The following is a 123,097-nucleotide window of genomic DNA, read 5'->3' as shown; positions in this document are numbered from 1 at the left end:
CCCTGTGCCCCTGTGCCAGCCTGCAGGACCCGGCTGGACAAGGAGACGGCAAGGAAAACCACTGGGATTTTAATGCAAAGGAGCGAGAGGAAGGGGAGGCACCTTTCAGCAACTGAGATTTGGCTCCCAGGTGGTGGGAGGGGGAAACTGGGTGGTCAGATGGAGAAATCCTTCCCTGGGCCGTGAGGTTTTGGAGGGACAAAAAAAACCCTTCAGTGTTTGTTTTTATAGAGAAAGCTGCATTCGTGAAGCTCCCGAGCGCTGTTTTTTTTCACCAACACCTCTCGCGGCTTTGTTTATGCAAAGCGCTGATTTATTTTGCAAGCTCCTCTCAGGGGGAAACGCGTCAGAAGGAGAAGGGCAGGTTGATCCAGCCGGGGGAGAAACCAGCTTCAGGTGTCTGTCCTCATTATCGCCTCCCTCTGTAAAGCAGGTGGGGAGGGCAGGGGGACCCGAGGCAAAGAGCAGAGCGCACCCCGGGCTGTCCTGGGCTGGATAAATCAATCGCAGCTCCGGGATGGTTTCCCTGGGGGGCTGGCGGGTTTCTGGGTGCGGTGCCAAGGACCGAGCCCCGCTCGGGGGCTGCCCCGGCCCCGTCCGTGGGCGCTCACCACGAGAGGGTGCCTGGAGCCCGCGGGAAGCGCATCCCGGGCGCTGCCGCGCTCCCTGCCCACCCTCGGGATGCGGCCTGCCCGGGGCAGGGTGACAATCAGCGCTGTTGGGATAAAAAGGGTTCATTTGGGTTCTTATTTGGGCTGCCAGCTTCCTAGTTTCTAAACCTGTCCCAGGATGGGTGGGTATCACCGGCTTTGGGGTGCCAAAAGAAGCACCTTTGTTTTCCAGCTTTCTTTTTCCACTCCCCAAATTTGCCAGATCTGTGGTGAGAAGAGACCCTTTATTCCCCGTCAGAGTTAGCCAAGGCCTTTTACCCAGCATTCTGTGGCAAGACGTGGAAGTTTCAGCCTCACCAAGAGAAAAGCTCAAGCAACCCAACATCCCTGCTCCTCTCCCATCCTCCCCGGGAGCCCAGCGTGCTACTGACCTAATTTTTGATGCAGCGCCTGACCCGCTCCCTACTCAGTTTATTTTGCAGCAGCTGTGAGGCTCACTCTGTCATAACAACCCCTCACAGAGCAGCTGTTCTGGCCACTGACTCCAGCTTTTCCCTACAAATTTGTCTCCATACAGCAAAACATAGTGGGGAAGATGCCTGACCAGTCTGAGCCCGGCCTGGCAGCAGGGAAACAGCCCTGCCATGGCAGGGGTTGGACACCCTGTGAGGGGGGATGGTGACCCCCACAAGGGGAATTGGGACCCTCTGCATCTACCTCTGGGGGCTGGATGTTGCTGCCCCACTGGAATTGTTTAGATTGGAAAAGCCCTCCAAGACCATGGAGTCCAACTGCTGCCCCAGCACTGCCAAGTCCAGGACTAACCCACGTCACCAAGTGCCACATCCACGCCTCTGTAAATCCCTTCAGGAATGGGGACTCCACCACTGCCCTGAGCAGCTCCTTCCAATGCCTGACCACCCCTTCTGGGAAGGAATTTTCCTGATATCCAATCCCTTGGTGCAGCTTGAGGCCGTTCCCTCTCATCCTGTCCCTGTTCCCCGGGAGCACAGCCCGACCACCCCGGGCTGTCCCCTCCTGTCAGGAGCTGTGCAGAGCCACAAGGTCCCTCCTGAGCCTCCTTTTCTCCAGGCTGAGCCCCTTTCCAGCTCCCTCAGCCTCTCCTGGTGCTCCAGGTCCTTCATGGATGCAGGTCCTTGGTGGGAACGGACCACACAATCCCTCAGACCTGCTGGGCAGCACGGGACCTGTCCCCCCAGGCACTACTGCCCTCCCCGGGTCTGGCCACCCCCAGCAAGGCCCTGCTGGATCTCAGGCATGGGGAGGTGCCCAGCAGGGCCAGTTTGCTGGAGGGCAGGGAGAAATGCTGCTGGCAAACCACGCTGCCCTTGGATTTCTCAATGGGCAGCTCTTGCAATAGGTAAGGCAAGAGAACAGCTGGCTCATGCCCAGCCATGAGCCATGGGCTGCACTGGGACACCCCAGGGGCTGCACACCCTGCTGACCCACCTGGGCTGTGCTCCAGGAACAGCTCCCAGCCCATTCTGGTCTGTGCTCCCGGAACAGCTCCCAGACCATCCTGGTCTGTGCTCCAGGAAGGGCTCCCAGTTTTTCCTGAGTGGGGAGCACTGCCCAAGCCATGGCAGATTAAATACCCTCCTAACACAATAAAAGCTGACAATCTGAGTTTAAAGTCCAGTCTGACCATCAGAGAGCACTGCTGGCATCTCCCACACTTTTATCCTGCTGGAAGAGAAATTCCAGCCCTTGGACACATCTTCATCTCCAGCTTTCCTACACCAACACTGCTTTTAAATCGTGGGCTTCAGATTGTGCAACAGGAGTGAACAAAATGAGCTGTCTGTGAGAAAATGGGGTCTCTGGCCTCTTTTTGAGGATTCTCTACTGCATTTCACTCTCTTGGCAAGGAGTGGCTCATCCTGAAGATGAGTGCACAGGAGGGAAGTGATTTATGGTGGAGAGCTGGGTTTCACATTCTTCTCATCATGCTTGGTCAGGGCCACAGGGTTGGTGTTAAAGTGCCTGGCAGGAGAGATCCCACATGGCAGGAGAGATCCCACAGGAGATCCCCAATGGGTTCCCCATTGTTTTAGAGGGTTTGTTTTGTTTTACAGGGTTCCCAGGCTGTGCTCATGCTCCTTCTGGTGAGGAATCAGAGGAAGGAGAGCCCCTGATGCTGCTGACTGACAGGGAATCAGCCACTCCAGGCCACAGCTCTCCATGTGCCCAGCAGCTCACCCTCCAACCCAGCCCTTTCCCTCATCCAGAACAAGTGAATGGTTTGTCTCCATGTGGAACATGCCCACCTTGCACCTTTCCAATGGCCAGAGTGAATTTTCACTGGTGCAGCAGTGCAGGGACCAAGACAAGCCCCTCTGTGGGGTGCTCACCTCATTCACAGAACATCAGAGCCCTCTGAAGCCACTTTCCTTCTGCTGGGGAGGTGACTGGGTCAAACTGCTTCTACATGAGTAAAGAGAACAACCCTTTTGCCACATTCCCCTCCTCAGTTTCACTGAGTGGTGGGCTGATCCTTGTTTGAGGACAAGGCTCACCCTGCTTCACCACCCACCTTCAGTCTGGCAGGGGCTGAAGCACCTCACTTTTCCTCCATGGTATCTCCAACCTGTCCTGCTCAATTATTTGTTGCCAAGTGGGCTTTAAAAACACAGAAATCATGGAAAGGTTTGGGTTGGAAGGACCTTAAAACTCATCCAGTTCCACCCCTGCCATGCACAGGGACACCTTCCACTGCACCAGGTTGCTCCAAGCCCTGTCCAGCCTGGCCTTGGGCACTGCCAGGAATGGGACAGCCACAGCTTCCCTGAACTTTAAACTTGGAAATTATTTTCTTTAGCTGTTCTGCTGCCTCCAGAAGACCTCAGAGTGTTCTGACAGCTCTAATTGAATGGAAATAAATTTGCTGGGGAAGCAAACATGGAGCCCCTGGGCTTCCAGGAGGTTTCAGAATTGCAAGTACAAACACTGTGCTGGGAATGTGGATTTAGGCCCCCTCCTTGTCACCACAGCCAGCCCCTGGGGGTGCAGAGCAGCACACCAGCCCCACCCATGGAGCCCCCATTTATCCTCCAGGGCTGCTGGGGTGGCACAGGGGGAACAAGCGCTGGAGTGGCACCAGTGGTTCCTGCCAGCGCCCGTGGCTGGGAATGACAGAGCTGGGCTTGTGCCTTTGGAGCAGGAAGGGTGCTCGGGGGAAGTGCACAGCTGCACCTGAAGAACAGGCTAGGCTGGCTCACAGCCCCACTGTCCTGGCAAGGAGAGTGAGGGGCAGGGATTCGCCATCGCCCTGGGCAGAGGGGACTCTGTCCCCCAGAGGGGACAGAGGGGGTTTGCTTTTGGGACAAGCGACAGCTGAGCCCCAGAGCAGGAGGTGACGCTGCCTGTCCTCCATCTGAGGCCACCCCCAGCCCTGCAGGGCAGCCAGAGCCACAGCCAGGATTGGCAGTGAGGTCAAGGTGGGATGGAGGGCAGGGAGCTCCCCCGGCAGTGCCGGCAGAGCTGCGTGTCAGGGTCAGACCTGCCCTCCCATGGGGCTGACTAATAAATACCTCAGGCAGCTCATCCCAAATCCAAAGCCAGGCAAGCAAACCTCTTGCAGGGCAGCAGCAGAAGCAAGGTGCGTTCTGGAGGAATAAATGGGAAGGCAGGTTTTGCCAGGCTGTCACTGCAGGGAGGCTGTGGAGCCTGGAAACTGGGAGGCCGTGATTTGGGCAGGCTGAGACTTCAGGAAGAGCAGGGAGGACAGCAAAAGCTCCTCCACCTTTAAGAGCTAACAGGGGAATGGAGGAAATGCTTCTAAATGAGCCCTGGCTGGTGGTGCTTTGTGTCTCTTAAAACAACCACTTTCTTTGCCTCTGCCTTTTCTGTTTCAGGTAACTCCTGTTCAGTTAAGACAATCCCTGAGGCTCTTCAGTTAAATACTTATAATATTAACATGAATATAATTATGAATATCAATGTGCATATTAATATTAATGATACTAGAGGCTCTTAATTTAAACTGGAGATGGCCTGAGGGGTGGATTATTTTGGTGGGAGAGCCAGCTCTCCATTCTCCATGACACCTTTCCCACCTCTCCTTTCTCCCCAAGAGCTTTTGGAGATGCCAGCCCCAAGGTGTCACGTGCGGGGCCTTCGGGACATTCCAGAGGAGAAACTCTTCTGGCTGGTTGAAGGAGGAGGTGGGAGATTGGAATTAGGATAATTTATGCCCTGCCCTGCCCACCTGTGTTGTGCCATATGCGAGGGCAGCTGGAAGGATGGACGATGACGCTCATCCCTCGGTGCCCTGTGGGTGCTGTGAATTCCAGGGCTCACCCAGCACCCACAGGACCCCCCCAGCCCTCACACCCTCCTGGCACTCTCTGAGCACAGCGTTTCAAGCAGCCAGATGCCTGTAGCCAAGCCTTCCCTGCAGGATGTGTTCTGCACAGCAGAACAAAGAGCCAGTCTTTGCCTCGGAGGATTTGCAATCTAAAGCATCAGTATCCTGTAGGAAGAGCAATTAAAGGAGACAGACAAGGATCTGACACAGCCATTCAAAGCAGGATTGCATTTCCTTGAGATTGCTTCAAGTGATCACGATGAGACAATCTAAATTGCCTCTGCCCACTGCCAATAAACTGCACAGTTGGTAAATATTTCAGGAACAGTGCCCCTGAGCGAGGATTCTGCTGCCTGGAAAGGTAGAGTCAAATATTTATGTAAAATTCCCTAACCTCCACAGCTCCATGGACTCACAGCCTGGAGAGACAGATTTTTCCAGGCTCTCCTCTGCCTCAAAATGGGTTGCAGGGCAAAGCTGGTGCATCCAGCAGCACCAAATCCTGCTGCTGCTTGTAGGAGTGTCCTAAATCCCTGCAGGTGTCCTAAATCCCTGCAGGCCTGCAGAGCTGTGAGGGGTGAGATGTGGGACTGCATCAGGCCCTGAGCAGCTCGAGGAGGGTCCTATCCAGAGGGACACCCCACGGCAAGGGGCTCATCCCAGCCCAGGGAAGGAGGTGGTGACATCTCAGCATCACCTGCTCCCAGCTGGGTGTGAGGAAAAGACAGAGGGCTCAGGTGTCAGCCTCCTTCTCCCCTTGGGAAGGCCTGGCAGGTGACAGAGCTCTGTGTGAGATGCGTCACCCTGTGACACCCTCTGATTCACTGTGGGTGAGGAGCCTCTGCTCCCTGACACACGAGGGACTGACGTGAGCACAGAGTGCCCACAGACACCCCAGGCAGGGCCAGGAGGGTGGCATGGTCTCTGTGGTTCCAGCCACGGGACACCCAAGTGCCCACTTTGGCCACATCCCACTGGAAACCTTCACTTCCTCCAAGAGCTGATCCTTGTTGGGTGTATCATGGAATCACAGCATGGTCTGGGTGGGGAGGGACTTTAAAGTCACCCAGTGCCACCCCTGCCATGGGCTGGGACACCTCCCACTATTCCAGGTTGCTCCAAGGTCTGTTCAACCTGGCCTTGCAGGGATGGGGCAGCCACAGCTTCTCTGGCCCTTCAACTTGGAAATTATTTTCTTTAGCTGTTTTGCCTCCTTTAAAAGAGCGCTCTGGCAGCCACCACTGAATGGAAATTAAACTAAAAAAAGAAAAATATCCAAAAGCTTTAATGGCTCTTACCGCATTACATGACAGGAGCTGGTCCAAGCACTGTGCAAAGATCACAGCTCTGATCTGATCCCTCCTGAAGCCGTTCTAAGGACAGTAAAACCACAAACTCTGGATGCTTGTAGGCTTCCCTCTGGAAAAAAAGGTTAAATTCAATAAAAAGAGGATAAGTGAGAGTGAATTCAGCACATCTCATTCCTAATATCTCTGGCTCTGACTGCACTCACACTGCTGCAAGAACTGAAGCTCTGGGCATTGTTAAATATGGAATGAGAGTTATGTGTTTGCAAGGAAAATGCTTCAGTCTCCACTAATAGGCAGCAAAATATTTTTATTATACTATATATTGACTTATTTAACGATGATGGCAACAGGAGTGCCAACAAAGTTGTGTAATCATTTTTTTTTTTTTCCATTTTGTTTTTCAACTGCTCAGAAGTTTCATAAAACCTCCTTGTTTGGTTGGAAATCTTGCAGATCTCCCTGATGCTGTGGGGTGTCACTGCATGGTTTGGCTGTCACCAGGGAAGGGCCACCCCCCTCCACCAGCCAGCCTGGATTTCAGGCTCCAAACTCCTCAGCACAGCCAGGACAAAGCCATTTTTTTAAAACCTGCTCTGCTTGGCTCTGAGCAAGTCTCTGAGGTTTGGCAGCCACCAAGCCCTGCTGACACAGGTTTGGTAGAGCCAGCTGGGAATCAGGTCTGACAGACCCATTCCTGAATGCCCAAAGCAGCTGGATCTCTTTATTCCTCCTCTGAGGTTTTCCAAGGAGGAAAAACTGACTGCTGCTATGAGGTCTTTACATCCCCACACAAAACACCTTTGGAGCGTGTCTCTTCCCATGGGGTTCCCTCCAGCACTGAGATTTAGCTCAAACCCCCAAATTAGGGTGAAGGCTTGGCCATGCTGAGACATAAACTTTAAGGAATTCAGAGATTTTAGAGGAGCTAAGATTTTAGTTAGAGATAAGCCTTATTGGAGTTAATTAAAATAAATGGGTAGGCCTTGATGAAGTTAAGAGTTAGCAGTTAACTAATAGATTGCTTGTCAACAAAATGTTGGGTTAGCTGGGTTTATAATGAAGAATATAGAAACTGATAAATAGCTTTTAGGAACATGAGACAATTGTTTTTAGGAACATAAGACAATTGTGGCCTCCTCTGTTCTGAAACCAATTGAAGATGGGGAATGGGAGTTCTACCAATGGGTTCATTTGTCATATTTGCATGGAAAAGGTAGGAAGGTCAGAACGAGGAAGACTTCATTTACTTCCTCATTTTGGCACCCCTCCCCATGAAAGGGACCACTGACCCATTTCAAGGAACAAACTATGCATTGTTAATAGCTTTTGAACTAATTACCATACGGAGCGGGGACTGGGATGTACCAAAGTTATCAATATGCATTTGTATTTTGGGTATTCAATACTTGTACAGATAAAAGGACTCTGTAATCACCGGTAAATTGAGGTGTTTATTTGGGAGTTATCCCACAATAAACACACACTTTCTAACTCTAAACTGTTAGAGAGTTTTTGTCAGTCACAGTTGGATATCAGTACTAGACCAACATCTATATTTTTTAATAAATCAATACCTTGGTGCTGGCAGCTCTGGCTCCATCCCAGGCATCATTCCCAGAGGAGAACGCAGGCGTTGCCCAGGGCAGGATCAAAAACTGCAACGTCCATCAGACAAAAAGTGCTGGAAACTCTCTGTTTGGAGAAGCTGGAATCAAAACAGTGAGAAGGTTTTCTGGATCACAAGAGCCTCTCCAAGCTCTGAGTACGGGCAGGGAAGAGCTGATTTTGAGCTGCTATCGCCATGAGCCATTGCAAGTGAAATTTGTTTTCCTTGGAACAGGCAAGTCCAACTGGAACAATGGCTGGAATTGACATCTTGCAAGGAAAGATTTTGTTTCATCTTGAAAGGCTGCAACACCTTGAAATATTTTCCAATGGAAATGACATTTTGTTTCTGCTGATAAACACAGGAGTTGTCCCATCACCGTTTCCGTCCTTCTCTGGCCCTTCCCACTTCAGCAGGAGGGATCCATGGGGCCACATGCAGGAGCAGTGGAGAGCCATCCAACCACCTCACTCAGGGGGATGGAGAGCCATCCAAGCAGCCAGCATGGGCTCATGGAAACACCTCTTCTAATGTGGAAAATGGAGGGCGAGACAAGGGGATGTGTTCTGGACTGAGGAGCCATAAGACCTTGGGGGAAGGACAACAAATTAAGAGAAAGACAGCACTGAAATGTGACATATCACAGAACAGCTGACCTGGGGATGGTTATTAAAGCTCATGGTTTCTACCTGGCAGGAGGAGGAGGCCTCTTTGCATCTCCTCTGTGGGCTGGGTGGCAGCAAGTCCCTGTGGACCCACATCCAGGGCACAGGAGGAGCACTGGAGAGAAGCCAAAACCCCTGTCAGTTTTCCATAAAGAAATGGAAGGAAAACAGGTAACAGTTGAGAAATCTGAGTGCTGCTTTGTTGTAGTCTCAGGTTTCTCATACCTGGAGAACTCAAGGAACCTCCCACTCCTCCCATCTCCAATCCGAACAAAAACTCTGTTCTTGAAAAGCTTCATCAGCAGAAGAAAGTTGCAGTCTCAGGTTGGCTGCAGTGTTACCCTTTCACAATTTCAAAACATTTCCTTTAGATCATGCCTTTTTTAGCACCATGTGATTAGCTCACATTCATAAGCAATCATTTCTAAGCAAAATAATCTGGTGCTGTTTCCTCTCAAAAATGGCCTGAGGACTCTGAAACATCTTCCTCCCCTCATCCCCCGCCCGCCACACACATTCTAAATTATTGTGAAAAGCTTTGAGTTTGAAACAAAAGGTGTCCCTTTTTCCCTTCCTCTTTGGAAACAGTTTTTAACACAAACAGGAAAAAAAAAATCAAAGTATTCCAGTCAAACGTGTTGGAAAGAGAATCCTTTCTTTCCTCTTCTCCTTTAGGAGATGGGACAAGCGGGAACAGCTTGGGACTGAGAGAGGGCAGGGCTGGATGGGATACTGGGGAGAAATTCTTCCCTGGGAGGATGGGCAGGCCCTGGCACAGGGTGCCCAGAGCAGCTGTAGCTGCCCCTGAATCCCTGGAAGTGTCCAAGGCCAGGTTGGACAGGGCTTGGAGCAACCTGGGACAGTGGAAGGTGTCCCTGCCCATGGCAGGGGTGGAACTGGGTGGGTTTAATTGTCAGAATTCAGGACATCCCTCTGGCTGTCCAGGATGGCCAGGACCCCTGCCAGGGGGCTCAGAGACCCTGGCACGGAGCCCAAAACACCTGTGGGTTTGATTATGACCCATGGAGCAAATTACCAACGTTATATGAAGATCTGCAAGCCACGACAGCTTAGGTAGAATAATAGTGAATTTATCACAGGGTGAAAAATAGATTTTTGGGGTTTATAGAATCGGGGTTCAGGGGGCAAGATGGAGGAATCTGGGCATGTCCAGCCTTTCTCCTTCTTCTTCTTGGCCTCCATCTTCTGCTGTGATGGTGGCACTTTTGGGATTGGTTTAGAGTAGAAGCTCACTGTCTAACACAGGTGATAGGTACTGGAAAGTAATTGTAAATATTGTACACGTAGTTTTTAGTATAAAAAGATAACACCAAGGTGGGCAGAGTGCCTCTGACTGTCCTGCTGAGTGGACCTCGGCTGGAAAGGAGAAAAATTTTATAGATAAGATACAATAAACAACCTTAGAGTGAGAAATGAAGAATTCTGACTCCTTCTTCTAGCGCCAGGCTAAGAAAAGAGACTTTCTAACATTTCTCAGAGTCACTCTGACCAGCAAGAGATCACGAGATTTAACATCCCTTCCCAAACCATTGTGTGATCCCACGATCCAACATCCTGATGGAGGTGATGCTTCAGCTCCCAGAGCACCCCACAGCTCGTGTCCCCCCAGCTGTGCTGGGGACGGGCTGGTGGAAGGAGCCACTCAGCACCACATCCTTGGACCAGCCCCAGCCCACACAGTCCCTGCTCAGGGTGTCAGCACTGCAATGTCAGCAGGGCAGCCTGGCTGCTCCCAGTGCTCTGAGGACAGCAAGGACCCAGGTCACACAAGAAGGGAGTGAGCTTGGAGCGAGGAGCAGGTGTGGTGAGGTGCTGCCAGCTCCCATGACACACATTTTGCCTTCACGCTCTGCCTGAGCCACTTCAGAGCCACCCGCCAGGTGACTGAGAGAGTGACTGAGTGACTCCTCAGCCTCTGCCACGGCTGCTCAGCCTCACCCTAAAAATGAGGCAGGTGTTTATTTTCACAGGGAAATCAGTAAATGGTTCTGACAGCCATGATGGAGCGCTCCCACCCAGAAGAACTCCCTTGACCAACCATCTTCCTGATGGGCTTGACTTACTTACCTTAAAAATTACATACTTTGATCAGGAACATTGTGTTCCTCGTTTGTACCTGACAGCTGACAGTCAGATGGAGGACCTGTCACAAGGTTTGAATTCCAGAGCAAAAGGCACAGCTGGGATCCTACCAGCTGAATCCACACTGGCTGGCTGCACAGAGACCCCACTCCAGCTCTCTTTGACAGGGCTGTAAGGGGAGATACACCCCAGTGTAGAAAGGCTGTGATCAACGGTGGCCCCCTCAAACTCTCCCAGAATCAATCATTTCAAGAGCTGCCAGCTCATGGAGCAAGCTGCCTGTTTTCCCTTGGAAGCGGCATTTTAAAGTTTCCCCACACCCGGAGCAAAAAGAGAGGGACAGGAGCTGCTGTTCTTTAGAGAGGAAACTCCCCGTTGGTACTCACCTGAAGGGAGGACCATGCCGTGCTGCTGTAGGGGTGGGGTGGTAGAGGCCACTGGGGGAGTTTGGTCAGCATTTGGTCATCCTTCAGCTCCCTCCCTTCTTCAGATCTCCCCATGAGCTGGGGTTAAGGAGAATTGGCTTCACCTGGCAGGGGTGGGCACCGTCTATCCAGAACAGTGGGAAGCTGCATGGACACCACCACGATTTTTGGGCCCAGCTGAGCTCTTCCCAAACAGCCTGTGGGGTGATTTCAGTGGGACTGCCCAGCCACCCCATCCCAAGCACTGCCCTTCTCTTGGTGAGGAGCCACCAAAGTCCTCACCCCATTCAGCCCTGACTCCAGCATCCCTGACACCCCAGGGGCACCAGGAACCCCACAGCCCAGTGCTCCCCTCAGCACCATGAAGGGAAAAGCTCTGACTCACACCCAAAGACATGTTCAATGCTTTTTCATCCACACAAGTTCAGTAATTTCAGCATTAATTTCCTCAATGCCTGTTCCTGTGTTTGACCTCTGGCTCTGCTTTTCCTTCTTCTGCAAAGTCACCAGGTCACACCAGTGAGAAGTGTCAGCCCACTTCTGGGAACCGCTGCCTGAAATGTGCCCACCTCTGTTATCTCTGTGTTGACATGCTGCTGAAGGAGCCTCTTGACTGGAAACACTCAACTGGGAAGAGAAATGGGACATCCCATCCTGCTCCTGCCTCCTCCCTGCTCCTTTGGGGAATGTCTGTGGGAAACACAGCCCTGTCCCTCACAGTCAGGACACTCAGTGGCAAGGCTGGGCTGTCCCAGCCCAAGGTCCTCATCACCAAGGCACCAAACATCACACAACAGCTTTCCTCACGTGACTTTTTTGATACCAAATTTGAAACACAATGGGCCTGGAAAGATAAAAATAGTGGTTTAAATTTAGGTAGAATAGACTGAGAGGCACCGTCGACACTTCCCCTTCCAGCAGTGTGCAGCCAGGAGGAAGCAAACAAAACAGGAGGAGAGGCCGCCAGGCCAGCTGTAGGATGCAGTTGTTGAGGAGATAGCCAAGGAAAGATGATAGCATGATGTCTGGCCCCTGGAGACCCTCTGGACAATGCCTGACTCATCGTTGTTTGCCTGCTCCCCTGCTGGAGCGAGCGGGGCAGGGGATGGAACATAACTGAGATAGGTGGAGCACAGCAGCAGTTCCTCTCTTGCATGACTCAGGCTGCACCTCCTCCCATCCCCAGAGGCCCTGGGGTTTGGGGTCTTCCAGGGATCCAAGCTGTCCTCTCTGTGGGCTCTTGATGTCAGCAGAAGGCTGTAGGCACCTGGAGACTCATCTCCTTTTCCAGTCCCACCAGCAGGTTTGCTCTCAGATGAATGATGTCTACTCAAACCCAGCCTGGGTACAAACAGAGCAGCAGCAGAGGGATGGGAAGATGCCACGAGGAACTAGGACTCAGCCAGTTCCCCTCTGCTGCCACAAACAGCAGTGCAGATCTTGCCTGGTCCATCCATGCATCAAGAAGCTGGTTCCTCACTCACCCAAATTAAGGAAAATTAACTCCTGCAGAGATTGCTGGTGCTGGTGCTGGCAGCAGCTGCTGTCCCTTCAAAATGCAGGGGAGGCCCAAGGACAGGCCCATCAACTTGTTCTGTCAGCCAGGAAAACTCCCAGGAGAGATGCCAAGGACATGATGCAAACCTGGGGCTAAATGGAACCTAGAGGGGAAAGATCACAGCCTGGTGTGGAGGTGGGTACAGTCAGCAGCTCTCTGGCACTTGAATGCAGTTGGTGACATCCAGATGGAGAAAGTTTCTGGGTTTTCATGGAGCAGTGCCCTGCCGTGGTCTATCAAATCCTTGGGAAAAAAACCACTGGTGAGACGCAGGGCATTCTCCTCCCAGGTCATGGGCACAGAGGGGTTGAAAGAGCAGGATTTGGTGCTGTCTTTGTTCCCCAGGCAGCCAGCCTTTCCCTGCCTCCTCCAGCCTCAGAGCCAGCCCTGATCCTTGATGCAGCCAGGACATTTCACAAGAGCGTGGCAGCGCCGCGCCGGGAGGAATCGCTCAGTGAACAGCCTGTCCAGAGCTGCTGGCATCCCCAGCTGGACACCAGCCCGGGACTCCTTGTTCTGCAGCACCAGAGATAAGAGGCAGAGCCACTCACGGAGCGCTGCGTGACAGCCAACATCTCTCCTGGAGGGACCAGCCTCGGGAACATCACCTTCAGCGCCCAAATTCCCAGGCAGAAGGAGAGCAGGAGGTTGTGCCCCTGGTTGTGAGGAGGGCACCAGTGCCAGAGCTGCACATCTCCCACCAGCACCCATGGGGGTGGCTCTCCTCCCAGAGCCCTTGGACATGTTCCAGGGCATGGCAGTGCTCTCTCACAGGGAAGGGACAACCTTGTTGGGGACAAAGTACTGGGTTAAGGTCTCACTGCAGTGTGGGGTGTCCCAGCGGCCTTTGGCACAGTCCGAAGATGCTCCATATGGAGAGTTTGGGACAGCTGCAGTTCCCTGGGGTTGCTGCAGGCAGATCATAGAACCACTGGATAGAATGCCAGGATGGTTTGGGTTGGAAGGGACCTTAAAGACCATCTCATTGCAAAGCCCTGCCGTGGGCAGGAGGAACATCTTCCACTGGACCAGGCTGCTCCAAGCCCCATCACATGGAGTGTGCAGAATGCTGTGCTTTGACTGACAGCTCAGTGTTGGAAGCACTCCTGGGAACCACAGAGGAATGTTGAGGACACAAGACCTCATGGAGTGTGATGTGGGGTTTGATTTAACACACTCAATGTTTATATGGTGAGGTCCTCTAAGAAGCAGTTTATCATTCTTTGCACAACAACGTACCCAGGGAATTCCAGCCCCTCTCCTGCTCCTGCCACGCTGTCCAAGGTGTCTCTGATGGGTTCCCAGGCCAACATTTCCCTCTGCAGCACCAAGGCCCTTTCTACACAACAACACAATTCACAGAAGCAGAATATTTATGGTACAGAGCAAACCCAACTGGTGTGGGGTGCCAAGAGGGAAAGCAGACCTGCAGCTCCTTAGGGCAGAGCCGTCCCCACCACACTGTGCCAAGTCTCAAATGTTTTTTAGCCTCTTTCGCAATCCCCATCCCAGGAATTCTCACCTGGGCTCCTGGCACCTCTTCAACTCAGAAAAGTGCCAGGACAGGCGATTTTTTCAATGGATAATTCCCTTTTTCTTGGGCCAGGTGATACCAGGACATTCTCCTGCAGCCTCCAAGAGGAAAGGTAAACAGGACACTCGATGGATTCAAACAGAGGGCGTGTGCTCTTCCTTGACAATTATTTTGCAAAGGCTGTCTGGAATGCTGACTGGTATGGCTTCCTCTGCACTGGGAATGTCCCCTGCCACTGCTGGGACTTGGATCAGGACCAAAGAGGCAGCTGTGTGGGTAACACAGCTGGAGGAGTGGAGACATCTGGGTGCTGGGTTCTGTTTTCTCCCATCTTTTCATGTGTACAAGAAACTCTTGTAGGAAGGGTTCTTCTCAGGAAGGATTCAGGAAGAAAAGCAATGATTTCAGCAAGAAAAGCCCAAAGTAATTGTGCACCCAGATAAAAGCAGATCCAAACAAGTTTTGCTCCCAGATTCAATTCCTGAATTAAATGGGAATCTGTTGCACTTGAGCTCAATGGAAAACAGCAGAAATGATCCCAATAAGAGGCAGAACTTGAGGAAACCATTTTTTGATCAAACACCATAGATTCAAGCAGAGGAGTGGGTTTCTAAAGAAGCTGTGGCTGCCCCTGGATCCCTGCAAGTGTTCCAGGACAGGTTGGATGGGGCTTGGAGCAACCTGGAATAATGGAAGTTGTCCCCGCCCATGGCAGGGGGTGAAATGAGATGAGATTTAAGGTTCTGTCCAACCTAAACCAGTCTGGGATTCCGTGTTCCACATCCACAATGGAGCAGAAAGGACAGGTCCCTTCCCACCCAAACCATTCTGTGATTCCAGGGTTCAGTGCTCCAGATGGAACAGTGGTGCTGTGAAATGGAAACCAGTGACTCAGTCGTATGCCAAGCCAGGACCAAGGATCCGCTGCCCCAGCTGACTTTGTGCCAGCTTGGCTGTGCAGACCCAGGTGCCAAAGGGGAAACCCCTGTGTCCCTCAGCAGGACATTCCATGGCTTCCCAAGACCAGGGAGGGATGGGCATCTAATGTGCAATCTCTTGGTCTCTTTTCCCAAGGAGTTTGGGAGTGTGGTGGTCCTTTTCCATGACAGATGGAAATGAGTGAGGTCCAGGTACAATATTTTCCCTGCTTCATTTTTTCCAAGCCCTTTCAGAAGCTGACTTTCTAAAGAGAAGGGTGGATTGGCATCACCTTAATGAAAACTAATTAAACATAATTATTTAGCCCTTGGAAAATATTCCTGCTCCACCAGGAACACCCTGCAGTTGGCTTTTAAAAGGCAGGAAGAAAGTCCTTTTCCAGAAGCAGGTTTTCCTATCGGCTGATGTGGTGGGGAGAGCTTCTCATTGAGGTCTCCCATGCTCACAGAAACCAGGTTGGCCAAGAGTCTGGCACAAACAGCCTGAGCCTTGCATTTTTGAGAGTAAGGAGCAGCCTCCTCCACCCAGTTTCATGGATTTAGGAAATCTGCAGGGAGGTGGGTAGAGTGAGGGTGGGGGGAAGCTTCACCCACATCTTCTGATTTTTCTCTGAAAGCTGCTGGATTTAGGGCTGAAGAGGTTTTACAGAGTAAGATAATTCCTACCAAAACATTCTCTGCTAGCAAAAACCCCCCAAACCACATGACCAGCCACAAATCAGCATGTTCTGTCTGACGAACTCAGTGAACAGGAAAGGCCATTTCTCAGAAGTGAAGGGCCAGGAAAACATCCGCAGAAATGGATGAGCACTGAGCTAAGTTTGAGTTACCAGAAAGACTTAGAAGCCTGGGTTCTAAGAGTCTGAAGTTTATGTACATCACTTTTCCCCTCTAGTGTCCCACAGCTCTGCCTCTCTTTCCCTGTGACCCCCATCTCAGCACCAAGGACCTGCCACACTCAGTGGTCCAGGCAGCAAAGGATGGGAAAATCCTCCTGACCTCTCCCTCCTTGGGATGCTTCCTTGTCTCTTCTCTCCATTCCTTGGGAGCTGAATTATCCCAGAGCCCTTTGCAATTCATTCCAGGGGATGTCTCCATAAACATATCCCAGGCTGCCCAGAGCAGCTGTGGCTGCCCCATCCTTGGAGTATCCAAGGCCAGGTTGGATGGAGCTTGGAGCAATTATTTTGCAAAGGCTGGCTGGAATGCTGACTGGTATGGCTTCCTCTGCACTGGGAATGTCCCCTGCCACTGCTGGGACTTGGATCAGGACCAAAGAGGCAGCTGTGTGGGTAACACAGCTGGAGGAGTGGAGACATCTGGGTGCTGGGTTCTGTTTTCTCCCATCTTTTCATGTGTACAAGAAACTCTTGTAGGAAGGGTTCTTCTCAGGAAGGATTCAGGAAGAAAAGCAATGATTTCAGCAAGAAAAGCCCAAAGTAATTGTGCACCCAGGTAAAGGCAGATCCAAACAGGTTTTGCTCCCAGATTCAATTCCTGAATTAAATGGGAATCTGTTGCACTTGAGCTCAATGGAAAACAGCAGAAATGATCCCAATAAGAGGCAGAACTTGAGGAAACCATTTTTTGGTCAAACATCATAGATTCAAGCAGAGGAGTGGGTTTCTAAAGAAGCTGTGGCTGCCCCTGGATTCCTGCAAGTGTTCCAGGCCAGGTTGGACGGGGCTTGGAGCAACCTGGAATAATGGAAGTTGTCCCCGCCCATGGCAGGGGGTGAAATGAGATGGGCTTTAAGGTTCTAAATCCAACCTAAACCAGCCTGGGATTCCGTGTTCCACATCTGGAGCCTTACCATGACACAGACAATGTGGCAGGGAGGGATCAGCGCTGGCAGAGCCGGCAGCTCAGGCACAGAGGGGACGCTGCCCGTGTGTGCGCCGGAGCTGTCCGGGATGGAGGAAGCCGTGAGCAGAAAGGCTGGGCTGACTTCTCAGCACCAGCCCTGCTCTTCCCAGAGCTGAAAGAACAAGAAAAAGGAATTGTGAGTTGCAAAACCTTTGGAATCTGCAAGGTCACAGCGGAGACTGACCCAGCCTGGCCGGGCTGTGCCCAGAGGGAGCCCCATGACCAAGGTGGGTGGCAGCAGAACCAAAACCTCTGGATTCTCGGATGTCAGCTTTTCACAGCCTTTCTTCCATGGAAAACATGTGATTTTTGATTGTAAAGAGCCCACAGGAACCAGCTCTCAGGCAGACAATCCCTGCTCCTGGGGCCAGCGGAACAATGGGAGCTCTTTGGGAAGCTGAGCCCAGCCTGTGCTGATGGTTTTGGGCCATCATGGTTTCAAAAAGGGGTTTGGGACCTCTGGTCCTTGAGCACCAGGGAGGTGGAATCTGCCACTGTGGCTCAGGGAGAAAGCCAGATCCTGATGAGGTGCTGCTGTTCAGTGTCAGAAGTGATTAGGTGACTCTCCCTGCCGTGCCATGATCCAGCCAAGGCTGGCAGCCCCTCCTGGGGAAGGCATTGGCTCAGCCCAAACCCAGGCTGGGGCTGTTTCGGACAGGGAACAGCCCAGGATCCCCTCAGCTTCTGCAAACCCAGCTGCACCAGCAGCAACTTGACCCCCACACCACTCACAGGGGTTACAAAGGTGAGCCCAAAAGAAACCTGAAGCACAGATCCCACTTTTTAATGGACAAGGGGGCTCAGGGATTCCAGAGAAGAATGGAATCAGGGATTCCATGCCCCACTCTGACCCCACACCCTTGTGCCACCGGGCTGCATCTTTTCCATGCAATCGCTCTGTTCCCTGTCCCTTCTTCCCTGAGGCTTCAGGTGAGCACAAATTCTGTAAGTCAGGGCTAAAATCACAGCACGTGCCAGGACCGGGGTCGTTGGAGCAGTACGTCAGGTCTGTAGAGAAAGCAACACCTTTTATTCATATTTCTAACCAAAACACCACATCTCCGCCTCAGCCTCATCTTGCTAAAGGTGTGCACAAAACTTCTCCTAAGTCTTCCCAGCTGAGTTTCTAGGGAAGTTTCTAGCATGCTGGTGGTAATTTCCTCTGATTTGTTCATTATTTTGATATTCAAAGTGCCTTTAGCATGGTCAGAACTGATTGTGGGTCTCCAAAGCCTGGGCTAGGCTGCAAAGCCTGTCCCACACCCCCCAGCTACAGAAATGTGCACATGTGAAGTCTTGGCTGGAATATTAGACAGAAAATATTGTTGGAATATCAGCTAGAAAATAGTGGGGTTTGCCACTGCACCCTGGGGCATGGTGGATAAGGTCATACACAGAGGATGCTCACGTAAGAAAAGTGATCAAAGGAGGCTTTTTGGGTAATCAAAAGCAATTTTTATCTCTCTGATGGAAAACTCGAGCTATACAGCCCACATGTACCCTCTGGAGCAGAATTTCAAGGAAAAGAAACTCCCTGCATACTTTTGGATGCCTCATTTACTGAGAGAGGGCTGAATCACAGCATTTGACTAATTGCAGTGAGGAATCCAGCTTTCTCCAGAAAAACTCACCATGGCACAACTTGAGCTACTTCCCCTCCTCTGGACCAAGCCATGGTTGAGGTTTCTTCCCCAGAGACCTGAAAACTGAGACACTTTGGCAAAACCCTTGCTTGGTGGATATCATCCAACTTTCAATTTCCAAGGCCTCAAAAATACGAGCTCAGGAAGAAACACAGTCACATGCCAGTGGTGCAAACAACCAAAGGCAACCTAAGGCAAGATGTCGAGTAATTTACTCCAGGGTTACTCAGGTTCTTTTGTGCTGACAGGGGTGGGGGGCAAAAGAAAACAACTTATATTTGAGAAGTTGATTATTTACAGGGTTCTTTGACCCTCCTGGCTGTCAGTTCAGGACCTGCTTTCAGGATTTTCCACTTCCCAGGTACGACCCAGGTTGATCTTCGGCACAGTTGCCACCAAGTTGTTTTCTAAGCCAGGAAAAAAATCCCTTGGGAGCTACTTGTGATAACTCCTGACTTCCTCTTCTTTTGTCTCTTCACTCCCTGGGTTGCTGCCTTTTTTTTTTTTTTTTTTTAAATATAGAATATTTTTAAGGATGTTAAAGCGGAGCAGCCTGTGCCAGGGGTGGCTGCCCCGTGCCACAGGACAAGAGTGATTTCCCTGCAGGAAGGGTTGAGTGCCTTGGCCAAAGACCCCGCGCTGCTTGGGGAGCAGGAGGCCTGCAGCAGAGCAGACAGGATTTCCAGCTTGGAGAACAATTCCCATCAGGATGTGTTGCTAAGGTCACAAGTGGAAGCAGCAATGATATCCATGCCAAGACTCTCCAGAGCTTTATCCAGGCTCCAAAGATAAGTAAGGCTTTGCAAGACAGACATAAGGAAGCTGGACCTGGACCACCCCTGCAAGGAGAAACAACGGATGTTCAGCATTCCTCAGACCACTGAGTACCACATGGATTCCTGGAGGCAGGATCAGCCCAGAGGAGACACAGGGTGTTGTTCCCATAACTTATTCACAGGACCTATTTCTTCATGAGGAGAGCAGCAGAGCTGAGTTGACCAAAGCCAAAAGCGACATGGGCATGGCTTCCAAGCAGCATCCTGAAATGTTCCCTTGAGGCAGGACAGTAATGTCCAAAGCTGGCACGATCCAGACAGGGACAAGCAGCTTCTTAAATGACAATAGAGTGAAGGGAGGGGCAGATCCACACCTCTTCCCTAGGCCTTGAGACGAGGATGAGAGGAGAGCAGCTGTCACCCAGCAGCACAGACAACATCCAGCTTCCCATGGCAGTGGTCCCACTGGCCCCATGGGCTCAGAAGGGCAGGCCTGATGCTTCCAGGGCACCTACAGACCCTCAGCATGGGTGGGGGAGGGAATCCAGCAGCGATTCCCAGCAAGCTGGACACGCAGGGTGGCATTTTCCTGCATCAGTGATGATGCCCAGCCGGGCAGAGCAGGCTGTGAGTCAGCAGAGGAGCAGCGTCCCTTGGCACTGTGCCCCTTGTTCTTTCTCCAGCTCCTCCTCCTCCTCCTCCCGCCTGCTCTCCCGCTGTGGTTTCAGAGTGATGTTTCCCTGCTAAGCCCACGTGTGCGGAGACTTGCCCATTCCTCCCCAAAAGCCCCCTGAGCCATGGCATTGACGTCAGCAGCGCTCCAGCTGTCAAACAATGGAGATTAAGGCTTGGCAGGCGGTGCCAAGCCATGGAGCGCGTGAACCTCCCCGGGCAGGTGAGCAACACTCCTTGCCCAACAGGAACAGGCACATTGCATCAACCCATCTGCTGCACCTGGACATCTGACCTGGCCCCAGCAGGAGCTGGGTCATGCCCATGCAGCCCCCAGGGCTCACAGTCCCTGTGCTCACCCACTCAGGGCACAGGGCTGGAGGAGTGTCCTGGTTCAGGGCAAATTTGGGAGAGACAAGGACAAGGAGGCAGAGCCCTGGCAGGGGCTGCTGGTTGCTCCAGCCCCTGGGAGGGTTATCCTGCGTGCCAAGGGATGTTCAGTGCCAGGAACAGGCCCGGAGCTCGCCCCTCCCTGCTCTGCCCAGCACAGGGACAGAGGCCACGACGTGCTGCCGCTTGCAAAGCATGGCACAGCCGAGCTCCCCGCTCGGGAGGTTCAGCCCTGGGGGTTTTCCTGGAGCAGACAGATGTCTTCAGGACACTCAGTCCCAACCCACAGCAAGAGCCTGGGCAACAGGGAATGCCTGGGACATGGCCAGGCTGGCACCAACTTGAGGGAGCAGCTGGAAAGACTCCTGGAAAACAGGAAGGGAGCTGCTTCTAGGTATCATGCTTGACCATCCCATTGTCCTGGCTTTGCATGCCAACCTTCCCATTCCTGCTGCAGGCACAAGGTGCCCCACTGCCAGCAGGGCTGCCAGGACCTGTCTTTTGCCAAAATAAAGGCAGGACAACTGCAAGCACCAAGATCACCCAGCACTGCCAGTATAACTCAGCTCCCAGGCTGCGCTCAATGAGGACCTGGGGGCCCTCAGAGCCAGAGGAGAGACAGAAACATCCTTGTGAGCAGAGCAGAACCTGAGACACCAGCAGGGCACCAGCCTTCCTCCTGACCTTCACTCCTCACCAAACCAGCAGAGCCAGGAGGGCACCTGAGGTCAGAGACATCTGCAACACCCAGAGACAGGAACCACAAGGATGTGACAGCTCCATCACCAACAAACAAACAAACCCTGTGGGGCTTGTGCTCTGCTTTCTGGGAAGATCTCCAGCTTAGTGTGTCTCCTGCTCCAGCTGCAGGATCCTGCTGGCAAGCTGGGTCTGGCCAGGTGCAGGAGGGAAGCGTGTGGCTCGCCCAGGTGGGACAGACAGCGCTGCCTGGGACAAGGGCACAGCACACCCATGGCCATGGCCACTCTCCAGGTCCTGCCCACTCCCTCCACACCAGGCTGGGAACACCAGACCCCACACACCAACGGGAGAGCCAGGCCCTGGCACCTCCTTGTGCCAGGGCTCCTGTAACTCACCCTGCCCATGGGAATACCTGTTGGTGAGGTCCTGCCTCTAACCAGGACATCAGGAGATGCTCCCTCTCCCAGGCTTGCCTTCTCCAGCTCCAATGACCAGGTCAGGCCCAATCCAAGCTATGTTTGCAGGACTCCCTGCTCTACAGCCCAGCCAGGGCTCAGAGCAGAAGACAGAGGTGCCCAGGGCAAGAGCTGCAGCAGGCTGGCAGGGACAGCACTTTCTCATGGGCTCTGTTGACTTCTCCTCCTGAGTGGTCCCTGGTGTGATGGGATTCAAGGGGCCCCTGTGTGCTGCCCCCTCTCACACCCTTCACACCAACCCTTCTGGCAAACCTCGCTGTGATGGTGTTCACAGGGGTCTCAGGATGAGGGAAGAGATGAGAATGTTGACTCCATGTTTCAGAAGGCTTGATTTATTATTTTATAATATATATTATATTAAAACTATACTAAAAGAATAGAAAAAAGGATTTCATCAGAAGGCTGGCTAAGAATAGAAAAAGAATGATAACAAAATCTTGTGACTGACTAAGACAGTCCGGACAGCTGAACTGTGATTTGCCATTAATTAGAAACAACCACGTGAGACCAATCACAGATGCACCTGTTGCATTCCACAGCAGCAGGTAATCATTTTTTACATTTTGCTCTTGAAGCCTCTCAGCTTCTCAGGAGGAAAAAATCTTGAAGAAAAGATTTTTCATAAAACATGTCTGTAACCCCTCGCCTTTCACCCACCCTTATCAAGGGCCTGGCCCAGCGTGCCCTGATGGGAGGGGAGCACACTGTCTGTTTGAGTCCTTCCCATGTGTTCTTCCACAGGACACTCTCAAAGGAAAACCCTGGAAGTCACTGTTCTACTTTGGTCCAACCAGGGCACCCAGCACGGCTCCTGTCAGGAGGGGCTGGGCTGCAGGAAACGGCTCCAGGAGAACAGTCTGACCAGAGGGGCCCAGGGTGATGTGGAAACAAAACTCGCCAGCACAGGCTCCTGATGGCAGATTGCAGGAGTCACTTGGCACTGTCAAACCAGCCCGAGTGGGCACTGCTGCCAGCTTGCGTCTGGGAGGCATCCTGCGCAATGAGGAATTTCAGGAGCCAGCCGGCCACTGTGGGCCAGAGGCCAGGGGGAACATCTAACACAAAGCCCACATCCACATCATGTCCATCCTCCTGGAGCACCTGCCCAGGGCTCACAAGACACTTTAAACACTTCACATGACCCCCACAAAGGTTCCCTCCGGGAGCTGGGATGGCAAGATGGATAAACAACGCCATGACTCAGCATGAGCCAGGCCATCTCCTCTCTGCAGGAACATCACCAGGACAGCTGGACATCAATGCCTGGAGGGGACAAGAGCAGAGGAACAGAGCACTGGGAAGAGCAGCAGCTGCCACCAGCAGGCTGAGAGAGACAGGAGTGTTCACTTGGAGAAGAAAAATTCTGGGGAGACCTTATTGCAGCCTTTTGGTTCTCACAGGGGCTTAGAAAAGAGAGAGAAAAAAATTTTACACAAGAAAATAGCAATAGAATAAGAGGAAAAGGTTTTGAACTAAAAGAGGAGAGATTTAGGTTGCATAGTGGGAAAAAATTGCTCCCTGTGAGGAACGTGAGGCCCTGGCACAGGGTGCCCAGAGAAGCTGTGGCTGCCCCTGGACCTCTGGAAGTGTCCAAGGCCAGGTTGGACAGGGCTTGGAGCAACCTGGGATAGTGGAAGGTGTCCCTACCCCTGGCAGGGGGTGGAATGAGATGGGCTTTAAGGTCCCTTCCAACCCAAACCATTCTGTGATCCTACAAAAAGCCCAGGATGAGACTTTTCACAGAAAGCTGCACTGAACACCCCACCCTACCAAGGCACCCTGCAAGTAACACCCCTGTGCCCACAGAGCCACAGTGTGACACCCAGCTCTGCCCTTCTGGCTGGGCTCGGGGTCACTGCAAGGTCCTCACAGCCCAGGAGACCCTTCCCCAGCACCTCCTCTGCTGCTGAGGCCCTTTCCCGCCCCCATGGCTCCCTGGATGGAGATCCCTCACTGGAAGGACATGGTCCAGGGCAGAACATGCTGACCTATCCTGACACAGCAGCTCAGCAAACACCTGGCTCCATCCTGGGGCGTGGTGGGGACAGGTGACAGGCAGCCATCCCAGGCACTGTGTCACTCAGCTCTGACCTTTGCTGTTCCTCAGCTCTCCCTGCATATCCTCAGTGCTATCTGAATTTCTGCCAGGTCCAACTCCCCGCTCACACCAGGAGGATTGGTCTGGATGACCATTCAAGGTCCCTTACAACCCAAACCATTCCGTGATTCCCTCATGTGTTCCCCACTGGGTCTGTGACCTTCAAAATATTCAAATGTTTTGGTCTCATCCAAGTTTTCCTCTGTCTTCCAGGCTGAAGTTTTCCTGCTGGCCCCAGGAGATGGCCCTGTTTCAGCCCAGGTCAGTGCATCCCACCACCATCACCTCCCCTGCAGCACCTGCACAGAGCCCCACGTCTTCTCTGGGCTCTCCTCTTCCGCAGCAGAGCTTTCCAGGAAAAAGCTTAACCGAAAATCTCTGGCAACATGGACTTTGGCCAGGAAGAAAGCAACAAGCAGACATAACAACACCAACCAGGCCCATCAGCGTTTCCACTAAATGCCAGGGGTGAAGGGAAGAGGAAGGACTTGGGGTTTGTTTTCATTCTCACGGGGTTGCGCAAGAGCCGCAGCCCCGCGTGCGGCCGAGCCCACGCCAGCCTTTATCTCCCTCAGCAAACAAACCACAGAGCCACCCCACGGGGAGGATGTCCCACAGCTCGGCCTCATCCCTGAGCACACAGACCCACCCTGCTGAAGCACCCAGCCTGGAGCCAGGGATGCCAGCAGGCCACGGCCTCTCGAGGCTCTGCGGCACCGGGGACATCCCCAGGCTGTGCAGGTGACACCTGCCTGCTCTCCCCAGCCCAGGTGTGGCTGTCCTTTGTGCTGCTGGGCTGGAGGATCCCTCTGCCAGAGGCAAGCTGGTGGGGGAGCATCCTTACAGCCCATGGAATCCTCAGGGTTGGGAAAGTCCTTTGAGATCACCAAGCCCAAACATCAACCAGCACCAGAGAGTTCAACACTAACCCATGGCCACATCCACACGCTTTGGGAACACTTCCAGGGATGGTGGCTCCACCATTTCACCGGGCAGGAAGAAATTTTTCATACTATCTAGTCTTCTATCTCCTTATGGAACAGCCCTGGACACAGCAGCAGGGACAGGTGACCCAGTGCTGTGCTGGAATCCTGGGGGGCAATCAGGAAGCAAAGCCAGCTCGTTCCTGGGCATTCCACACCTGGCTGGGGTCAGAGGGTAATGCAGACGTGTTTTGCTCTGGGTTCTGACATTCCTGAGAGCTTAGAAAAGGTGCATTAGAAACCTGCCAGCCCTCTTGACCCCTTGCTGCCTCCTGCCAGTGTTGGCTCAGGTGCTGCCATGCAGATGCTGCTTTGTTTGCCCAGGGCACGTGGAGGAGCTGCCACGGTGGTTGGAGCTGTGCTGGCTGCTCCCACCTCTCTCTGGGCCCTGCCCAACAGCTTTGTTGTTTCTGGAGCCTCCCCACAAAGGGTACAGCTCCCACCTGTTTGTTTCCTTCAGAGCATCACTCCTGCCTCCCTCTCCCAGCGCATCAGCCACCTGCCTTTGTTTGGACAAGCCAAGGAATGAGGCTCTCAGGGCTGCCAGCCTGGAACGTGCCACCCACAGGGACAGCCTGGCACAAAGCTGCAATGGGGAAGCACATTTTGCACATGTCAAGCAAGTTCATGAGGCCTTGGTGGCATCAGACTGTCTGCAGTGGGACCAGCATGCAGCCCAGCAGTGCAAAACTACTTAAGGACTGGAGCATTCCCTCCCCAGAATGCGGCCAAAGGGCTTGGGCAATTTTGGATATTTTTGGAGCAGGGGGGCCCACACTCACAAATTGGGCTTACAGCTCATTTGACAGCCTTGCATGACTCAGTTACAGAGGGATTTACCCTAAAGACCCCTGGTGAAGGAAATCCTGAGGTGGATGGGATGGCCATAGCCATGTTTGCCAGAGGATTCACGGGGCAGGGAGAAGAGAGGCTGCTCTGCACCACATCCCACCAGGATTCACCCACAGGGGCTGCACACTCCAGATGCTCCTGTGCCAGGAGAAAGGGGTTCTCTGCCAGCCTTTTCACCCTCATTTACCTTTAAGGACCACCTGGAGCAGCCCCTGCCAGCAGTCCCAGGGCATTTTTACTCTACAAAAGCATCCCTTTTCCATGGCATGTGCTCACCTCACTGCTGGTAGAGGCAGAACAAGCCTGAAGCGTCCTAGGGATGGAATTCCCAAAGAAGGACTCATAGTAGCCCCAAATATGTTCTGACAGCACAACTCAGTCAAAGGGAGAGTCCCAGGACAAGCCAGCCCCTCCCAGGACATGTTCCCCTTATCCTCACAAGTACCATCTGCTCCAAGCAAACAGACTTGGGGAAGCTTCTCCTGTGATTTTTGAGCTGCCCTCTGCAGCTCCTGGGAAGGTTGTGGAGCCCTGCAAAGACACAGCAGCTGAGCAAGGTGAGTGACTTGACTTCATGCAGCCATGGAATGGTTTGGGTTGGAAGGGACCTTAAAGCTCATCCAGTTCCACCCCTGACGTGAGCAGGGACACCTACACTGTCCCAGGTGGCTCCAAGCCCTGTCCAGCCTGGCTTTGTACATTCCAGGGATCCAGGGGCAGCCACAGCTTCTCTGGGCACCCTGTGCCAGGGCCTCAGCACCCTCACAGGGAAGAATTGCTTTCTAACATTTAATCTAAACCCACCCTCTTTCAGTTTGAAGCCATTCCCCCTTACCCTGTCACTCTACCCGTTGCCCAAAGTCCTTCTCTGGCTTCCACACACTGAAAGACCACAATCACCTTCTCCCCTCCAGGTGAACAACCCCAGCTGTGCCAGCCTTTCCTCCCAGCAGAGCTGCCCCATCCCTCTGCTCACCCTGGTGCCTCCTCTGGGCTCTCTGCAGCAGCTCCAGGTCCCTCCCGTGCTGGGCCCCAGGGCTGGGGCAGCTCTGCAGGTGGGGTCTCACCTGAGCAGGGCAGAGGGGCACAATCCCAATCCCTTTGCTGCTGCCCACCCTGGGATCAGCCCAGGGCAGGGGCGTTGCTGGGCTGCACAGGGAAAGAATGAAAACTTGAGATTGAGAAATTAAAAACAAACCCTGAGCAATTAATTGACACTTAGAGCTGCTTCCTCCACCATATGGCCTCCCAGATTACTGTATTTTTGCAGTCAAACACAAACAATTTCCTTCTTTCCTGTGCTGGGGGTGCCCAAGCTCTGGGCAATGCTCAGGGATTGACGCGTTACCGGCATCTGCGCCATGCATGAAGGAAAACAGCTTTCCTCCAACGTGGAAAAAACCCCCAAACTAATTAAATCTCTTTTATAGAATGACATTAATGAACACATTTTCCCTATTAGAGCCCATTTGTTTTCCAGGTTTTGGTTCTTCAGGGCTAGGAACTTGCTGCAGCACCTTGATGAGGTGTTCACATAAGGACAGGACTCCAGGCCGTGACATTTTTGAGGGAGCAAATTAAAGCAATGCTAAAAAAGTCCCATTTGGCAGTTTTCTGCTGTTTTCTGTGGCTCTGACATCCAATCTGTGGTGGCTGCCACAGGCTGTAACATCAGCTCACCAAACCTGGGCTCTGGCCTTGCAGCCACCTGGGACAGGAAAACCAGGAAACCCTCAGGTTCTGGAACCCCAAGGACCTGCCCAGCACCAAAGTCAGGTGAAAGCAGCCCAAATGAACTTTGGAAGTGGTACAAGATGTTTGCTCCTGGCTGAGGAATGTACATGGGGGGCCAACAAGATCCACACAGGGGTCCAACCACCAAGGCCCTTGGAACCCACGACTTCGCCGCCAGCAGCCAAGGAAGGGAGAGTTTCTGCTCCAGGGAACTGGAGGAAAACACAAACCTGCCACCAATTACTGTCAGATGAACTCTGCCAGGACACAGGAAGGAGATAAAAAGAAGTGGCAGCACTCAAGCTTCCTGCAAATCCAGAGCATCTCATCAACGACTCGCCAGGAGGAAATATATTCGTGGGAGCGGCGGCTGCTTAATGTGCTCTCCCACCCACCTCTCCTTCCTATGGCTCCCAATTTCCCCCCTGGGATCCGGCATCCATTGAGCAGACATGTTGAGAAATAGGATATTAATTCCCTAAACACCAGAGTTTCAAACTGCTCTGGTCCAAATTAGGCAGATTTTGGGAGGGGATAATGGTAAGAGATTCCTGTGTTTCAGTGATTGTGGATCCAGGCAGTCTGGTCCCACAGTCAGAAGCACCACCTGACAATACATGTAAAAACTATTTTAATTAACTTAATTTTTTCCTTAAAGCTCATAGATTTCAAGATTAGAGACACACACCCAGCATGGCTCGGGCTACCCAAAGGAACAAAGGAACTTTAAGAGAATAATGTGTTTCTATAGACTCAGAGACACTATCCACAAGTCCCTTCTTGCAGCAAAACCCTGTGTGTACAACTTAGGGCATTAAGCTTTTCATTATTACAGTCTTTTTTCCTTGTTTGGGAGTCATCCTGAAGCTTTCCAGCATGGATAATTGTCCACAGTGTGGGGCACTCCTCATTACACCAGTGTTACACAAGGGAAAAGGACAAATCTAACACCTGGGTGAGGAGATGCATTAATTTTAATTTATCCCTAAAGACTTACTGTAATTCCAATGCTCCATGGCAACGTCACTCACTCCTCAGCAAGGAAATGAATGTCAGATGCTGTGTGGAATGGATCAGAGAGGGGAAAAGAGGACAAATTTCATGGCAGCAATAGGTAAATCCAGAGTTTACCCACACCAGGAATTGTTTGGGTCCTTATGGTCTCCTGGCCTTTTCTGTGAAGAAATGTTTTCCTAATATCCAACCTAAACATCCCTCAGCGCAACCTGAGGCCATTTCCACTTGTTCCCTGGGATCAGAGACCAAACTCCCTGAGCCCACCCTCCTGTCAGGGGGTTGGACAGAGTGAGAAGATCCCCCCTGAACCTTCTTTTCTCCAGGTTGAGCCCCCCCAGCTACTCTTCATCCAACTTTTGCTCCACTCCAGAGGTGACCACACATCTTCAGACCAGCGGCAGCAACACAAGGGTGGTTGGTTCTGTCCCAAGAAGACCTCCTGATTCTTGGAAGCAGCATTCCTGTTGCTCCCAGGTGGAGCTTTCTGGCTGAGAGTCTTTGGAGGACACATTCCAAAATCCGAGACTCTGACGGCGGGATTGGGGAGCAGCCAACACCATCCCAGGGCACCAAGGATCCAGCCTGGATCCCCCAGGGCACAACAACTCCCTGCAGACACCCAAACCCAGCTCTGACGTGCAATCCTGTTTTCCCAAAAGCTGAGCAGACCTGGAACTCACAGCCCTTCCCAGAATCCACGCTCTTTGTTACGTCCCAACGGTGCCAAAACAAAGCTGGGAATGGCCTCTGCAGGTAGGACCAAGATATCCTGAGGTAACATGATGTGGGAGATAGAAGGACTGACACAACATCACCTGAAGCTTCACTTGTCTTCCAAGAGCAACAACTGGGAGTTCTGCTGGATGCTGGCACTGAAAACACCTTTTTTATGGAGATAGCCCCGAGTCCCACATGAGTTGTTGGCATCACCCAGGCTACAAAGGGCATTTGTAGACCAGCTGAGCCCACAACTCAGCTGCCAGCACCATCAAACCAGCAAACTTTTCAGTGGGTTTTCACCATCCCTTCATGGTTTTGCAAGAGCTCAAGGCCAATGGTCTCCTCAGCCCCCAGTAAACCACTCCTTTGCTTCAGAAGTAAAATTTGGTAGTTAATCTACAATGACACCCTATGGAAGGGTCCCTTGGAGAAGCAGCACAGGTTTCCCTCTCCCATGGATCCCAGAGAAGCTGCCAGCAACTCCCTCTTCCCATGTGTAATTTCCCCTGTGCTATTTCCAGTTAACTGACAACTAAAAGGATGGAAAAGCTCTCCAGGATCATTGAGTCCAACCCCACCCAAAGACTGCCACGGCCACCTCTAACAGCATTGTCCCCAAGTGCCACATCCACACAGCTTCTAAATCCCTCCAAGGACAGTAGGGATTTAAATTCCACTACTATTAAAATTCCACTACTACCCTGGGTAGCCTGTTTCAATGTCTTTGGCGAAGAAATTTTCCCTAATATCCAATCTAAGCCTGCCCTGGCCTTGCTTCCCCACCATTTCCTGATGCTCCTAGGAATCCTTCAGCAAGGCAGCCTCAGCCACCATTTCTTTCAAGATTAAATACAAATTTATTTGTGGGATTTTTTGTGTGTTTTTTGTTTTTCATTGGGGTTTTTTTCCTGTTTTTCACCCCCTTTGCTCTTTTTCTTTCCCTGCCCAGCAGGACTGCAGATCCAAGCCCAGGTTGGTTACTGGTACAGAGCAGTTCTCCACTAATTCCACACCTGGTCTTGTGCATCAGCCAGAACAAAACCTGGGCTCTTCCTGAGGGGTGTCCTGTCCAGTTGCTCCATGAAACACTGCTTATACATAAAAAGAGATGCTCCAAACACGACATTTACCCAACACAGAGCCTGAAGCCTCCTGTCAGGCCAACATAGCTGTTCTTCTCTGGCATTTGAGCATCTCCCTGCTTGGCTCATCCTTTCATCATGCCCATGGTATCAAAAATCCTGTTTCCACAGCAGCTTCCTGCCTCCCCACCTCCAAAGACTTTGACATGACTGCAAAGACAAGTTTAGTAGCTCCACTTCCCTATTCCTTCCAGCCTTTTTCCTCAAACACTCTTTTCACTGTCCTTCAGCATTTCCTAGAAATCTGTTCCTGACCTCTGTCCCATTTGCATCACCACAGACAGACAATGCATTTATTTTTCCTTGTAGAGCATGAATCACCCCCAGCATGGCACTTCTCCTGTACAGAATCCCAGAATGCCAAGAGTTGGATGGGACCTTAAAGCTCATCCCAGTCCAGCTTCTGCCATGGGCAGGGACACCTTCCACTAGCCCAGACTGCTCCAAGCCCTGTCCAAGCTGGCCTGGAACACTTCCAGGGATCCAGGGGCAGCCACAGCCTCTCTGGGCACCCTGTGCCAGGGTCTTGCCTCCGTCACAGAGAGGAATTTCTTCCCAATATTCCATCTAACCCTACTCTCAGCTTGAATCAATTTCCTCTTATCCAGTTCCTGACAAAGAACAGATGCAGTCCCCTCAGATTGTGGAAGGCTGTGCTAAGATCTCCACACAACCTTCTTTTCTCCAGGCTGAAGCCCCAACCTCCTCAGCCTGACCCCAGAGGGGAGGTTTACACAGAGGTGTATCCACCCCTGGGCTTCTCCTGGCTCAGAGACAAGGCTTGGAGGGCAGCTCTGTTTACAATTCCCACCAGCTCTGCTCCATTTGGAAAGGATAGGTTGAGAACAGTTGGATCCTCTGTGGGCAAGGGGCTCCATGAACCAAGAAATGCTCACAGCAAGTGCTGACCCAAGGCTGCCTGGAATGAGGTGGGACACACAGGGCCTGGGCTGAGCAGTCTCAGGACCAGGTAAGCTGGAACACAGCTTTTATGTGTTGGCTGCAGCACTTGATTTGCATCCTGCACAGGTTATCACATCTCAGGCACATCCAGAGGAGATTCCAATTGGATTTCATCCAAGTTTTGCAGCAGAAATGCACACAGCAGTCACAGCTTCAGCTTCCAGCCTTCTCCAAGTCTGTTCCAGAGGCTGAAGCATCACAAATACATCAGAGCCATCTCCCCTAACTTCCACCCTTAGAACAACTGGCTTTTCCAGGGCCTGGGATCTGCACAGAATTGGGATTTCAAACCCATCCCAACCGTGAAAATTCCTCATTTGAAGGTGTTGGACAGCTCCAAGAGCAAGCCTCAAGTGCCAGCCTCTGCTCTGCATCTCTCCCACATCAGGACAAGTCCCAGACATCTTGTCATCTCCAGGGTGATGTGAGCAGAACCACACAGATCCTTCTCTCACCAGCTGGCTCCAGTCTGATCCCATGAGCCAAATTCCTTGGGCTGGGGGACTCCTTGCAGCCCAGCCAGTGCCAGGGTTTCTGCTTGCTTGCTCTGTGTTTTGGCTCCATGATGGATGCAAGGCAAGGCAGGAGTTCCTTGGATCCCAGAGGGCTTCTCCCAAACATAACCCACCTCACCAGGTCCAAAGGGATGGGAGGCTCCCTAAACATCTTGTTCAAGAAACCCAGGTGGAAGCTGAGAGTATGGAGCTGCAGGAGGGGCTGGGGGCAGAAAGGAGGGAGAGGAGGAAACAGGATGATGATCCAGCCTCTCCCACCCTAGGAATGCACAGAAGCTGGCATATGAATCAAAAACACGCTTGGGGATGTTATTCTGTTTAACTCTGTCTAATTCTTGGATTTCTTAGTGGAAGAATGTTTTCATTGGAAGCTTCTGCAAAGCCACCATGTCTGGCAGCAGGACATCAAGCTCAGCCATGTGAGAACACGCCAAAAGCTCTGCTGAGTCCAACAATCAGTGCCAGAACAGGCCAAAAACTGACCCAAAACACCCCCCAAATCTTCCAGCCAAGCCTTGCCTCCTGCTCAGAGCTCCAGCACAGCAACACAAGCCCCTTCTCAGCAGCACTCAGATGTTGCTCCAAGCAAGACCCAACCTAAGGTCAGGACAGGCACAGCACACTCCCTGCAGGAATGGGGTGAGCCATCGGGAACAAAGCACGTTCCCTCCACCCCAAAACACTCCCTCTCAGCAATGCCACTTCCATCTGATATTTGCAAGGCACTCCCAGAGCAAAGGTAGCTTTTCCACATCCTCACCCATGAGGAAGCAGCAATTACCAGGAGCATCACTGTGTGGAGCCCATGGATGGCTGCAGGAGTGTCCTTATCTGCCTGGAAGAACCTGCATGTGCCAGGGCATGAAGTGCCTCACTCCCCCAGCAGCAGCAGCTCCACAGATTCCAGCTGCCAGGCCGACTCCTTATCAGGCATTCTGTGCTGCCAGTGGAACTACTTGGATCCCTCACACCAGTTCTCAGAGCTATTTTGCTTATTTTAAACACATTTCTTTAATTTCTTCCAACGGCTCCTCACTGAAATTCCTGTGCTGAGATCAAACAGCATCCTGTGATAATCCACTAGCAGTAATTCAACTGACAGGGATTTCTCAAGCTGGATTACCACAGCCTCAAGAACTCAAAATCCATGGGTCACTTGCACATGTGTTGTGCTGGAAAAATACTTGATGTGAGGCACAAAACACTCCAAGGGAGCTGCTTCCCAATGGGATTGCACGGGCACCCTTCACATGCCAGGTGAGAGTTTAAACACTGGCATTTGGATTGGTGACTTTTTCTCCTTGTTTTAAATTGTTTCAAATCATCCTTTTCTTCAAAATGATTCCCATCCATCAGCTACTACAAAAAATGTTTAAACTCAATGCCCTGAGAGGAATTCCACCTTTTGGCAGTATTTCCACTTACCTCTGACAAGCACCAGCTGACCTTTCCATGCTGTAGTTTAGAGCACACAACACACGAATCTTTCCAGACAGAAGAGCTGGAAGCCTTCTCAGATCCCAGCACAAAGGTTTTTGAACACTCTGGGGTGCTGATTGCAAGTGTCAAACTCCAGGGAAGAAAATAAATTAAATAAAACAAGGCCACCTCTTAATCCCCACCCTCTTTTGCCCATTTCAGTCTCACCCTTTGCTGCCAGTCTGGACACAGCTACAAAACAAAGGAAACAAAGGACTTGAGGCTGGACAAGGAAAGTGTTTGGATGCTCCAAGGTGTCTTGAGATACACGGAGAAACCACAGAGCAGTCATTCTCTGGGTGTTGTTTTCCAGGCGCCCGTCATCTCCCTGAACAACCCCACAGCTCTCAACCCATCGCTTAGGAAGCCCTGTCTGCTCTCAGCCTTCTCCTCTCCCCATGGTTTGATCCTTCTCTTCACTCCAGAGGGATCACTCCTCCATCTGAGTCCACCCAAGAACTCTGCCCTCAGTCCTCAAAGAGAAATCCATCCCACCCTGTCCTTCAGCTGGCTTTCCACCCAAGCCACCAACTAAATGCTCAACACCTCTTGCCTTTTACTCCTTCTTGCCTCATTTTGACTTCTGGCACTACCCTGCCAAGAAAAAAACACCCGGGAGCCACAATCTTCCTAACTTCTTGTTTTGTGTAACCACAGTTTTCTGCTCTTCATCTCCTCGCCTCACGTCCCAGCCATGCTCCATCCAGCTCTTCCCAGGGTCACACTGAGACTTCTCCACATACTTTAAGACTAGAAGTTACCAACAATGTGCTCCTTCCAGGAAGTCTGTCTTTCCAACCTTCTACCCAGGTGATGTGCTCCTCAAGAGTTTCCCCAAAAGCCCATGGAGCTAAGGAACAGCACAGGCAGCAAAATCCCTGCAGTAAAGTTGTTTGCAGCCTTAGGTACAACAAATTCCTGCAAGGAATCTACTCAAGGTAGCTCTGCTGTCAGCAGGATGCCTGTGCTCAAAGCATTGAATCATTGGGACCTCCAAGACCTTCATGGTCATTCCAAGGCCTCCAAGATCACTGAGTCCAACCTTTGGCCAGAGCCCACCATGCCCAACAAACTGCACCATCAAGTCCCACATCCACCTGCTTTCTGAACACTTCCAGGGATGGGGACTCCACCACTGCCCTGGGTGGAGCAGGTGGCCCAGCATCCTCATCCTGTAGATGAACCCCAATTAAACGAAAGCAAATTTCCAAAATGAAGAGTTGTATCTGTACCCTAAGCTGTGCTGAACCTCTCCTCAGTCTCTGGGGATGAAGACAGGGAGAAGCAGCCCAGGGAAGGGAGAGCTGACACATTTCCTGCTCCCACAGCTCCGAGCTGAGCAGGTTCAGGTGCAGCACATCCCCGAGCCACGTCCAGCCCACCGTGGTCAGATGTCACCTGCGACACCCCTGGGGTGTGAGCAGAACTTGCACAATGCACATCCTGTGTGCACGTGACTCTGCCCTGGGCACAGAGAAGAGGTGGATCATTGTCACCCCGGGCTGTTCTCCAACCTCACTTTCAGAGCTGTGATCTCCACAGATCCTGTTTGAACACCGACCTGGGTGTCAGGAACTGCCACTGCTGACTTCAACACCCACGTCACCGCCAAGTCCTGCCACTGGTACCAGTTCCCCAGGTCACGATGGAGAGACCACACACCCAAGGCCCTGCTGCTGTCCCCAGACTCAGCCACTCCAAACTCAACCAAACAAAACCAGTTCCAATTCTGTCAGGCAAGCACAGCCCATCACAACGTGCCCAAACTTGAGCCAGCAGGAAAATTTCCTTCCAGGATAAAGCCAGGCTTAGGTCACTGGCCACAGGTAACAAACCCTGGAGTACAGACAGGAAAGCTCTGGCGTTTTGAGGGACATGGACCACACAAGGCTCTGCCTCATTAATCCTCTGAGATGATTAATTGTCTTCAGCAAGGTTGGAAAGAACAGAAGCTGCACATCTGCATGAGCCAGCCATATCCAGCTGCTCATACTTGCACAGAAGTCTCCTAAATCACTGCAATGGCCCCAGAGCCTGTCAGGGCAATGTCCCACCCCTGCAGCTGCACAAACACTCAAGGCAGCGGGTGCTCAGCTGCAGATGGTGAGAGACAAAAGGCAACTTTCCATGTCCCACACTGTGCTGAAGCACAATCCTCCTCCTGGCGCCACCAGGCAGAGGATGCAGCCCCCAGTTCACCAGGAGAGCCAGGAGCTATCCTGCAAGTAACTTTGTTACATATAGAAAGAGCTTGAATCACACATTTTGCTGAAAAAATACGTTCAGTCCTCTTAAGCAATGCTCAAAACAACCTGTGGTGGACTGGATCTCTGGGTTAAGAAAGGCAGCAGGATAATACATGTAGTCTCAGGGAGGGAGGTAATTCACCTTCTCTTCCTGCCAACCCCAACCTACCCACCACCAACCTGCACAATCCACACACAGGGCACGGTGAGGGACCAAGCTTTCACGTTAGGTGTAATAGAAAAACATTCTTTACTCTGCAAGTGTCTTTACAAATATATATTTATATATTTAAGCCCATTTCAGGCCATAAAAGCCCATAAAAAACAACCAGTACCTTTTTGAACAAGAGAAACTGCAGGGCAGAAGCCTGAAGTGACAGACTCCCACACAGGGGCTGCTCTGGCTCTTCTCTGAAGGCCTTTAGTTAGCACATAAAACCATCTCAAAAATCCTTGGATGTGAAAGGAGGGGCACCACTCTTACCCCCACTTTCACCACTCCCTGTATAAGGTAAACTGGGATCACTTTTACATCATCACTTTAGAAAGGAGATGTTGTATCCTGAAGACCAGCTTTTCCAAAGAACATTTGTGAATGGGTTAAAAAGGTAAGATGTGTGGATCCAACCATAATGTGCTGTTGTCTCAAAATAGAAGAAGTTGATACTAAAAAGCTATTCCAGATACATACAAGTACAAACACTAGAGCTGGTCAGAAAGATTCAGTTTCAACATTTTTTTTAAAAGCAGGGAAAATTTTCTGCAGTGTGTTTTTTTTTTTCATTTCCCCTCTCCTCACTTTTCTACCAGTTCCATAAACCCTTCGGAAAAAATCACGTGTCTGCTGTCAGAGTGCAAAGTCCATCCAAATCTCATGTTTCAGTTCACTATCTCTACACTTTACAAATCCTGATGGCAAACCAAAAGGTCTCAATTTAACTTAGCAAAAGTGATATCTAGAAAATATTCAACACCAAGAGGTCTTACAAAAAAACTTGAGACTACTAAGGCATTCTAAGGCACAGTGTTTTGGAAGAAGTGCTTTCTCCCTGTAGTGTTGCTTTATACACATCATGTGTGTGAGTCCAAGGGATGCAAGGAGCTGCAGGTGGATGCCAGGGCTTCTCCCAAGCAGGGAATTCCATCTTCTGCTGCTGTTTCAGACGTAGGCTCCCAACGCTGCGTGAAACTCAGTGAGACATTGCACCAGCTGCTGAAACTTGGGTCTCTCCTCAGGATCTAGGGCCCAGCAGCAGGCCATCACAGCAAACCTGCAACACAGAGGCACATGGAGCACAGGGAACAGTGTCAGCCAGGCAGCCACAGCCCCAGCCTGAAAGGCAAAGCGGCACCTGGCACTGGGAAACTGGCTGAGCAACCAGAGAGAGACAAGGAGCTCTGGATCTTGTGTTTCATAATGCTGAACAGCTCCTTCCAAGGATGGACATCTGGAATGATGAGCAAAGGGGCTGTCACCAGAGGTCCTGGCTTGATTTAGGATTTAAGCCATGGCAATCCAGGAAGGAGCAGTACAGAGTTCACTGGAAATCGCTCAACTGTTATAAAAGCATGGAATGGTTTGGGTGTGAAGGGACCTTAAAGATTACCCAGAGTCCCACCCTGCCAGGGCCAGGGACACCTTCCACTATCCCAGGCTGCTCCAAACCCTGTCCAGCCTGGCCTGGAACACTTCCAGGGATAAGGCAGCCACAGCTTCTCTGAGCAACCTGTGCCAGGACCTCACTGCCCTCACAGGGAGGAATTCCTTCCCAATATCCCATCTAACCCTGGCCCCTTGCAGGGAAGCCATTCCCCCTTGTCACTCTACCCTTTGTCCCAACTCCCTCTCCAGCTCTTCTGGAGCCTGTTTTGGCACTGGAAGGGGCTCTAAGTTCTCCCAGGTCCAGGCTGAACATTCCCAGAGCAGAGGGGCCTCCAGCCATCAGAATATCTCCATGGCCTCCTCCGGACTCACTCCATCAGCTCCACTTCCCTCTGATGCTGGGGTCCCCAGAGCCAGAGTTCCACGAGCAGTGTTCACCCCAGGCTTTGTCTGCCAGGCAGAACAAACAGGCAAGGAAAGGCAGCCCTGGCTCTGTCTTTGTGCAGCCTGGCTTAGCCCCCCAAGCAGAAAGCAGCACATTTCCCCTTCCCCAGCAGAGGCACTCACAGTTCATCGGGGCAGTTGATGGGCTGAGCTATTCGATAGCCATCCTTTAAATAAGCTGCCATCTCGAAGGGGTCGATGTCCACGTAGGGGGTCTGGCCCAGGGTCATCAGCTCCCACAGCGTCACCCCAAAGGCCCACTGCAAAGGAACAGTGCAAAGGAACATTAACACAACATGCTGAACCCCCAGAGCTCCTCCAGCCAGGCCACAAAGCCGCCTGTGAGGAGGATTGCTGACCAAGACAATCACACACAGGAAGAAAGCTTTACATAAATGCTCTATATATAACCAAATTCAACATGTCTTGAACTGGGCTAAGGAAAAATCACAGCACTGGTGATAAATTGCCCAGAGCAGCTGTGGCTGCCCCATCATCCCTGGAAGTGTCCACGGTCAGGCTACATGGGGCTTGGAGCAACCTGGGATAGTAGAAGGTGTCCCTGCCATGGATCCAGATGGTCTTAAGGTTCCTCCCATCCCAAACCAACCTGTGATTCTATAAAGTCAAACTAAACTTAAAATCTTACTGCACTAAGATATCACTGCTTCGAAATCATGCATTTTTAAACATGAAATTACAGAACACCCAAATCTAAATTACTGAACACTAAATGATTATCTCCTATAAAACAGTTAGTTGTTTTTTTACATTTTACTTCTTTAAAATGCCTAGAAAATCCTCCAAAAAGTCTGCAAAATCCAAAGGATCAGAAATGAATTTATAATTTTTTATTCCAAATCATCAGTATATTTGGAGAGTATGTTCAGGAATAGGACTCAGGAAAAAAAAAAAGAGATTTCATCTCAGTAAATCTGACAGCACAATCAGCATTCAACACATTCATTTGGCAACCCTTGCCAGAAGGAACTTGAAGTGATGAAAAATCCATCTATGAATCCACATACAAGCAGAATACAAGGAAAATGATTTATTATCTGGTATCCAGAGACCCAGGAGACCAAAGAGAGATGGGGTTGATACTGCATGCTCGTGACTCACTACCAAAGCTCCACATCATCATTCATTAAAAAGGGGCAGAATCATGCAAGGCTCACACAACTCTTGTTTTAATCAAGAGAAATCCCACTCACTGCCTTGACCCAAGCCTTAGGGAAGGGATATTTTCAGGTGGGAAGGGCAGAGCACAGATGTGGCCCTGCTCCAAACAGCCACCGAAGGAAATCAAGCCCCTTTTTAGCTGCAGTGGAGAAGAGTGCTGAGGGACAAGGGCTGATCATGAAGATGAAATAGAGAGTGATTCAAGCAAAACCACTCTGGGAATACAGCTGTTCTAATTCCATAGGTAGCTGTATAAAAATGGCATGAAGAGATGCAGAGTTTCATGTGCCACAGCGGGAAAAACAGGGAATTAAGATTCAGCAGGAATGGTGGTTTGTTTTCCTACACTCTGGCTGACTGATAGAGCTGTTGGCAGGGGAGCAACACATTATTGGGAAAGTTTCAAGGCAGCAAACACATTTGAAAGAAAGTCATCCAAAAAGCAAGCCTGGAACACATCCCCTGGCATCCCTGCAGACACAGACACTGTTTGTACCAGACTTCATCACCAGTTCCCTGTTACATGCAATGGATCACTGGATTTGTTCCTACCAAACCCACAAAAACATCTGACATCAGCTTTTTGTGAAAGGAGTCCAGGTAGATGCAAAGCTGATATTTAGGGCACATGGTGTTTTCTACACCCAGAAAAATTGTTCACTTTTGAACTCTACAAAACTCAGATGGCCACGTGTCTGCAGTTAGAATTGGGTGTTAAAAGGTGGGTGGCATTTATCCCTAAGCAATGAAAAGGGTACTTCTGGTTAAAATGGACTGGAAGAAATGCTGAATTGCATTGGAGTTTTCAAAAATGGCTACAATAATGAGATTTACTCATCCTAATAAAATTCCACATCCCACTGCTGCTGTTACATAAGCATTGATTTCCTAGTTCTCACAAACAGTAACTGCTTTCATGTCCCAGATTTTTTTTTTAATGTAAAAATAAAAAAAATCACCATTTTATTGAGTTCATTTAGCTCTCTATAAACATGCTTTTACAGGCAACTTCCATTTCCTCTTCTGTCTTCAGGCTGGATCTAACACAAACTCCCATGTGTTTTCCAATGAATACACATGTGGAGCACAAGTGGCACCTTCCCTTCCTTCCTTCTTTTCCTTGTTTACATGGCTGCAGCACTAGAACAGAGACCATGGAGGGAAAAAACCAACCAGAACTTCTCTAAAATTTCCCAAACTATCCTGGATAGGATGCATCTGAGGGAACAAGCTGAGGTCACTGCAACACTGCTCTTATCTCTGAAAGGTCACCTCAGCTGGGAGAGGTTCCTGCCCACTGGAATGAAGGCAACCTCTGGAAGGGCTGGGATGTGGGGAACTATGGGCCACAGAGTCAAGCACCAGCTCCTGCTAATGTCAGGGAGCTCCTTATCCTGGAGATCACTCCCATGTCTGTGAAGCACAGGGATGTCTGGGAACAGCCAGTGTGGATTTATCAAGGGAAGCTGTGCCTGAGCAGATCTGTGCTGAGCAGAGAGCACAGGGTGAGGAATGGATGCCAACTCTGACTTCCAGAGGGTGCTGGGGCACAGAACAGGATCCCCAGGGAATGGGCACGGCCCCAGGGCTGCCAGAGCTCCAGCAGCATTTGGGATTGCTGGGGTGTCCTGTGCAGGGCCAGGAGCTGGACTGGATGGTCCCTGTGGGTCCCTTCCAACTTGGGATACTTTATGAAAAGCAGTCCCAGTGCAGCTCCCTGAATTTGAGCGTGTTCCCTGCTAGCACTTCCAAAGAACAGGGAGAGAGGAGCACTTCTGCTGTGCACAAAGGGCCTGACTGACCCCTGAACCATCTGCCATGAGCAGCTGATGCAGGACTGGGAGTAGAGATGCTGCTCTGAACAAGCCACTGTTACCTATCCAGTGCCATGGTCCCCTGCCTCCAGCACTGGGGTCCCCAACATCAGAAGGATGTTGGAGCTCTGGAGCAAGTCCAGAGGAGGCCACAGAGATGCTCCAAGGGCTGGAGCACCACTGCTCTGGAGCCAGGCTGGGAGAGCTGCGGGGTTCACCTTGAGAAGAGAAGGATCCAGGGAGACATCACAGCACCTTCCAGCGCCTAAAGAGACTCCAGGAAAGCTGGAGAGGGACTTGAGGACAAGGGATGGAAGGATGGGACAAGGGGGAATGGCTGTACACTGATAGAGGGCAGGGTTAGATGGTATATTGGGAATAAATTCTTCCCTGTGAGGTTGGGGAGGCCCTGGCACAGGGTGCCCAGAGCAGCTGTGGCTGCCCCTGGATCCCTGGAAATGTTCCAGGCCAGACTGGACGGGTCTTGGAGCAACCTGGGACAGTGGAAGGTGTCCCTGTCCATGGCAGGGGGTGGAATTACATGGGCTTTAAATGTCCCTTTCAATCCAAACCATTCTGGGATTCTGTGATTCTCCAACAGCTGAATAAAGAGCAAAATGCCAACAAAACACATTTCCAGGAAAAAAAGCCCTCACCACATCACTGGCACTGGAGAATTCATTGTTGACCAGGCTCTCCAGAGCCATCCAGCGCACGGGCCTGTTCTCGTTGTCCCCCAGGCAGTGGTAGTCCATGGGGAACAGGTCCCGCGACAGCGCGTTGTCCGTGATCTTCACCTGCAGGGCGTCGTCGATGCTGGGCACAGAGAACAGCAGGTCAGGGCTGGGTTGTGATTTCAGGATTTACCTCAGTACCCTGGTTCCTCCCCTGATGATCCCTGCCAGGTGTGTCACTCACCTCTCCTTTCCCTCTCTGACCCCTCCCAGCACTGTCTGTCAGTCCTGGCATTCCAGAAGGGCATTGAGTGATTGGCAGATTCAAAAGATGCCCTCTACCCCTGAGGGGGAACATTGGGCCATCCTGGTGTCCTTTGTCCCTTGAGACCTCCTCTCATGTACCTGGCTGGTGGGATTTCTACCCCTTCCCTCCCCCCCTCCCCAGGGTTAAAAGGAACAGCAACCAGGCAGTCTGAGAGTTCTGTTGGAGCTGTTGCTGGATTCAGAGGCCTGTGTGTCAGAACAAAGCTCTGGATCCAAACCCTCCATCAGAACCAACTCCTTTCCTTCACCATCACCTTAAAGCTCCTCCAAAAGAGGGAAACCTGAGCTCCTGCAAGCCTGGACTTGCCTCCAAGCACCCAGCTGCAGCATCCAGCTAGCCAGAAGTGTCTCTGGGGTGAAACACCACAGTGCCACTATTTGGTTCAGCAGCAAGGGCCAGACAAGGTCAAGCACATCCCTTCTGGTCATATTGGTAATATTCCAACAGGTCAGCAACCCCACAGCCCCAGAGCCAACAGCTCTGCCCAGCCCCAAGGGCCACACTCAGCATCTCACTGGGGACTGCTAATCCACAGGTCAAGCACTGGCACTCTCCTGCTTCAAGACACACTTACTCTGTGATTAGCAAATATTATCACAGCACCAGTTTATTCTGTGCCAACTGATAAGCACTAGAAAAATCAGCAGGCTTGATTAAATAAAACCAAACACTTACAACTGCAAGAAAATACTGTTAAAGCAAACAAGTAGCTGCCTCAAGTTACTCCTGCTCTTTTGGAGATCCCCTATCAGAGCAATTAAACACTTTGTAGCTCTAGTACCTCTGTGGCAATAATGAGGAAAAGATCTAAGCAAAGAAAGAGCCAGTAATACATTTAACCAACCAGCACCCTTTGTGGTCCAAAAGCATGTCTCCAACCAAGCCATCTGCTGAAAAGTCTTTATTCCCTCCAGAACAGATATTGATGCTTGTCAGAAATAGGGTACTAAGGGAAACTCACTTTAATCAAGAAAAGATGACTCAAAATAGCAGAGAGAATTTGCCCCCTCTGGGGTGTGACTCAAACTCTTTGAACTTAAAACTGTGTGCAATAAAGCTCAGTGTTCTCATAAACAGCTGACTTCAGAATATGGCAAAGATGTTGGCTTCAACATTGTATGACAAATATACAGAAGGAACATTGGGGTGGGGGTATTGTAACAAACTGGTGTTTGCTGTCTTTGCATCTTGCCAATTATTTATTTTGATGAGAAAAATGAAATATAAATGCTCTATCTGTGTGTTTCTCTCTTTACTATTCCAGATACCTTTTTTTCCTCTATGCACTTTCAGGCCAGTTCATTATCCTCAAAATTTACACAGGAAATTTATTATGTAGTAATTTTTAAGGGTTCAGAGAAATTCCTAGAAGATCTGTTTGAAAGCAAAGGCAATGCAAAGGGCAATTCCCCAGCAATTAGAGAGCCCTGACTTGTGTAACTCTCATGTCCACTGTAATTGGACCTGGCTGCACCAGGGGCACATGAGAACACAAGCATTTCCTCCCTTAAACCTGCCAAGATCACTGGAATCTTGGCTCCCTTCCCAAAATTAAGAGATGGGTCTGATGCACTTCCAAGCCTTTCACCACCCAGAGCAAACCTGGGGAACAAAGAGGGGCTGGTGGAACAAAGTCCTTCAGGGGACCTTGGCTACTGGCACCTCTTCATCTTTCCAAACATGGAGCTCCAAGGGATGTCCCTGATGTTTGTGATTCCCTGATGTTTGTGATCTCTGTCTCCTGTGGTCCCACTTCCTCCTCAGTGTGCTCAGCAGTGAGGAACAGCAAGAGGAATTAGGAACAGGATCTGCCAGGAACCCCATCACACTGAGCACCCTTACAGGGCACAAGAGCAGAGATGGTGGTCACTGAGTGATTGGGTTCCCAGAAGGCCACCAAACACCTTGACTTCTACATTTTGGAGTGTATTCCAACCTGAAGATGGTCTCAAACCCTTCTCTGGCATTCCTGCCATTCCAGACCATGTTTGTATCTATCCATCATTTGGCAACTAAGAAATCTACCAATGAACAAAGTCTTTAACTCAGTTTTTACAGAGAAAAAATGAAGAAAACCAACTTCAAACAAAAATCTATCCATTGATAAACTGTCAAAGATATTCCAAGTTTTTATTGACATTGAAGAGAAGCTTTAACTCTTTCCAAGCCTTTGAAAAAGTGATAGTCAAACCCATCTGAAGCATTTACAGAGAGGATGTTCTGCATCCTTTAGAACCACAACTCCTGGTTCCCCTTACTTTGGGGGAAAACAACTTCACTGACTACACCAGAGACCCCAACCCTGCATTTTGAAGGGGAGCTCAGGCTGAGTGCAGGGAGCTGCAGCTGCAGAGGGGACAGTACTTACACACAGTTCCTTGCAGCCAGGTCCTTGTGGATGACCTCCCTCCTGGCCAGGTAGCTCATCCCACAGGCAATCTGGATGGCCATGTGTACCAGATCCTGCTGGGAAATCGCCTGCAAGAGCCCAGAGCAGCAGCCATCAGCCCCTCCAGCCCAGCACCTGCAGGGTTACTGGGTGTCCCAGTGCCCCCTCCCTTCCAGGCCCCACAGACACAACCACCTATGGGCACTCATGATGGCGCCTTACTCGGAATTTTAACTTCTTTTTCTGACATGCCAAGGGACAATACTTCCATCTTGCAGGTGCCTCACTCTTTCTACCTACTTTTCCTTTGATTGGAAGTGGACATAAGCAAAAATGGTCCATTTTACCCCTTCCCACACTTTTTTCACTTTGTTTCCCTGGGAACCTGCTCATTTCCAGGCAGCAGCACAGTCAAAATCCTAGCTGCTCTCCAAAACCAGTACCAAAGGCTGTTGCTTCAGCTCCTTTTGCAACTTAACAGTCTCATAATAATTAAAATCTTCCATGTATTTTTAGCTTGGGATACCAAAAGTAGTATCAATAAATCTGAAATTTCCCCATACACCATTTCCCTTAATTTAATCCACAATTTTCTCTATTTGTTGCTGTAATTTTAGGATGCATTGATTGAGCTCCTACCCTAATGAGAGGTGACAGCTTCCTGCCCTCTGAACACCCAGGATGAACACTCAGAATGCTTTCCTGGTGGGAAACAAGGCAAACACTTGCTGGGGAGCCACCTCTGCAGCTCTCCTGGATCACACTGAACAGGAGAGTGCCACAACCATTCCTCTGGTGGCACAAACTCAGAGCAAGTGGAGTTTTAATGGGCACAAAGTCCCACATGCCCAAGGGTACCTGAGGATTGTTGGCCTCCACCAATTTGCACTGTCTCAGGAAGAGTTTAAGGTTCCCCCAGTTCATGTAGGGCAGCAGCACCATTGGTTTCTCTCCCTCCTCTATACAGACATGAGTGATAGGCAGCAGATTCCTGGAAGACACAGAAATTCCTAATGTTGTGGAACTGAAATTTGATTAAAATAACTTTGATTCCTAAACACAGCAATAAAATTAATTCAACATGAAAAAAAAAAAGCATTTACTCTTGTATTAGGAATTGCAGAGCACAACACGTCCAATTAACTGAAGCCCTAGACAGTACTTTTAATAAATGAAATATTTGACTACTTTCCCATTATGAAGAACCCTCCAAATGTTTTCACTTGGTCCAAGGGGGCTGACATAAATTGTTTTGAATACAGGTGAAGACACAGAGGTGCTATAACCTAAACTGGGAGGTGCAGCATTCTAAATCTATTACAGATATAAAATATATGCTTGCACTACAGCAGTTAAACAAAAAAAAAAGTCAGATCATGTCTGATCCACTGCAAAGTCACAGAACAGAAAATTTTAGCTGTGAATCAGTCACTTTAAGGGCCTTTCCAAGCTTTTTGTGGCTCAGGTAACCCCCATGCTGCAGTGTCTCTGCACATCTTCCTTAGAAGAAATATAATACATAATATTATATATATCAACATGTAAATTCATAGAAACTCAAACCAAACTGGACACAGTTTCAATTTCCATTAATCACTTTTTAAAACACCTGCATTTTCCATTGAAAACCATTAGTAAAAGTCACCAACAACTTACCATTTTTTTTAAATTTTGAATTTTCTTACTCTTTCCTGAAAATTTCTCACAGCCAGGTGTCACATCCATCAGCTCTGGAGACCCATGAAGGTCCCAGCTTTATAGGTAGTGTAGGGAAAAAAAGCTTTTTGGACTTTTTTTAAAAAGCTTGACTTATAAAAGGGAGGACAACAGCTCATTTGGAATGATGAGTGCAGGGCAAGTTCATTTTGTTTCTATTTTAGGTATGTTTCACCAAAAACCTGCTACTCCTGTACTTTAGGCAAGGCCTTTATTACATAAGGCTGGGATCATCCAGCCTGGAGAAGGATCCAGGGAGACCTCAGAGCCCTTTCCAGTGCCTAAAGAGGCTCCAGGAGAGCTGGAGAGGGACTGGGGATGAGGCATGGAGCGACAGGACAAGGGGGAATAAATGCACCCTGTCAGATAAGGATAGATGGGATCTTGGGAAGAAATTCTTCTCTGTGAGGGTGCTGAGGCCCTGGCACAGGGTGCCCAGAGAAGCTGTGGCTGCCCCTGGATCCCTGGAAGTGTCCAAGGTCAGGCTGGACAGGGCTTGGAGCCACCTGGGACAGTGGATGGTGTCCCTGCCATGGCAGAGATGAGCTTTAAGGTCCCTTCCCACCCAAACCACCCTGGCATTCCATGATTCTACAGAAGTGTTGCTGAATTCCCAACAAACAGCTCCCTCTCCCCAGGGAGCTGTAGCCCAGGTACTCCCACCTCACAGTGACATGGATTTGTCACCCTACCTGTGGTGAAGCCCTCTGAGTTTACAGCTTTCTGTCAGCATCATTGTCACCTGCACCTCCGAGGCTTGATCTGAGGGAAAAAGGAACCACAGATAAACTTTGGAAACAAATCAACACATTAATTAAAATTCAGTCCACATCTGCAAGTCACTTAAGGTCACTTGAGCACGAACAGAACTTGTTTGCCTCCTTTCTTAAAATGGCACTTAGAAAAAGCACTTAAAAAAAGCACTTAAAAAAAGAAAAGTTCAAGGCCAAGTTCTGAGGCTCATTTCTGCTTTAAGGAGTGGGGTCAAGCCCAGAAAGGAAATCAAGCACATTCCAGGGGCTGACAGGCTCTGGTTCTGCACTTCCTGACAGCTCCTGGGCAGGCACAAGGCAGCTGCACTGGGCAGTGGGGTCTCATCCTGCACAGGACTGGTGTGCATGGAAGAAGTGGGATGTGCCAAGTGTTCCCAAGACAAATGTGCTCCAAGGGGTGCTTTGCTGCTGAGTTACCACTCCAGGTACAGTTGTGTTTACTGCCACATGGCTGGAGGCTGTTTATGTCCACATTTACTTATTTCCTTGCTCTCTTGCTTGACACACTTGACTCTTGGTAACCTTAGGACTGTTTGCTGTTCTCTCCCCCACCTTTTCAAATGAATAAATAAATAAAACCACTGCTGCCAGCTAAAATTCAGGCACCTGTGATAACTCCAGTAACCCAAAGCAATCAGAGCATCCCCTGGGCAGGACACAGGTGGTGCCTGGAACCCCCTTCCCACCACTCTTTGTGTATTTGGGGTTCTTTTCCCCCCTTGGTTGCAAGAACCTCCAGGGAAACATAAGGAGACATCAACAGGAGCTGTCCCAATCCCACCCCCCTCACACCTGGGAGCATTTTCTGTGTTTCCCTCATGCTGGGACTTGTTCTGGCATGGAGCTGGCACAGGAGAGCCTAGCACAGCCCAAGGAGCTCTCCTTGTGCACTAGGGGGGAATTTACATGTCATGGATGAGTCAAGCCAAGGTTTTACTGCCCTGGGAGGAAGAATAGGCAAGAAATCCTCTGCTCTTTTCCCTCCTCCAAGGTCTGATCCTGCTCCCTGTACAGCCCTGACACCCTTTCCTAACTGAGCCTGAGCCCTGCAAAAGAAAATGGGACTCAGGCTGAGTGAAGAGTGATAGGAGCACTCTGCAGAAGCTCAGAGGTGCCACTAAATTAGTGACAATTGTGGAATATTATGGGATGCATCAGCCAGTGCTTTTGGGCCCATCACTACAGGGACTTTGAGAGGCTGGAGCTTCTTCAGGGATGGGAACAGAGCTGGGGAAGGGAATGGAGCACCAGGAGAGGCTGAGGGAGCTGGGAAAGGGGCTCAGCCTGGAGCAAAGGAGGCTCAGGAGGGACCTTGTGGCTTTGCACAACTCCTGACAGGAGGGGACAGCCCAGGGGTCGGGCTCTGCTCCAGGGAACAGGGACAGGATGAGAGGGAACAGCCTTGAGTTGCAGCAGGGGAGGTTCAAACTGGATATTGGGGAATATTTACTGACAGAAAGGATGGTCAGACGTTGGAACAGGCTGCCTGGGGCACTGGTTGAGGATTTAAGTCTGGAGGGGTTTAAATCTGTGTGGATGTGACACTTGGGGACATGGGTCAGTGGTGGCCGTGGCAGTGCTGGGGGCATGGTGGGACCCGATGGTCTTGGAAGGTTTTCCCAACACAAACAAATCTATGATTCCCTTCTATTGGATAACAACTCTGTGTGTGGGGATGGTACAAACAGGTTCCTGCAGTGCAGGAGACACTGAAGCCATGGCCAGCTGAAGTCTCTGGCCTGCACTCCAACAGAAGCATGAGAAAGAGATGGTCCTACCCCCATGGGCTGGACACTTGATGGATTCAATTATGTACGAGACAAAAAGGCTTGGAAAGAGGAAAGAAAAACCAAGATCCTACCTTAAAACAAAGTTACACAGCCCTGAATGACTGAATCAGGCAGTTCTAAAAGCCAGCATTAAAAATGGAGGTGGAAAAGCAGATTCTGAGAAGTCAGAGGAGCAGGTTACCTGTACAGAGCTTCAGCAGTAATTACAGGGCCCAAAGACCTCAACCTCTTCACCCAGCACATGATGAAGGCAGGAAAGAGATTCCTGGGTGTGAGTTTAAGCTGATTAACTCCTCACACACTCTCTGGCCCTGTGCTTGCTGAACTGGTTCGCTTTTAATTATAAGAGCCACCAAGTGATAATTTGAAGCTTTAAATCAGAGATTGTTTAAGAGCGGATTTAAGATCTACAGAACGAGTCCGGCTGGTTTGGACAATGCACCCATTCATCTCCTCATGGTGACTCTTCTGCCAAAGCCTTTCCCTTTCCAGCACTCAGGGAAGTTTCCAGCAGGTCAGTGTTGTTTTCTCTCCAGGTTATAGTGGTTGGGCACCCAAAAGGATGATTGACTCCCAGGCAAGTATATACGGAAACTGAAATCTTATCTTGTGAAACAGTCCTACCATCCATATTGTGTTTGCTTATCAATATTATTTCCTTGTTTTTTGCAGGGAAAAAAAGGCACCCAACAACAACAAATTCAACAGACTCAGAACAAACAATAGTGTTCAAGGCTAATCCTCCCCTAGCTGAGACCAGTGCCAATTTAGAACCACCACACAATTTGATTATTGTGGGTTTGTACTAGATATAATTCAAAACACAATATTAATCGCCACTTCTTGGAGTGATTCTTGTGAAAAGGGGGAAAAGAACACCAAAATACTGCTACTGCAACAGTCCCCACGGCAATCAGGCTTCCTTTTAAGGCATTTTCATCAGTTACAAAGGAAAAAGTTCAGTTAAACAAACTGTCACATTTAGTAGACTATGACCACTTTTGAGCAACCAACACACACATCTTCACAGATCAGGACAAAGGTGATTTTGGCAATATTACATTTTTTGTTGTGGGGGCCTGGTGCATCTGAGCATCCTGTACTAAAAATCCTTAAAACCAATCCAGCAAATCCACCATTTCTAGTTTTGATAAGAGAAACAGAGCCCCAGAGCCACAGCAATCCCAACTTGCTGAGATCTTTTTCCAAGGACATAGTGAGATGAATCCTACAGATTCCATCTTCCTGCCTGGGCCAATGTATAACCCCAAATTCCCCAAACTGTGTCAATCCCTGAGTGCTACATGTAAGCACACACACCTTGTTTTCTTCTCAGAGCTGTTTGTGCAGCCACTCAGACAGAAAAGGGGGAGGATCCTGTCAAACCCATGGGATGTAAAAACAAAAAGCCCATGGGCTTTTGTAGCTCCTTTTGTCTGCCCCAAACCCATGAAGGTGTCAGATATGAGCGCAGCCACACACACAGCTACAGAGGGCAGAGGGGGGCAAAGCCTTCCACAGAGCCAGAAAGCTCTGAAATTACAACAGCTACTTGGAGACACAACTGAGGAGGTCACAGTCTCCCATTTATTAAATCTGGGCACCAGGAACAGCCTTGAATTTAAGTTCAGTGCTCCAGGGCAAGGGTTCATTGCAAAACTTCCTTAAAGCCCTGAAAAAGGCTGAACTGAGATATTACCATTATTTATGATTAAGAACGTGTCAGTGCTCAGCCACAAATGGAGTTGCAGTTGGATACTCATGAGGAACAGCCAGATTTCCATATCATGCACCAACAGCTGAGAAACCAAAGAGCAGCAACTTCAGGGAAGTTCAGAGGAAGATTTAACACCCAGAAATATTCCAGATGCTCAGTTAGGATCAAAATGGTCCAACTTTCAGAAGGTGCTTAAAACCAAGACTGAGAGAGGTGTAAATGCATTCCAGAGAGGAAGATGCTCTCCAAGCCCTGGTTTTACCCAAAAGCCTGGCTGTGAAAGCCTGCCCTGAGGCCCAGGGCAAGAACAAGGCAGGATTCCAAGCTCTGATGGAGCTGCAGGTTTATCTCCTCATATCACAGGATTTGTGTGCAGCCAGGCACCATGGGGCTCTTGGCACTGCTGGTTTTACATCCCTCTGTGCTGGGATGTGCTGGGGCCCTGCCTGGTTTATGAGGAGGAAAAACACCTATTCCATTTTTACCAACTTCTTAAAATCCAGCTGCAAAAATGTATTTTAAAACTTTGCTCGTTATCATTTATCAATCACATGAATCATCAGGTGAAAAGATCTTGGGGAAGTTCTGTGATGACACTAAACTGAAGGGAATTGCCTGCTCTGAGACCAGACACTCATCAGCTGCAGGGCACCAGGCTCTGCTTCACCAGGAAAAGTCACTCCACACCCCAAAGGACGTAGCAGAGATGAAAAGCAGCAATTACCTGGATATTGCAGTGGGGAACTGATTAGCTGGATGCTTTCATGAGTCACTTTGTAAGTCAGACCTCCCAGAGCCTCAAAATTGCGAAGCACAGCTTAAGTAGGATCACAGAATCCTTTAGGTTGGAAAAGCCCTCCAAGATCAAGTCCACTCATTCCTCCAGTGCTGCCAAAGCCACTCCTAATCCATGTCCCCAAGTGTCACACCCACACCTCTGTTAAATCCCTTCAGGAATGGGGACTCCACCACTGCCCTGGACAGCCCTTTCTGGGAAGAAATTTTCCCTAATATCCAATCTAAACTTCCCCTGGAGCAACTTGAGGCAATTTCTTCTTGTCCTGTCTCCTGTTCCCTGGGAGAACAGAGTGACACCCACCTCACCACAACCCCCTCTCAGGCAGCACTACAATTTACAAGACTTCTGATTGTAGAATGGTCACTGAAATCTCTTTCTCCAGAAGACAAAGCAGAACCTGAAAATCCATGTAACCACAGATTTCAAAATTGAACTGAGTCCCATTTGAACTCTCTCACAGCCTGCTACAGGCACTAACAGCAGATTCTTTCAAGACTCCTGTCAGAAGCAGCTCTGCAAATGCTACAGCCAGGAGCTCCAGGGCTTCTGATGAATGTTCCCAATTGCAAGTTTTAAGATGTTTTACCTGCAGCTTTTCTCATCTTTGGACCATTTGTAATGGCTTGTTCCCCTGTTAACTTGCTCCTGTTTCATACTGCAAGGTAATACTCCCCCACATCACAACACTTACACAGCCCATTTTCTACACCCCTGCCTGTTTTCACAAGCTTCTATTACCCTTATTATTTTTCAGCCTTGTGGGCTTTGCCAAATATCCCAAGACAAAGTGCACAAGCTCCAGTTATTGAAGGGTGACAGCCACACAGGCCGGCACAGTGGTCACAGGAATTTAGAGTGCAGGACTAGAGCAGCTCCAGGTGATAAATGCTCCCAGTATCAACACATCCTTGTTAATTACTGCTGTTTCTGCATGGCAATTCATTAGGTAAAACTGCTCCCAAGGCAGAATTCCACCCCAGTTCAAACAGAATGCATGCCTGAGTATTGCTTTAACCCCTCTTCACAAGTCTTGGAAGTAATTCAAGCCTGTGCTCACATCTGTTGCACAGGACATTTTTAATGCTCCTATCAGGTAACCTTCACAACTTTCCTTCCCCAGAAGGAAATGCAAGAAATCATGATCCAACCTGCTTTTTCTCAGGCAGAAAGGAAAGTAGATATAAAAAATATTTCAGCTTTCAAATTTCAATGCCCCAGGAGTCAGCCAGAGCCAAGTGGAGCATCTGATGCTTCCTCCTGCCATGGACTGAACACAGCACACTGAGCTCTTGTTTGCAGCTCGGAGCTGCAGGAGGTGTTCAGGGCATCACTCCCACAAATTCAACATCCCCCAGCTTTCCAAGGCAGCCCTGCATCCTACAGAACTCCAGTCTCCTGTAAAGGTAAGACATGCACTCCAAACCACAGCAGGAAGAGGTTACAGCACAGGACACTGAACTTAGTCCTGACAAAATTTCCATAGAGCAGGATTTCTCTTCCAGTCCTGCTATCCAGGCATCAAATATCAACCACAAGAGTTTATTTTGCAAAGCAAGGCAGCTCACACTGACAAATCCAAGCCTAATTTTAATAAATCTTGGGATTCAGTCAACATGACACTGCTAAAATAGGGAATGCTATTCTGGTTTTCCTGCATTACAAATGCACATGCAGTTTCAAACCACAGAAAAGGGCAGAGAAAAGCAGGATTTGGAGATAGTCTTAGTTCCCTGTGTAACAGTAACACCAGAATCCAGGAAGCAGCAGAAAGAGGAGGAAGTAAAAGGCTCTTTGTTCAATAATCCATTTAAGTCAAAGTGAACCTGAAAGTGTTAGGTAAGTTGAAAGTGAAACTGGGAAAGAGAGACATGACTGATGTCCTGGTCCAAAGGTCAAGGGACAGCACATAATAAAACTGATGTACAAGTAGAGATTTTAACTGTAGGTAAATTAAAATGTCCTGCAGGTGAATATCTTTTAGCATATGGAATAATAAATCTTTAAATTATATAGTACAATACTTTGGAAATCATCCCCTCAGTATTTTCTGAAGCATACTGTACTGCTTTAGGTGTCTCAGGGTATTTTCCTAAAGAACTAGGATAAAATGACAAATCAAGTGCATTTTTGGGCTGATATTCAGAAATTTGCTACTTATCCCAAATTCTTTAAATTCAAGTATCTTCCTTTACAAAGACACTCAATAATTTAGCTCAGATGAGCAGTAACTCTTGATTTATTTTTTTTGGCATAAACTATATTCTTCAGAAACAGGATCCTGCACTCTGATTTTGGAAGATTAAATACTTTTGAACAATTAATTCAAATACTGTGTGTTAAGGTACAAACTTAAACTTAGAACTATTTTCACAAGGCTGTGCTTCCTAAGAATGAACTGCCCAGAAGAGCAAATTCCATCAATGGAAACATGACCCCTTGAGAACAACTGTGAATCCTCCAAGTTCTGGTACCTGTTTAGTGTGAACAAGAAACCTTCACCTTGATTAACACAGAGCTGCTTGTCCACACTTAAATCCCCTAAATGTGCCCATTGCCTTCTCCTTTTTGGCACAGCCTGAATTCTCAGGATTTCTATTCCTACACTTCCCAACTGCATGAAGTCCTGAAGGGTCACCAATGTTGCAACCATGGAATGGTTTGGGTTGGAAAGGACCTTAAAGCTCATCTCACTCCACCTCCTGCCATGGGCAGGGACACCTTCCACTAGATCACAATGCTCCAAGCCCTGTCCAACCTGGCCTGAGCACTTCCAGGAATGGGGCATCTCCTCTTAACTAGACCAGCAATAAATTAAAAAACTCTAAATAGTAAAATGTCAGAGATAGCCAAGAATGCTGAAAGTCTTTTAGCGACCTAAGATGACAGAACTCAAAAGCTTTGTTAAAAGTTGGTAGAACAATAAAGTTTAAAGAGCTGACCTCTATCAACACTTTGTTTCCAGTGCTTTCCATGGATGGTTTGTTTCCAAACACTCCTTCCTTGTACATCAGAAAAATGTTAAGTGGTTAGAACACGAAATGGGAGCAGCTGGGTTATCTTGAACAGCACACTGTGTTGTTTTTACCAAAAGTGTACCTTGGCCAGAACATCCTAAATGAGTCAGGGCTCTGCACAGCTCACCCTCACTTCATATGTTCCTGGAATAACACAATTCCATTTGTTTTGCTAAGAATTTTCTCCTTCACAGGAAAAGCACCATTAAACAATGTGTTCTTTAAATCAAAGGTGAAACTTGTGTGTTTTCTTCCTCCTCTGACATCAGATGATTTAAAAGATTCCCCAGAAAGGCTGGAGGGATCTGTTAAACCCTGGCAAGAGATGTAATGCCAGCTTGGAGAAAGATGCCATCAGAGACACTTCCCAAAACTGAGAGGGATTGGAAATCCCTGATTGGAAAGTGAAGCATTCCACCCTCATAACCCAATTTTTCTGTAAAACAAAAAACACAACGAAGAAAGCAAATGCCAGCTAAGTCTCTCATCTTTCTAACAAAGAACTCATTCAGGTTGTGTTGATCCAGAGATTCCAAAATCCCAAATATTTTAGATAACATATCCTTGCTCTTGCTGGCAATGACACACATCCTCAATCTTCATCAGTGTCTGTTTGAAGACAGAACAAAGATGAATTTTTCTCTGAAATGTCTAAGCGTGAAAGTAACTATGACTTTGAGCACCTTGCCTAGCAAATGAAGACAGTGGAAGTGTGAAGTGCAAAGACAACACAACAGCTGCATGGCCAACATGAAGCATGTAGGACAGTCTGAGCAAGTCACACTTTTCCCCCAGAGCTTGGGATCTTTGCAGTCTGAAGTTATTAGAGTTCCCAGAAAGCCAAGAGAGATCCATTTTCCTTTGAAGCTCTCCTTGGCACAAGGCACTGCACATATCAGAAGGCTCAGGCACCCAGACACAGATGATACAGCATTAAAAAAGCCTTATAAACTCATCTATTTCATGAACCTGCATGTAGAAACTTTGTCACTGCCACGGGCATGTTACAACTTTCTCCCTAGAGTGAACTAAAGCTCCATGAAATAAAAAGCTCTTTTAAGGATCTGGAGTAAAACCCAGGGATGAATCCTTCTTCAGCCAGTCTTTATAAGAGATGTGGTGTTGAGATTTCAAGAGAAGCATCTCCAACTTTTACACCCCATCAATTTAAGAGCTACAGGACAAGTAATCACTGAATCACTTCAAAAGTACTTCAATAACTTCATGAAGTGTTCAAATGAAAGACCCCAAATTCTGTGGCAGATGAAAATGCTGTCAGATCATGCTGAACAAGCACACTCCAACCTATTCAACCCCTGCACTGATATTGCTTAATCAGGCTCAAACTTGCTCTTTGGGAGTCTGACCTAATAGTTTTACCCCAGCTTGAGACAACAGGGAATACAGAATATTCCAGGGAAACTCAGGAGGGGTTCTCCCACCTCTCAGGTAGGTCCAGGCTCCCTCAGTTTTCATGTATTCCTGACTCCTTTAAGAGCAGATCACTTCAGAAGGGGGACAAACACAAAGTTCAGAGAAATTAGGGATCCTTTGTTCACTCTCCTGGTTCATAGCAATGCTCTGCATCTCACTGGAGCTCTGGGAAACATCAGGGAAGGAAAGTGGGAAGTGCTGCTGCAGTTGCTGCAGTCAACCACCTGTGCTTTTGATCCGTTGGGGCAACAATTAACCAAAGAATACAGGGAAGAGACAAACTCACAAGGCTGCCATCACTCTCCCTCCAGAGCAGGAAATACCCACAGACAGAATACTGCCTGATGAGCACAACAGCCACAACATTCACCTTCCCCAGCTCAGGAAATGGGAAAACTGACAGCACATTCCCTCTGCCCACAGTATTGGAAAGAACCCCTCTTAAAAGGGTATGGAAGCTGTAATACACTGACAGCTGAAGGAGGGACACATGAAAAGAGATGCATTGTGACAGGCACTTAGGGTGTGACTTGTCTTCATGGATTTTCACTCAGAAACCACTCCTTGAACAGCACAACCTGGACACCCACCTGAGTGGCACACAGCTCTTCTCTTAAATCCAACAAACCCAAACTCTTGGCCCATCTGAAATACTTGTTGGGCTGAGGAGGTTCAGCCTGGAGAAGAAAATTTTCCAAGGATACTTTTCTGTGGCTTGTGGATTGTAAGAAATACTGAAACAGTTTTGACCACAGCTTGCAGGGACAGGACAAAGGGCAATGTTTTAAACAGGAAAAGGGTAGATTTACATTTGACGTAAGGAAGACAATTTTTAAAAAATTAATTATTTTTTCTTCCTTGTGAGGTCAGACACTGGCACAGGGTGCCCAGAGAAGCTGTGGCTGCCCCACCCCTGGAAGTGTCCCAGGCCAGGCTGGACAGGGCTTGGAGCAACTTGAGCTAGTGGAAGGTGTCCCTGCCCATGGCAGGGGTGGGACTGGATGGGCTTTAGGTCCCTTCCAACCCAAACCATTCTGGGGATTCTAGGATTCTCTTGAAATTCCAGGTTTAAAGCCATAACAACTCCCCTAATGTCAGAACAGCATCTTCAGTTTCTCAAGCTCCGATCCTGGTGAGAAAAAAGAGGTGATTTTTCTCTCAAGGAAGTTATTCTTCCTCACAGTACCTACTCAAAGAACCTCAGTTCACATTTTCCAAATATCTGGGATACTCCACCCCCACTCCCCATAGTTTTCAGAAATTTGGGGAACCACTGGACTTCATTTTATCATTTTCAGAAGGCACCTCTGGGTTGAACAAGGCAGTTCTGGAGCAGCTCATACTTTGGGAAGGGATAATTTAGCTCCTTAGACAAAGCCTTTATTCCTTGTCTATTTTCCATGACCCTCAGGCTTTATTACCTTCAGCAAAGAGATACTTAAGTCAGTTTAATGGTTCTCATACCCATCAAGCTTTTATGGTCCTGCCCTGCTTCTGCTTGTGTGTGAAGAACAGAACAGCAGTGTGTGTGTGGCCACAGAATGACTGAGATCAAGGAAAAACTCTAGTTACAAGAGAATTTTTGCAGGTTTTTTTTTCTTCCAACCAGATCAAATTCCCAACTTACTACACGTCCCAGCCACACACACAGCCATAACAGCCAGGGTGTGAAAATGAAGCTGTGGAATATCAGCACTGCTGTGAGGAGAGGGGATGGTATAGGTTTTACTCCTTGCAAAATTCTGCTGCCCAGGCCCAAGTGTCAACAAAACCTACTCTACACTTTTTACACACAGATCCTTTTTAATGCTGGGAAATTCTCTACAGTGGTGAATGCCATCACTGCACTGAATCCTTCCCTGCAAAGGGAAGAGCTTTTTTCCTATAGGACATGAATGTGCCACAGACACAAGTCACTCTAAAGGAGAATTATGGATTTAGGAGTGCATTGGAAGTCCCATTTTGGGAAAGCAATTCAATAAGAGGTCATGGGAGGCAGCTAAATTAAGATCACTTTTGACAAATGTTATGTTGTTTAATCCAATGCTATAAAAAGTAGCTCGCGTGCCAAGGGCCAAGTTTTTGAGAACTATTATTAAATAAGAGCCAAGAAATAAAAAAGACAGAACTGTTTGGCAGTGAAAGGGACCAGAAGAAGGCAGAATTCAGAAAATGGTCCCAAAATACTAGAAAGAAGCAATTTTTTTTTTTTGGTTTTAAGTAAGAGAAGCCAGGCTGGGTCAGCTGGAGGTGATCACCTGGAGAAGAGAAGGCTCCAGGGAGAACTTGGAGCCCCCAAAAGGAGCTTCAGGAGAGCTGGAAAGGGACTTGGGACAAGGGATGGAGGGACAGGACATGCTTTAAGCTGCCAGAGGGCAGGATTAGGTGAGATATTGGAAAGAAATTCTTCCCTGTGAGGGAGGTGAGGCCCCGGCACAGGGTGCCCAGAGGAGCTGTGGCTGCCCCTGGATCCCTGGAAGTGTCCAAGGCCAGGATGGACAGGGCTTGGAGCAACCTGGGATAGAGGAAGGTGTCCCTGCCCATGGCAGGGGGTAGAGATCTGAGGTCCCCCCTAACCCAAACCATTCCATTATTCTATGTCATGTGAGAGAGAAGAGCACCAGAAACATCTGATTGTGCCAGAAACAGACCAAGGTGGCTCTTTCCTTTGAGCAACAGATTTTCCTTAAAGGTAGCAGAGAATAAATGGGTGGCAGAAAGATTCAACAATAAAATTCAGCAGCTTCACCGTTTCCCAATCAGGATCTTCAAAAATTGATACCCAGGCCACAAAAAAAAAAAAACCAGAATGAGTTGAAATTCTTATAGAGGCTTATTTTTTTGCAAGAAAGAATTAAAGAAGTTGTCAAATGAAAAACCAAAGGCAATAAGACACCCAACAGAAATGACAAAAATAAGTGGTAAAACGACCATTGTACTGGGAATTTGGCAAAAAGAGCACTTGTGATGATTGCAGAGGAAGGGATAGATGTAGAACACATTTAACACAGAGATACACGTAGGATACTTGTAAGATACACATGGGATACATGTGACGGACATGTGGGACATTTGCAATATTTTCATCTACACCCACCTTGCTCCTTAAGCCTACCTATCCCCATTTCAAGGTATTTCCTGAACACAGGTGCTGTATTTGGATAAATTCAGTTCTAAATGCCAATTCTCATGCTTCAGTCGCAAAGCATAAGGAAGGCAGAAACTATGCCCTGTCTTTTGTACAGCCATGCATTTGTAAAAGATTTTTAAGATAATTCCAGGTGTTTTTCAGCAATTTGCAGGGGACAAGGTTGTGAGTGGGAAGACAATGATATGCTGAGGAAAAAAAAAACCAATATCATTTTCTACTTAGAAGAATAATAAACAAAAGTATTCAAGGGTGATGACTGAAAGCACTGGTGGAGAACACATGCATTTTTCTTCCATATAAGATTGCTGTTAACTGTGGCTGAAGGAAGCATCCAAACTGCTTTTGCTTTTCATCATTTGCACATTTTGGGGAGAAGGAGGTTATTGTAAAGCCAGGTTTGGCACCCCCAGCCTGCAGCACAGTTCAAACACCTGCACACAAACCCACAACTTCATGCAAACATACCTTTAACAGTTTTGACAAAAACTTGTTTCTCTTTACTGGGGTCTTTTTCTTCTATTAGAATTCCGTGGAAAATGCGCCCAAACGTGCCTGGGAACAGAACATCCAATCAGTAAAGTAAAGAAACACTGATAACATTAGGAGTATCTTAAGCAAACAGTACATTTCAGAGCAGAAAGTGAGGAATGCCTGCAGTTAAATGTCTCAATAAAGTCACCAAGAGAGAACCCAGCTCCAGCACAAGGGGGATTCACAACTACAGGCAGCAAATGCTGAAGTTTTACATAAATAAGGGGAAAAGCATGAGAGTGAACTAGTGATAGCACTCAGTGAAATTAAATATCAATATGATGATGGTTTATTTGTGGCACTTCAGTCAACTCCCTGCACTAAGAAGTCCAGCTCCATTTTCTTACCCATCCAGTCTGGAATTCTAAGCCAAGGCACTTCTCACAGGGACTAAGTTCTTTTGGAAACATTCACAAGGAAACAGCAATTCTAGCCAGCCAGCACACATGGAACACTTTGCAACAGCCAGCATCACCATTATTCACGAGTTTCACCTCAGCTGGAAGGTGCTGGGGTTGTTTGGGGGTCATTCAGACTCTCCAGCATTTTTCCATTCACAAGACGTTACTGATGCTACTGCAGGAAGAGGAGCTAACTCTGAGGAGCTGGGCTGAGAACAACTGGTAACACACAGAGAATTTAATTGGCTTTTTACTGCTCAGCTTGGCAACACCTTCCTGCACCAAGGTGTGCATCATCTCCACACAGTCTATTCCAGCATAACAGCCCCTTCCCAAGGATTCCTCCTGCCTGACTAGGTTGAAAGATCTTTGACAGTATGAAATACAGGTCTTGTTTGTTTCTAAATACCTTAAACAGGAGCAGTGCAACACTTCTGTCACCTACCCTGAGGCATGACAGGGGTTTTCAAACTGCAATCTCACTAAGCAGCAGCTGAACTCAGGAGTCTCTCAGGCAACACAACACCATTAATTACCCAACAGCAACTAAATTCCTTCTGTCTTGGTTCTTGAAGACTTTGAGAAAGTGCCTAAATATCTATTTCCAAAATGTAAAAGCAGGGTGAAGCTACAGAAGCTACATGAAGTTTATAATGAATCTGTGGCCAAGATCTGTAAATATGTTCCATGTATGCATTTACTTTATCACCTCCTTCCACTCTGAAGATCTTTTGCTCTTCAATGGCAGAGACTCAACACCACCATGATCCTGAACTAAAATTGGTCAGGTTTTGTAAGTCCTCTGACATGTGGATGTGGCACTTGGGGACAGGGGTGAAACTGGCAGTGCTGGGGGAGTGTTTGGACTCGATGACCTCAGAGGGCTTTTCTAACCTTAATGACTCTGTGATTAACTTTTGAAAGTTCTGACTCAAAGTAACAGCTGGAGGCTAAGAAACGAGATCCCAGGATTAACTGGGTCCAAACTGCATTCAACAGCTCCTTATGCTTCATCTGGCAGAGCAGGGCAGCTCTGCCACCAAACATCTGCAGCGTTGCTGGGGCACTGAGTCACTTCTAGTCATGGTGACTCCCAACATCCCAGCTCCAGGCAGCCCAGAGCAACACAAAGCACATCCCACATGCCAAGGAAGGTTTTTGCAGAGCCCACACTGGGAGTGAGCACGGAGCTGCCACCCCAGAGGTTCAGAGACACACACTGAACAAGAATGGGAACATCCTCCACTGCTGCTCAGACTAACACAGAGCATTCTGCCTCCAAAGGATGTTTATCTCCAATCTCCAGCTTTGGGAAGTTTGATTTCTCAGGGAACAGAGACTTCAAATTGCAGTAGTAAAGGTGAATGACAAAGAAAATGAAATATTTAAGCCTATTTTTCAAATTCAGTATCAACAAGAATTAATTCATGTTGTGCATGAGCACTTTCAAAGTGCACAGTAAACAAAGAGTGAAGAATTCAGGAACTGGATGATCCTTGTGGGTCCTTCCAGCTCAGGATATTCCAGGAAAAAAATCAGGTAGTCTCTGAATCTTTTATATCAGGCTTGTAAATGTTGCATCTACCAATTAGATTTCCAAAGCAAAGTTATCAAACTGAGACACCGAATTTGGACAGCTGAAGTTCTTCTGGGCTTTGGGTTGGTTTTGCTTTGATTTTTATGTTGTTGAGAGTAGCTCTCCTGTAGGAACTCCCAGAAGTGAGTTACCTTGGCACTGAGAGCCCTGAGTGATTCCCTTTCACCCCAGCCAGCCATCATTTCAGGGAGCAGGTTATTAAGACAGACAAGCTCAAGGACTTACTGAGCATACCTGGTCACTCCCCCAGCCTAATTAACTCTGGAAGCTGCTTTCCCCACCCCCACACCCCCAATGCAAACATAACTCATCATTCCTCCCATCCACCAAAGCTACAAAGATCAGAAACATCATCCATGAATGATTTCTGTAAATAAATATCCATATCTTTGTATTTATATATCTACATCACGTTGTAGGAATGAAGTGTCTGAGAGCTGTAAATACCTTCTTGGAGCACATCTTTGAGGGTGATCCTCTCCCTGGAGATGGCTATGTCCTTCACTTTAGCTTTGGCCTCCATGAGAGTGACACTTTTCAGATCATTCTTCTCTATCCGTAATGTGGGATAACCTGAGGAGCCAGCAGAGCCAAACAATCCAACATAAATACCCTTGGAATGAGAACAGGCAGAGCCAAACAATCCAACAGAAATACCCTTGGAATGAGGACAGGCACAGGGCTTCACCTCTGACCACCTATGCCTCCACACACCAGGGAACAGCACCATCTTAAGTATATATTAATTTAAAAAATATTTAGGTATTTAGCAAGGAAAAACACAAGAATAATCATCTGCAGGGAAAAAAATTACACAGGAATTCTCCGTAGTGTCATGCAAACAACTTTGATTATTAACTCTGGGTGAAGGAAACTCCTGTAGTGAAGGTGATCAACACTGCACTGCCCTCAGGAGGAGGAAACAGATTGTTGGAGAACTTAGAGCTGGGAAGATGCCTTACCCCAGCAGAACATTAGCAAACTACCAGTGCCCCCTTCTGGCACTTCCAGACATCTGGATACACCAGCAGAGTCAGAAAACCTGGAATATTTTTGTACATGTGTATGAATTCTTAGAGAAATCTTGAGAATTACTCTGATTATAGTTTCTTCAAAATTTAAATGTTATTGAAAGCAAAACTATGCAACTGTGGAATGCTTTTTTCACACATCCAATCTTTTCTCTTCTCCTCCTAATCTGCACTATTTTCAGTGCTACTGGGGTGTCCCAAAGCAGGTTAGAGACACTGGGCTGTCCCCAGCAAACAGGTGCCACTTGGGCACAGTGGCCACCACACTAGGCAGGGTGAGGAGGGTTGAACCACAATCCTGGGCTTGGTCCCCTGCCCTTGGCCAGAGGATTCTGGGGGACAACATTCCAGCAACTGGAACTCAGCCAAATTAACCCGAGTCACTTGGAAAGCCAAACAAAAACCCTGAGGTTGACAGGACATCAGCAGCTCAGCCTGAGCTGGGATAAGACATTGAGAGGCTGGAGAGTGTCCAGGGAAGGGAATGGAGCTGGGGAAGAGAATGGAGCACCAGGAATAGCTGAGGGAGCTGGGAAGGGGCTCAGCCTGGAGAAAAGGAGGCTCAGGAGGGACCTTGTGGCTCTGCACAGCTCCTGACAGGAGGGGACAGCTGGGGTGGTCAGGCTCTGCTCCCAGGAAACAGGGATAGGAGGAGAGGGAACGGCCTCAAGTTGCGCCAGGGGAGGTTTAGATTGGGCATGAAGGAAAATTCCACTTCCCAAAGCATTGTCCAGCCCTGGCACAGCTGCCCAGAGGCGGAGACCCTACCCCTGGAGGGAGTTAAAAGCTGTGTGGCACTTGGGGACACGGGTGGCCTTGGCAGTGCCAGGGGAACAACTGAACTTGGTGATCTGGGAGGTGTTTGCCAACCTAAATGATTCTGTGATTCTAAGAGATGGAAAATAAAAAGGCTGGAGAGGGACTCAGGTGACAAGAGGGAAAGCAGCTCTAGGATAAGGTCTCTTCCAAACTCTGTGAAAAGGAATTTTTTTAACATTTCATATATTAAATTTTTACAAGCCTGTTTTTAAAATGTATTTGGTATAAGCATTAATCTAAAGGCAACTCTTAGCAAGAGAAAGATGAACTCAGATGACAAGTCAGTTTGGGTTTTTTTTAGGGAGATACAGTACAATTTAGAAGTGAGCCAAATCTCTCCCAGAGGTGCAGTTCAACCTCAGGTAAACACCTGCTTCCACAAATGGGGAGGAAAAAAGGAGAACACAGGAGGGCTGAGATGACTTTACTGCTGTGCTTCCTCATGATGGGACAGTCACTATCACCAAGTGCCATCAGAGGACAATGGGAGAGGCTTTGGGATCTTATTAGTTGGATTAAAAAACCCCATGTGTGTCCCTGTGCTGGAGGCCACCTTCCCTCCAGCTGGAACAGTCCCGTCCCTGGAGCAGGGCTGGATGGGATAGCCCTCCCTCCACCAGACAGTAATTCGAGGAGTAAAAATTACACAGGTAATAAATACATTAATTAACAACAGAATTAACTCAGACTGAGAGCATTTGGTCTGTTCAACGTGGAGGAGACTGAAAGACCTGGTCCCAGTCTGCAGCTCCTCCCAAGGGACAGCTCTGGGCTCTTCTCTCTGTGACCAGGGACAGGAGGACTCCAGGGAACAGCTGGAGCTGTGTCAGGGGAGGGTTAGACTGGAGATCAGGGGAAGGTTTTTCCCCCAGAGGGTGCTGGGCACAGCCCCAAGGCTGCCAGAGCTCCAGGAGCTTTGGGAAAACACTCCCATGGATGCACAAGGTGGGATTGTTGGGTTGTCTGTGCAGGGCCAGGTTGGACTGGATGATCCCTGTGAGTCCCTTCCAGCTGGGGTATTCTGTGATTCTGTGGTATCAGTTACCAGCTCAATATCTAAACTGCTGCCACCCTTCCTTTCCTCTCACTGCTCTCTTCAGCTATTTTATATCATTTCAAGCAAAGCTGTAAGCAACAGGAGATGACAGGAATAACAGAACCATCAGGATTCATGCACATGGCATCACCTGCTTTAGGAACTGATCCCAGGGCTGGGTGGACACATCTTGTTCTCCCTCCTCTGCTTGGACTGCACAAGGCAGGCTCTTCCCAGTGTTAAAACACAGCTACTGGTGAAGTCTGGCTGACTGCTCTGGGGGCAGGAGAACAACCCAAGGCACAAACACAGCCCCATGCTCATATGACCACACACATCTCCCTGAACTCACTCCTGACTATGGCGTGGCTGGATAAAACACACTCTGTGTGAATTCAAGAAGCAAAGTGACAGAGCCAGAGAATTATTCACGTTCTTCTCTTGCATTTGCCACCAAAGCAGCGTGGCAGGAGGCTCTGTGCTTAGATTAACACTTACTGGTTACTGGGGTGGCGTTGTTGGGCGTGTCAGCCCGCAGGTACTGCGTGGTCTGCGTGGAGGGCTGCGACAGCCCCTGCGAGCTGCTGCTGTCACTGATGCTGTGGGGAAACAAAAATGCACATCAACATCACTGCTTGCCACTCCAACACATTCCAAATTAACCTGTCCAGGTCAAAAACAGGAGAGTTTCCAGGCAAGACTTCAAAAACTCTGCTCTTTTAAAGTCGCTCACACATGAGAATGTATTTCAGGTGACTCAAAAATCTTGGCATTAAACATGAACAGCTTCCTCCTATTTGCTCTCCAGAACTTGCTCTATCTTCTGGTACTTATTCCCACTTTGGAATAATCAAAGTGACAAAACATTCCTTGCCAGAACCACCCTGTAATACCAAGAACAACTATTATATTCCAGGAAAGATTTGCACACACTTCTCTCATGGCACTGATGTCCCACTCAAACAATGGCTCTATTTCACAGCCTACCCCACTTTGTCACTCCCCTCCCTAAGGGTACCTGTTGCCCCTTCCAGCACCACCTAAAATGTGCTTTTTGAGATGCTTTTTTGAGCAGAAGGACCCAGTATCCATGAAACAGGTAAACCACAGCCTAAAGCACAGCAGGTCACTTCTGTCTTATTTTCACAGTCAAAACCCTACAAAAAGGGCTGTTGCAGCTGTAATGGACCAAAATTCCTGTTAGCAGGTCAGATGGCAGGGCCAAAAGCTTTTTTGTAGTTCTTCCCCTCCAAACACAGACAAACATGCCCCAGTTTGATCCAACTTCAAGTGGGTTTTCCACTGCTGACTGTTCTGGGAGGACAAAGAGGAAACTGATTTGGGATACAACCTCTGCTTTGCCAAATAATCAACATTTAAAGTTTCTTGGGCTGCTGCTGAGCACTGGCCAAGCAGGGCCAGTGGATGCCCTCCAGGCCCACTGCTACCTTTGAAGCCAGGCTTCCCTTAAAAAACAGAAATTCAAGTCCACTCTTCCCCATTATAGCACAACCACAGATGAACCCACTGAATTTTTTCTTTGGAACAGAATCTACTGGAATCTCACAATGCAAACTTACTCATTTATAGCTGGCCTCAATCTCTCCCTGGAACTTTTTTTTTTACAGTTATTCCCACTTCCAGGTGCAGGGTTTCAGCACAGCATTTAGCACGAGCCTAAAAACCACAGATGCTGGTCTAGCTCCTCCCCTTTAACTTCCTTCAGAGTTTTTGAATGAATATTCTTTGGTGCTGGCAACTTATTACTGCTTATACTGTTCCCACTATTGCATCCCCGAGCTGCCTCAGTATGATCCACTCTGCAGCTCCCCAGGAAGGGGAGTCTTGGCATGGCCACCACATCAAACACCAAGGCACAACTTGCATTTCCTTTTCTTGCTCTGGCTGGAAAAACTCCTTTTGTAACCTGATCACCCACTAGCCCTGCGGATTCCTTTGGCTGGAGGCAAGTGTGAGGAAGGAATTATTCTTTTAATGCCTCTTGCAAGACTGAAAAACTGCCTTTTGGGTTGGCTTCGTTCTGGTTTTTAGGTTGAACTCACTTCCTGAGCTTCCTCACTTGCATATTCTGTCAGCTATTTGAACGATGCTTTCTTGCTTTAATGACTCCCATTATCCTGCTGTTGGGCCATGCCAGCTTTCCTTGGCACTTTTCCAGTGCCTTTGCTGTGAGGTTTGCAGCAATTGCTGTGGACTTCCAATACAATGTTCCTAAATAATCCATGAGCAGCCTGTAAACTCGGCTTGAGCTTCCACTTAACAGCCCTCCTAGGTTTTATTTAGTTCTGGGGGTTGAAATTAAGAGCACCAGTGGGTTTTTCCAGGGTCTGTTGCTCCTGGGAGGTCGTTAACCCTAATGACATTGTCATATTCCATTCAGGAACCTTTCACAGAAACAGTCTGAGATTATTATTCAGCAAATCAGAAATTCTTCCTTCCCTCAGTGAGTTTGTTCAAAGCAAGTCCCAGACCTCCTGATTTTCAGGCACATTTTGCTTCTGTTACACCTTTGCTCTGGCACTCCCTGAGCACATCCAGGCCAGGCATCTTCAGGCTCAAAAAATAAGTCATCACATGGTGCTTGAAGAGCTAAACCTCAGGAGCTGCACAAACTTCATAAAATCACACAATGGTCTGAGTGGGAAGAGACCTCAAAGATCACCTCATTCCAAACTCTTTCCACAGACAGGGAAAGTGCCCTGGATTTATCAGAATCTAGACAATGATTCAGAGAGCAAATTATTAACACCTGCAAACCACTAACATTAGATGGATTTTTAGCTTTATCTCCACAGAAAGTCAGTTGGTTTTTTAGGATTTTGACCTTGTATCTCCACAGAAATCCAGTGCAATGGAGTAGAGGGGAGAACATCTGATCACACTACTGGGCTGGACACCTCAACACCTCACTATCCCACACTGTTAATGGAATGTTCTTCCTGCACATCCTTTAACACCTTCAGCTGATCAAAACCCCTCCATCAGACAAGCAGGCACAAAGGAATTGAGGAAAGCTGACAAGTTCATTTGGTTACAATTGAGAAACCACAACTGCTCAATGCAGTGGCACTGCCAAAGCCACATGGGCTGGGGACACCAGGGGAGGGAAGGGCAGGGAGAAAACTGAAAGGAACAGATGAATGGATAAGGAGGAGGATGAAAAGATAAAGCTACTCCATGAGGCTGCAGGCAGCACAGAAGCAGTTCAAGACATCCTTTAGTTCAAGATATCCTTTCACAGGGGTGACCACCCACAGGCTGTTTTCCAAAGGATCCAGTTTCACACTGCCTGCTCCTGAACAGTTGCATCTGATGCAGGCTGTTCACACAGCCTCAGTCCACCTGCTTTTCCAGCCTCCCTTCTCCTCAGTGCTTAATCCCCACTCCAAAGACCGTGGATTCATGTTACAGCACCATTTTCCATGCATGGGCTACGTTTTTTCCTGATTGGAAATATATTTGAGAGAGCTCAACACTGCCAGTTTTATAACCAAGCAGTTGTAATGCTGAGACCCTAAGGCTGAACTGAATACTGGAAAATCAATCAAAGTAGGGAAAACTGAAGTTCAGCTTCCTGCAGGTGTCAGTAAAACCCAAATGTTTTCATCCAGTCATGTAAAACATGGAATGGTTTGGGTGGGAAGGGACCTTAAAGCCCATCCAGTTCCACCCCTGCCATGGGTAAGGACACTTCCCACTAGCCTAGGTTGCTCCAAGCCCTGTCCAACCTGGCCTTGGACACTTCCAGGGATCCAGGGGCAGCCACAGCTTCTCTGGGCATCCTGTGCCAGGGCCTCAGCACCCTCACAGGGAAGAATTTCTTCCCAATATCCCTAATATTGGATATTTCCTAATATCCCCAATATTGCAATTTCCCCCTATTTCTTCCTAATATCCCTCCCTATTTTACCTAAGGCAAAATAAAGGTAAAAACTATCTGGCAGTGGGAAGCCATTCCCCCTTCTCTTGGCATTCCAGACCCTGATCCAGGAGCCCCCTTCAGGCACTGAAAGGGGCTCTAAGGTCTCCCTGGAATCTTCTCCAGTATGAACACCCCCAGCTCTCCCAGCCTGCCTTTCTAGTGAGCCCAAATCAATTTTTCCTTCAACCCCGACAATCCCTGCAGATCTTATTCTGTCTGAATCTTCCCACTCCACACAAATATTCTGGCAAAACCTGAACAACCCTTCCACCTCATAAACAGCAGAGCACCTGCAACTGCTGTCTTTCTGCAGCACAGCCCTCACCACAGCCCCACACAGGCAGCATCTGCTACAGCCTGGCACTGAGAGCACAAACTGCAAACCACCACAGAGTGCTCATTTTGAGACTGAACTCCCACTAATCTGAGTAAATATGTCCCAAAACCACACTGGGAGAGCTTGAACACATACCTGTCATCCAACTCTATCCTTTTCATGCTGTGGAGGTGCAAGACAGCCAGGATGATTGCCACCAGGAATATCACAGCACAGCACACACCCACACTGATATAGAACACCCGGGTCGAAGTGGTGGGAGCTGCATTTACAGGATCAACTGCAACAGATGTGGAAAGTTACTGAACCCTTCTCAAAAAAGGAGAAAAACCAACAAAAAGCCCTAAAGAAACAACATTTGTTAGTTTGTTATGGCAACACAAGCAGAGGGGCTGGAGGCAGAGAAAGGCAGCAGCCTCAGATATCCCAAATGTTCTCTAAGGTATCCTGGAGAACAACTGCCCTGGAAGAAACAGTGGGAGGTAAAGAGAGCACTGAGCACTCTTTCCCACTGCTTTCCAACAGCATTTTGGCAAAAACACTCCCATTTTGGGTATTATGGAGCCACAGTCAGCCAATGATATTTCCAGCTAGAAAAGGAGGAAAGGAAACTACCTCATTCTATCCCTTCAATAGTGATAAATGGAAACAGCAAACCAGACAGGTCCCAAGGTCAAGAAAATAGATCAGAGACATGTACAGAAACCAGAGCCCCTAAGATGTGATACAAAAGTTGTTACAAGAGTTGGAATAGGATTTTTCCCTCTTCACCAGTTAAAACAATTAATTACCAAAAACCCACTGCAATACTGGGTATAGTACAGACTACCTGGGGACAGTTTTCATAGGGAAAGCTGTGGAAGCAAAGCACATAAAAAGTTTTTCAGTTTTTAAACCCCAAGTTGTACATTCAGGATTACTTACAGATAGCCTTGCTGCTGTTTTTATCAGCTGTTGGAGATTTGACTTCTGGTTCAAGCTCTAAAGAGATGAGAGAAAGCCATTAAGTTTGGAGCACATTTATGATTGCAGCCCTTCACATTGTCTCAGATATGGAAAAACAGATCTGCTTTTCCAAAGGGAACAGCTGATTCAAGGACTACACTAATCCCTACATTTCCATTTAAACACCTAACCAGGTAGAATTAAAATCACACTGAAACACATGTTCAGAGAGGCAAAGTTTGAACCCACTGAATCCTTGTAAAACCCTACAGCTTGTCCTAGGTCCAAAGCAGCAGCAAGAAGAGGTGCAGAGAATACGTTTGCTAAGGCACTAAACAAAGACCTCACAGAATCAGTTCCTACAGGAGAGAAAAATCATTGCTGAGGTGTTCAGTGAAGATTACCCTGACCTTTTGGAGGAAATCCTGGCTTCAATCTAATGCTGCTCACCCTAGGAAGGGGTCAGAGATGCAACCACAGGCACTGTGCCTTCTCAGCTGATGCCAGTCAGGAGTCAAAGAGTTAAAACAGAAGCATGGAAGAGCTGATGTGCATTTAAATACTCATAAATATGCAAGTGAAGGCAGGAGGACAACACAGCTCCTGTGAGTTGCAGTCCTTTAGAAAGTGGGTAAATCTTCACTGAGCTTACTCTGAGTCTGGGTACCAAGAGGAGCAGTGCAAACCTGGGGAATGCAGGACATGCCTCCAGATCAACCCCCCTGAGGATGTGCAGGCAGCTGAAGGAATCCCATGGATTTCTGCAGCTGCACAGGCACAGTCCCACTTGCACACCCCCCTTCCTGCTCTCAGTTGTGTCCAACAAAGCACAGCCCCTTCCCACTCCTTGTTGAGCCAGTGCAGCTTAGGAAAAAGTAATCCAAGGGAATGAAAAATCAAAGAGTTTTTCTTTTTTTATCCCTTTTTTGAACTTGAGGAGGAGCTATCAGGAATGCCCTGAGCAAAACCACTAGCAAGTTCCTGCATATTCCCAACTTATGCATTAAATTCAATCAGAAAGCCCCACATGCTCTACACCCACCAATACACACCAAACAAAGCCATTTTTTTGGTTTTATGAACCTGCAGAAATGAGATCTCTGTAAGGAGCACTTCTGATGGTTCAGGCAGTGGCTCTGTCTCACCCCCCAGTGAACTGTGTGGTGCTTCTGGAAAGCTCCATCACACATGCACAGCTCAGTAAGCTGTGAATGGCTCAGCAGGGCTGACTTCCCCCACTTGGAGTATTTGAAAAAATACCCAAGAAAACACGAAATAAAGGTAAAAACATCAACATTATCAGCCAGACCTCCACTTTACTAGAAGGAGATACACACTTTGAATTCAGAATGCTCTTCCTGAAGCCTAATGCAATGAGTACCCCAACATTATGTGCTACAAGGCATGGTTGACTCTTCCATCCACACCTTCCCTGAGCTCATCCTTTGATATTTATACTCAAGAAAAGTGATAAACCCCTCTTTGGAAAGACAGCTACTGTCCACAAAAGCTCCAGGTAAGTTGAAACAGGCAGAAGGAGCATGCAAAGAGAGAGGTGGCCAAATACTGCCTAGGAGTGGAACACCACAGGCATTTTTAAGGAGGGCACAGCTCCTGGGATCCTCCAAAATAATCTCCTGATGCCTATGAAAATACTAGAAAATCCTAGGAAAATTCTAGGAAGTAGCAACAATAAACAGGAACAATCCAAGAATAAATTATGCTTGCAGATTGCAAAGTGGTAACACAGAAGAGTCAACTAAGGATTTCCAAAATGTGGATTATTTCCCAAGATCATTTTGTACTTCACATCTAACAGACTAACACCTCCTACACTCACTAAACAGCAAATTTTATCACAATTTATAAACTAAGTAGATTTTCTTGGTAATTTTTAGGACCATTTGAATTCTCAGAATGTGGCAGTTTTGAGGGAACCGATTTCTTCTTTCCAAACAGAGAGAAAATGTTTTTGTTACATATCTGTTAAAAGGTCAGTGCAATGAACTCTTGGGGAAAGCTGGTTAAAGCAGAAGCTGATGAATGAACAAAAGACCTCATTCCTCTCTGAAAGGCAGGATTTTACCTGGTTTCTTCCAATTCTCCCCAAAATTCACTGTGTTCCTCCAGTGCTGGATCATACACTATCCCACTCCCTTTTCCAATCATACTTCAACAGTGAAAAACTTTAAAATATCTGAAACTTAATCTCTTACTCTTGTAGCACATTTTCCTTCGTTTGAAATTTAAAACTGTGATGTTTTTCGAGGAATTTATTGTTAAGTTGAGCTGCATCAGTATTGTGACGTCGGAGTCGAGTCTGCCGGTGCAGGAGAGTTCAACACGGAACACTGTGAACACAACACAGGGGTTACAGGGGAGTGGGGCACTCTCAGACTCTGAGATAACATTTAAATAAAGGCCTTTTGAGATAATGTTTATGAAGCATATTATAGACATCATAAATTATCAGATTATAAAGAACTCTGTACTAAAAAATGCTATTTTAGTCTTCACGCCTCATCACTTCAGCTATTAGAGCATTAAAGGACATGATTTTAAATTAATTGTTGTCAGTTTTATTAAGTGTTCACAGATCACTACAACTGCATTTGTGGCTAAATGGCCATTATTCATCCATCAGCTGGATGGGAGTGGGGAGTTTACCTGAGAGGGTGCGAGGAACTTCTCCCTGTAGAGAAATGTTGGCCTGGGGCAGAGCCATAGCCATGGGATCATGGACCTGAAATCCCAGTTTATACTCAACCTGTAACAACAGTTGGGAGAGAGAAAACACATCAGAAATCTGTCCTGGAGTATAAAGAAATACAATATCCCTTTTCAGAATTCTTCTTGAAAATAAAAAGCCACACATGATTTTCAAGGAGTGCTGGTAATTTTAGGCATCCATATTCCAAGTTTCTTATGTGACATTTTAGTATCAAGACTTTTGTGACAGCTCAAATTAAGAAAGCCAAAACAGAATTTACTCTTGAAATAATTCCTTAAAATCTGGGGCAGAATTCAGAGTTCTTGTATTAAAAAAAAATTTCCCCACAAACTTCACTCAATTATACTTTTAAACTTGTTCAAAAGCCAGTTTGTTAAAGCTGCTAGAATTCAAAAATTCCCCCTCCCACAGTCAGTTTAACAAACAAAATTGCTTAGAAATAGTTTATTCAACTATAGTCAAGATTTTGTTTCCACTTAAGAAGCTGACTCTGCAAACATTAATTAAAAAAAAAGTACAGGACCTACTCTAAGTCATAAGCTCCTCTTGGAAATTCATCCTACCCGTCCACTCTCAGCTGAATTAATTTGTTTGACTTTGTGCCAATAGTTAGGTTTTCCCCTTTTCTAAAACAGAATATGGTTCTTTTCTGATATCAATTTATTTTTCAGTCAAGATGCCAAGGGAAGAGACACAACCCTGTTTCTGAACTCCTCCAAGTCACACTACACCAAGTTAGAGAGAAAGATGCTGAGGGATGGAACCCCAGGAATGGGGAAGCTCCAAAATTCCTCCTCAGAATCCCAGCCAGGCCCAGGGAAACACAGGGCAGGGCCAGCAATGCAGGCTGAAGCTGTGACAAGGGAATTCCTCTCAAATGACAAAGTGACTGAACTGTGCATGTGCAATAAGGGATCAAGACTGGCTGGCACTCAACCCAACCCCACTGCAGGCCAAAAGTCACTCCTCTTAACAAGTTACACCTCAAAGGGAAGAACAATGGCAGGAGGAATCTTCAGGACCTGCACTGGTGGAGTTGTTTAATACTACTGCTCCTGCTGCAGCCTTACCTACTTCAGGGCAGAAGAAGAACCATCACTCAAGTTTAAAAGAACAGAGTGAACATCTGGCAGAGACTAAACAGATCATTTCATATATGAAAATAAATTGTTAAGTAACTGGAAATGTTTCAGAATGTAAGAGCATACGCAATCTCTCTGACAGCTGCTGCTGCATGCTCCAGGCACAGTGATTAAGTGACATAAAAAGCATTTCCATTTAATCAGGGCTCAGCAATAACACACTGGATGCTGCTTTTATAGACTCTCCTTGTCTCCAAGCATATGTTTCTAGAAATCTCTACAACAATTGCTCTACATATGATTTCCAGAGGCTTCAGCTCATGGCTGTCCCTTCTGTGTGTCCAATGCACCAAGGGAAGAGATTCCACAGCCAGTGACTTGTATGCATACATGGACCTTGCCAGGAGCAAGAAGTATAAAACACTTTGAAATAAGTGCTTCAACTTTCTAAAAAAAGGAACAGCTTGGACATATGCCATCTTAACTTATTGCCTGCAGTCACATAAGTAAGTATTTTGCACCTTGCATATGCTAATTTTTTCAAAGAAAAAAGCCATTAAATGATAGCAGTGGGTATTCACCAAGGAGAACAGCTCATGTCTCAAGTACCCAGAGCAGAAGTCATGGCTGCTCACCTTGGATTTGGCATGCCAGGTGAAGTGGAGATTGTTGGTCTCGCTGGGTATCAGGAGATTGAAGGACAAGGCATAGTGATTAACCACATCATTCCTCACGTAAGACAACTCTGCATCCAGACCTGTAAGAAGAAAGAGAAGAGTAAGACAGGGAAGAACAGGACCAAACACATTAGAACAAGCAACTTTCAGGACCAGCAACTCCACTTATATCTGCATGTTTAAGCAAACACTTCCTCCAGTCCATAAATTCCAAGGCAGGTTTGGAGACCAAGGCTCACAGCCAGCAGCTCTCAGAGTGCTCCAAAGCCTTCCAGAGCAATCACTTCAGAGAGGTGCCACAGCCTAAGGAACAGGTAAAAGCTGGAATGTAGTGGAAGGAAACTCAACTTTCCACACAAACATCCAGGAGAGTCTTTACAGGCTCTCCTGAACATCCCCTGTTCTGCTTCTGGGGATCACAGCTCATTTTATTTACAACTATGCTCACTCAAACCAAACTGCTCTGGATTACCAGTTGGTTAATCACAGGTAATTCCTTCTGGAATAGCTCATTTCTTGAACCCAACACCCAGGCAGTACGGAATTAGCTTCAAGGTAATTAAATCATGGAATCACAGAATGGTTTGGATTTAAAGCCCCTACCATGGGCAAGGACACTTTCCACTGTCCCAGCTTCCTCCAAACCCTGTCCAACTCAGCCTTGGACAATGCCAGGGATGGGGCAGCCACGGCATCTCTGGGCAACCTGTGCCAGGCCTAACCACCCTCACAGGGAACACTTTCTTCCTAATATCTAATCCAAATCTCTCTTTTCTAGTTTAAAGCCATTCCCCCTTGTCCTATCACTGTCTGCTTGTGTAAAAGGTGAGTCCTCCTCATACAGAGTGAGAGGTGGCATTTGTACACCCAGCAATACCAACATTTAAGTACACCTAGAGACCTGAAAGCCCCACAAAACTACTCATGTCAGGGCACTAAGGTGCTTTTCCTCTCCATAAGACACAGCCTGTGGTATTACAAACACTGCAGCTGCTGTTACTTTTTGTGGCACAGGACCCAAGGTCACGCTGAACACAGGGCAGGACCCTGCAGCTTGCCCTGGGTGTCAATAGCAATTAGTGGTAGGGGAAGCACTGCTTCCCTGCAGGGGTAAAATTAATGCCAGCTCCATGTCCTCAGGACAAAACCACACTGGATTTGCAGTCAGTACCATTTGGCCTTGTCTCATCCTCCAGTGCTCCCAGTTAAATGCTATCAAGGCTCTTGGACATGCCAGGAGAACAATGGGGTAAATCAGACATTGAATATTCCACGGTGACAGAACAGAGCTCAAATCAAACAGTCATAGTACAAATGGGGATGGAGATAGCAGATTCTGGGATGCCTCCTCATGGCCTGCCAGTACCTAAAGGGGGCTTTTAAAAAACACAAAAATGTTTTTCAAAGTGAGACAGTGACAGGATAAGGGGGAATGGTTTTAAACTAAGAGAGAAGAGATTTAGATGGGATATTAGGAAGAAACTCTTCCCTGTGAGGATGCTGAGGCCCTGGCACAGGGTGCCCAGAGAAGCTGCGGCTGCCCAAACCCTGGAAGTGTTCCAGGCCAGGCTGGATGGGGCTTGGAGCAACATGGGATAGTGTAAAGTGTCCTTATCCATGGCAGGGGGTGGAACTGGATGAGCTTTTTCCAACCTAAACCATTCTGTGATTCCATGAATTATTATTTTTATGGCTAGAAAGTCAAGAATATTGGAGAGGCTGTGACTTCAAGATGACAGCATTTAAGGCATCTTGAAATCATTTCAAGAATCCAGGGAATAATGAAAGGATGGCTTTTCTTAAGAAATTAAAGAAAAATTAATTCAAGCCAACCATTGAACTGTGTAGATAAGCTGCATTTGAAGAAAGAGAGCAACAGCTCAAGAGAAGTAATTCCTCCTGTTTAGTGCAAAAACTGGGTACAGATCAGTACAAAGTAACATTTTCTCTTATTTCAGAACTAGATTTAATCCATCTTGTTTCCACAAGGTACAAAAAAGCAGACAAGATGTTCCTCTTCATTCTTATTGCTGTTAACCACTTTTATTCCCTGCTGGCTCATCAGGGTCCCAAAACTTAACCAAAACGCCACAGTTTAATCACAGGTACTGGGGGTGGTGAGGGGGAGAACCCCAAAGACTGGCTGCACAAAAGGAATCAAGATAATGGAGTAATCCCAGGGAGAAATGATCTCACATGAGATGTTAAGCAGAAAAAGATGCAGGTGCTGCTCTAAGTGTTTAATGTAAACAGCCTGAGACAGTTCTTGTACACACAGTCCCTATTTCCACTTAAAAATAAATGGGAAATGCAAAAATATATCCACCAGCAAAAAGAGGGAGGAGGGGGAAGCCCACACAGCCCCAAAAACAAAACTAAATTTTGAAAACACATAAAAGCAACAGCAAACTTCAAAAATTCCTGCCTGGATCATTGTTACATGTCTACATGTTTACACATGAAACCCAACTCAGAGTAAGCAAACACAGGAGTGTGGAGTAGAGCTCACAACTATCAGACACTTGGCATTAGATCCAACCAAGATGGGAAGGTTTAAAGGTAGAATTTTCATTCAAATGAATGCCATTAAGTACAAATAATTTTTAAAACTAGGGAAACAATGTGAAACAATGCAACTGGAACAAGGAAGCTGCCTCTGGAATAAGGAAAAGCTTCTTTTGTTGATAAATAGTCCCAGCATCCAGAGGTTCACAGAAGCATTTCAAAATTTCAGGATGATAATCCTTGATTTAATAGAAACTGTGTAGAGAAACTGGTCACTGTAATCAAATGGGTACAACAAAATAGCCTATTGCAAAACCCAGCTTCATAAGAATAATATAAAATGCAATCCTAACTGAGGCTGTCAGAAGTATCTTGATGTGCAATATCATCCAAAGGTGTACAAAACCAAGTTACCCTACAGAAAATCAACCCTCTACGCTTTAAGAGTGGTACAACACTGAGTAATTTCATTTTATAGGACACCAATGCTTTGTGCCTGTACTGGCAGGAAAAGCTCCACACTAAGAGGAGACACTAATTATATGAATTTCACAAGCAAAATATAAGAGCTTCATGAACATCAATGCTGTGTTGTATTTAAAATATTATGCTTCAAGACTGACATAGAAAAATAATTCCAGAGGTTTTGTACTACAGCTCTGAATTCCTAAAAAAAGGCAGAAGATTGTTTGGCTCAAAGTCCTGTTCCCATCAGGGAGCTAAAGAAACTGCCTAGGGAAGGATTCAAACCTGAGAACACAGTGACACTTTACCAGTAGATCCTCTGTGCTTCCAATGTCCGTGGATAAATTCCTCAAAAAGGCTGGAGTGGGACCTTTTAAAAGGGGCTGGAGTGCCAGGAGGAGGGGGAATGGCTCCCCACTGCCAGAGGGCAGGGTTAAATGGGATATTGGGAAGGAATTGTTCCCTTAGAGGGTGGTGAGGCCCTGGCACAGGTTACCCAGAGAAGCTGCGGCTGCCCCTGGATCCCTGGAAGTGTCCAAGGCCAGGCTGGATGAGGCTTGGAGCACCCTGGGTTACTGCAATGGTGTCTCTGCCCATAGCAGGGGATGGGACTGGATGGGCTTTAAGGTCCTTTCCAACCTAAACCTTTCCATGATTCTGTGGTTAAACTCACAGGCAGTATCTCCCAATCTCTTCTCACTACATAGTTTTTCTCTTAGGAATCTGGGTCAATGTTTTCTCCAAGCCTGGAAACAGATGGATACACCCTTGGGAAATGTCAGTGTTTCAATACTGAACAGTAATTTCCCCTTTTAAACTTATCAATGATTAAAACATTTCCCCTCTAGCACATCTTTTCCCATCAGTGAACTCAGACAAAATTCCTTTTCCCAGGCACAGCTAAGGGTCCTCCCCAGACAAGCAACCTCCCATCTCCCACCTCCAATCCACCACAGGACACATCTGCTTCCAGACCATCCTTCCATTTCTAATTTTTCATCCCCTCACTACCTCCCCACCTCAATCCTGAATTCCCCAAGCACTCTGTCTGTATAATTTATCTCAATCTGGCCAGCAAAAGACACAGAACTTTGCAGCTGAACCTGCCAGTGAGAAAAAGCCCCAGCCTGTGCTGCAGGCAGGCAGCCAGGCAGGCAAGTGTGCTCCGCAGGCACAGGGGAGCCCAGTGCTGATCCTGGGAGCTGCACCACATTCCAGCCCTAGGGGAAGACACAGCCAGGTCAGGAATCACACAGGGCACTGCAGAGAACAGCAGGGAGAGCCAGAGCTGTGGTTCACTGATGGGGTGTGGGATCTGAGACTCACCGTGACAGCTGAACTCAGAACTGCTTTAATTCTGCATTTCCCTGTTTTCCCTCACACTTGCAAACTTACACATGCCTGGCAACGTTCTTTATTTAAGCCTTCAGCAAGCCAAGTGCAAGGAGTCAAGTTGGCACTATGCAGGGAGAGAAAACAAGAGGGGGAACACTCCTCTGGGAGTTTAACTCCCTGGATTAGTGAGGATGCCCAGGAGCATCTCACACTGAGGGTGAGACTGCAGCAGCACTTAGATGGAGCTTACATTAAAACAGTCCTGCGACTTCATCAGATGCTGTAAGGTTTTTCCAGAGCATGCTTTGGACTTAGGTAACTTAGAAAAATGGCATCAAATGAAGCAGGTCACTGCCAATACACAGCCCAAAGCAGCGACCTCAATGTTTCACTTTTTTAGTGCAAATCTCTTCAAACTCAACAGCAGCATAAGATGCACCAGCTGAGGTAGCAGGCTGCAGAGGAAAAGAGAAACAAGTTCTAGTTTCTCACTTGTTTCAGATTTCAAGAATGCTCAGTAAACTGCTAAACCTAACCCTCCTTACTGGTGGAGAGGAAGGAAATAAGAAATGAGAAAATGTCATTCTGCAAGATGCTGGGTTCCTCTGAAGGTGCTCAATTCTTCCTTTGCACTATGTAGGGCAAATCCAAGATGGATTTAATGTCTTATGTTCTAAATTGAATAATGAAAGGAGAAAACAGGTGACTCTAGGAGGAAAACAGATGCAACACAGCTACAGGAAATCGGCAGCTCCTCAATAATTTTCTAGGCGAAGTGGCAAAACATAAAGAAAGGGGTAGAGAGCCCTACAAAGAAATACCACAAAACACAGAGGAGGAAAAGCAGCTTCTGTTGGTTTAAGCAGAATATTGGTAATCAATTCTGACCAGTTTGAAAAGCTGGGCTGCAGCTTTGCTTTGACGAAGCTCCCTAAACAAGTCCATACGCAGACAAGGCACAGCACAGAAGGATCTGGTTTCTCCTTACTTGGACTTGACTAACCTACACCAACACACATGAAATCAGTTCAGAGTAATGCTCTGCTGGATTTCAAGGCAAAACCACCAACCTTTTACCTAGGCAAGCTCGAAATCTCGTTAGTAACTTCCCCATCTTTGTACCTTGGGCACAGACTTGAAAGAATAAATTAAAGTTGAAGGCAAACAAAAAGGTAAATTTAAGCAGCAGCACAGAGAAAGTCTGTCATTCTTTGCACTGTTTAACATAACAAAGCATCTGAAGAAGCTCAGAAAGGAAGGGGAGAGGCCAACTTTCATTCCTAGATCCCAAGGATGCTGGGCAGCCCTTGTGTTCATGACAAAATTGAATCATGTCAGTCTAGCAGCCTAACAAAATACTTTTTTTCAAATGTCCCTGTGCAAATGCAGTCTAGCTTCAATTCTTTTTTTTTTTTTTCATTTTAAGCACAATATACAAAAGAAACTTGCCTCTGCCACCATGGGAAATTTGGGTTTTATTTTTATGAAGCAAATCTATCCTGCAACATGCACCAGTACTTACATGTTCTTCTTAAAGATGACAGCAGTGTTTAGGGGTCTCTCACCTGAGGTTGCATTTTGTTACTAAATCACTTGAAATCTCTATAACATTATTTTGGCAAATTTGTCTCAAATGGGGAGATACAAAATGAGTGTGCAATGCAAGAGTTTCCTGAGTGTGCAATGCAAGAGTCTCCTATTTTTGCTGCTTTGCAAAAAGCAGCATTTCATTAAAAGCAGTCTGGTAACAATAGCTGACAATTATCTGCCCAGTGGCTCCCCAGCAGAGAAATGACTGAAATTGGGGGTTGTTTTCTTAATGCTTTAGTCTGTAATTTAAAAGAGTTTCTTCATCAGCAGCTGAGAAATCTCTGCAGTGTGACATCAAACCACCACAGCCCACCCAGAGCAGAGCCACTCCTGATCCTGACTCACAGCCACTGAAACCAATTAAAGGCAAGATTTACCCAGTTCAGTGAGTTATGATCTCTGTATAAATATTTTATTTGTTCTACTATAAGTACTCCAGAGAATGAGGCCTCTGCTCCTGAGCTGCTCATCTGGGTCCGTCCTCTGGCCACAGCAGAAGTTTCCATGCCAGGATGAACACTCATGTGAGAGAGAAATGACCACAAACCCCTCCAAAGGTTCAACAGCCCTCCAACACCACCCCCCTCCCAAGCCTGCTCATCCCACTCCACAAACACACTGGATTCTCCCAGCACTGGATAACCTACCCTGCTGAAAATGACAGCTTCAATTTTCCTTTCATTTAAAGTGCACCCTAAGTCTGAAACACTGACTTTAAATACTAAACTTTGCTGGTTTTGCAGCATGTTCTGCAAATGTCCACTGGAAAATACAGCCCAAACACAAGAAAATGTGACTGCAGAACTAAAAATCAGCTCTTGACTACTGAAACTTCCTTTTTTTTTTTTACAGGGTAGAAAGAACATGTTCCCAGAGCAAGCCTTATTAGTTTGAATGTACTTAATTAATTCAACAATCAGCTTTGCCCAGGGCTGAAACTACAGCTGGGAGTTCAAAAGATACAAGGAAAAAAATGCAAACTGATCCACATGGATCGATTTAGTTTAGAAAATAGCAAACTACTGGGAATGCAATACTAAGCCTCTAAAAATACTGACACACAAAAAACTACTCACATCATATTTGTGCATATCCAATGTATACAATAATAAAGTGAATTTTGCTTTAATAAAACAAGTAGCTGACCACAGCCTTCCACCTGCATTTTTACTTAAGCTTTCCACAAAGGTACAGTCTGTCAGTTCGAGCTGTTGGACAGGACTTTAGGCTGAAATATTTGTTTTTAAACACCTTACACATTGGGAGTCTGTGGAAAAGATGACTGATGAAAAATAAAACAGGGCAAAAACAAGTTCAGCAACATGGAGATGATGAAGAAGCACCTTTTCAGTCTCCTAACACATGCACCAGGGACTCTCAAAGGATGGTGATCAGTGCCAAGCCAAAAGATAAAGCTGTAGCACAAACCCAGCGATACTCACACCTCTGCAAGCTTACCCAGCTCCAAGGAGCAGCAGCAGAGGGAACATGGGCTGTGCTTATTTGTTACCTGGGCAGAGTTAACTTCGCATGAGCTGGAGGGTGAATACAACGTGCAAGGCATTCAATTTGAGGAAATACCCAACGTGACTTCAAGGCAATTAATGCACCCTTAAAAACCGACCAAGATTCCCCGGCAGGAAATCTTAGCAGGAAGCTTCCCACCATCCAGCAAATGGGAGAAAAACTCTTCGCTGAGAGCTCTCATTAAGTCCTTGTGAATCTTCACAGGCAGTTCACCCCCAATTCACCTCACTGATACTGTTAAATACAATTTGCAAATTCAACACCCCAGGCAAATGGGATTTTTTCCCACTGAAAGGCCTTTTGGAAAGTCAGAGGGAGGACTTCTCCTCTTCCACAGGAAGAAGCTCCCCTAGGAGATGCCACCTGCTGAAGTACAATCAGTATTTAACTCGATCCATACTAAACAGAAGTTATTTATTGTTCCTACGACCCACCTGCTTACCCTTTGTCTCTGAACAGCAACAACTACATTTCAACCACCTGCTTGTTCTACTCACCTTCACCTAAAAAAGAAAAATCTCCACTTTTCTGCTAGGCAGGATATAAAGATCCCTGTAGAAATACTTAAATGACCCTTCTTAATGGGGAGATGGGGAAAAACCTAAACCAAAACCGTATATCTCACCTCAGAGCAAAATGCAAGTGGACTCTGCTCTTGAGAACACCTTTCTAAATGAAATTTGGCCATTGCAAGAAAAAAAAGAAAACCCAGAAAACTCACTAAAACAGCAGCCAGGTTGCTGTTAATGGGCAGGATGGTGCACATGAGTTACCTGAAGCACCAATTCCAAAGGAAAAATGCAGCAGAGGTGAACAAAATGGATACTTGAAGGCAGAGGAAAATTAGTGGCAAGGATTTACACACAGGGCAAGGGGAAATGAGACAAGTGGGAATAGGAATGGCACAGGTACAGGGTTGGAAGAAACTGAAAGGAAATTCAGTAATTCAAAAAATAGATATAACTATGGAACAATATAAAAGAACTTTATTCTTAGGTGTACTTATGAAATAAAAATTTAACTTAGCACCTATGGCAAATCTTGTAATTACTGTAATATGCTTCTTTTGAATTAGAATGACAGCAAACACTGAAAATAGAAAAAAGGTTCCTTTCTCATGAACTGCAGCTGCCAAGAGCATAGCCCTCAAAATAAAACTTTTGATCAAATGCTCAGCAGCACCCCAAAGCTTTGGAAGGGAGCTGCTGTCACCTTCCCAGCTAAAACACCACCTCAGAGGTATGCCAGGTGACATTTGGGCTCGTGAGTAACATGTGTTTGTGGTGTTTCAGTGTCACCTACCCAGAGAAATTGTGCCATTGTATTTTTATTTCATTTAGTTATAGCAATGTACCCACATGTTGGTTTAGTTATCCCTGTAGACAAGACCCTAAGTCACCTCCAGAACAGTGTCTGAGCCAGTGCCATGGCTGTTCCAGTAATGAGTACCTGACAGAGTACAAATAAATTTAATATTAATTAGGAAGGACAGACAGACCCCCTCCCTCAGTGCATCATGTGAGAAACGGATTTCTAGAAAATATTTAAAGTTTGATAGAAGATTCATATAGTGTGTATTTGTATGTACATTTTGAGATAAGAAATGTTGATTTAGAAATGTTATGGAATAGGATATTGTTGAGAGAGAAATACAATTAGAAATAAGTTTTAAAAGGTGGTTTTGTAAGAATATTAGGTACTTTAGAGAAACAGAACTATGAAAGATATTGTAGTAGGATTTATGAGAGGTAATTTTAGATTATTGATTTTAAGGTATTTATAGTAGAGTGGTAACAGCTGATAGGATAAGAAATGTTTATAGTGTATTGTAATTAAGAAATAGCTGGTTTTTGATTGTAATGGTGTGAATTATAACATTTGTATTGTTTTATTTCTTATATGTGACTGAAAATGGAATAAAAGTTTTTAAAATGCCAAAAAATCCCACTTCAGATCCCTCAGCCTTGAAGTCTGTACTCCTGGTTCTGTGCCTGACAGGATTGCTGAAGGGATGATGGACTGTCCACATCTTTTGAGATGCTTTGAACACTTTCATCAGTGACACAGATTGTTCAACACCAAACCAAGCTCTAAGCAAACCAAGCCAGGTCTGTTCACACCTGTGGCCATCTCTAAACCTACAGAGCTTAGTATTTTTTTCTTTTATTGGGAATTACTCTGCAAGGCCATGAAGTTATTTCATAAAGGCCCAAGCAGATTGGAGAGGATAACCATCATTAGTTTATCAGCCTGCTCTAGCTTCCCAAGCTGCAGCTCCCATGCCTGTGCTCCCGCTCTGCTCTTTCCCAAGCAGCGTGCTGAAATCAATATACTGGTTAATTTAATTACAGCTATTCAACACCCAGTAAGTGGCAGGGAAATTCTAAAGCATCACATTAGTTTCATGCTGTTGCTTCTGCTCCCAGCTCTCCGGAGCAGTCAGTGCAAATATGTGAGTTATCCGCTTGAAAGAAGGACAAAGGCAGCGATGGAAGAGGAATAATGCCTTTGAAGCCTCTGCCATCGAGCCCTTTGTGCCACCACAAGGCATTTGCAGAGAGTGTTAGCATTCATCCCGACATGGGAGCTGCTGGTGCTGCTGCCATTCTGGGGGAAAAAGGGAAAAGAGCTCAATTCAACAGGCACAACTCATTAAATGCACTTCAGCCTGTACTCCCTGCTCTCATGGCTGAGACCTCGAGTACGATTCAATCCTGCACACTAAAAAGTACAGAGGAGTAACTCTGACTCCACTGCAAGGAAAGTAGGAGCCTCCATGATATTCCAGTCTGGAGAGTTTCAGGTAGGAATTAGTCATCAAGTCATTTCACTAGAGCTCAGCACAACCGTGAATCAACACATTTGGAATTTGTCTCATTAATTCAGCTTTTCCAGTATCCAAACACAACTGTGAATAGCAGAAGGGGAGGAGAAAAAACACGAGGTTTCAGGCTTTAAAATACCCAGAGTGTACAGTACAGCTGCCTCCACAGCTCCCACTCCCAGGAAAACACCACCCTGGGATTTTCTGTGCCTGTGAACATGATCCCTATCTCCTTTATTTCCCTCTGCGCAGGTGGTGTTTAGGAGCAGTTTCGGTCCCTGCCTTCCTCTCAGTATCCTGAGCCTTTCTTGCTGGCTTTTCTCATGCATGCAGGGAGCTGTGCCTCCATTTCCTCTCTTTCGTTTCCATTCTGTCTGTGCACTGGAGGGAGAAAGAGACCAAACAATCAGCAGTGATAAATAGGATACTGCCAAACAGAATGCAGGTGTAAAGTCACAGGAGTGAGGAATGCAGCTTCGGGAATTTTTCCCCTCATCACCACCAGGACAGCCTTCAGAGGTCAGGTTTCTTCCAAGTCCCTGACACACAAATGTTACAAGAGCCACAAACATTTATCACTAGACAGACCTTGGCCTCTGGGGAGCTGAAATGGCTGTTTCCTCCCAGGCCTGAGCACAGACAGAGCTGCACGAGGCAGCCCAGCTGCGCTCCACCCTTGCAGTCCCGCCTGAACACGGATTTCCAGAAGGAAAGCGCCTTCTCCAGGCAGGATTCAGAGAGAGCCCCCAGCACTGTAAATCCCAACATATCGGCTGATGTGGTAAAGCAGGATTCAAAAATCAACCACCCACCTCAGCAATGCTGAGCAGATCAACACACACAAGGCCTGAAGTTTATTTCAGACTTCTGCCTTAGTGGCATCACAGAATATGGTTTCAAAGCAATCCTAATCCAGGCCAGAGGCTGCCTATTCTAGGAGGAAGGCCTTCCTTCCACGGGCTATTTCAAGCTTCTAGAAGCTTGTTCTTCTGCAGGTTTGCAAGCTTTACCAATATTGCAGTGGATTATACAATTTCACACATTCCCCAAAAACATGGCACTGTTATTAGAAGTGTGCAAGCTAAAGGGGAGGTAACAGAATGGAAAGGGACAGAGGAGCCCCAACTGCAGCTGGTTCTCAAAAGCCTCAATATGGACGTGAACCATGGCACTGGGTGAATCAGACAGACAGACAGACACCCAGGCACAGTGGGAGGCTCCAGAAGGAACACAGGTAAATCAGACAGACAGACAGACATCCAGGCACAGTGAGAGGCTCCAGAAGGAACACAGGTAAATCAGACAGACAGACACCCAGGCACAATGGGAGGCTCCAGAAGGAACACAGGTAAATCAGACAGACAGACAGACATCCAGGCACAGTGAGAGGCTCCAGAAGGAACACAGGCTGCTGCAGGGAACTTGTCACAACCTGTTGCTGCTGCACAGCCCTGAACATCTGCCTGTCCCCAGCCCCAGCCCCAGAGCAGGCTGGGTACAACCCACCTGCAGTCCCAAACCCACCGTACTGCACACCCATCACAGACTGTCAGTGGGCTAAAGGGCTTTACAGAGCAAGGTAACAGAATTATTATCCTAAAACCAGCACCTGCTTCACTGGATATATGAGAACATTTTCAGCAGTTCAGTTTTGTTTCAGTGTGTGGTGTCTGCCAGGATCAGAAGTACACTTTCCATCCAGGTGTGCACCTATGTAAATCTTCCCTTTCTACTGGTGCCATGAAGAGGGATTTTGTACTCCTGCAAAGACAGGCATGTGGAACACTGAAAAAGTACAGCCTGCAAAAAGCTTCTGTTCTTCAAAGCCAAGCACTTAAAAGCTATGAAATTGAAGATTTCAGAACACATATTAAGAGAACCTGACCTTGAACTGTAACTCTTGTACCACACACACATCTGCTTCTAAACCTTGGGGTACTCAAACATCTGCTCTTGGGGGACATCTCCTTCATCCTCTGCAACCTTAGAGGTTCTTTGCTTCATTTTTTCCAGTACCTGTGAGTTTTCTCCCACCTCCCATGGAAAATGATCTTAGGTACTGCTAAGAACCCTCACTGAGAGCACAGCACTGGCTGGCTGGCAGTGCTTCAGGCTGTGATTCTCTCCAAGGCAGGCTGAGTGGGATTTTAACAAGGCCCTGAAGCTTTTCAAGAATCATAAACAACACACACTTTCAGCTCCCTTTCATAACAATCAGGCAACAAAGGAACAAGAGGATTTCCAGCCACTACAGATGCTGTGCAAGCACCATAAAGCACTTTTCATGGGAACTCCCGTCTGTGACCAACTCCCCAAAACAATGACATCAACAAAGATGTTTCACAGTATAAAATGAAGACAACTATCATCTGCTGCAATAAGATGATGCTTAGACTCCATTTCTAACATACAACATTGCATTTGGCCTGTAATTTCCCAGGACTCAGCTCAGCCCTGGTGAGGTCACACCTGGAGCACTGGGGTTCCCAAGAGAAGAGCCACAGAGCTACAAGAGAGGGTTCAGTGAAGGACCACAAAGAGGATTAAAGGAACTGCAACACCTCTACCATGAGAAGACACTGAGAAAGCTGTGGAGAGGGGGCTCAGGGGGATCTCATCAATGTATATAAATATACATAGGTGTGTGCAGAGAGGATGGAAGCAGGTTCTTCCCACCAGTGCCCAGTGAGAAGATCCAAACATCAGGCACAAATTGAAACATAGGAGGGTCTGTCTGAGCAGTAAGAAAAATTCATACAGGGAGGGTGACTGAGCACTGGCACAGGCTGCCCAGGGAGGTGGTGAAGTCTCCATCCTCCGAGACGTTCAGAAGCTCCTGGATGTGGTGCTGGACAAGCAGCTCTGGGTGGCCCAGTTTGGGCAAGGGATGGGACCAGTTTGGGCAAGGGGTGGGACCAGATGACCTCCAGAGGTTCCTGCCAACCTCAACCACCCTGTGAGTCACCACCTCAATTTACAAACCAAACAAACAACCCTCTGCTGTAATAGATTTTGCATCGATGTTGCATCTTGCAGCCAGACAACTCATTTTAGTAAACTGCACAATGGCTTTTAATGAAATTCTAGAACACGTAAGTACAAGTCACATAAGTGAAATTCATTTAACTCTGTCATTGAGTGAGTGCAAATATAAAACTAACAACAGACAGCATTCAGTAATTGCTCAGAAGAAACTAGGCCAGAGAACACTAAATTTGGAAACTCAATGTAAACATTGTAGGACTTCTGACTCTAATATCCCCCTGCAATTCTAATTTAGCCCCCCATATACCTGCATTATGATAGCCCTTAGTTACACAATAATGTGGTGGTATTTTCCCCCCATGGGACTAAATCTCAGGTAACATCCAGACCAGACTCCTACAAAGATCCAGAGCCATGTGACAGGAGGGCTATCCACAAGACCAATTTCACAGCTGAAAGGCACTTAGTCTCCAAAAAAACCTCTGCAGGGCCAGAAAGGGTTGTCCTCACTGCTTAAGCACCTTACTGTTGCCATGAATGCTGCAAAAGAACAGCATGCAATGCCAGGAGAGCTGCTTAAGCCAAGTTTTCACAGGCAGCTATTTATTCTGGTCCTCAGAATCAGAGGGTACAACCTGTGAGGCTGAGCTCAGAACTGCTGGGAACTCACAATCAAGGTCTAAGAGATACACCAGGAATGCACAAAGTGCCAAATAACACAGACTAGATCCAATCCTTAATTATTAAAGTGAGCTATCCAATAATAATGAGTATTTTCTACCTTATTCTCTAAACCTTAGATTGGTACCTGCAAAACAGGGATGTACCAGCCTTCACATCCCAGGACCCTGTGAAAAGCAGAACAATGGAGCATTTCAACATAAGGCAAACAGCACATTCTGACTTCATGGGAAAACTGCAATGAAAGTCACTAAATCAAGTAGAGACCTCCTACTGAGTAACTCATCACTAACTCCACACCACCTGCATGTTCAGCACCACAGGGTGGTCACTGGAAAGAGAGACAGGATCAGGTGGTGTTTTCACACCTGTTCAGTCACTACATAAAACTAACAAAACTTTCTTCAGGTCTAAGCACAGGCCCAAAAAAGGTTCTCCAGATGAACCAGCTCTAAAAAGCTACAGATGATGGTGCTAAGAGAGTTCACAGACACCCCTAAAATGGTTGTGGTGCTCTGGATGTCTCTCCCCAAAAAGCAGCACCTCCCTTCCTCCTCCCCAACTCCCCCTCACCCTGTACCTCACCACTGCTCTCACCCTGACACCTCTGCCTCCTGCTGCCATCGCTGGAGTCACCTCAGCCAAGTCCCCTCAGCTAACTCCTTCCTACTCCATCCCCTCTAGTGCTGAATCCTGCCTGGTGTAAGCGGAATCTGACACATTCAACTATGTGAAAACCACAGATTATTTTTCCCAAAGGCTTGTAGTCTGGATGGCTGGGGATATTTTCCATGGGAATGGCAAGAGATATTTCTGACAGAGACACCATATGCCTGCCATATAGCAAGTCCTGCTTTCAGACCCTGAGAACTCCACAGTGTTTCGAAATAAAAATCCACCTCACACAACAAGACAAGCCAGCTTCCTCTAGTTTTCTTCTACACAAAGTCCTGAAGACTACAAAACAATTCCTCCTAAGGCAGACACATGGTCAGAATTCCACAGCCCAATGGTGGAAATCTGGCGTGAGCACACAGGAAAGGAACAGGCAGTTTTCACTGTAAATCACTGTATCTGTCCTTCGTCCGTGCCACAAAGAACAGCAGCCACAAATAATCTGCAGCAAGTTCCTATTTCACTTCCAAGAGCCACAGCCTGATTAAAACACAACCCATGGTTCTGCAAGACACCAAACCCCGGGGTTGGGGAAAGCAGCAGCACCAGACACTCCACTGAACCGTGTCAGCCTGGCTGATGGAGAGACCACATGGGGATGTGGCCCCACAGAGTTTCCACCAGACCCTGGGATGCTCCAGCTCTGCATCACTGTCTGTGACCGATTCAGCAGCCACATGTGGGTTTACATTTACTCCTAATCAAATTTGTCACCTAAAGATGTACAGGGGTCATATTTAGAAGCATGAAAACAGCATAGACTGCAGTAACTGTAGTAATTCCATGTAACAGTTGGGTTTATGAGCAGAAAATCTGAGAGTTTCTGTTCAGCCACAGCAAGACAGTAGCAGACACGAGATTGTTTAGAGACAAAAGGTGAAAGAATCCAGTTTCTATTAGCAGCCTCAGTGAACTTAACACTTCACTTCACAAGCAACCTCATTTTGCTATCCCCCGTGACTGACTATCCCAGCATCTGCTGACCCACAGCTTTTCTCAGGGAAGTTCCAGAAGCTGAAACCCCTCACTGCCCTTTGCAAGTTCACACATCAGTATGAGACCTTAAACCATGAACTTGATTGTATGTAAATCCCAATCAGACACTACAAAATGGAACATATGAAAAGCTGGCTTTGTTTTCAGAATCGTGAACACCTGGAACAAAACTGTCTGTCCCTCAGGATTTTCTTCTGCCAAAAGAAGTTATTGATAAATTGGTGTACGTCTAAATGCCTCCTTAAACCACACCTCACCTACAGCCAACAGCACGTGTAGAGATACCCCTAAAATTAAATCTGCTCATGCCAACAACACAATTTAGATCGTGGAAGTTTAGTTTGCAACAGATTTCCAGTGATCGGAACCTCACTAACTGAAGGAAGTCCCAGTTTACCTCCACATTAGATTCCAATTTATCCAAGTCTCTGGGGTCACAGAGGCAGAATAGATCATTCATGTCAGATACTAAAAGTGATATAAACCAGTCACAGAGTAGTAAATTATTTCAGCCATGTAGTAATAGACACCCATAACGGAGGCTAGAGAAAGAAATTCAGCTTAAAAAACAGTAACAGCACATCTTGCCTCCTCAGTTGCTACTTCATGATGAGCAATTACGCCAGTGGGCCACAGAAGCCTGAACAAATCCAACTAACAGAGATTTCAGGCACTAGACAGGGGAGAGCTCAAACCTTACCATTCACTACTCCAAGATTAACTACTTATTCAGAATCCCAGCTCAGCAGCAAGCCAGACATTTTCACCCTCTATATGTACCAGAGCATCTGGCAGCAAGCACGTGCCATGTACAAATGACAACAGCAGGACACTGATCACCAGGGCAAACCATGAGGGAAAAATGTTTACAGTGTTCTTCAGTCCCCAGATCCCCTGACTCGGGTCAGCTGTGTGCTCACAGAGTGCAAATTAACTGGAGATATTTTTATTTTGTCCATTTGACGCAAATAAAGTCTTGCACTGCCTGTTTTCCGGCTTGCAGAGATACAGGGCACTTGGGAAAAACAAATCACCGGGGACACCAACAGATTTGTTTTGAGACTCCAGCCACCAACTCTAAACAAGAGCTTATGGAAGGCAAAGCCTACAGAAAACAAATCTTTGTTTAAGTCAGGCTCTCCAAGCACAGAACTCCTGTGAAAGCCTTCCACAGCGGGCCAGATGGGGGACTTCAGGAACTGCCTCCAAGTCCTTGCGCAGCAATTGTCAGCCTGCCTAGAAATTAAGATTCCTTTCACACACACACACCCAATTATTGCCAGGTCTCCTCTCTGCCCTCTGCATGTCGCTTGCCTGGCTAATTAAATCATGGGCCTGAGTTCACCTCTTCCAGGGCTTACCCTGCTCCCACAGGACACCATCCCCAGTTGCTCCAATCTGGGGAGCCCCCCACCATAAGGGTGAAGCCTTTTCTTCCCCTAAACACACAAACACAAAGCAGCACAGAGACCCCTTTGACTCGTCTGTTGTCACCAGGACCCCAGTCCTACAAAACCCACAGATCCCTGGGATCACCCATCCTCACCCCAGTCCCATAGTTCTCCAGCCCCTCCTGAGCTCCAGGTCCTTCATCCCCACTCACAACCCTTTCCATCCTTCTCTGCCCCCCCAAATCTGCGTCCCACAGACATCCCCGTCCCCTGGACCCCCCAGCAAAGCCCTGGTCCTGCTGACACCCACCATCCCCACCCCAGGGCCTGAGCCCCCCACCCTCTCGAGCCCCAGCTCCTTCATCCCCGCTCGCAGCCATTCCCACAGAACCCACACAGATCTCTGCATTCACCCATTCCCTTCCCAGACCCACAGACCCCCATCCTTTCATGAACTCGAGATCCTTCATCCCCACTCACAGCCTCTCCTCCCTCCCCAGCATCCGAGATCTGTTTCCCTCCCAACATTCCCACAGACACCCCAATTCCCCCCGGATCCCACAGCCACCTCCGGTCCTGCTAACGCCCATCATTCCCAGACCAGTCTCACAGCTCCCCATCCTTTACAGCCCCCCAAACTTCCACCCCGGCCCGCAGAACTCCCCTGAGCCCCTCCCGAGCGGCCGGACTCCCCCCGCTTCAGCCCCGCGCCGGCCCCGGGCCCCGGGGCGCACTCACCGATCAGCTGCCGCACCTCCTCCTCGCTCAGGTAGATGCTGAGGCTGGGCCCGGGGCCGCTGGGCGGCCAGTCCGGGGCATGCGGGCCGAGGCCGGGCTGGCCCTGCACGCCGGCGGGCAGCATCAGCAGCAGCAGCAGTGGCGGCGGCAGGAGGCGGAGGAGATGGCGGCGCGGGCCCCGCACCCGCCGGCCCCGCCGCGGCCCCGCGCCCGCCTCCCCCGCCGCCTCACGGGGCCGGCCCCGCCGCCCCCCGCCGGGCTCCCGGCGCCGCGGCACCATCGCTCCGCGGGGGACGGAGGGACGGACGCAGGGCCGGGGGAAGCGGGCGGGACCCCCCGCCCCGCCGGACCCTCGCACGGCGCGGCCGCCGCCAGGCCCCGCCCCGCGCAGCGCCGCTCCCGCCGCCGCGGGCGGCCCCTGAGCGCGGGCGGGAGGGGCGGGATCCCCCTCACGGCTCTTCCCGCCTCTTCCCGCATCCCGCCCGGCGCCGGGAGGAAGAGGAGGAGGGACGGAGAGCATCCCCGCTCTCTGCGTAGTGCCCGTCACGGAATGACAAAATCACTGAGGTCGGAGAAGACTTCGAAGACCATCGGGTCCAAGCTGTGACCGATCCCCACCGTGTCACCCAGCCCAGAGCACCGAGTGCCACGTCCAGGCCTTCCTTGGACACCTCCAGGGATGGGGACTCCAGATCTCCCTGGGCAGCCCCTGCCAATGCCTGGGCACCCGTTCCATGATGCCCAATATGAACCTGCCCTGGCACAGCTTGGGGCCGTTCCTTCTCTGTGGCATTCACATTCTCTGGAAAAATCCCTTCGCCCAGGATTTTTCTCTTGGGAAGCTGAGAAGCCTCAGAGAAAAGGGAAACAATTCTTATCTCATTTGCTTCTCCTGTGTTTTGCTCCTTTGGAATGTGTTTGGAGATTGTTTACCCACAGGTGATTGTTTCATTGGATTTTAGTGTGAGTTGTTCTCATTCATTGGCCAATCAGTGCCAAGCTGTGTCGGGACTCTGGAAAGGGTCATGAGTTTTTATTATTAGCTTTTTAGCATTCTGTAAGTATCCTTTCTGAATTCTTTAGTATAGTTTAGTATATTATTCTTTAATCTATTATAGTATCATAAAATAATAAATTAGCCTTCTAAGAACATGGAGTCAGATTCATCGTTCCTTCCTTCATCGGGGCACCGCACAAATACAATACTTCTCATCCTGTCCCTGTTCCCTGGGAGCAGAGCCTGACCCCCCCCAGCTGTCCCCTCCTGTCAGGGAGTTGTGCAGAGCCACAAGGTGTCCCCTGAGCCTCCTTTTCTCCAGGCTGAGCCCCTTTCCCAGCTCCCTCAGCCGCTCCTGGTACTCCAGACCCTTCCCCATCTCCATTTCCTTCTCTGGACATGCTCCAGCCCCTCGATGTCCTTCTTGTCATGAGGGCCAGAACTGGACAGAGCACATGAGGGGCCTCACAGTGCCCAGTCATTGTCACTGCGCTGGTCCTGCTGGACCCATTGGCCTCTTGCCCACATGGGCACACCTGGGCTGGTGTCCAGCCACTGTTGACCAGCATCTCCAAAGTCTTGGCCAGGTCCTTTATGGCATCTGACCCCAATCCTCCATCAGTGGGATCCACCCACTGAATCACCTCATGCTCACCCTGAGACCCTGCACATCCCCTTGTTCCCACTTAGCTGTGGTTGACTCCATCCCCAAATCCTTACAGCCTGCCCCAGCCATCCATCCAGGATGGGCCAGGGGATCACGGCCATGAATGGAAATGCTCTGCCAAAATATCCCCCAAAAAAGATAATCCCACAGTGACAGACTGTGGGATGCCTGGTGCCCACCAAAGCTGCTCCATCAGCTGGACAGGGGAGAGAAAATATAATGCTCCTAAGTTGAGATAAAAACAGGAAGAGACCACTCAGCAATTACTGTCAGGGGTAAAACAGGAGGGAAGTTTGAGGAAATTTGTGGAATTTACTACCAGATTTGTAGGATAATGAGAAGTCTGTTTTGGAGCCGGCTGACATCAACTCCATCAGACACAGGGGAAGTTTCTGGCAGCTTCTCAAAGAAACCACTCCTATAGCTCCCCCACTACCCAAAACCCAGCACACTGCTCAGAAGCTTTCCCAGTCAGAAATACTGCTGGAATACCAGTGTTTTAGTTAAAGAGAATTTCCTTTTTTGGTAATTTTTTTAAAACAAAAAATTAAGGTTTTTTTAAATGCACTGTTTATAAGTATATAAAACATACTGATGTTATATTTAATGTTTTAATCTGCTTTTTTATCTTAGGGTCCTTTCAGAGCTAAGAAGCAGCAGCATTTCATTTCACTGTAACAAAGGGCCTTTGGCCCACAGAGGATGGGGATTTCAGCTCCAGCCAAGCCATTGCTGCCTGTAACGATCCTGAAGTAAAATCCAAACTGTAAACACACCTCCTGTTCTGTTACAGTATGGAATGCCAGCAGCAGGGCTGCTTGACAGCTGATATATTTTAAAAGAATGCAATAATAATCAAGTCCAAAGATGCAAACAACATTAAATTCCAGTGTGAGGCTTTGAATCTCCTATACAAACATTCCTGACCTTTTCCCAAAATCCTCTGCTGTGCAGTATTTCAAAAGTAAGGATTTCTGTGGCAGTTTGGTGCAAAACCCTTTTTCAAGGTGTCCACCTTTCCCCTGAAACACAAAACCTTTGTTCCAATTGGCTTAAGAGGGGGATTTTGTTTTTCTGAGCTGGCTGCTGACCTAAACACACCTTGTTCCTCATTTTTCAAGGCTGAAGAGCCACCTGCATTGTCACCTTCCTACCTGCTGTCACACCTGGCTGCTCTCCAGCTCCTCTGGAATCCCTAGAGCAGTGACAGCTTTGTTCTTAGCAAATCCATCTCTGGGAGCTGCCTGCTTGGTTGAGATTTTCAGCAGAAGCATCACAATATTCACTTATGATCATTAAATTCCTTATTGTCTTTAAATTCTGCGTTCCCTCCTGACCTGCCAGGAGGAATTTTTTCCTGTGGGACACTGTGACAGGAGGACACTGCAGGCTAATTTGCCACAGCAGGGTTTAATCACTGAGTCTTTTGGCTCATAATCATAAGAGTGGAAAGCGTGTCGGAAGTTCTGCTCTTCTAATCACTGACGTGAAAAAGGAGAAATTGCTCACACTCCTCCCCACAATACCCATCACTTATTTAAACAGTGTGAGGTGTAAAAAAAATAAAATACCAAACTGGGATGGAGCTGGCAATTACATGCAGGCCTGTAGTTAGGGGATGTGGCCCAGGCTGCAGAGCCCTCCACACCACAGCTTCTCCACAGGCCATTTCCTCAGCCTGGAAGCAAGGCGCCTGGGCATCTGTGTTTATTTGCCCTGCAGATGTAGCCTAAATCCCAGACTCGGTGTGGTTTCTGATGCACCTCACTTAGGGACTCGCGGACAGACGGACAGACAACGTGTGGTATCTGATGTGATCAAAACCAAGACTGAGGCTCACCAGCCAGAAACCAAACAAAAGTTTGATGCCCTTTTCTGGTGACATTGGCAGGCGGCTTATATGGGAAGGCACTGACAGAGTGTTGGCATGGACTTATCTCTTGGAGGGACCCCTGCTTCACTCACAGTGAGCGTGAAGGAACAGCAGAAATTGCTGCTGCTCTCTGGAGGCTGGACGAGCCCAGAGAGGTTGAAAACGTGGTGTAGGCACCAGGCAGGAGACAAACAGTTCTTTTTATCTGTGAGTTTGTGAAAGAGTCGGAAGAAGAGACAGAAAAACACGGACACTCCTCAGCTGTAACAGCCTGTAATGGTGGCAGGACCCACAGGAACCCCATCATGGGGGTCCTTTTTTCATTTTCCACTGTGCCCCATTTTTCCCAAAATTATTTCTGGCCTGTCCTTCTTCATGAGGACCAAAGGGACAATATTCATGCAACCACCATGGATAACAAACATGACTTTAACCTTAACCTCAGCCACCCCTGCCTTGGGCATAAGGACACGATATTCAGCACAAATGTGACGTTCAGCAGAAGGGCCCGTGCGGGGTTATTTCCCTGCATTTCTTTTCAGTGAGTATGTAACTTTGCCTCCTGGAAGCCACTGGCTGATTTTAACAAAAGGTCACCAAAACCACATAAACCAAACACAAATAAACACATTCTTGGGCTGCAGCTGCCAGCCTGTGCACGGCCGCTCACGGGGCTACAGGCCTGGCTGGGCCCCCCTTGCCCATGAAGCCAATTGCTTGCTGGGCTCTGATGTTGTAATTAAAATGCAGGCTGCAAGGATAATTGGGGGTATTAGAAACCAAATGAAGGTTTCATGGATGTCAAGAAACATCTCATTGGAAAAAGGTGAAAAATGCAATTCACAGGCCAGCTCAAACACTGAAGATCTTGTGTTGATTTTTTTTGGCTGCACAGACTATTTTTGGCAGGATCGAGTTCACGGTCTTTCAAAACCATTCTGGGGAAGATTATATTGCAAGAGGATACACAAAGTCTGTCCATGGCAAGCTGCTAGCAATAGCTGTGAACTCACAGCACTCACATGGAAAAGTTTTGCTTGGATAGACGCTGGGATGCCTCACTGCATGTGCTCCCAGCCTGATTGTATCAGCATTTACCACCGCCGTGTCCCGAGAGGCACAGAGGAGCTGGGATTCATTTCTGCATGTAAAACAAATCTGTAAAAGCAAATAGCTGACAATTAATGGCACTGATAGGAATTTGATACATGAGGGCCTCGTGGAAGACACATGATATAGGGATGTTTATGTGGGTGCTGGAAGGTGGGAGACAGGGCTTAGGGAATGGCTGCTCCCTGTCCAGACTCGCTCACACATGCTGCTGCAAAGGGGGTTGGCTTTTCCCACCTCCTCTTTGTGATTGTAAGTCACTGTGCAGCATTCCCTGGGGAGGAGAGCTGGCCCCTTCACACAGACACAGGAATGAAGTCCTGCTGCCTCTTCCAATCAGTCTTCCAACATTTTCCCCTTCAAACAGCTTCTCTCCTTTACGAGTACCAGGTGACCTCAGTGCTTGGATGGCTTCCAACTCAATTGCACCTTGGTTCTGTTGCCCAGGAATCTTCAGCTCATCATTGCTCAAGGACCCCTGCCTGCAAGGCTTCTCTGCAGAAATGCTCTGGAGCTTTGGCTTTGCTTGTGGATGAGCATTAGAAATGGGCAAGAGGGGCTTCAGATTTAGGAATGCTAGGAAAAGATGGCACAGCTGAGATTGTGCAAGCAGCAGGCTTCCTAAGCTATTTAGTAATAATTGACCTCTTCATTATTTAGTATTCCCCTTTATTTAGTATTTATCTGCCCCTTTCCATGGGCAAAGATGCATCCATCAGCTCCGAGTAGGGATAAACCTATTCATTTGCTCTGCTTCATTTCCTGGCATTTCCTGAGGAGTTGCCCTCTTCTGTCTTTCCCAGAGCATGGTGCCCCAGGATTTCCAGTTCTCCTTGCTCATCAGGGTGGAACAAACTGGCAGCTTGCTGCTCGTTTTCTCCCACATCCCTGAATTTGCCATGCCTTTTCCCAAAGCAGGAGGAGAACTGAGAATGAGGGAATGGACAACATATTGAGTAATATAAATAGACAGATGGCTTCACTCAAATCAGCACTGACCCATGGAGTCTTCCAGGGGAGGGAAGAGCTGAAATTTCAGAGTTTAAAACATCCAGACCTTCTCACAAACTCCTTTTGTCCCGTTACATCAACTATAAACAGGCAGCACTGTTGGGAAGACTGGTGCCCCCTGTTTCTTGAATAGCACTGAAGGAAAGATAAAAGCCTTCAGACTTCCAACCTGCTCCCCTTTGCACCAGATTTCTATTTTTCCTTTCTTTATTTCCTAATTGTGCTCTCAGGTGAATAAAGCTGCCCTGGAGAAGGAAGAGCTGTCTGCTCCATTGCTGCAGTCAGACTGCTCGGGCTGGGGTACACAGAGAGGAAAAGTCACACAGCAGCAGAGGGAAATGTGTGTACAAGTTCCTGGAAATGTAGCATTTAATGGCAAAAACATCCTGGGAACATGAAGCTGGCTGGAGCTGCTGTGGCATGAAGCAAGGGAGGCTGGGGGAGAGCAGAGCCTCAGACTAGGGTTTCAGCATGTGGTTGGGAAGGCACATGCCATTTCTGTGTTTGCCGTATAAGGGGAGTGTGCATGCCATGATATTGCTAAATATGAAATAAATTGTTTGAGTTTGGGGGCTGGCTGTGTCACCTCTTCCCTCCCCAGGACACCCAGGGTTGCTGGCTGATGTTTGTGTGTCATTGGGAGCCTTTTCCTTGCTTTCCTTTCCTTCCTTTCCCCAGGATTTGGGGCCATGGGTGTTGCACAACAAGGCTTATATGCTGTTAAAGTTTGTTCTGCACTTGATCAGAGCTTGATTCTCAGGTGAGAGTTGGTATCAGGACAGAAAATTACAGATCAAACCATTTTCAATGGAAAAATGAGGGAAAATTGAATATCTGTCAGAGGGAGAAGGAAAGCAGACACCTGAACCTGCTCCTGCTTGGTCTTTTGTTGGCTTTTCAGTGCAAATGATCCTTCAAAATTCGTCTCCGGGGGTTTTCTTATGTCTCTGCTCAAACAACAGACCTTTCATTGTAGTTCAGCACATGACTCCAAACACAGCACCCATCCTCAGAGAGCTCAGTCTTCTCCAGGACTTCCCCTTTCCCTTGGGAAGCCAACAGAGCAGCACTTACAAACTGACATGGTTGTGTTTTACAGGTCACTTACGCAAGTGTTTCCCTGTGCTCTGGCAGTTGGGGCTGGTTTATGGTTTACCACGTTTTTTCAGAGCCCACACACAATACAGGAATGGAGATAATTAATTGTAGGAGTCACTGTACCCCATCCCTCTTTTACAAAAGCACAATTGGAGCATTCGCCCAGGAAGTGGAAAATATTTATGTGACTTTCTCTCTGAGAAAGTATTAAAATCCCCGTTTTCACTGGGATAAATGAGAAGCAGAAAGAAGTGCTGAGCAAATCCCACACCCTCTACAGAAGAGATTGTGGAGCCCCTGCACCCATCAAAGCTGGAAGCAGGAAAGAGCAGGACTCTCCCACTCCTCTCAGGGTTTAGATTGCTCTGGGCAGCAGCAAGCCTGAATTTCTTCAGGTGGCAGAGATCTAACTCTTGTCTCCCATCTTCTGTGCAAATGGCATTACAATTCTTGGAATGTCACCAGCACCAGCCAGCAAAGGGGCTGGGAAGCTGCAGACCCAGGTACCTTCCTCTTTTCCCAGAACTGGGCAATGCTGTTGCACACTGAGCTCACCTGGATGCTTTTATTGAAGACAAATATATTTTACTTCCGAAAAAAACGGATTCCTCTGGCTGACATATTCTCATATGGATAAAAATAGATGGATTTTAATCATGCTTACATTGCAGATCCCACAAGCCAACTATTTTAATAGATTCAGAGTCCTTTTCTTTGGGCTTGGAACAGGCTCAACACCAATAAACCAAAAGACTTAGCAGGATGTTTTTGCCTCATTAAAATGCTTTGTGCCTTTGGCTCTATTCTGTTCTTTCAGTGCTGGTGTGTTTTCATAGATCCTCATCTTGAAATTGTGGGAAGAGTCAGGAAAAAGGCTTTGGAAAGGCAACCTGTCCTCCTCCCATCCAACCATTCCTGGGTGATTTCAAAATCCTGGCCAGACCATTTGCTCTCTAGCAGCTCCCACCACATGAAGCCCTGTATACCTGAAATTCAATAAAAACTTCTTTCAGAAAAAAAAAAAAATCCAACATATTTTCAATTGCCTCTGATAAAACCTGCAGTATTCCCACATTGATTTCTGTGCTAGGAAATCTTCTAAAGCTCCAAAGACAGTGAGAAAGGATCCTGGAAGTGAGCAGGGATCCTGGAAGCAAGAACTTGCACAGGCCAGGTCTTGCCCTAGTTTGAATGATGACTGCAGGATCCTCACACATTTTCACCAGCTGATTAAAATTTTGTCTCCGTTGTGGCAAAAATCCTTGGGCATTTTCTTGCTTTGTTATCACTGTGCTCAGCTGTTTTGCTTGTATGAGTAAAATAAGATGCATTTCCTTGGGTTTTCCCTGTGAAGTGGAAGTCTGACCTTGAACCACTTCCATAGGTCTTATTTCAGCATCTTCTTGAGCTGTGGGTGACAGGGCTGGGCACTGATGGGTCACAGCAATGAATTCTGTCCCATTTCCTACTGGAGGCATCTCCTTGTGGGGCAGGGTGAGGGTTAGGTCAGCTGGAAAGGAACTTTCTGCTGCTTAATATCTCTTGAACCCCACAAAAAGCAAAATGCATATCTTGGAAAACCATCCACAGGCATTTTTATGGGGTGAAAGCTGTATGGATGGTTTACACCATGCATTTCACTTGCAAAATTGCTTTTAGATTGGTGATATTTGCATCTCACTGCCCGTGCAGCGGATGGGGCAACAGATCCCCTCTCCCTCATTTCTAAGCTTTGTCCTGAACATGCAACAGGATTGTCATTAAAGACTCACTATTGTGAGCAGAGTGGAACCAGCCAGGGAGAAATGTTCCTGAGTGAATAGTGAGGAAAAGGCCTTGGCTGGAAAACACCACTGCCATGCTCTGCTGTGGGGAATGGGTGACTAAACACGATATAGAGAGGGACTCACAGACCCATTTGAGTTAGAAAAGCCCTCTTAAGATGAAAGAGTCCAAGAGTTCCCCCAGCACTGCCAAGGCTTCCCATGCCCCCAAGTGCCACATCCACCTGGCTTTGAAGTTCCTCCAGGAGTGGGCGCTCCACCAGCTGAGCAGCTGTGCCAGGGCTGGATGGCCTTTCCATGAAGAAATTTCCCTTCATATCCAATCTAAACTTCCCCTGGCACAACTCGGGGCTGCTTCCTCCTTTTCCCATCCCTGTTCCCGGGGAGCAGAGCCCGATCCCCACCGGCTGTCCCCTCCTGTCAGGGAGTTGTGCAGAGCCAGGAGGTCCTTCCTGAGCCTCCTTTTCTCCAGGCTGAGCCCTTTTCCCAGCTCCCTCAGCCTCTCCTGGTGCTCCAGCCCCATTCCCAGCTCTGTTCCCTTCCCTGGACACGCTCCAGCCTCGGGATCTGCGGGGCCCGGGCGGGGGCGCAGCGGCGGCGCGGCCGCCAGGTGTCGCTGTCGGAGCGGGAGAGGGAAGGGAAGGGGAGGGGAGGGAAAGGAAAAGGAAAAGGAAAAGGAAAAGGAAAAGGAAAAGGAAAAGGAAAAGGAAAAGGAAAAGGAAAAGGAAAAGGAAAAGGAAAAGGAAAAGGAAAAGGAGCTGGGATCACCTCACTGCACATTCCAGAGGTAAAGGGGATCTAGGAGAGCTGTTGAGGACCTGGGACAAGGACCTGGAGTGGCAAGACAAGAGGGAATGGTTTCCCACTGCCAGATGGGATATTGGAAAGAAGTTCTTCCCTGTGAGGGTGGAGAGCCCATGGCACAGGTTGCCCAGAAAAGCTGTGTCTGTTCCATCCTTGGAAATGTTCCAGGCCAGGTTGGACAGGGCTTGGAGCAAGCTGGGATAGTGAAAGGTGTCCCTGCCTGTCGCAGGGGGTGAAGATAGGTGATCTTTAAGGTCCCTTCCCACCCAAACCTCATTCTCTGATTTTGTCCCTTGGGAAATTGTTTCTGTTCACCTCCAGCTCCAGACCGGCTCTTGCATGTGGTCAGACAGCGCTGGCACTCCTGGCATGGAGCACAGACCATGGCACCATCATTCCATATTATGTAATTAACAGTGGGAATCCCAGGAGAGAATAAACATTGCTGCAGATCCAGATTCCTCCAGGAGATATGGGAGCCAAAGGTGCTGGATCATTGCAGGGTTTTAAACCCAGCTGGATTCTGGCATGCCTGTGGCTCCCCTGTGAACTCCAGTTGGTACCACAGGGATACATGAGCCAGACTTGCATCACCCTGGCCAGAGTGGGAACTCCATGCTCCCGATGCTGTGCACTGCCTCTGCATGAGGAAGGGATGCTTTTCCAGAGTGCCACGGACACCGAGCACAGGGAGCAACCCATGTGCCAAAACCTGCTCGTAAAAACTGCCCACAGAGTGGCTTTAAATACCCAGGGCACTGATAGCAACAAGTCCCTTTGGGATGAGAGGAGCCAGGACACCTCACTGCTTGCAGGTGTGCATCTCACCCTCACTCAGGCTCTGCTTGCTGCTCAGCCCAGCTCCTTTCTCACACTGGAGCCAGCCCTTGCCTGTCCTTGCTCAGCCTCTCCAAGGCTCTGATCCTGTAACTTAGGGGTTGATATCCAGCACTGCTGTTTGCCAGCTCTGCACTGGGTTCTGCTCTCAGATCCAGCCTTGCTCTCAGATCCAGCCCTGCTCTCAGATCCAGCCCTGCTGCCCTGGGTCCTGCTCTCAGATCCAGCCCTGCTCTCAGATCCAGCCCTGCTCTCAGATCCAGCCCTGCTGCCATGCTGCCAGCAGCTCCCCTCTGTGCAGCAGGCTGCCTTCCCCATCCAGCAGGGATGTTTTGCTTCCAGCCCCTCTCCTGGAGCCCGCGACCAGCTTTTAACAACGTTCCCGAGCAGCTCGTGGTGCTGCAGAGCCCCCGCTGGTGCCAGGAGTCATGGTTTAAATAACACACAGTAAACATTGGAACAGCCTGAGCTGTGGAGAACTCCTCAGACACCAGTTTCTAAGGATGATCTAATACATTTCTTGGACTCGCTCGTCCTTCTCATTACTCTGCTGCATTTTTCCCCCTCCTATTTTTCTTCCCTCCCATTGAAATGTTTTGGTTTTCTTCTTTTATTTTTTTCCCTGCTTGAGTCTCTGAAATATGCAGCCATGGCAACAGGCTGGAGGAGCGAATTCCCCTGCTCCTCCTGCATGTCCTTGGGGTCTGCTGGGGAGCGAGGGGTGAATTCCAGCCATTCCCTCTGGCCGGGAGCGGTGTTTAGTAAACACACGGCAGCAGCAGCAGCAGCACACATGTGCTAACGCTGCCCGGCTCTGCCAGCTCGGCTGAGGCGCTCCTGCGGGTGCAGCGTGTCTCCCCGGATCCCCCCGGAGCCGGCAGCACCCTCTCTCCGGGCTGGCATTCTTTGGGAGCAGCACCGGGGAGGAATGCGAGCCCCTGGCGTCCGGACAGGAGCTGACATTCCCGGCGCTGGGCTGAAGAATGTGGACAGAGTGTCCGCTCCAAACTCCAGCAGCACTGGAGTTCGTTCACCCTGGAGGAGGGGGACGCTGGAATCTGAGCAGGGCTCGGCCCTCGGTGACCAGGCTGCCGTAACCTGGGGGTGATGGTCTCCTCTGTTGCTTCCAAGGATCTCCCCACGTCATGCCATGGCATCTGGGGACTCGTTTCGTCCTTGTTTTGGTGGCTCTGTGGCCTCTGCCCCTCAATCTGCAGCTGTGTCAGCTTTTTCTTGGAAAAGCTGGGGGAACATGAGGATGCTGCTGGCTGAGGAGTTGGGTTCAAGGCAGCAGGCAGCTCTAACTTTGGAGAAGCCAAACCCATCCTCGGTGAGCTGCTGGCAGGGAAGGAGAGCAGCACTCGGGGACCGGCACCCCAGTGTGATGGGTGCTACTTAAAGACCCAGAAAAGGCAGTGCAGGCTGGATGTATTAAGCAAAGCCAACTAGTTTTAGTGTCTGTAACGTGACAGGGGCCAGAACTGAGTGTGAATTCAAGCCCCAGGCCCATAGCTGGCTTTCAGCTCATCTTTCCAAGGCTGCTGTAATTCCCCCTCCGACACACCCGGCAAGGGCTATTTATACCCTTTGCAATGTTACACAGCGCTTGGATTACTGCATGGCATCCAGGCTGTTTGGAGCAGGGTCCCACCAGCCAGAATAGTTCTGCACGAATTCCGTTCCCAGCAGTTCCCAGGTTTGACACTGGATGCAGCGGGGTTACTCGCCATTTACTCCGGCTGGATTGTGTGGGGCTTTGTGGATTAAAATAGCAAAACTTCAGCACTAACAGCCATACAACATGGTTCAGGCTGAAAGATCCCCACTGATTCACCACCCTCTTACATCAGCATTTCAACACCAGGAAATGCTGCTCATTCCACAGGTTTTGGAGGACTGCGAAGCTCCGAGATTGCAGCGAGGCTGAGAAAGTTGGGGAGTTTTGAAAGAATTTGTGGAATTTCTGCACAAAACCTGAATGCAAGAGGAGAGTTTCCCCCAGCCCATGGGTAACTGCTTGAGAACAGGATAAAACAAAAGAAAGTATCACAAAATCTGCCGCCTTGGTTCTGCTCCTGGGGAGGGAGTGAGTGCAGCAGCATTGCCAACCCGCTGTGCCAGGAACCTGGTGGTGTGGGACCACAGGCTGACCCAGCAGCATTCCCAGTCAGGCTCCCATCCCTCCCTCCCTACCTGCCAGCCTCTGGAAAGGCTCCAAGTGTTGCACAAAAGCCCAGCAGCAGCAGCAGCAGCAGTTTGTTGCAGAACCTGCAGGAAGAGGCAGCGCTTGCCTCGGCACGTTGGAGCCAGCAGCACTTTCTAGTCATGCTCTGAAGGTCGGGCTTGGGGAGCACACGGGGTTACCTGGCCAACTCAGTCTCCAGGAGGGAAGCATTGAATCCCAGAGGGGTTTGGGTTGGAAGGGATCTTAAAGCACATCTCATTCCACCCCTCTGCCATGGGTAAGGACACCTTCCAGCATCCCAGGCTGCTCCAAGCCCTGTCCAGCATGGTCTGGAACACTTGGAGCAGCCACAGCTTCTCTGGGCACCCTGTGCCAGGGCCTCACCACCTTCCTTCCCAATATCCCACCTAACACTGCCCTCTATCAGCAGGAAACCATTCCTCCTTGTCCTGTCCCTCCATGCCTTTGCTCAAAGTCCCTTTTCAGCTCTCTCAGACACTGGAAGGCTGCAGTATTTGGGTAACCCCAAAGCTCTCTCTTCTCCAGGCTGTTCCATGGTAATAGAGCTCACCCTGGAATTCTCCTGCTTTGTCATCCCAGGGTTTTGTTCCCTGGCCTGTGAGTGAGATGTGGCAGCCTGGGGCATGCAGAGCCGTGCCTCAGTTGTGCAGCACATGACTCTGTGTGTGTGTCTGTGTGTCTGTGTGTGTCGTGTGTCTGTGTGTCTGTGTGGGCAGCCAGAAGGATCCACAGCACAGCAGGAGCCTGTGTGCTCAGGATTCCATCGCTGTTTGTGCCATGCTCACCCCAAGGATCCCTAGTTCTACCCCGAGTATCCCCAGTGCTGAAGCCAGGAGAGGTTGTGGAGCTGGAAAAGTTCCAGCTTTGGGGTTGTTTTCAGTGTTCTCCCACCTGGCAGGGCACCAGCCTTCAGGGAGCACTGGGAGTGGTGATGGACCATGGACTGGAGCTGGTCTTTGGACCACAGGAGCGGGGATGGTGTTTGGTGGAGCATGAAGAGCCTGTGCAAGGGCTGGGACGGGTTCTCCCGCCTGGAAGCAGGCAGAGGCTGAGGGGGGTGATGTGATGGGATGACTGTCCTGCTTCACCACAGCATGACACTTTCTCCAAGCTCTCTCCAAGCTTCCCAAGCCAGCCCATGGTGCAGCAGTCTCCAGGGAGATGTCCATTCCCATTCACTCCTGTTCCCCTGACCACAAAGCCATGAGCTGGCTCCCTGAGCTCTGCTGCAGCTGTGGCACACATCCCTCTTTTCCATGGGGTTTCTCCTCCCTTCCAGCTGTTTTGGACCTTGCAAAGCCAGAGTGGATTTTCCTGCATTGCCTGCCCAGCTTCCCTCACACTCTCCTGGATGCAGCTCTGTGGCAGGGCAGGGAATCACTGCCAGCAAATGCCTGGCATAGAAGAGGAGGACAGCAGGGATTACACCCTGCAAGCAGCTGTAAACAAGAGAGCAGAGTGCAAAAAACCTCCTGGAATTTGCAATCCAGTCTTCCTGATTGCCCTGTGCTGGGTGCTGGGCGATGCTGAGCATTCCTCCCCACTGATCCATGGGCATTCCCAAACCATGATGGCTCCAGGCACTGCTCAGCCTTGGAGCCAGCTGAGCGTGGGGAAGGAAAGCAAGGCTGCTGATTAAACAGACACAAAGCTCAGGGAGATGGGGAGAAAAAAGGATGGAAAAGAAAGGAGCAAGGAGCAAAATATTGGGGCTTTTGGGCAGGATGAGCTGTTTGGGTCACAGGGAGGGAGCCAGCCGGGTGCTGGAGACACATTTAACTCTGCAGGGACACAACCCAAAATAGCTGCCATGGGTAATGTCTCCTCCATGGGGGCTCTATTCCGGGATGGAGCCGCTCCTGGTCTGGGCATGGGGCAGCAGCAGCTCAGGAATAGCCTTGGCTGGTGAGGGCAGCCCCACAAGCATCTTCCTTGCTTGTATGCATCCAGCATTCCTCAGGGAGAGCCAGGGAGAGGGAGCAGCCAGCCAGTTTTCCATCTGATTTCATTTTCTTAGAATTTCCTCTGATGGTTCCATTTTTTTTTTTTTTTCTCTAATTCCACTTTTTTTTTTTTTTTGAGGCAGCTGGAAAAAATAATGTTTTGGTTGCCTTGGAAACACGCTCCTAAACTTTTGGTAGATCCAAGACATGCCTGGAGTTCCAGGATGGCCAGTCAGGGTGGTGGGGGCTTGCCCTCCCTTCCCCAAAAGTGGCAGGAGCTGCTCTCCAGTGGCTCTGGACACACGTGGCCCTGACCTACCCTCTGTCCCGACCCCTGTTTACTCTGCAAATACAACATTGCTTACAAATTCCTGGGACATGCCATGGGAGCTCTAGGCTGGGTAGTGTTACTTCATGCTGGACCCTATGCAAGAGGAAAAAAAAAAAAAACAAACCAGGATTGCACTTTAAGGCTGTAAAAATGCGGGTGGGAATATTTTCCAGGCTGTGTCATTTTCCATCAAGGCCAAAATTCACATTCTGCCTTTCTCTGTTTGTGTTTTTCTCCCTGAAACTTGGATATATTTTTTTTTTCTTCTCCAGCTTTCTCGAATGAAAAATTAGGAAATTTAAGGAAAGTGATTCTCCCCCTCACCATGTTTCAAGGAAAATTTGTGCATATACAGTTTCAAGTGTCAGGAGTTAAAACTTTCCTTTGGCCTGAAGACAAATGTTTTCCCAAAAATTCAGTGTTTCTGTGATTTTCTGGGAAAGTGGGATATGGGCCCCTTCTCTTTCTTTAACCAACACACATTCTTAAATGCTTGTTTATTCAGAAGAGTTTCAGCTCCAAAGGGGGGAGGAGAGGAAAGGAAAATCACAATGAAATGTTTCCCCTGCAGTGGGCAGAGAAACCAAACATCCAGTTTTTCCTGGAAGGAAGAAGACAAGTTTTTTTAATTAAAAAAAAAAATAAAGAAAGAAAAAAAATAACCAAAACACCCCAAGGCACTTCTGTATGAGAAAACACTTGAACCTGAAGTTTCACTTGAAATGGCCTGAGCAGCATTAGTGTGCTATGACTCTGTACTGGGAGAGAGAGACCTGGGGATGAAGCTGGGTGGGTTTTAAAGGCTTTCCCTGCCTGGAGTGATGGTTCCAGCCATCTCCATCTCCTGCAGCTGGATGTCGTTTCCCCTCCAGCTGAGGAAGTGCCCTTTCCAAGCCCCTTTGCTTCCAAATGAGCTTCTAATGACCACAGCTTTTCTCCATCCACTTAATTAATCCCTGGTTCCCTCCAGATACTATTCCAGAGCATGTTGCAGCACCCTGCGGTGGGACATGGCCCATCATCCCAGGGACCTGCCCTTCACTCCATGCTGCATCCAGCCCTGTGTCCCAGGACCTGCCACAAACCTCTCAAATTTTTCTGCTGCTGCCAAACTCAGCAAGCAACCAAAAAAAAAAACCCCAAAAAACCAAAAACCATTAGATCTAGCAGAATGCTCCTTTCCTTTCCTTTCCTTTCCTTTCCTTTCCTTTCCTTTCCTTTCCTTTCCTTTCCTTTCCTTTCCTTTCCTTTCCTTTCCTTTCCTTTCCTTTCCTTTCCTTTCCTTTCCTTTCCTTTCCTTTCCTTTCCTTTCCTTTCCTTTCCCTTTCCTTTCCCTTTCCTTTCCCTTTCCTTTCCCTTTCCTTTCCCTTTCCTTTCCCTTTCCTTTCCCTTTCCTTTCCCTTTCCTTTCCCTTTCCTTTCCCTTTCCTTTCCCTTTCCTTTCTTTCCCTTTCCCTTTCCCTGCTCTGTCTGGCCCCTGCCACCTCTGCCAAAGGCCCTGGTCCAGGGGAAGTTTTCCAAGGGAGGATGAGGAGGCAGGAAAGGGAAGGAAGGAGGCTCAGACCTGTCAGGGGATCTGTGGAGGGAACCAGGGAACACCTGCTGCCTGCAAGGCCTGGATGGTCAGGCTGTTCTCATGTCCCTCTCAGCTCCCAGCTGCCCACACCATCCCTGGACAAGCCTCCCAGCTCCTGGGGATGCAGAGGGAGGAGGCAGCACCCCATGGCCCTGTCCCAGATGTCCGTGTGAGCTGCACCCACCAGAGTCCCCCCACCAGTGCCTTCAGCATCCCTGGCCTCCTCCAGCATCCCCAGCACCTCAGTGATCCCCAGAACCACAAGGATTCCCAGCACCTTTTAGCATTCCAAATCTCCTCAGGCATCCCCAGCACCTCCAGCATCCCCAGCACCTCCAGCATCCCCAGCCTCCTTGGGCATCCTGAGCACCTCCAACATCCTCAGCATCTCCACCACCCCCCGCCCCTCCCTTCCCCCCCAGAACCACAAGGCCCCCCAGCTCTTTCCCCCCCAACCCTCCCCTCGCCCCTCCCTCCCTCACCTCCCCCCCCCCCCCACCCCTCTCTCACACCCCCCCCCCCCCCAGCATCCTGGGTGCCTCCAACATCCCCAGCACCTCCAGCATCCTCATCCTCCTCAAGCATCCCCAGCACCTCCAACATCCCAAGCACCTCCAACATTCCCAGCACTTCCAGCATTCCCAGCACCTCCAGCATCCCCCTTCTCAAGCATCCCCCTTCTCCAGCATCCCCAGCTCCTCAAGCATCCCCAGCCTCATTGGGCATTCCCAGCACCTCCAGCATCCTGGGAGCCTCCAACATCCCGAGCACCTCCAGCATCCCCAGCACCTCCAACATCCCCAGCACCTCCAGCATCCCCAGCGTCCTTGGGCATCCTCAGGACCTCCAGCATCCTGGAAGCCTCCAACATCCCGGGAGCACCTCCAACATCCCCAGCACCTCCAGCATCCCCCCTCAAGCTTCCCCAGCACCTCCAACATCCCCAGCCTCCTTGGACATCCCCAGCTCCTCAAGCATCCCAGGAGCCTCCAACATCCCGAGCACCTCCAACATCCCCAGCATCTCCAGCATTCCCAGCCACCTCCAGAATCCTCAGTGCCTTCAGCATCCCCATCCTCCTCTGGCATCCCCAGCACCTCCAGAACCCCCGGTGCCTTCAGCATTCCCAGCTCCTCAGGCATCCCTAACACCTCCCTGAGCATCCCTAGCTCCTCATGCAGGGCAGGAGACGAGCAGGATGCCCAGCAGGCCAGATCCTGCCCAGCGCTGTGCCACCTCCAGGCTCAGCCCCGAATTCCATGGTTGGCAGCCACGGGGAGCAGCGGGAGCGGCTCGGGGAGCGGGTGCGAGCAGAGAGAGCCGGGGAGCTCATCCGCCTGGTTCTACAAGGTCACAGAGGTGGTGGGAAGGAAAGAATAGAGAGCGAGGGGAAAAAAAAAAAAAAAAAAAAGTTGACTCAGAAACCGCAGGGAATTTTTTGCCTTTTTAGAATACTGGGAAGAGAAAAAATAGCCACAGTTATTCAAAGCATCCAGGATAATAACAGCCTGTTTACTGTTTGCATGCAAAGATGGCAGGCAGGCAGCACAGCGCAGGGAAGAGGAATGAGGAATTCACCGCGGGTCTGACCGCTTCTGCTGAGCCCAGCAAAGCCCGGCTGGGGATCCTGCCTGTGAGAGCTGCAGCTGGGCAGCCCCACCGTGACACCTGGACAATGCCAAGGGTCTTGGAGGAAGGGTTTCAGGTGGCCCCGGGCTGGGGATGATGGGGAGGGAGCTCCCAAGCTGGAAGGCTGAGTGGATGGAGCGTCCCAGAGGGTGTCACAGCCAACCCCTAAATAACAACCACCATCATGCCATGCCATGCCATGCCATGCCATGCCACGCCACGCCATCCCATCCCATCCCATCCCATCCCATCCCCATCCCATCCCTGCCACAGAGGCACCTCCGATGCACAGTAGGCATCTCCAGCCACCCCCTGGCAGGGTCATGGGAAGCCAGGGGGACAGGGGGGCGAGGATTGAGGACACAGGGGTACAGAGATCAAAGACAGAGGGGTGCAGGGTCAGGAGAATGCAGAAATCAAGACATGCTGACGCTCTGAAGGGAGGTGACACCTCGGGGTGGTTCATTCTGCAATGGAATGCAAATCCCGATGAAAGGAATTCGGGAAGGGAGCGTTGACCCCCCTGGCAGAAGAAAGCCCGGGGGGCACCCCCCAACAAGCTCTGGACACAGAGAGGTGCCTGGAAGCCTGAGGGACCTCCGGGAAAGGGGTGGGATGAGAGAGGGAGGGAGGGGGAAGGGAAGGGTTCAGCAGGACCAGCGGGGAGACCTTCATTCCTGCCGGTCCGACGAGCAAGCCGGGACTTGAGGCGAGAGAAAGCACCCGGTTTGCCTGACTGGTTTGCTGGGAAGAGGCTGCAGGGCTGGCCCACAGCCTTGGCAGACTTCCCCCACCAGGATCAGGGTTATTTGGAAGAGGGGGTGAAATTCCCTTTCTCCCAAATTCCGGTGAGGATTTTTATTGTTTTTTAAACAGTTTTCCATAAGGAGAGTGTGATCAGTTTGTCTTTCCCCATTCAGCTCTAGCATTCAGGAAGTGGAAAAGGAGTGGGGATGCATGAGGAGATGAGGAGGAGGAACCAGGGCCCACAAAGGACATGCCAAAATTCAAGGATGCTCCAAGGACCAAGTTCCAACATTCTCCAAAGAGAAATGAGGAAAAGCAGGAACCACGGGTGCAGAGAGGCTGCTGTGGTGTGGCACCAAGGCGATGGGGTGTTCCTGGCTGGGAATGGGGCTTGGTGGACAGCCAGGGAACCCCGAGGAAATCCTTGGCCTTTGTCCCAGCCCACTGTGACCACAGAGGGACCAGAACTCCCCAGACAGCCCTGGAGGAGCAGAGCCATCTCCCCGTCACCCACAAGAGCTGCTGCCCCAGGATAGGGCATCCCACCCAAAGCCACCAAAGTGACACTTGGAGCAGAGCCTGCTGGCCCTTCCCCATCTCTGCAGGGATGTGGATGTGCAGCCCACGGGAGGAGTCTCATGCAGGTGCCAGCCCAGCCAGCAGCTCTGCAGGCACCTCCAGCTCCCCAAGCCAGGGCATGAGAGCCCTGAGTCCTAGGATGCAGGGATGCAGGTGTGGAGAGATGAAGGACACAGAAACAGAAGGACACGGGGCTGCAGGGACACACGGACGCAAGGATCAAGGACACAGGGATGGGAGCAGGAGGTTTGGCTCCCACCTGGTGTTTCAGCTGTGCCATGGTGACAGGGGCATGGGATAAAGGACAGACGTGGGATAAAGGACAGTGGGTCCAGGCAATGCTGATGGTGAAATGCAGGGAGACAGAGTGGGAAGGGCAGACGGAAATGCCTGTGGGGACAGAACAGGTGATAACCCACCCCCACAGCAGCTTCCATGGCCAAGGTGTGCAGCTCCTTTGGGATGTTGCCAGGCTGAACAGCATCCCTAACAAAGCACACAGCTCCTCAAGAAGCGTGGCAGGAGAAGCTGGGACCTCCTGCTCTGCCTTCTGGATTTAGGAATTCTCTCCCTGCAGCCCAATTCCTGTACCCACAGGTGGGCTTTGTACTTTCTTCTGACTGCCAGAGACTGAGAGCCCTGGGGGTGAGGATCAAGGGGCAAAGCTCTCAACAGGAGCCCATTCCCTGAATCCCTGGTCTCAGAAAGCTCCCTGCAAATAGCCAGACCTGCAGCCAGGCCACTCTGCATCCGGATTTGGGTAAATAAAGCACGGGGTGTGAGAGCTGTGGTATGCCAGGAATGCTGCCGGCCTTCCCGGGCTCTGGAGCGGCGGGAGCTGGGGGAGGCAGGGCAGGTACAGCCCTGGCTGGAGGCCACCAGGATCCCCCAGACATATTCCCGACCTCAGCAGCTTCCTGTGAGCTTCCCACCCTCTTCTTCCCATCCCTGGCCCCGTTTCGGGGCTCTTTTCAGCCTTCTGCATGGGCAGAGTTGATTTCCCTGCTCACAACACCCTGGAGAGGCCATTGGTGCATAGGAGGGTCCCAGCTCCAAGTTTCACATTGCTCCAAGTCTCCCTAACCTGCTCCTCAGGGATGGAGACCTGTCCCACAGCCATAGAAAGACCCAAATTTTCATTTTTTTAGCCATACTTTTTCCGGATTCCTCAATGGGAAGGTTGGGGCTCAGCTGGGATTCAGCATCGCTGTCCCACCAAGACCAGTGATCCTCACTGCAGTCCTAAGGAATCCTGCCCAGGGAAGGGATGGAATCACCATCCTTGGAAGTGCTGAAAAACATGTGGATGTGGTACTTGGGGACATGGTTCAGTGGTGGCTTTGGCAGTGCTGGGTTAACAGTCAGGCTTGATGATCTTGAAGTGCTTTTCCAACCCAAATGACTCCATGATTCCATGGTTCCATGGAAGAGCTGGCAGCAAAACTGATTTCTTTCTGATGCTGTTGTTCCACATAATCCAAGCTAAACCCCATTGCAAAGCACAAGAGCTCCTGCTCCCCAAGGACAGCGGGATAACAAAGATGAGCTCCCAGGTAATGCCAAGGGGTGGCACAAAGGGAAAGCCTTGGCCTGGCTGGAGATGGCAGAGTCCCCAGGGATGTTCTCTGGGAAGCATTAACACCACGGTTATCAGAAAATAAAAGTCCAACCCCTGGAAAACTTCTGGTCTTCCAGAAGACCAAGGAGCCAGGCAGAGTGGGAAGGGCTTAGAGATGGCTGACAAAGCCTAGGACAGCTTGGGGACCAGGTCCATCCATGCTGGAAGACATCAGGGAGTCTTTTAAACAGGTTTGCCATGTGGCAAAGGCTTAGAAGGGCAGGAAGTTTTGTGAGGAAGAGGAGGATCCCATCAGGATGCAGTGATGGGATGCAGAGATCAAGGACAGCAGGGTGCAAGGATTGAGGACACAGGGATGCAGGGATGCCAGAGCAGAAAGGAAAACACACCAACACTTTTAGGCAACTCCATCCTTTCCCCCATGAAGGTGAGGGGAATGGCATCCCAATGGGATTTTGGGGAATGCAGAAATCCTTCTGAGCATTTTCCCCCTCTCCCAGCTGCATCCCAAATCTCTCTGCCCTGGGGAGCTGGGAAGGACATGTGAACCAGGGGGTCAGCACTCCCAGACCCTCTTCCCATGGTGGCACCTCCATCTCTCTGCATTGCATGGAAAAAAAAAAGAGAATCCACGGATCAATATTTGGGTTTTTTTATTAAAATATTGTTATACCAAGTGGAATGCTACAGCAATCTCGGTATAGGGTGGCATAACGAAACAGCCAGGTTTATGTTTAAATACTTAAAGATAACTTAAAATGCACAAACGAGAACTTGTCATCTTTGGCAGGAAAAAAAGTTCACAGCACGAAAAAAAATACTTAAAAAGAAATACCAATATTAATATAAAATATATTAAGTCATGGGGTTTGGGGTTTTTTTTCCTCTTTCATAATTTTTTGTTTCTTTTCCATTTTGTAAACAATGCACGAGAACCGAACGCATTTTTTACATGTCTGGGGAGAGAAAAATAAAAAATGCAGTTGGCCAGCAAATGCACACGTTGAAAGGGGAAAGAAATAAAGAAAAATATATATATTTACATGAAGGGCAAGGATGGGAAGCTCCAAGGAGCGGGATGTTGGTGCTGGCTACAGGCAGAAGCCAGCTGCCAGTAGCCAGGGGACACAGCCAGGAGAAGAGTGGCACATCCTGCTGCCTCCTCCTCAGAGCCTTTCACCTCCACTTTTCCTCCACCCTTCATCCCCTCTATTGTCATTTTTGTTTCACTGTCACCCCATCACAAAGCCTGTGACAGGCAGGATGCAAGTGATGGGAGTTTGGTGCTCCCAGTGCTTGGCTTGGCCACGTGGATCCGGGTGGTCGTTGGACGCGCAGAGGATCCCTCCCAGCTCTGCCCTCGTGCAGAGAGTTCAGCTTGTTCGGGCCATCAGAGAGGGATTTTGCAGTTGGAAGCCAAGCACCTGGGTGGGTGCAGATGGCCAGGACCCAGCAGTGGGAGCTGGGATGGGGATGAAGTTGGGATGGAGCCAGGATGGGGATGGAGCCACCACGGGGTCCCCGGGCTCCAGCGCGCCCTGCGCAGCCAGGGACCCCTGTGGGCACTGAGGGGACAGTGACCCTGCCGCATCCTGGAGTCACTGCCGAGACCGAGGGGACACCGCTGAGCTCCCGGCTCGGCCCCTCCTTCCCAGACGCTGCTCCATCCCGACATGCTGGCAGGAGGGGTGCAGAGGCCACCGTGCAGCCCTGGGTGGCCTTAAATCAGGATCTCCACCATGTCAGACAGGTCCAGGGCTCTGGCAGCGGCTGAGCTCTCTGCAGAGAAAGAAAGGATTTACAGGGATTCGCTGGGATTCGAACCCACTCCATTCAACTGGGGCCTTAAAAATGCCTTTAAAAACTGATCTTGTGCAAAGCCCGTCCCAGGGATGCTAAGCCAACCCGCTGGGCCATCCCAGCTCCCTGCCCCGTGCCATCCAGGGGGACTCACCCAGCACTGCGGTGCCCTCGCCCTGCTCGCTGCTCCCGGCCGCTCCATCTGTCTGCGTGCTGCCGTCCTTGCTGCCGTGCTTCGAGTGGGATGGCAAGGGAAGGGCAGTGGACACTGCTGTCCCTTCAGCCGTGGCTTTGCCTGCTGGAGGAGACTCTGTTAGGGATTCAAGGCAAGGGATTCAAGTTTTTAAGGCCAGATTACACAGGGCTTGAAGCAACCTTGCCTGCTAGAAGGTGTCCCTGCCCATAGGAGAGGATGGAACAAGATGAGCTTAAAGGTCCCTTCCAACCCAAACCATTCTGAGATTCTGTGATTGCTGGCTGATCCTGGAGGAATCACCCCTCCCCAAGCTCTCCAACTCCAAAACCACGGGGGAAAATTGCAAGCAGGTCCCCAGTGCCAAGGGAAGGTAGGGAGCGGGCAGGTGTCCCTATTTACCTGTGCTGCCACGGGAGCTGCCCTCGGATGACCGGTCACTCTGGCCAGCCCCTGGCCAGCTCGGGGCGGCGGAGGCAGCGAAGATGGAGGGCACGGATTTGGCCGGCCTCAGGGAGCCCTGAAGGGCTTTGCTGGGGTCCCTCCGCGAGCGCTGCTGCAGGACCTTGATGACAGCATCCTTCTCCAGGATTTGGGCATGAAGGGCTTTTAACCTGGAGAGCAGGAAAGGCAGAAGCTGGAAGAGGAGCTGGACGGGGAGAGGAGGATCCAGGCGCTGCCCAACCAAGAAGTTTGATGGGGTCCAAACGCCTCTGGCAAGGTGGGACTAACCTGTTCTCCATCTCCTGGTGCTTGTGGCTGGCCAGGAGCAGGTCCTCGTTGAAGCTGCTGTTGGGGGAGTGCCGTGGCGAGTGGCTGATGAGGGTGGTGTCGCGCTGGGCGGCCGCTGTGGCCGCGGCGTCCATGGCGAACTGGCGCATGGTGCACTCCTCCAGGTACTTCTGCTCCCACTTGGTCATGTCGGCCTCCAGCGCCAGGATCTTCTCCTCCCTCTCCCTCAGCTGCTCCGACAGCGTGTGGGCACTCAGCTCTGGCGTCCCCCCGCTGGCGGTGCCCGCCTGCCTCTGCAGCAGCCAAAACAGAGCCCCAGTGAGGATGAGGAGGAGCTGGGAGCACGCAGCACCCACCGTGCCTGGCTGGAGCTGCCCCTTGTCACAGACATCTTTTATGAAAAAGTCTTTTTTTTAAGCTTTTTCCTCTTGAGAAGATGAGAGGCTTCAAGAACAAAATGTTAAAAATGGTTATCTGCTGCTGTGGAATGCAACAGGTAGGTCTTTGATTGGCCTATGTTAGTTGTTTCTAATCAATGGCCAATCACAGTGAGCTAGCTCAGACAGAGAGTCCAAGCCACAAACTTTTGTTATCACTCTTTCTTTTTCTATTCTTAGCTAGCCTTCTGATGAAATCCTTTCTTCTATTCTTTTTAGTATAGTTTTAATATAATGTATATCATAAAATAACAAATCAAGCCTTCTGAAACATGGAGTCAGATCCTCGTCTCTTCCCTCATCCTGGGACCCCTGTGAACAGGCTCACAGCCGTGCCTCGCCAGCACTCACCTGCTGAGCCCGCAGCATCTTCAGCTCCTGCTCCAGGCGGGTGCGGAGCCGCAGCTCCAGCTGCTCCCGCTTCTCGCAGGCGGCCTGGAGCTGCCCCAGGGCTGCCTGCAGCCTCTCCACCTTCTCCACGTAGGCTCGTTTCTTCCGCAGCTCGGCCTCTGCCTTGGCCGCCCGCGCCTGGGCGCTGCCCAGCGCCTGCTCCAGCAGCTCTGCCCGCCGCCGCTGGTCCTCGTTGGCGCTGCGCAGCAGGGACACCTCCCGCTCCAGCTTCTCCTTCTCCTGCTGGTGCTCGTAGCCTGAAAGGGAACCCCACAAATCTCAGATATTTGGCTTTTCTAAAGCTGTGAAGCCCCGTGGGGATTCTTTGCTTCCCAGCATTTGCAAGGGTGTTGTAGCCTGCAAGGGAACCCCACAAATCTCAGACATTCCACCTCCCTAAGGCTGGTCCATGAAGCACAGTGGGGATTCTTTGCTTCCCAACATCTGGCAATGCCACCCCTTCCTCCAGATCTTCTATCAAATGGTGGTCAGGGGCATTCCAGCCACTTGGGCAGATGGCCAGAAGCCTCCACGTGCCACATTCCAGCTTAAATTTTAGCTCAGGAAGGGTGAAACCTGCCTGGTGTGAATCCAGCCACCTTAGGGAAGGGCATGAAATTCTTCCTACTGACACCAACATCCTGTCTCTCTGCTAAAATTTAAGTATATTTTCCCTTAAAAAAGCCCAGGCGAAGTGCAGGAGGGAGGAGGGAGAGAACGGCCGGGCTGGCGTGGGGCGGGAGTGCGGGCTTGGTGCTGGAAGAGCCGGAGCTGCGGCAGGAATGTGGGGAATGCGGGTCACGCCGCCGGCCGGCCGCCGGGATTAATGGCTCGAGTCCAGCGCCAAGAACTGCTCCATCCTCCCTGGGGAAGGGCGAGAGCTGCCGCCCGACACCCGCCTCCTCCTCCAGCCGAGCCCTGCTCGCAGATGCCCGGGGAGCCGGGCAGGGATGGGTGTCCCCCGGGACTTACTCTGTGCCAGGAGTTTGGCCACGCTGCCCTGGTTGCTCTCCTGGTTTTCCTGGTTCTTGCTAGCCAGCTGCTTGTTCGCCGATTCCAACCGCTCTGGTCCAAAACAAAGAAAAAACCCAATTAAGATTTAAATACAAGATTTTGGCTGGAGGAAGGGGGAAAAGCCTGGTTTCCCATGGAAACAGCTGGGGGACACAGAGCACCCACGGGGAGGGGGACACAGAGGGTCCCTCACCTTTCAGGTCTCGGTTGAAATCCTGCAGCCGTCGCATCTCACAATCTCTCTTGTTCCTCATGGCTTTCTCCAAGGCTTCTCGCTTGGAAGACGCCTTGACGAGGTTTTCGTAATCCTCCGAGATGCGCTGGATCTCGCTCTCCAGCTGGGGTGGAGGAAGGGACAAGCCAGGGTTAGATATTCATGGAATGAGGAAAGGCAGATGCCAGCCAAAGCCCAACCTGAGCTGCCAGAGGAGCTCAGTGCACCCCAAGCGCACTGTTTTGGGGGGGGAAACTGATTTTTTGGTATTTTCTCTTATGGAATAGTTTCTCCACAGAATTTTGGCTCTGCCACAGCCCAGCCACGGGGAACAGCCACCCCTCGTAGATGGCCACACAAAGGGCTTTCTGTGGCGGCTGGGATGGGGGGACAGGCGGAGGGACAGGGTCACTGGAGAATGGGCTCCTTCTCCCCAACCCCGGCTGCCGTGCTGCAGCTGCTCCGAGGGGAACAAGCCGCCAGAGGGAGGAGGAGAAAGGATTAAATCACTAAAGGGGGTGAATTTTCACAGCAGCTGGTCGAGCATCGCCCCGGGCAGGAGGGACACGGGAAGCTGCCACCCTTCCCTCACCTTCTGGATGCGGCTCGCCTTCTCGGCACAGCTCTCCAGCTCCCGCCGCAGCTTCTCGCTCTCCCGCTGCAGCCTCTCGTTCTCCCGCAGGACGGCGTCTGCCCGGGCCAGCCGGCTGCCGGCCGACACCGCCTGGGCGCTGACCAGCGCCTCCACGCCCGCCGGACCCAGCGCGCCCGGGCACAGCGGCAGGAAGGCGGCTGGCACCGAGGTGGGCAGCACCCTGCAGAGAGCGAGGAGGGGGTGTCAAGGTTTGGCAGGGCGGGAGAGCTGGCTGCAGCTCCAGCATCCCATCAAGCACGTGCTGGTGCCTCCCAGTCACCTCGGAGGAGGTGGAAGTGCCTATCCTGCTCTTTGGAACTGGGAAGCGCTCGCTCTCTAACCACAGATCCCATCTTGCCTTGACCTGACCATCCAGGACCTGGCCAGTGGGTCTGGATGGGCTCCCAAGCCCCCAGGTCCCTCTCTTGCTGGGAATGCTGCAGGCAGCCTGGCGTAGGATGCACCTTGGGAGCCGGCATTTTCCTCATTTTCTGTGCAAAGCAAAGGCTCCTGACACAGGTCCTCACTGCCAAACTGTGGATGTATCCTTTTTATATTCAGAGAAGCCAGGCCAGCCTGGCTGCCCGTTGTGCCACTGCTCCAGCATCCCACCTCACCATCCCTCCTGGAATCCCTGAGCAGGGTGGCTGAGCAGGGCCCGGCCCCGCTGCGCTCCCCCGCGGGCTGCCCGCCAAGGGCTGCATTCCTGCGGGATGATATAGGAGCAAGGAAGAATAAATACATCTTCCTCACAGCTCCCCTTCCCCTCTTTGTTCCCTGGAAGGAGAAGGTTTTCCTGCTGGAGATGCTATCGCTCTCTGCCTGGATAGATCAGCAGGGCTGGGAGCAGTGTGTCCTCACACTGAGCCACCAGTTCCCTTCTTCCCATCATTTTCCACCCTGGAAGAGGTTGTTTCCAGGCCTCCTCAAATTCCAGGCAATGCCTGGACCCCCAGATGTCCATCTCACAGTCACCCTGGGGTTTTGCCAGAGGCACTGAGCTGCCGAAGGGACCACAGACCACCTGGCACCAGCCCAGGCTCTGCTCAGCAGCAATTCCAAGTATCATGGACATTCCCAGCTCAGGATCATGGCACAGGTTTCTGTGGAGCAGGGAGCATATTTGTCTTCCACCCTGCCCCATACCTATTCCACATTTAGCTGTTTCCTGGGCTGCTTCCAGCTCCTAGATTATCCCCTAAGTTACCCCCAGCTCCCTCCTGGTGCATGGGGAGGAGGCAGGGTCTGCTGTGGGAATGGGATTTTCCTCACTGGTTGGAAAAGCCCAGCCATGCTGGGGGAGCTGGGGACAGGAGCAGAGTTGGGGGCTCCCAGCAGACCCCCACGGCCTGCGCCAGTGAGGACGAAAGCAGCTGCTCTGGGCCCTCACTGCCCTTCACATCCCACAAGTTCCAAGCATCCATCCTGGACATCCCTGAGAGGCATCCAAAAGCAGAGCCCAGGGGCCACAGCTTTACCTGATGTCAGGATGCTGAAATCCAGCACCTTCCCGGGAGCAGGCTCGGGGCTCAGCCAGGTAAGCATCCTGGGAAGGGATGACATAGGGATACTCCGGGGGCGGTCCCCGCGGCTCCGTGCCCTCGGGGTGCTGCCCGCGCAGGGGGACGAGCTGCCGGGAGAGCTGCGGGAAGCTGTGGGAAGCGCTGATGGGGCTCTGCGCCTTGGCCCCGTTCCTCTCCAGCGACATCCGCATGAGCCGCTCGCTCAGCGACCGCACGTGGCCGTGCTTCAGCTCCTTGAGCCCCTCGTCGGGGCGCCGGGCGCCGCTCTCGGCCCGCGGCCCCGCTGCGCGCTGCGACGCCAGCAGCTGGGAATGCGCCTTGGCCTCCTCGTAGGTGGGCAGCTCCTCGCCCTTGGGCGGGCACAGCCGATAGACGCTGTTCTCCAGGTAGACGTGGTCGGAGTGATGCTCCTGGCCCTGCGGCTCCTGCCGCGTGGATTGCTGCACCATCTGGCTCTCCTCGGGGCTCAGGCTCTCCAGGGAGGAGCGGGGGCTGCCGGCGCCGCCGCCGCCGCGCAGGGCCTGCTGCTGGATGGCCAGCAGAGTGCGGTTCTCCGTGAGATTCCCATAGCGCAGCTGCTCCTGGATCAGCCGGTGCAGCACCGTGCCGTTCGAGTCCTCCGCCGTCCTCATGTCCGTCCGTGCCGGCGGCAGAGCCACGTTTCCACCCGACAAGGGGCGTCCCGGGGGGACCTCAACAGCGACTGGGCACGGCGAGACACCTGCGGCAGGGAGAAACGGGATTGTTGGGAAGCAGCCGGGGCAGGACGGTCCGGATCCTGATGGACACGGGATTGTTTGCCAGGAATCTGGCCCGGACGTGCCGGAGGGGTGGGAGCCCGTGGCGGCGCTGGGAGAGCGGAGCAGCCCCGGCAGTGGGGTGGCCGAGCCCCGGCACCGCACCCGGGGCTGGCTCCGGATGGGGGGTGCCCCATGGAGCCGGGACTGGCACTGGCCCGGGATAAAGCGGGGCATAAAGCGGCCCCACCTGGGCACAGAGCCACCGGGAGATGGATAGGACCCCCCATCCCCGGACCAGGAGGTCCTGGACTTGTAGAGGTGTCCCAGTCCCGCTGAGGGTCCTGGGATTTTTCCGTGGGGGAGGGAGGAATGTTCCGGTCCCGTCTGGGAGGGTTCCAGGAGGGTTCCAAGTCCCTGGGGGTGGATCCGGCATGAGACAGGGTCTTTTCCCCGGGAAGGTCCAGGTGCCGCGGGGAGCAAGTCCCGGTCCCAGGGAGAAGAGCCCCGGTTCTGGGGGCCGTCCTTTTCCCGTGGAGGGATCCCAGTCCCGGCTAGGGCTTTCCTTGGGCCAGGGGGGTCCGATCCCGGTCAAAGAGTCCCAGCCCCAGGGGAGTGTCCCAGTCCCGGCCGGGAGGATCTCGGTCCAAGGGGGTCTCGGTCCCGGGATCGCTGGTCCGGGTGGGTCCCGGTGCCGAGGCAGGTCCCGATCCCTGCTGTGGAATTCCCGGTGCCGGGGAGCGTCCTTTCCCCAGGGGGCATCCCCGTGCCGGGGGGGTCCCAGTGCCGGCCGGGGGTCCCCATCCCGGTCGGGGGCGTCCCAGTGTTAGAGGGGTTCCCTGTGCCGGGGGTGGGGGGTGCCAGTACCGGGGAATTCCCGGTGCTGGGGGGCCCCGATGCGGCTCGGGGGGATCCCGGTGCCGGTCAGGGGGCTCCCGGTGCTGGGGAATTCCCGGTGCCGGGGGTCCCCGGTGCCGGCCGGGGGTCCCGATGGCAGAACTCACCGGAGCATGGCGGAGCGGAGCGGTGCTGCGGCGGCTCTGAGCGTCCCGGGGCCGCGGGGGCCGGGCCGGGCTTTGCTATGCCCGGAATGTGGGGCCGGTCCCGCCCCGCTCCGCCCCGGGGCCGCCGCCGGCGCAGGAGCGCGGCCGGGAGCGGGAGCGGCAGCTGCGGCCGGGGGGGCGGCTCTGCCCGCCAGCTGTCCCGGGCCGTAAATCTGCCCCAGCCTTTGTCTGCGGGGCCGGGGCAACCCCGAGCCTGCCGGCCCCATCTGCTGTGCCCCCTCGGCCCCCCTTCTCGCATCCCCCTCCTTACATTCCCCCTCTTCGCATCCCCCTGCCTCGCATTCTGTCCTCGCATCCCCCCTCCTCTCATCCCCCTTCCTTGTGTCCCTCTCCTTACATCCTCCTTCTCACATGCCCCCCTTCACATCCCCCACCTCACACCCCTCTCATTCCCCACCTCACATTCCTCCTCGTGTCTTCCTTCTCACATCCCCCTCCTCACATCCCCCTCCTTATGTTCCCCTCTTCGTGTTTCACATCCCCCATCTCGCATCCCCCCTCCTCACCTTCCTCCTCCTTGCATCCCCTCTTCACATCCCTCTCCTTGCATTCCTCCCTCCTTGTGTCCTCCATCCTCACACCCCCTGGCTGGGGATGCCAGCTCCCTGTGGATGCAGCAATTCCTGCCACCTCCTGTCTGCCTCAGAGCCTTTGTGGGTCCCCTGCTGCTCTCCCAGCCTCAGCTTCCCCTTTTGGGCTCTGCCACCCCCTTCCCTGGGGGAACACAGGGATGGAGGAAACCATCAGGGGCCGAACTGCCCCTTCAAAGCACCCTGGCTCATCTCTGGGGGGACACTGAGCACCCCCAGCCCCAAAGCAGTGAAACACCAGCCCCACCCCAGCCCCAGGCTGCCGGTGCAGAGTCCAGAGGCCCCGAGAGAGACGGCAGATGGCCGAAGGGGAGGCGGCGGGGAGAGGCAGGTGCAGGGGAAAATTGCTTATTAGCTCCGGGACATTAAACTCCCATTCTTTTGAGGGAACTCAAAAAGCATCTTCTGACTGGCACAGAGCCGGGAGGCTGATCTGGGGAGGGGGACATGGGGGTCTCCAGCCTCCTCTCCTTGTTTTTGTGCTCCATCACACGCTGGTATCACCCCCGAGGCACCCAGGGTGCAATAGCAGGCACAGGGCTGCAGGCACAGCTCACTACCTCTGGGTTATCTCCCAAAAAATGGGGGGAAAAAATAAATCTCCAGTGTGTAGCAGGTACCAGACTCAAAGGCAGGGGAGCATGGAAGGAAAATGCAGAGAGATGGAGTCAGTGCTTGGAGGATGAGGAGCACCTGGAAGCTCAAGAAACAGCCCAGTTTTCCCAGTGACAAGTCAAATTCTCATGGATGAAGGTTGAAATGTGGGAATTGGCACCTTGAAGCTCCAGTGAGGGTCTAGTTTGGTGTGGGGAGGAGACGAGAGCACAAGACTCGTCCCTGTGTCCCCAGGTATGTGCAGAGTCTGGAAACATTGGGCCAGCACCACAGGGATGGATGGATGGATGGATGGATGGATGGATGGATGGATGGATGGATGGATGGATGGATGGATGGATGGATGGATGGATGGATGGATGGGTGGATGGGTGGATGGATGGATGGATGGAGGGATGTCGACGGTTGGTCACAAGGTTTTCAGGGTGAAGGAAGAGACGAGATGGGCTCCATGATCAGAAGGCTTGATTTATTATGTTATGATATATATATATATTACATTATAACTATACTAAAAGAAAAAGAAAAAGAGAGTTTCCAGAAGCTGCTAACTACCTAAGAATAGAAAGTAAAGAATGATCAACAAACCTTGCTCTCTCGGACTGTGTCCGAGAGCTCAGTTCTGATTGGCCATTATTTCCAAACACTCAATCTGGGCCAATCCAGAACTGACCTGTTGCATTCCACAGAAGCAGATAACCTATTGTTTACCTTTTGTTTCTGGGGCCTCAGCTTCCCAGAAGGAAAAAATCCTAAAGAAAGGATTTTTGTGACAAGGATGTCTGTGACAGAGGGATGGATGGATGGATGGATGGATGGATGGATGGATGGATGGATGGATGGATGGATGGATGGATGGATGGATGGATGGATGGATGGATGGATGGATGGATGGATGGATGGATGGATGGATGGATGGATGGATGGATGGATGGATGGATGGATGGATGGAGGGATCCATGGAGGGATCCATGGAGGGATCCATGGAGGGAGGGATGGATGATGCACCACTCAAATACACCAAGCCCAGCAGCAGCATCTCCAAAAGGACCCAGCAGTGGCTCTGCCCTGGTCTTTCCCAGGTGGATGGGGCTCCCAGCCCAGCTCCTCCAGCACCCAGGGTTCCTCTCCTGGCTTGTCCCCTGGCCTTATCTATGTCTATGTCATCCTTCTTCCCTTCCTATCTTAACACTGCTCTATTTCTGGCAGCAGGAAACCCCTCCTGGGCTGATAACACCCTTTGGAAAGCGATCTGAAGAATTTCTTCTCCTTCTTTCTAATACTGGAGGTAAGAAAAGCCTCAACCTTTTTGTTTTCCCCAGGAGAAGGTGAAACAGCAGCTGGACCTGGGGGCAGTGGTGGG

General features: G+C 49.6%; 2 protein-coding genes across 5 annotated transcripts; both read right to left on the bottom strand.

Annotated features, from left to right (window-relative positions):
• Window positions 1-35,546: 35,546 nt before the first annotated feature.
• On the bottom strand, window positions 35,547-91,218 carry RYK (receptor like tyrosine kinase). 2 transcript variants are annotated; one of them, XM_030954372.1, is made up of 15 exons: window positions 91,022-91,218; window positions 73,268-73,389; window positions 71,487-71,586; window positions 71,036-71,170; window positions 68,799-68,855; window positions 68,010-68,154; window positions 64,093-64,193; window positions 61,156-61,281; window positions 58,645-58,731; window positions 46,194-46,263; window positions 44,644-44,776; window positions 43,765-43,874; window positions 41,051-41,210; window positions 37,522-37,658; window positions 35,547-36,622 (listed from the first exon to the last, which is right to left on the bottom strand). In XM_030954372.1, exons 1-15 carry the CDS (start codon window positions 91,143-91,145, stop codon window positions 36,511-36,513), a joined length of 1,719 nt encoding a protein of 572 aa, XP_030810232.1. In that variant the 5' UTR covers window positions 91,146-91,218; the 3' UTR covers window positions 35,547-36,510. The 2 variants fall into 2 exon arrangements, with proteins under 2 accessions (XP_030810232.1, XP_030810231.1); XM_030954371.1 differs by having other exon boundaries at window positions 35,548-36,622; window positions 61,156-61,290.
• A 21,209-nt stretch (window positions 91,219-112,427) lies between these two features.
• AMOTL2 (angiomotin like 2) lies at window positions 112,428-120,540 on the bottom strand. Of its 3 annotated transcripts, none has more exons than XM_030954707.1 (10): window positions 120,470-120,540; window positions 118,684-119,449; window positions 117,164-117,386; window positions 116,551-116,695; window positions 116,316-116,408; window positions 115,305-115,600; window positions 114,517-114,809; window positions 114,187-114,398; window positions 113,746-113,901; window positions 112,428-113,570 (listed from the first exon to the last, which is right to left on the bottom strand). In XM_030954707.1, the coding sequence occupies exons 2-10, from the start codon at window positions 119,358-119,360 to the stop codon at window positions 113,512-113,514; spliced, it is 2,154 nt and encodes a 717-aa protein (XP_030810567.1). In that variant the 5' UTR covers window positions 119,361-119,449; window positions 120,470-120,540; the 3' UTR covers window positions 112,428-113,511. The 3 variants fall into 3 exon arrangements, with proteins under 3 accessions (XP_030810567.1, XP_030810568.1, XP_030810569.1); XM_030954708.1 differs by having other exon boundaries at window positions 113,746-113,889; XM_030954709.1 differs by having other exon boundaries at window positions 113,746-113,886.
• Between the last annotated feature and the right edge of the window lie 2,557 nt (window positions 120,541-123,097).

Source organism: Camarhynchus parvulus, chromosome 9 (assembly GCF_901933205.1).
Source record: "Camarhynchus parvulus chromosome 9, STF_HiC, whole genome shotgun sequence".
NCBI classification, from domain to species: Eukaryota; Metazoa; Chordata; class Aves; order Passeriformes; family Thraupidae; genus Camarhynchus; species Camarhynchus parvulus.
Note: the sequence above shows the minus strand (reverse complement) of the source record. Positions and strands in the feature narration are given on the sequence as shown.

What these genes read in the sequence shown, in the direction of transcription:
- RYK (XM_030954371.1), bottom strand. Translation starts at nt 91,145, where the DNA reads ATGCTGCCCGCCGGCGTGCAGGGCCAGCCCGGCCTCGGCCCGCATGCC. An exon ending in AAACAGCAGCAAGGCTATCT is followed by an intron (nt 68,155 to 68,798) that starts GTAAGTAATCCT and finishes CATCTGTTGCAG; the next exon opens with TTGATCCTGTAAATGCAGCT. An exon ending in TTTTGTCAAAACTGTTAAAG is followed by an intron (nt 46,264 to 58,644) that starts GTATGTTTGCAT and finishes TTTTTCCCTCAG; the next exon opens with ATCAAGCCTCGGAGGTGCAG.
- AMOTL2 (XM_030954707.1), bottom strand. Translation starts at nt 119,360, where the DNA reads ATGAGGACGGCGGAGGACTCGAACGGCACGGTGCTGCACCGGCTGATC. An exon ending in AGGCGAGCCGCATCCAGAAG is followed by an intron (nt 116,696 to 117,163) that starts GTGAGGGAAGGG and finishes CCTCCACCCCAG; the next exon opens with CTGGAGAGCGAGATCCAGCG. An exon ending in CAGCTCCCGTGGCAGCACAG is followed by an intron (nt 113,902 to 114,186) that starts GTAAATAGGGAC and finishes AATCCCTAACAG; the next exon opens with AGTCTCCTCCAGCAGGCAAA.